Source organism: Microtus pennsylvanicus, chromosome 14, assembly GCF_037038515.1.
Source record: "Microtus pennsylvanicus isolate mMicPen1 chromosome 14, mMicPen1.hap1, whole genome shotgun sequence".
In the NCBI taxonomy this organism is placed as follows: Eukaryota; Metazoa; Chordata; class Mammalia; order Rodentia; family Cricetidae; genus Microtus; species Microtus pennsylvanicus.
This window is the reverse complement of record NC_134592.1, coordinates 52,183,076-52,327,254: the sequence shown is the minus strand read 5'-3', so window position 1 is coordinate 52,327,254 and position 144,179 is coordinate 52,183,076. Positions and strand designations below refer to the sequence as shown.

Genomic DNA, 144,179 nt, shown 5'->3' with positions numbered 1-144,179 from the left:
AATCACCGCTAGATTGGTGTAAAGAGGAATATAGAGGGTTCAGTGGAAGTCGCTTGTAACCAGGCTTGTGGGTTCTCAGATATTGGCAGGTGTGTGTGTGTGGTGAGGAAAGATGTCCAGCACTGGTTACCTAGGTAAGTACTTGGTGCTCGTGAAGCCACGGTTAGAGGAGGAGCAGCTACAACCACAAATGAAGTAAACTAGTCCAAACCCTAACAACCATCTATCCACATTTGTCCTTATACCTACAGGGAAGTGTAGTCTTCATCCCTCATCAAGGAAGCTCCTTGTGCAATGTCACACTTTTTATCTGAATGCAGAATAAAGGTTCTGTTGTTCAATGACCCATATTTCTTTTTATAGCAACAATAAGAAATTTCATGTTTTTTACTAAGTGAGCTCTAGGCTAATCAGATTCTAGGGAAATGCTATATTAGCTTTGACTTAGTAATCAAGAGGCAGCCACTGAATTAAGTAGCTGAAAACAGTTTGTTTGCTTTCCTATCCTATTCCCAGGCCAATGTTTTCTGAAGTGTCGTTAACTGATCTTACACTATTGCATCCGCTTGACAGAGTTGGTGCATAGTATAGCAACAAGCTTTTAAAAAAAATACTTTCAAGAATACATGTATTTTTATCAATTCTGCTATTCTTTCTTTCTTGTTTACTTATTTTTAAGAGGCAAGGTTTCATGTAGCCCAAGCTAGCCTTGAACTTGCTATGTAGCCCAGGATGACTTTCAATTTCTGAGCCTCTGGCTTCATTCCCCAAATTCTGAGATCACAGACATAATCTACCATGACTAGAGACTGAACTCAGGGCTTAGTACATGTTAGACAAGCATTGAATTAGACAAGTCATATCCACAGGCCTTGTACATGGTTAGTTTCTGAAAAATCAATAACAACAATAATAATCATAATAATGTACATATGATTACAAATGACATTCATTTTCTAGTTAGGCAAATTGTGCTTTCTGTTTCAAATGCTGGTTATAGGACTTTCTCTTCCCTTCTCTTGTTTTAAAGAGAGTTTCATACTACTAAGTAGCTGAGTTGGGGATTTCATAGCTTTTGTATGCACCTCAGCACAATTTTTTAGGCATGGGTAATTAATAAAATTAGTGGGTTTCCTAATAATTATATTTTACGGCAGGATGAGATTCATTATCAGAGTATCTTCAAGCATGTCAACACAGAGACTCCTGTCAAATCATACATTATTAGATAATTACATACATTAGAGAGTCAAGCACTAGCTAAGAGATCAACCTCTGGGACAGAATGTCTCGTTGAGATGTCCCCTGGACTTCATTAAAGGTGGAAAACATATCTAGCAAACCCATGGCAGCAACAGGATTTCCCTGCCGCAGACAGAGCAATGAGAACTGGCCAGAAGTTAGAATGCCTGAGGTTCAGGGACTTGGCTCAGTTGCTTAAAGAGCTGCAGGAGGAGCTAAATGCTAATCTCAGATGACCGCAGAGAGACCATAACTTAATCAGTTTAAAAGCACACTGACTGAAAAGTAGTCATAGTCATAAAGGCGTCTACTCTTTAAAGCTGTGTTAATTTTCTTTACTTTTCTCATAATCTCCACAGTATACGAATAACTCATTGAAGCTGCTGGTGCTCTCCTCCACAGTGTGTGCCTTAGTCACTGTTTCATTGCTGCGAGGAGACACCCGTGATCAAGGCAACTTATAAAATAAACCATTTAATTGGAGTTTCAGACTGTGAATCCATGACCACCATGGTGGTGAGCATGGCAGTAGGCAGGTATGATGCTGAAGCAGTAGGAAAGAGCTCATTTTTAGTCCATAAAATGGACACACACACACACACACACACAGAGAGAGACAGAGAGAGAGAGAGACAGAGAGAGAGAGAGAGACAGAGAGAGAGACAGAGAGAGACAGAGAGAGAGAGACAGAGAGAGAGAGAGAGAGAGAGAGAGAGAGAGAGAGAGAGAGAGAGAGAGAGGGAGAGAGAGAGAGGTTGGCCCGACATGGGCTTTTGAAACCTCAAAGTCCATCCCTAGTGATACACTTCCTCCTACAAGGCCACATTACCAAATCTTTCCCAAAACAATTCCACCAACTGGGGACCAAGCATTCAAATATATGAGTCTTTGGGAACTATTCTTATGGAAACCACCACTATATTAGAGATTCAGGTGGTCAGGACTTTGTGCCATTTGTTTTCCTTCCCTTAGGGAGGAAGGGAGCTTGAGGGCAGAAGTAAAGTGACTCCCAGCTGGTGACGGGAAGTGCTGCAGTGTAGACCTAGGCAAGGGGTACAGGGGAATATTCAATTCTGACCAAGAGTAGAGGCGAGGTTTACTTGTGCCAGCTGGAGCTGCAGGTGGAGAAGCCAGAAGTTAGATGAATTCCCCCAATGATAAGCACATTTGGAACGCTGTCCTGCTTTTGTTCTGCTGCTGTGGTAAAGCTCTTTGACCAAAGCAACTTGGGCTGCAAGCCTTTATTTGACTTATATTTCTAGCTCACAATCCATCATTTAGGGAAGTCAGGATAGGAAGTTAAGCAGGAACTCCATGTAGAACCCATGAAAGGGTTCTGCTTGAGGGCCTGCTCCTCTGCTCACTCCCCGGCTCATGCTCAGCTAGTTCTTCACAAACCAGGACCAGCTGTGTGATGAACGGTGCTTCTCCCTGTGCCCTGGGAACTCCCACATCAATTAATAATCAGGAGAGTCCCTCACAGACCCAAGGAGCAACCTGATCCAGGCAACTCCTCAACTGAGTCTTCTCTTAGGACCCTACACTCACCGGGTCAAACTGACAATCTAGGATAACCAGGGCACATCTTAACTTAGGTTATCCTTTCCTTCATCTTCATTTCGGTTGTCTGGTTTTTCCAAGGGAAAAATTCCATACCACCTACTTTGCTATCCCCAATGCCTAGTACATTTCTCTCAAGTAAAGCTGAATGTAGCCAAATGTATCTTTTCTGTATTTCCATCTAGCAGGAAAGCACATGATGAATCTATTTTAGAGATAGATGTGGATTCGACTCACATTGTGTTTGCCTCAGGGTCTGTGCTGGGTAGTACCAGCAGTAGCAATAGATATACATGAAAGAAAATACAAGAAAAGGAAAGAACTTCTCTGGATTACAACAGCATCCAGTCTTGACTTGGAGATCGCTAAATACAAAAATGTTTTTTTCTTGTTAAAAAGCCAGAATCAGGTATTTTTCTACATTTATTTCAAAAGTCCACATTTTAAAGGTAATTAGCCATCAAGTTTCTTCTTCGGTAATACCTCCGAAGCACTTAATCTTTGATGAACAAAATGCCTTTTGATTTGTTCAATGAATATTAATCCTTCTTAGAATGTACAATTGACTTTTTGTTAAGCGTCATCTAACAGAAATCCCTAATAAGTGATAATTTTGATGGGTTTAATATGCCAACAGTGTTTCTCAGAAAAGCATACAGCATTTTGCACAGTGAAGTGCTGTTTCAGAAATAGCTTTATGAACCTTAAATTAGATAATTTTAATGAACCTTTATGTGGTATTGTATCTGTGTCTAATTTGTCTGATGGTGCCTACTGAAAAGTTTTTGTCATTTTGACAGGTTGTTTAGGAATTTTGTCAATGCAAAGAATGGTAATACAATACTAAGCACTTTTCCCTGGAAACAGCTTCTTCATGTACAAAGGATTGTAATTTAGAACTAAAAAAAAATCAGAACAAGAAACTATAACACATTATAGTTTTATCTTACCCCAAAGTAAGCTGCACAAAAAAAGACACTTGGCATAAGAAAAACACGTTTGTGGTAAACATTTCCATCAATCTGAGGTAGTTAGAAAACTAGTCTAACATTATATCAAGTGCATAGTGGCTGGGGACGCAGCTCCATGTTAGCACACTTGCTTAACAAGGAGATGACTCTGGGTTTGTTTCCAGCATAGCAAAATAAAAACAAAACAAATCCCTGCAAAATGGACCAACCAAAATAAGTCCCCCAATGGCAAAAATGGCATGATGGTCTTTCTGCCAGAAAGGTAATATGTCCCAAAGTGGCTTAGGTGCACTGTGGCTTCAGCTGGAAGATGCTCCGCAACGAGGCACCCTCACACCACCTCCTGTGCTCTCTCCTCCTGGATTTTTTGCTAACTTTTGTATAACATTATGTTGAAAGAAAGAACATGAAGCCATAGGACTCAGAGAATATTTCTAGATTCTTCCCAACTCCCTCCTCAACTTGGAGCTCTGCATCCGAGATTCTCCAGTAGAACAAAGGCCATATGTCAGTGCCTAGAGACACAATTTAAAATAATCACATTTCTTCCTTGTTTTAGGGACAAATCCCCAAGTATTTTTATGCTATTTGTCTTGGGGCTAACATATAAAAAGGCTCTAATGGAAGAGTGGGTCCCTAGATTTTTCGGGGAATTCCTGCATTAATGTTTTTGCCTCATAACTAATGCATCTCATGGGGAAACATGTTTTTAAGAGGGGCAGAAGTTTCTGTTGTTTTTAGTGTTGATGGGGAACAGGAAAGCTCCACCAGTTTACACATTGAACACCAAGGTCCAGAGAATGGAGGAGAGGCAGGAGTGAACACAGGGAAAGATGTTCACTCTTCCTGCCTTTCTTCCATCGTTTACCCAGATCTGTGACCACGGCAGAGGACTAATGCGGAGCCCAGCCTCCATTCTTGTCAATCACTAGCTGGCTTGCATCAGTGGCTTGAAGTCCTGGATGCCTTTTAGTAATGCATGGGGATGTTTTCAGTTGTCAAGATGATTGCTGAAACTCAGCCATATTTATATGATGCAAACTACAAATACCCCAGGATGAACATAGGTAAAAACAAAGCCATTCCTTTAGCAAGGCTTTGAATGTCTCCCTGAGGACCTTGAAGATGGAGGTGAAACTTGTTCTGGGATTCTGACCTAGAATTTAACTCTTCTACTTATACACCAGAATATTCTCTGTGTCATGTTAGGGAATGCAGTCACACAGTTTACAGGCATTAAATTTTATAGTTGCTCCTTGGGAGAAAATTTAACTTTTTTTTTTTTGAGGGGGGAGCATTCAAAGAGTTGTTCACAATCTAGGAAGTGATGCCAACAGGAAGCTCCTTCAGGAATTTGACTTGTAATGTTCATGTCAATCTACATTTGTAGCAGTAACAGCTTGGATAATGAATGCAGAAGTTCAGTGTCTGACTGCTGTCTTGTGTTTCTTAGCATGTTGTACTCAGTCATCTTCAGTGTAGAATGCATGGTATTTTATTTCTCTGCCATCCTCCCTTTCCTTATAGATAGAGTTCAGCATAGATAAGCTTGCTCACAAGCATTTGAAATTGTGTGTCAGTTGGTTAGGTTATATTTGGATTTCAGCTGTAGGATAATGAGGGGCCTGTTAAGAACAGCAACAACAACAAAGAACAACAAAAATAAAAACCGGACAGAGGCACTGGGGCTGACAGGGTTGAGAAGCACTGCATTCGATGATCAGAGTAGCTTCTGTTGTCATCAGCCAATGTCCTCAAATAATCTGACAGTGGCACACGATCGCCAGTCAACAAGGGTCTAAGTTTCTTTGATTCTAACTAGAGGAGACAGCTCATGTAAAACACTGCATGATTAGGAAGTGATGTGCGGGAGAATGTGGGTGGCGAGCTGGAGAGGAGACCATCGTCTCCTTTTCTTCCATCTCATAAATGTTGAGGTCACTGTTACTGTGCTGTCCTGTGTTTCTCTCTAGAGCACGCAGCTCTGAATGAGACGTCTATGTTGCTCACTCCGAGGCCCTTGAGATATTATTGTAGAGGAGGTGGTGGAAGGACTGTAAAATCAGGACTCTAAATCAAAGGTTCACCCCTAGTGATCTCCTCCTACTAGCTGGGCGTCACCTGCTAAGAACTCTACAGGTTCCTTTAAACAACTACTAGCTGAGGAACACACATTTAAAACATGAACCTGTGGAGACATTTCAGATTCAGACAAACTCTGATGTTTTCTCATTATTGAATTTGGGATTTGGATTTGGAGATGACTCGGTGACCCGGTGTCCTTCTCAGTATGTGTGTTGAGGGAATGCATGGCAGGCTCTGACTTTGTGCCAAAGAGCTAACCTTGACAGCTCGACCCTTCACTATTGCCCCTGTTTCCCTCTGTATTCGATGTATATATACGGTGTTTCTTTGCCCTCTCCCAGCCATTTCCACCATGCTTCAGTGGATCTTACTGGTAGCAGCTTTTATTGCGGCATCACAGTGACTTTCTCCTTCTCTTATTCCATCTACAGTGTGTTTTATAATCTAGATTATAACATAATTACATTGCTTCTCTCTTCCCTTTCTTCTCTCCAACCCTCCCATATACCCCTCCTTGCTTTCAAATTCATGTCCTCTTTTTTCATTAACTGTTATTACATCACTATATGTAATATAATATATATATTCTACTATGGAAGAGATACTCTCTGTTTTTCTTTTTTTTTTATTGAGAGCTCCTCCCAGCCTCCCACTCCTCCTCCCTCCCCCCACTCCTCTCCCCCTCCCCCCACTCCTCTCACCCTCTCCCCACTCCTCTCCCCCTCCCTCTCCAGTCTGAAGAGCAGTCAGGGTTCCCTGCCCTGTGAAAAGTCCAAAGTCCTCCCCCCTCCATCCTGGTCTAGGAAGGAGAGCATCCAAACTGGCTAGGCTCCCACAAAGCCAGAACATAAAGTAGGATCAAAACCCAGTGCCATTGTCCTTGGCTTCTCAGCAGCCCTCATTGTCTGCCATATTCAGAGAGTCCGGTTTTATCCCATGCTTTTTCAGTCACAGTCCAGCTGGCCTTGGTGAGCTCCCAGTAGATCAGCTCCACTGTCTCAGTGGGTGGGTGCACCCCTTGTGGTCCTGACTTCTTTGCTCATGTTCTCCCTCCCTCTGTTCCTCATTGGGACTTTGGGAGCTCAGTCCGGTGCTCCAGTGTGGGTCTCTGTCTCTATCTCCATCCATCGCCAGATGAAGGCTCCGTCCAGATGGGATTCCTCAGCAACTCTACTCTCTGTTTTTCATTTGTGAATTTTTTCAATCATTTTTGTCGCTGTGACCTATGACTACTTACTTTATTTTCTATGTTAGGATTCAATGGTATTGTTGGATTTTTTTTTTGTTGTTTTGTTTTTTGTATTTGTGCTGAAAAATTTTCCAGTTTTGGCTTCTGTGAGCTTCCAAGTTAACTTAGTTAACTTTGATACTCTATTGGCATGTGGTCATCCTTCCTATAGCCTTTTACCTTCAAATACTTTCTTAAGTTAAAAAAACAAATCCTAAGAAGTTCTAGGATCAGATTGTGCGCTGCCCCTGACCTCAGTTCGACAATCACCCACTTATTCAGACAAACCTATCATGAAGGGATATTGTGTGAAGGATTGAGCGTCTGATGCTGGCACTCCTCCTTGACTCCCATCACCTTAGTTTTTGAGATAAGAATCTCTCTCTGAAGCTGGACTTCAGTGCTTCCACAAGAGAAGGAGGCCAGCAAGCTCTTAAGACTTTTTTGTCTCTGCCTTCCCAATGCTATGATGCCTGGCTTTTACTTTTTTATGTGGGTGCTAGGGACCTACACTCAAGTCCTCATGCCTGGATAGTAGACGCTTTGCCATTGGAACTGTCCTCAAGCTTCTGAAGGAGTATTTTATCTACATAGTTATAATTTGACAGGCCATTTAAGTAACATGTATTTTGAATACTAATTTTGTATTAGTCACTAATTTTGGACTGAATAATTTTATTTTCTGCAAGAAAAATACTTAACTTTCTCTACTCTTATAGAAAATTTCCAAATTGCTTTTCTTATATCATACTCTTTCCTTTCTGTAATTATTTTTATTTCTATATATTAGCATTTTTATTTGGATTGTGTCTCCTCATTCAGCAAGCACTAGTATCTTACGGTCTAGTGACACATGACAAAGAAAGGATATGCCTCTTGAAGCTCCCATTGTAGTAAAAGCTCTTGTTCGCAACATAAAACATAAAGTGCCAGTTTCTGGTGTCCCTCTGAAGACCTGACGTAGGCCTGTCTTCCCTAAGAGTATCTGCAAGCTGCTGGCATGGCCGCCTTAGGCTTGATCAATTCTGCCTGGGGAGTGGGCAGTACTGGCTTTTAGCTGTGACTCGAGAACACTGAATTTTAAATTTTCTGATTTTCAAGTGTACATACGAGTTATAGCGGTCCATGGGATGTGGCTAACAAAGATAAAGGAATACGAATTGTAAACATGAAAGAAGATCATTTCAATGAATGATATAAATGTGTCCTAGGAAACAGATGTAATTAGAAAGACAGACAATGCTCACTCCCAGGCTCATGGCTGACTCTGCTCAAACCCAAAGCCATGTGAATTACCTTTAAACACTGTTTTGAATGAGGCTTCATAGTTAGAGACGAAGATTCTGGGCTTTTTACTTTTCAGAAATTCTTGATTCTATTAATTTCTGATGAGGGATGTTTTACTAATGAGCATTTGTTTAATGATGGCTCCTCCTTGTCTGAAAAGATAAAGACATTCCACAATGATATGTGCAGAGATGAAAACATATGTGTGGGAAGAGGCAGGAATGAAGGGTGGCCCTTGTCCCTTTGGACTGCCCAAAGGATGACAAAAACCCCTGGTGAGAAGCCACCACTGTCACAGGCTCAGCAGACTGACTGACCTGTAGACTGTAAGGTCATTTAGCTCCATTTTGCTCCTGCATCTCCACGTTTTATGCCATTGTGATATTTTGTGCAACTTTTCTAGTTTTAGAAAGAGGGTTTTCTGTAAATTAAACATATTTATATCCTACACCATGGTTTGTTTATATTTTGTTATTTAGGAGAACGTATTGATACATTGTGAAGAAATTGATGTCTATTACCACATTTAAAAAATTATCTGTGGCTTTTAGAATCAATTTTTTACTGTTCCTTCATTCATCTGGGTAACTAAATTCGAGACTGCGTCAAGGAAGCTAGGAATGATCAGCCTTTATTCTACTACCAGAATAGTTCATTTTTTTCCTCCGTGAAGAAAACCATCCTCTACTAGTGCTTATGAATTTCACAAACAAATTAGAGAGGGAGCAATAAGCAAGTGACGGCGTAATCAAAATAAATCCAGGTGATTATAATTGGCCTCGTAAATTCTACACTGCTTACGGCTCCCCACATAGGGAGACTCCTGGAAGGCAGAAAAGGTCTGCTGTGTTGGAAGTCCGACTCTGTCAGTTTTGGAACTGCACCAACATACTGGGATAGGTCTGTGTACAGAACGCGTTGTTAACGTCTCTCCTGAGCGCTTCCCTTTGAATTGCTTGAAGCTGTATTTAAAGAAAGCATTCGGTGTGGGGAAGGGTTTAAAGGTCAGTTCTACATACGTGCTTGTCGTTTTCATCAACTTCTGGACAGATACGTGATTTTGAAAGACCCCCCCCCCCCCATTGAGCTGAAACTACCTGTCCTGACAAGATGCATATGGTTGTGCTGTAGGAGTTAAGGGATTCAGTGGTACGCAGTGAGCTCTGTTTTTCTGGCTGAGAGATAGTCACAGATACGGCCATACAATGTATTCCTTTTCTCTATTGGTGTCAGGAATTGTGGCTTTTCGGTGATTTTTTTTTTTAACTGACCCATACTTAATATCTTTCTCAGCCTTCAGTATGACCCAGTGATAAAATACAAAGATGCTCACAGAGGCAAGACAAGGCTTAAGGTTGGGCTGTTGATATGGGCAGTGGTGTTTTCAGTGGTAAGAAAAAGTATTTAGAAGCAAAGGTTGCACATTGCTCAGGCTGCGGTGATCTAGACCTGAGATGACATATTGGCTCTGTCATGATGCCTTGGTTTCCCTCTGGCTTTAATTTTATTTGTTTCTATATAAGTCAAAATGTTGTTTTAAGTAGACATGTTGAATAATGTTAGATAATAGATTCTACCATGTACAAACTGCCAGCAATGCCTAATGTTTACCCCCCCACCCCATTTTCTTTTAAGAATTTCATGTTTTTTTTTTTTTTTTCCAGCAAACGACAAATTGATGTGGGACTAAGGAGGATTCTGAGAATGGAATATTGGGAGCTTGGCCACTTTTGGTTCAACTAAGTGAGAAAAAAAATACTAAAGTCTACACTAAAGAGACAAATATAGTCAATGAGGAAGAAAACAAAATTTTTACATAAGTCTCAGTTTGCATAACTCCTGGAATGAGAACTATGAGCTCTAGCAGGAGTGTTCCCTTTTCAGATCTGCTCACAGGTTGTCCCAGCTTAGAGGCTCAGTCGTGCCTCATCTCTAATGCTCAGTCCTATCTTAGAGGCTCAGTCGTGCCTCATCTCTAATGCTCAGTCCTATCTTAGAGGCTCAGTCGTGCCTCATCTCTAATGCTCAGTCCTATCTTAGAGGCTCAATCGTGCCTCATCTCTAATGCTCAGTCCTATCTTGGAGCTTCTGTACTCTCCTATTCCTTCATACTCCTTGACCCTGTGAAAGGGTCATTCAACTCCAAAGGCGTTGTGACCCGTTGGTTGAAAACCACAGGTATAGGCTCTCCCACATAGGTGCTTTAGGCTGCTACTAAGAATCAGAGATGGCACCACAGGTGGATGGGGGCCCAGCGTGTAGTTCCCAGACTGGATGGACCAGTGCAAGGAGCGGCTGGTCTGAGACCCCCACTGCAGCGCTTACAGCCTTGTGCTGTGACATTTGGAGTTTTATTGAGAGAAGTATAGCTTACAGTCGAATTGTCCAGACGTTGAATGATCTTAGTAAGCTATCTTTAATTTTACTTTAACTCAAACAGGATGTTTTATGCTGCCTGAAGCTAAGAGCCGTGGTTAATAAGTACTTTCCTGTTCTAGCACTCTAATTGGGTTTTGACCTAAGCAAATCTCCACTTTCCACTTCTTGAGCCCATAGTAGCTGTACTTGCAGGTTTACAGATTGACCTATGTCTTTTAGAAAGAGAAATTTCTAAATTCCTCCACAACCTTCTTGTTTCCTTCACACACACACACACACACACACACACACACACACACACACACACACACACACATTTCTTTACCTAGTGCTACTTAGACATTTTTACTCCTCACCAACTAGAAAAGCGTCTCATAGTAGTATGTTACACTTATTATTGGCCAGGGCAGGGACATTACCACAGGTATTTTAGAACAATGGGAACTCTATTACATTGATCCATGCATGATATTGATCAAGCAGTTAAAACCACACTTTTGCTTATGGAGAAAAAAAAAAGGTGAGGATGTAGGCTATATAAAACACCAACTCTCTTGGTCCCAAAGGAAGTTTGTGAGCAGCTTTCATATTGCACCTGGTATACGTGGGAGCACTCAAATAAAAAAGTGTAATACTTATAATGGGATCCCGTGGCAAGCTGATGGGCCAATCGAAACCAAATATTTAGATGTAGGGCCTCGTATTCCTATCTTGGAAACTACTTTTGGAGACTCCCAATATAGAGTGGGCTAGAAATCGCCAAAGAGCAATGATTCCAGCACTAGAAATAAGAGAAAATAGCGTTCCCAGTGGGGCAGTTCCTTAGAGGGAAATGAGTGAGAAAACTATTTGTTAAATATGGCATTATATCATAGAGGGATGGTGACAAGCGGACTCTGCAAAGACCAACTCTATTATACTCTGTCCTAGGGATGGAGATTTCAGAGCTATTGGACTTGAGTTGTTTTTGTCAGGGGAGCCGTCTACCCCACTGAATTTCCTGCTGCTGCTTTCTCTTAGTTCATAACTTAATGTTAAATGGCTGGCAAGTTAAAGACTACATAGTAAAAGATATCTATCCTCATAAAGGGCTATTGAAACCAGTGCGAATAAAGGCTTGGGAAACCCCCAGGCTAGGCTATTTGCCACGACTCTGTGAAAGGTGGATTGGTTTTTCATGTTCTTCTGAGTCACTCAGCTCAGTGATTTTTAACTTAATGGGCACCTTTTTAATTGGTTGGCATTGCTGTTCAGGGCTTTACCTGACGGTCTAGTGCAGGAAACTGGCAGAGACTTCAATAGAGCAGTGGAATGAAGACATTCAGCCTTGCCTGCGCGGCATGTGGATAGCCCTTTTCCCACCTCTTTGCTGAACAGGAGTGAAAATGTGAGAGTTACGGCAATGATAAAGCAGCTGTGCATCTTTTAAAAATGCCATAATTAAAAATAGAAATGATGGAAAAGCAAACAACGAGGGGAAAGTACATGTTAGTGAATAGCAGACCCATGTAGCGCAAAGCAGTGTTGACTCAAGGCATTTAGAGGTTCGGGGCATAAGTCAGGTTGCTAGTTATTAGTTGTTTGTTAGAAGTTGGTAGGAATGAGAAAATAGATACAACAACCTCCAACCCCTTCTTCTTCCAGCAAGCCCTCCTCCTATTCCCTGCTCCATGGGATTATCTCCAATGTGCTCCACTCTACCATTATAGTCCCACCTTCAGCCCTGTAGTTGTAGATCCAGTAAACCATGAACTGAAGTCTCTGAAACCATGAGCCCAAACAAATCACTCCTTTCAATGACTTCTGTCAGGTATTCGTGGCAGTGATAGAAAGAATAATCTGGTATGGCATACTCAGTGACTTGCTGAACACAAATTTATAGTGACACCAATCTGACTTATTATGTTTTCGTCATAAAGAATCATTACTATTTATTTACCTAAAATTACATATACATCTACACATATACATAAACATAATCACATACATATATAGTTTAAATGAAAATTTCTTGATGTGGGATTCTCCTCTTTATGCTTTGAATACCATTGGTTAATAAAGAAACTGTCTTAGGCCTGTGGTAGGGTAGAGTAGAGCTAGGTAGGCAAAACTACTCTGAATGCTGGAGGAAAGGAGGTGGAGTCAGGGAGAAGTTATGGCACCATCGCAGGAGACACACACACCAAAACCTTGCCGGTAGGCCAGTAGCCTTGTGGTAAAATATAAAATAATGGAAATGCGTTAAATTAAGATGTAAAAGCTAGCCAGTAAGAAGCTGGAGCTAATAGACCAAGCAGTGATTTAATTAATACAGTTTCTGTGGGGTTATTTTGGGTCTGAGCAGCCGGGAACAAATAAACGACCTCCTACAACATTTTCTCTTTTGGGTTGGCAACGTTTTCCCTCAAAGCTATAGATTATTTAGGAGAAACTTCAATACTGGGCATGAAAAGGCCCTTTGAAGTCATTGGTTCGGGTTGACCAAGAAACTCTCAGGACATACAGCCTATTGCTGTTGCTTTTGATTGCCCCCAGAGGTCGAAGGTTGAGTCCTTATTGCTGAAGACACTGTGCACTTCAGACTCTGAGTCCTAAGGATTGAACTGATGCAATCTGAAAGCTTCCTCCCTGAGGTCTGGTTTCCATGGCACCTGAAGGCACCATGCAGGCTTCCAAAGGAGGGAAGAAACCAACAGCCCTACCTGGCTATGATGCCTATGAACTACACAATGGGCAACATGAAGAAATAATCCTAAAAGTTCAGTAGTGGCGTGCAGATTTTGGTGGTAAACAGCAACTCTCTAATTTGCCCTAAGGCCTACTCAACAAGAGAGAATTATACCTGATACTAGAAATCTAGACAATGGCCTGATACTAGTGAGGCCCTGGATATTGGAGAAGAACTTCATTCCACCAGTTTACTAAAGCATCATGATTTCTAAATGGATTCTGAATATTTATCCTTATGCTCAAAGAAAAGCATAGCTATCACCCTCATCAAAGAAAGTTTATATTTGCAACAGATGGAGACTGTTACAGAAAGTCACTAGTAAGATCAAAGTAAAGAGAACAGTGGTTGGGTGATGTACAGACTCCTGTACCTAAGCCTCAGAGGTCATAGGAAAGAGAGGGCAGAATGATCTAAAAAACCAGAGGAACAGAAAGTCTGCTGTGAAATTGCATCTCCTAGAACTTAAGGGTGGTTACTCCCATGGAATCTCAACAACATGGGTACCTAAACGACACCTAAGCAAAGACAGCACATATAGACAAGCCGGCATGAAGGGTATAATTGCATGGGGCCCCAATCATTGATAAAGAATTGTATATAACTAAGGAACACTGAAAGGGGGAGAAATAGTCTTCCCCAGGGAAAAGCCTCTCTCCTCCAATAGTTTATTTAACACTAAGTGGTCAGCCCTAAAATCTCAATTTCAATCCTTTCCTCCCTTCCTCCCTCCCTCTTTTCCTCCCTCCCTCTTTTCCTCCCTCCCTCCCTTCCTCCCTCCCTCTCTTCCTCCCTCCCTCCCTTCCTCCCTCCCTCTCTTCCTCCCTCCCTCCCTTCCTCTCTTCCTCCTTCCCTCCCTCTCTCCCTCCTTCTCTCTTTCTCTCTCTCTGTAAAAGAACAATTAATGAAAAAAGAAAAAGTGGCCATAAATTTGAGAGATCAAGGTGATGAGCACATGGGAAGAGTTGGAGAAAAGGAAAATAATATAATTTTTAATTTTAAAAGATTAGAAATACATATGATGAAAATTATATATATATATAATTTAACACTTTATATTAGGTTCATCAAAAAAGGAAAGGGGAAGGTGATAAAATCAATTTTAGTGCTGTTTATTTAACACAACACACTGTAACACTGCCAATTTTATCTCATCAATCATAAAAATTGAGACATTTTACTTATTTTGGTTCTGTCTTATGAATATTTTCTGTTCTCTATATTTACAGCTCCTATCAGTTTTGACTCACCATAATTTGAATGCTCAATAGTCACAAGTGGTTAAGGGTTTCCATACAGGGCAGTGTATATTGAAACTTTGGGAAATGATATACTAGCTATCTCCTTCTTTGGTGTCCCAAATGATTGTTCATTTACTGCTTTTATTTTCTTACTGTTTGTCTGGTCATATTAAATTAAGATCTCAGAACCTTAGGGTTTGAACAACTCGTCATTCTTCCTGATTGGAAAATAGCTCATCTGTTATGGCAGATTCTACGCGCTTCAGCTTTTCAGAAAGTGAGTTTCAGAAAGCAATGGCTAAAAGTAACTACTCTTTTTGAAGGAAGCTACCTCCATGGAACAAAAAAGGGAAGGGTAAAGGAGGAACAGGGAAGAAAGGAAAGGTAAACACATGAAGGAAAGTCTCTGCTTAGGATGACTGTCGGCTCAGCTTTGTTCTGTGGCTCTTGGAAAAGTGGAGTCTTTTCATTGCAGTTCCTGGATGGAGGAAAGAGAAAGTTTGTCATCAGTCTCTCCTCTTTAATTGGTCGGAGGTTCATCTCACCTGTTCTTAGATATACCACATCTAGCTCTCACCAATATGGTCACTGAGGGGGAAGCGAGGAAGTCCCGGTGTGAGAGGGGGGCTGAGCAAGGTGTTAGGCAGAGAGTGGCATTCAGAGGTGACAGCCGCACAGGAATGCCCAATCTGCTAAGATGTGACTGCCTTCGGAGCATCTGGAGAGAGAGATGAGTGAAGACCAGAGTCTCTGAAACAGAATGAGAGGTCTGACATACTGGGTGAGTTTTGTGTATTCTTCTGTGATAACTGTTGCTTTCTCCATGAACCTGTCACAGACCCTAAAACAAAATTAGAACCTTCTAAGTATGTTCTTGCACTTTCCTACATTATCCTGGAATAAAATATGTTTCATCTTATTCTAACTTACAGTGGGGGGTTGGTCTTCCTCATAAAATTGTGAACTCTGTGAAGGCAGATTTATGACCACTTCTTACCATAAGGTCCCCACCTCTGCCTTACAAACCTCAGCCTCATATAAATAACATGAGTGCCCAATAAATGCTTATGTAACTAATGGATAAACATTGGAGTTAGTGAAACCGAATCTCATGTTTTTCTGGCGAGTTTCTGCAGCAGAGGTACTTTCAGAACATAAACTGATTACTAAAGGTTAGCTTGCCTTATTAAGCTTTTCACAGCCTGCCAGGCTGTAACCTGAAATAATGACATGGGGGTGGAATACACTTTCTGACCAATGAGGCCATTGTTCCCTCAGGTTCATTTGTCTCCAAATTAGATTTGTCAGGTTAGAAGTTCAAATAAAGCCCTCCTTTCCCTCCTGCTGCTCTTTGACACATTCTAATGAGAGCCATAGCTCCTTTTCCATTGCTTCAGCACTAGCATCTAATAAGAAAGAAATTGAAAGCTAAAAGGGAACCTTGGAGCTCAAGAACAGCAGGTCGGTCAAGCAGGACACTGATCCCTTTTCTTAGACACGATCTCCAATGAGAAAGTGTTCTGACTACTGCGTCTGCTGGGTCAGGAGAGACGGGCAAAGGAGACGTCACAAAAGTAGGCAGTGTCGGTTTTTATTCGAACTCTTTCTGGGCCGTATTAAGTCAATTTATGTCACAGGGAAGTGATGCTGCCTGCTGATTGTACTCCTACCTAGGGACCTCACTTCTAAGTGATGTCCGTGACGCAGCTCAAACCCAGCTAATCCCAACCCCATTAAATACTCATCGTCTTTCTTAGAACTCAGCTAATGGAAGAAAGGCAATATAGCTCCCTTACCACGGATTCACTCGAATAGATTTTTTTTTTTACGACAGAGAAACAACTCGAAACTGAGTATAACATCAAGACCCACAAAATGGGTATAGAAGTGATTCAAACCTGAAGTTACATGGAGTGACTCATGTATGAAGAAGCCAGCTGTTTAAATTTGTGCCTTATTTTGCTTGGTAGGGATATTGAAATATATATTTTTAGGTCTTTAAAAAATAGAGCAAAGCAATAAAATACATTTTAAAACCCAAAGTAATAAAAGCAAAAGAATTACTGGATGAGTTCATTTTTGTATTGTTATAACAAAATAATTGAGGTTGGAGTAGAGTTCATTTGACTAATAAGTCTGGAGGCATTGAAGTCTAAACAGCAGGGTGCTGGTATCCTAGGAGAGTCTCTCTCGCTGTGTCATAGCATAGCTGAGAAGTCGACATGGTCATGTGTAGAAGAGAGAAAATATGTAAAATAACTTTGCCTTATAACAATCTCATTTGAGAACTAATACACTGTGAGACTCACTCTGACCAACAACGAGACCAACATTGACCTGTTTCACAGCGCCCATCATCTGGCTACTTTCTAGTAGCCCCATATTTTAAGGTTTCCATGGCTTAAACACTGTCATGCTGGAGTTTTGTGGGTAAAAGTGATCAACAACAACAGAAATCATAAAAAGAGAGTGCAGACTATGAGGCTTGATCTAATGACAGTTTTGTCGACAGCAGGTAGGTAACTAAGTGGGAAAGACATTTGACAGCATCATCAGGATGTACGTCTAGCTAAAGTACTGACAAATAGGTCTTTATAAAAGAGTATGCATTTAAAACTAATTCAATAAATATCATTGATAGCTTATTGATTGGTGATCTTGTTGGTAAAAATAACTTGGAAATTTTCAGATGAGTTGGAGTTGCTAAGGAGTCTTTTTTATTTTTTATTTTATTTTTTTAATTTAATTTATTTATTAAAGATTTTTGCCTCCTCCCCGCCACCGCCTCCCATTTCCCTCCCCCTCCCCCAATCAAGTCTCCCTCCCTCCTCAGCCCAAAGAGCAGTCAGGGTTCCCTGCCCTGTGGGAAGTCCAAGGAAGGAGTCTTTTATCAGGAAGAGCATCCACAAGGTCTTAATCAAGACATCGTTGATAGTAAGCTTCCAGTTTAGGAGGTTTTCACAGACTTAGGTGTCAAAGATAATACTACAGGAAATTGGCTACCTTATTAGAAGAGTTTGCCCTTGAGAGTTTGAAGGGACACATATTTTCTTTTCTTCCATAATGAAAATGTGCATTACTTAAAAAAAATTATGGGTACTTATATAGTAACTTGTTGGAATATAACCACATCTTTGGGATTGAGAGGGAGGTCTTTGGCTTAAAGCCACCTATGTGAATACAAAGGATAACATTGCTATTTTTGACCTATGAAATTTATGTTGAGAGCTACCATCTTGGGCTGTAATTTTAACTGTATAGTGGTAATAGTGGTGGGTTTATTGCAGGGATATATTGTAACAATAAATATACAGTGACCATTTTTAAATTTTAATTTATGCTTTAAAATTTCACATACATAAATTTTGCCTACTGACCACTCTCACCTCCCACCTCTCTACCACACCTGTTCACCCTCCTCTTCCTCACAAATTTACCTCCTGTTTCCTTCTGTGACCTACCCTGATTCACCAAGGGCATTTGTGTGATTCTGGGAGCTTACTAGACTCAGCAGGACAGGGGGGGGGACATGATTAAAGACAGTGATCCCCACCTTTCACTGTTCCCAGATTCCACTGATAGTTGATAAAATCTGACTGTTGATAGGAATGGTTTTGTTTGGACCCAGGGCAGCAATGATTACAATTGCATAATGACTTTATTTTCATTTTTCATTCTATTTAGCACATGGTTGTCGTTGGGTAATGAAGTTTAATGTTAGTGACTGTGATTGGTGATAATTGTTGCATGGGGGAAGAGAGTAGCAACACATTCTGTCCTCTATGACCCCATATGACACTGTAACATTTTTTATTATGTAGTTCTTTTTCCTTTGCTTTGAGAAAGTTGCAATCACAGTGCTATGTGCTGTGTGCACTTGACTACTTGCTGTCCTTACATCATCCTTCTGAGAGGACTGGACACACTTATTTTGTGCTTGAGAGAGCTGTGGCTCAGAGAGATGTGGAGACTTCCCGAGGTTACAGAATAAATTAACAGCAAAACCTAATCTTCCTGCAGAGAATTATTGGCATAAAACCTCATAATTCTGTTTTGTTTGACATTTAGCTGTGGGTAAATATGACATGGAGAACTTGTGTGTAGTAGGTCTTTTTCACCAGAGAGAGTCAAAGTATGAGAGGTACATGCACTGTCAAAAAGTTCCTCTAGTAGTTCTTAAAGTGGTCCCAGAAAACCAGGCTAGAATATGAGATGCAAGAGATCTGTGTTTTGTTGTTGGCTTGTTTACTGCACTGATTCACTAAGCATACTAAGCTTCTACTAAGCCGTGGGCATATCTTTTGTATTTAAATGATCTTTTCTTGGTTTTTGGGGTAGTCTTTAATTTTCAATTGAGAGAAAAAATAATTTTAGGTCACTCACATCTTGTTGTGATGGGAATAGAAATAGGTCTATCCTTTGCAGAATTTAGTTCACATGACTTTTATACTGTATCTTCAGGATTGTTTCTAAGATGAATACAGCTAAAAGCTGTGAACTCCACATTATGAATAGGGTTCTGATGACTTCTGTCCATTTTATCCTAAACAAGAATAATCTGTTGCATTCTGAATCAAATGAATCAGACAACACCACCTACATTTGTCTCAGAGAACGGTGTCTTCTAACACTGGCATTCTGTTCTTGTGTTGTCTGAATCTGTGCCCTTCCCTTATCTTGTGTTACAGCTGTCTGTGTGGGGCTATAACATCCTGGAGTTAATATAATTAATTTGCAGTTCAGGCTTTGGCTCTTTGTTTCCCCAGGCGCTTCTATCAGAAGCCATGGTTGTCAAAATTCTGTGTTGTCAACAACTCCACCAAATGTGCACACGTATAGCCCTTTCTCCTCTTGTCCCCACTTTTGAGCCAAGTGTTACATCCCACAGGCTATATATGTACACTTATGAGTTAACAGGATAGGATATCCCATGCCAAGGCTCCATGCCTTCTTCCTGTTCTCTGGGTTCTATAGTAAACACATTCTATCCTGAAGGGGGTCTTGAAGCCCGACAGGTATGGCATCCGTCACTATAGTAAAGTCTAACATTTTTGAGAAGTATGTTTTTCCAATTGTAAGAAAATACAAATGAAGTTAAATATATTTAAAACAACCTATTTCAGAAAACTTTGTGTTTATTCCAAGAGGGGCATTAGATTGTCCTAAATTTGACTTTATATTTTTTATCCAGAGAGCTGTCATTAAGATTCATTGGCCTCTGAATCAATTTATACATTTATTTTCTTTACATTTCCCCACTGTATCTTCTAGAATGGCCTGCACACCAAAGACACGTACAAATTTTATTGGCCCACCGAGTTACTTTTTAGAGTGTGACACAGGTTGACAGATGTTTTACTGGCCATCTAGGGATTGCATACCACTGGTAGAAATTATTAACTTGCAGGAATCAATAGCTGGAGTGTGCCATGGGCACTTACTTCAAGCACAGGTTTTATAGAAAGGGATTTCATGACTTGACTTCACATGGAGGGACAATTTGCTTTTCATTACTTTGCCTTATAAATGTGAGCTTTATGGTTTTTATTGCCATCTTTTTATTACTCCAACACACAATTTATGTGTTGTTAACTGAAAATTAGCTTCATGCCTGGTCACTTGGTGCTCCCGATGCACAGCAAATTTGGAATAAACTGCCATGGTCTTTTGGTTTCTGTAAATTTTTTAGTTTGAAAAATGAGAATGATATTGAAAGAATGAAGATAGATAAACACTCTGCCATTTTCTTAAGGGATAAGAAGATTCCCGTAAACTGTACACTATGAAAATTAGTGACTGGGTCATATTTTCAGTTGACGAGTAAAAAAACAGTTTGTGAGAAGCTAGTAAGAGAAGCAGTAATTACAAGAGGCCGGTGTCTGCTAACTAAAAGGAAATATCATTAGAGCAACCCAATTTCTTTTTCCTGATGGAATTGCTAGCTCAGTAAGTTAGAGGCATGCCCAAGTAGTGTGCTTGAGAAACCTGGCAAAGATCAAGTTTTCCAAGACACCTTTGCATTAAGACAATGCTGGGCTCAAATTTTGCTTCTAACATGTCACTAGTACATGGGCAAGTTATGGGACCTCTTTCCTTAGCTTCCTCATATTTATAAATGTTTATATTAGCAGTATCTATATAATGGAGTTAATGAGGTTGATGAAAAAAATCATACAAAGAAGATGGCAAAGCAGTCATTGCAATTCATGTTTTAAACTATCAGCTATGCTGTAGATGAAGACTTTGAGTCACCAAACTTACAACAACAACAAAAAAATAGATATTATAGGATTGTTCTGTGAGTTCCCATCCCAGCACCTGTGGTTTTCTAAGACAGGATAATATCTGATAAAGCAAGTATTTATCAGAAATATATTTAAAGCCCTAACACACCACATGCACACACACATACACACACACATACACATACATGAGTTATGTGAGCTTTCACATCAGGAGTTTTTTTTTTTTAAATTCCATTTTACATTCCATTCAAAGCGCCCCCCCCCCCAGATCCTCCACCCTCACCATCTACACGCTTCCAGCCCAAACCCAATCCTCTCCTCCAAATGGGTAAGGGACCCATGGGAAATGAACAAAGTCTGGCACATTAAGTTGGGGCAGGACCAAGCCCCTCCCTTCTGCCTTAAGGCTGTGCATGGCATCCTACTACAGGGAATGAGTTTTAATTACCAAAGTTTAAGATGAGTTTGTATGTGAAACAGTCATCAACACAAATGACCTAGGCTAAATCAACAGAAACATGCTATTAATCAACGACTGGAAATCTAAAGGACTTCCAGTTCCACATCTGCATGTTTTCGTTTGTGCTGGTCCTCAGAGTTTATGTGCCAGTGATAACTTAGAGTGGGTTCAGTGAATTGTGGCTAAAATTGCAGAACAGCACAAAAACGTATTTCCACAAAGGAAACATTTGAATTTGTCTGACTTGGAGACAAAGAAACAGGAAGAAAGGAATTAACTAGAGGAATTAAACTAACTTGTAAAAATGTTATTAACTAAATAAATGCTGCCTTCTTCAGTACTTATAGATTGGTGTCTAGCCCAAACATCATCAGAGAGGTTTCTTCCAACAACTGATGGGAGCAGATGCAAAGACCTCCAGTCAAACACTAAGCTGGGCTCAGCGATCCCACAGAAGATGGGCAGGGAGGATTGTAGGAGGCAGAGCGGCTGAGGACACCAGGAGAACACCACTGACAGAATCAGCTAAGCAGGGTTTATAAGGCCACTCAGAGACTGAAGCAGCAACCACGGCATGGGTCTGCACTAGGCCCTCTGTATACAAGCTGTGGTTGTTTAGTTTGGGGTTTTTGTCTGGAGTGGAGGTATCTCTGACTCTTTTGCCTGCTTATGGGACTCTTTTCCTCCTGCTGAGTTGCCTTGTCTAGCTTTGACATGAATGTTTATGCCTATTATTATTTTTTTCATCTGGTTATGCCATGTTTGAATGATTTCCCCTTGGAGGCCTGCTCTTTTGAGAAGGGAAACAGAAGAGCAGTGGATCTCTGGAAGAGGGGTAGGAGGAATGGAGGGAAGAGAGTCTGTGTTTGGTATGTATTGTATGAGAGAAGAATTGTTGAGTCTCCACATAAAAGCACACCTCACCTACTGAGGTCCATCACTTCTTTGCTTTTCCTCACAGCCATTACAATACCTGGTTGGGATTGTTTTTATGAATGCACCCACTTTGTATTAAACATGTCTAGTTACTGGTTTCTTGACCAGATGACTCTCCTCCATACCTCCTCCATTTCCCCAATTACATTTTATTAACTTTTTATGGTGAATGTTCATCATGGTGAGGTAGTCCATCTTAACAAAAACATGATGAGTCTTATTGGTGGTAATGTGTTCTTCTCAAACCACGTTCAAGTTCAGGCTATTTTAACACTAACAAAAGGTATTCAAGGTTAAGTTGGGTTGGAACATCAAATCACCTGTCCCTCACAATCATGTCATTCAAAATATGACTGATGAAAATCTTTTGTTGCCTATTTTAATGCTCAGACATTTTCCACCTTATTTGGGGGGCAGGTTGAAGGTACTGAACAATGGAATTCATATTTTAATCTAAATATAATTTAAATCAACATTAGCTGAGGGTAGTTTCTTAATAAATTCCTACTTTTTCCAGTTTAAAAAATACACAGCTTTAGTTTAGCTGTTATTAAAAGAGCAAGATTATTCTTTATTGAGTGAGACCACAGATTTCAAGTTCTTAGTGTGAACTTTGCAAATTGCTCTTACATTTTCTTTACCCACTAAGAAGTCTAATAATCATTGTTTTAATGGTATAATACTTTATATTAATTCGACACATTAACTTTTATACATATATTTTCACATGTATTATATTATCTAGAAGTTCTCCCAGATGTCCACTTAGGCAGATAATGAAACGAATTCCATGAGGTTAAAAGACTGTCTGAAGTTTCATAGCTAGCAAGGGACAGAGGAAGGACCGAAGAGCGTTTCACCCTGTCTTAAATTCTTTCTCTTTCTTTGCGTTAATGGTTTTAGATGTCAGCAATTTTATCAGTGAGAAGCTACTTTTCCCTTTGGTTGGAGAAAATTGCCTTTTCTTTTTGCAGAGTCTTTTAGGCTTATTGTGAAGTATATTTCTTGAACAATGCCTGCTTTGAAATGTCATTTACTTCAGACCCTGAAATTATAACCTATTAGAAGCAGTGTGATTATGTCTGCCAGTACAGTGCATGCCCCTCCTTGGGCTCTGAGCTGTGAGTTGAGTTGACCCGGGTTCATTACAGATGGAGCTGTCCAGTCAGGTGTAGGATTCAGGCTTTCTAATGGCGAAGTTCTGCTAGCCTGTATCTAAGGATATTTGAGAAAGGCTCACTATGGTTGGGTTCAGATGTTACTAGTGAGCACTGAAATGAAGTGCTGAATCTCAGACACTTGATGACAGCTAGGAAGTCTAAATCATAGAGATAATAATTCAGAAGTAGATTCTACACTGTGGTCAGGGACATAGTGAGAGGGAGTAAAACAACACAATTAGGACAGAAATCTACACTTTCAGGGGAATTGTTTTCAATGTACATGCATTTGTTAAATTGCTTGGCCTATCAGAAAGTGGTATTCCTATCACACATGAGTTTGAAACTCTCTAGACCAGATACTAGCTCACTTTCTTTGAATGACTTTTGGATATTCCTTCCAGGTAGAGATATAATGTTTGTTTCATAACTAGTGGTAAAATTGTACGTGATTCTTTGAAGAAATAAAGCAGAGAGATATCAGAAAATGGAAAGCTCTCCTATGCTCACGGATCAATAGCAATAACATAGTAAAACTGGCCATTTTACCAAAAGCAATCTACAGATTCAATGCAATCCCCATCAAAATTCCAATTCTTAACTGGCTCTGAAAGAAAAATACTCAATTTCATATGAAAAAAACAAGAAACCCAGGTTAGCTAAAACAATCCTGTGCAACAAAAAAATGGCCAGGGGAGGGGGTATCACTATCCCTGATCACAAGTTCTACTACAGAGCTATAGTAATAAAAACAGCGTGGTACTGGCATAAAAACAGACAGGTGGGTAAATGGAATTGAATTGAAGACACAGACATAAAACCACATACTTATGTGTGCTTGGTTTTTAAAAAAGAGGTCAAAAGAATACAGTGGAGGAAAGAAAGCATCTTCAAAAAAATGGTGCTGGCATAACTGGATGTCAGCATGTAGAAGAAAGCAAAGAGATCCATATCTATCCACAATGCACAAAACTCAAGTTCAAGTGGATCAAAGACCTTAACTTAAATCTAGCTGCATTTAATCTGATAGAAGAGAAAGTCAGAAATAGCCTTGAATGCATTGACACAGGAGGCTACCTACTGAATAGAAACCAGTATTACAGACACTGGTATAGGAGTCCTTCGGTCTATGTGCTGCTTTCATTAGTAAATGAATAAAGAAAGTGCCCTGGCCTGTTGGTAGGGCAGAACTTAGGTAGGTAGGGAAGACGGAACTGAATTCTGGGAGGAAGAAAGCAGAGTCAGGGAAAAGCCATGGATCCTCTGCCTGAGACGGTTAGAATCTTTGTCAGTAAGCCACTGCCTTATGGCGATACACAGATTAATAGAAATGGGTTAAATTAAGATGTAAGAATTAGCATATAAGAAACTAGAGCTAATGGGCCAAGCAGTGTTTTAATGAACACAGTTTCTGTGTGATTATTTTGGGTGTAAACTATCTGGGTGGCCAGGATGAACAAGCAGCTCCTTCTCCTGCAACAAGATACTAAGGCCAACAATTAATAAATGGGATATAATGAAACTGAAACGCTTCTGTAAGGCAAAATCACTGTTAATAGGACAAAACAGCAGCCTATAGAATGGGAAAAGATCTTCATCTACTCCACAACTGACAGATGATCTTAAAAGTACATAAAGAATCCAAGAAACAGATATCAAAAAACCCAAATAATCCAATTTAAAAATGAGGTACAGACCTAAACAGAGAAATATCAACAGAAGAATCTCAAAGACAGAGAAACACTTAAAGAAATGTTCAACATCCTTAGCCATGAGGGAAATGCAAATCAAAATAACTCTGAGATTTCATCATATACCTGTCAGAATGGCTAAGATGAAAAACACAAATGATAACTCATGCTATTAAGGATGTGGAGAAAGGGGAACACTCCTTCACTGCTTGTGGGAGTACAAATTTGTACAGCCACTTTGGAAATCAATACGGTAGTTTCTTAGGAAATTGTGACTCAGTCTACCTCAAGTCCCAGCTATCACTCTTGTCCTTACACCCCAAAATGCTCTATTATACCAGCAGGTAACTTGTTCATAATAGCTTTGTTTATAATAGCCAGACTCTGGAAACAACCTAGATGCCCTTCAACCAAAGAATGAAAAAAGAAAATGTAATACATTTAAGCAATGAAGCATTACTCAGCTGTTAAATGACATCAGAAAAATTAAAGGCAAATGGATTGAACTAGAAAAAAAAAGTCATCCTGAGTGAGGTAACCCAGACTCAGAAAGACAAATATGGTATGTACTCACTCATAAATGGATACTAAATGTAAAGCAAAGTATAACCATGCTACAATCCACAGACTCACAGAAGCTAGGGAACAAGTATGGCTCAAAGGGAGGAGGGACACATGGATCTGCCCGGCATGGGGAAGTAGGAGAGATCTCCTAAGTGGACTGGGGGTAGGTATGGATGGGAACTGTGAGACCACATTGGGGGTGGGTAGAGAGGAGAGTACTGAAAGAGATGACTAAAAAGAGGGTCAGGTAGAAACCTGATGCAAGGAAAACTCTCTTGAATCTCTGAGAACGATCCCATCTAAGACACCATGCAATAGTGGATATATAGGCTGAACTGACCATCTCCTCTGATCAGATTGATGACCACCCCAAATGACATCAGAGAGCCTTCATCTAGTAGCTGATGGAAACAGGTTCAGACCCACAGCCAAACCTTAGGCCGAACTTGGAAAATCCTGCTGAAGAGAGGAAGGAATGATTGTAGGAACCAGAGAGGTCAAGGAGATCACAAGAAAACCCACAGAAGAAATTAACTAACCTGTTTCATAGGAACTCACAGAGTCTGAAACAACAATCATGGAGCTTGAATGGGACTGACCTAAGCCCTACACCTATATGTGATAGTTTAACTTGGTCTATTTGCTGGACAGGATCTGTCCCTAATGCTTTGGCTGGCTCTTGGAAACTTATTCTTCATAGTGGATTGCCGTTCTCAGCCTAAATATAGGGGGTAGGGTTGCTTAATCTTACTACAGCTTGATATGTCATGCTTTGTTGATACCCATGGGAGAACTGCTACTTTCTGAACAGAAACAGGAGTGGGTAGTGGATTGGGAGAATGGAGGCAAAGACATGGAATGAGATGAGAGGAGGGAGGGAAAACTGTGGTGTAGATGTAAATTAAATAAATAAATAATTGTGCAGGACTAAACAGATTAATTTTCAAGCATGACAACTGAATAATCTTGGAAGTACAGCTGATTTATCCAGTGATATCCATTTAAGAACAAAGATAATTCATTAAATCCCTGAAAATAATTAATGTCAAGTCAAAGAACATCAGTGAAAGTCAATGAATTCTCAGAGGTAACTGGAAACCAGATATTATTGAAAAGTTTATTTTAGCTTAAAACAATACAGTGAAGCCAAGAAATATAAAGGCAAAGAAAAGGTTCTGAGTGTATACAACTTGAAAGTCCACAACAAAACCTCAACATTTCAAGTTAATAATCAATTCTAGTTCTCCTCATCAGTTCACTTGATCCTACGTAATTAGTTTTTATTTAGGTCATCTCTCTGCTTTCAAAAAACTCAAATGCTTCTTGATTAAAGAATACCTGAAACTCTGGGTGTCTCCCAGCGTGATTAGAAAATTGTCTAAGTGGAGTCAGGCTGTAAGCTAATAATAAAGTCAATTCTTCGAATGATAAGAATTTGCAGAGAATTGTCCATGAAATTCCAGGAGTGTCCTTTTTCTTGAAGACACAAAATCTATCTTGTAGCAAAACCTTTACGTGAGTACGAGTGAAAGCAGTGCTTACCTATAGAAAAAAGGACAATGATGATGATTAATTTATTATAATGACCAACAATAACATATATGTAAAATTCTCTGTTGTGTATAATAAACAATGTGCCATTATAGGCCTCATTATTTTCCCCACAACACGTTATAGTGAAGTAATTGGTAAATATGACCTATTGACAATATGCCTTTTGAAATATTTATGCCAATTGTAGGTGCTTATATGCACTCAACCTAGACTAAGATTCTCTTCTTCTTTCATAGTTTTCATGATAGTTTTAATAATAAAGTAGAGTTATTTAAGAAATGAGGATATACCAAAAGGTTTAATTATTTCTACTTTTTGCAAGATGAAAGATCAAACATTTGTGCTTCTCTAAGGGCCTCATAGAAAATCTCATGAGGTTGTTTTAAGTAAAAGATAATTCTGTAATTTTTAATTCAAGGGTTTTTTATTCTAAAAAATTTAGATTTGATCCCTGGAAATTTACATAAAATAATCATTTAAAGTTGCTTATTTGACCAAGAGAAAATCATGAATGCCCAAGAGATAATACTTAGCTGCCTAATTAGCCAAAGTGACTTCAACTTTTCTTTCTTTTTTTTTAAAAGAAACCTTCAACTATGCAAAATCTTGATGAAACTTGGGTATGAAGAACTTTAAATTATTTTAAAGATAACAACACGTTTATCATAAAGACAACACAAGCCCAAAAGATGCATGTGCTCCCTGGGAAGGTTACAGTGAGGCTAGAAAGCAAAAGAGTTACTATTCTTTGTCAATACTCTAATATCAATTTATCATTTTTTTGTTTGTTTTGAGGATAGGATGTCACATAGGCCTTGGACTGTCCTAAAACTCCTTCTGTAACTTAGGGAGATCTTGAAATTACTAACTTTTGCTTCTCTGGTCCCCAACTTCCAACTTCTAATATGACATAATTACAGTATGTGTCACCATGTCTGCATCTCAAATTATCACTTTAATAAAAAAAACTATTCTTTTGCTTTTATATTAAAAGTTGGTAACAAATTTTCACATCATTCTTATGTCTTTTCATTTGTTATAGTTTTATAAAAACTTTAAGCCTTTAGAAGCATGTGCACATGTATACGTGTGTTTGTGTGTGTGTGTGTTTGTGCGAAGAGAGAGAGAGAGAGAGAGAGAGAGAGAGAGAGAGAGAGAGAGAGAGAGAGAGAGAGGCTATAGAGTTTGGTTTGTGTTGGACCTTTTCTAATTGCTCTCCACCTTAGCTTTTCAGACATGATCTCTCCCTGAATTTGAAGATTACTGGTTTGGTTTGTGTATATAGCAAGCATTTAATAAGTGAGCCATCTCAGAAGCCCTTGACCTTTCAATATTTAGCAATGTTTTAAGGTTTCTTTTTATATGCAGGTCCTATAAAGCAAGAGAAAGATAATTTCCTTGGTTTGGGATATTTGCAACTTTCTGTTCCCATTTATGCTTATTCTTCACTATGGTTTTCATGTTCTGCAGCAAAGAGAGCCGGTAGCCTCTTTGGAAAGCAATAGCACACACACACCCCTATCTGTGGCATTGCTAACTTCTGTTGTTGACTTAGTTACCCATGTTAACTGACAAGCTTTCACAAATGCATCTAACTTAGATTTTGGAAAAAAAAGCTGTAGGTTGCAGAGACAGTGCTTAGTGTCATGACCAAGCATTTTAGCAAACTTATGAACACACATGACTTAATTTTATGTAGCCCTATGTTGGCTTTTGATGTCTCCTTAAACCGCTAAAATATGAATATGTTATAGACTCAGATCCACAGTCAACATTAACAGATTAATAATAATGAAAATATGGTATTTATATAAAAGGGTTTATTTGGTCACAAGAAAGAAGGAAATTGTTTCATTTGTAGGAAAATGAAAGGAGCCAGAGATAACTATGTTAAATGAAATAAATCGGTCCCATCAAGGCAAGTATTGCAGGCTTTCTCTCATATGGAAGGAAGTTTGGTGAGGAAAATGGACATGAAACCAAAACCACAGGTCACTTGAGATATAAGAAAGGAGGAGGAAAAGAGAGAGGAGGAAAATGAAAGAGAAATAGAGGAGTCAATATGATGAAAGGACATTCTATGCATGCATGTCATCATACAATTAACATATATTAGTAAATTGAGAAAAAGAAGGTACAAGGGACTCTGCAATACAGTTTGTAAATGCTTCCCAAAGATGAGATTATATTATTAATGAATGGCTAGCCAGAAGCTTAGAACCTCTGGTTTATAATGCCAACAACAGTCCCAAAGCTGAACTGTCCCTGTGTCTGAATCATCCTCGTCAATGAGTATTAAGGTTTTCTTAGTTGATTTCCACTCAAAAATAGTCTGATCAATCAACAATAGCAATAACACAAAGTTTAACAGACATACTTGCTGTTAGTTATATAAAAGAACCCAATTTCTTGTAGAGCTTTGATGGAGATCAAAGAACCTGTGGCAGTATACACAGGGCCTGAACAGGTCTGAGTCAGGTAGTGTCCTGGCACTGAGAAGGGGACATGGACATTCCCAATTATTTCATATCCTCCAACTATCTCCAATTTCTGCAGTGGCTGGAGAGATGGCTCAGTGTGTAAGAACATATTCTCCCTTTGCATGGGACCTGATTTTGGTTTTTAACACTTAAGTCAGATTGTCTGTAACTACCTGTGAATCTAGCTCCAGAGGATTCTCTTCTAGCTTCATGAGCTATGAACTTCCACACACACACACACGCACGCACGCACGCACGCACGCACACACACACACACACACACACACACAGAGAGAGAGAGAGAGAGAGAGAGAGAGAGAGAGAGAGAGAGAGAGAGAGACTTAAAAAGCAAAAGAATCTGTTCAAGAGGGAAACCACATCCTTTTGTATTATGTAAGTGAAGAAAGCACATATGGTTTCTGTACAGGACAAAGAAAGCAAGGAGGTAACACATTAGGGAACTAAATGTCTTCTGACCTATGCACAATAAAGAGTGCATTGATGATAGTGCTACAGTTCCAGAAACACTTATGTTTGCCCTCTTTCCATAGAAAGGTCCGTAGCAAGCTGACAGTTATGTGCTGAGTCCATACATTCCCTAGCACCATTACCTGATGATGGAGTCTGACAAGTGTCAGGCTTGCCCAAGGCTCCTTCACTTAACTGATCCTCTCTCCTCCTTTGACAGTTCCAGAATGAAGTTTATTTCTTGCGTTTAATGGATTTGTCATAGACCTTAATTGACTCTTCCAGATAAAAGAAATTTAGGACAACTTAAATAGTCTAGCTTGTGGCCTTGGTAGATTCCTCAAGACCTGAATATCAGTCTAGGCACTCAGATGATGGGCTGGGATAATTGCAAATCAGCCTTATCAGGCCCAAAACATAAATCCTTTTTCATCTTTCTAAAGATCCAGACTTAGTAATTTAGGAAAGAAAAAAAGTACTTTAGGAAAATAATTTGTACATGGAGGATCAAGTTCTCAATGATTTTCCTTGAAAGAATATTAGGTAATATTTAAAATTCAAATTTACTATTAAGGTAAACATTCCTTAGCCAGAAAGTATTTTGCAACTATATGCCTTGGTTGTTTTTTTAAATGGACACTAATCAATTTAAAATGGCTTTTGTTAGTGTGCTTCTCAAGGGTAAAATAATCAAACACAAACATTTTCAGTGTATTGCTTTACTAATTATATAAAATTTAAATACTGGGCAGGATTTTTAATAACTGATTTATAACATACACGATCTGCTTTGTTGCTCAGTATCAAATGTCAGATTACATGTTTTTTATGAACTGACAAGATATTTGATTCACACATTAGGATCTGAAATTATATATCAAAGAGAACCCATATCTAAAAATAAAACATGGCCCTCTCCTTTTCCATGGTTGATAGTTTTCCAACTGAGTAAGAAGAAAAGTAGAAGAAAAAAAAAAAAGAGAGTTTAGAAAATGAACTATTCAGTGAAGTGGTTTGCTTAGTCAGTCTTAGAAATCTTGGGCACAATCAAATCATTTGTCTTTTTGACAATTACTTATGAAGTCACATTATGCAAAACCTGGCCTGGCTTTCTGGGAAATGTAAAAAACTGATGCCTAGGATGTATGTATATTTTGCTCTTACTTATGGCTTTCTGAATAAATGATTTCATTAGTGCCCTCTGCTTCAAATAAAGCAGTGGTATAAAAAGTTGTTTTGAATATGTACCTTGAGACTAAAACATATGTATATCAAAGTTTGATATCTTTGAGGATGTTTTGAAATTAGATTATAGATTCACAATCAAGGTATCTCATTTTTGTTCTTTTCATATTTTCAATTTAACTTCTAGATTTGCTTTTCTACTTTCCTAGATGCCATTGAGTGGTTCCTCCTGACCCCCAATAATCAGGTATTATGAGACTTAATAAAAGTACAAATGAATAAGGCATGTTTGTTTGCTTGGAAACCTGCCCTGTACTTAAAGAACTGTCTTATTAGTTTCCCCAATTAATTAATTACATTGCATTGTAATAATCTGTTAATATAACAGTTTCTTTACTAGATTATGATCTCAGTAAGAACAGATCAAATGTTTTTGAAGTTTGTATATTCCAGCAGGAGCATAGAAATGCTTGTATTTGTTGAATGATTTTCTAAATAAATGAATGAAGGGGTAGCGAGACTATTTTGTAGGAGATTCTTGAAACTCTCTGTAAATATTATAGCTTTGGAATGAGGTTAGGATAGATGAGCATAGTGGAATAAGCTCAGAAACAATGGTCCTGAATAATAAGTGTGTTTGTAACAGAATAAATTTGGGTGCATTCCTAAATTGAAAGATCTGAAAAATGTTAGTAACAATAACCAAGTTAATCTTGAGCAATAACAAGGGAAAACAAACTCCTTCAAATTCTACAAAGATTATTGGCTCATTCAAACATGAGCTGTAAGTATTGTTCATGTAAGGATGAGTTGGAGTGACAATAACAGTTATTGTTCAACTTAAATTAGTTATAAGTACCAGATTATTATAATTATAAGTAATATAATTACAAGTTATTAGTTAAAAGTTGTAAGTATTTAAATTAGGGTTAAACAAGAGGTTAGCTTTTGCTTTTCAATAGCTAAGAGCCTAGAGGTATGATTTTTTTTTGTAATTAATGTGGTCACTGGGACCTGTTTCCTACATAACCTTTGCATGTTATTATCTGTGACGTTCATTCAATCATAAAAGATTTTTTTCTTAGGATTGCTCTCTCTCTCTGTCTTTCTCTCTGTCTTTCTCTCTGTCTTTCTCTCTCTTTCTCTCTCTCTCTCTCTCTCTCTCTCTCTCTCTCTATATATATATATATATATATATATATATATATATATATATATATATATATTCTCTCTGTCCATGCTAGTTAAGGAAATGTCTGAAAGAAGAAAATGTGTTTCTTTCTTGGGCATCTACTGATAAGAGGTAAGAAGTAGTTCCAACAATTACTACAAATGCTCTTGGGTATTTAACTGGACCAGGCTAGACATCAAACTCCTTCCAAAAGAAACAATTGGTACAGCAATGGGTTACCTTTATAAGTCAGATTCTGTGATTCTCATCTCTGATATCATTGGAAAATTAAGTAGTAATAGCTTTTGGGTCACACAAAATTCTAGTTATTCTTGAGGCAGTCCCATTGCATGAATACCTCGGGGTTATTATGATATATAATCAAGTTTAAAATGAGGGGCTTATTTGTACATGTGAGGAGGACTGGAGTGATAGTTAGTTGTATTTCAGCCTGACACAAGCATTCTAGCTTTGGAAGAGGGAACTGAACCTCTACTGAGAAAATGGCCCTACCAGATTGTCCGGTGTGCAAGCCTGTGGTGCATTTTCTTGATGGATGATTGACATGTAAGGGATCTGCTCTTTATGGGTGGTGTAAGCCCTGGGCTGATAGTCCTGGGTGCTATAAGAAGACGGGTTGTGCAAGACATGAAGTACAAGCCAGTGGCAGTATTCTTCCCTGGCCTCTGCATCAGGTGCTGCCTGTAAGTTCTTGTCCTGAATTCCTTTTTCGACTTTACTGGCTGATGGACTCCAAGCTCAAATTTGAGTACAAGATCAAATACACCCTTTCCTCCCCAAGTCACTTTTTGTCATGATGTTTTATCACAGCAAAAGAAATTGTAACTAAGACAACCAGAAGCCATGATTGACACAGATGCCTTTCCAGGCAGAAAGAAGCTCTTTGCCACCTCAGCTGTGAAGTGACAGGAGGAAGTCCCTTATTAACATTCATTCTTTCAGCCAATATCCCTTGTGAATATCAGTGTATGTCTGAGGCAGTTGACCAGAGTTAGAATCTGTGAACTGTGAAGATGATTGGATTGAGTAAGAATTAAATCCAGGTCTTTGCTAGTCTTAGCGAAGAATGCTAAATTGAACCAATCAGTCAAGGATGTCCCCATCAGATTTCCTAGACTTTCTACTTTTCTGTTTTGTTTTTAGGCCAGCTTTTTCCCCTCAGTCCCTGATGTCAGTTCTTTTCTGGTTGGGGCAGGGCTACCGTACCCTAGATGCTATGGAGTGGTTCCTCCTGAACCCCAATAATCAGGTATTATGAGACTTAATAAAAGTACAAATTAATAAGACATGTTTATTTGCTTAAAAACCTGCCCCCTACTTAAAGAACTGTCTTATTAGTTTCCTCAATTAATTACATTTTATTGTAATAATCTGTTAATATAAGTTTCTTTACTAGACTATGACCTCAGTAAGAACAGATCAAATGTTTTTGAAATTTATATCTCAGTAGGTTAGATGGCGGAAACAAAAAACTAACCTAAAGCTAATTTTCTAGCACTTCTTCATTATGGCAACACATCTAGAAAACTGGTCAGAGATACTAAAAATATCAAATTGGTTTATGAATGAAAGGCATTTGGCCACTGGAAGAGCTCATAAAATAAGCTAATGGCCATGCTCTGACTTGTATTTGTAGGTGTTGATTAAGTCATTACCAGCACTGAGATGAAGAACATAGCTACACATTATTTCTGTCACCTTTTCCCAGTCAGAACCCTCTGAAACCTCTACTATATGTCAGTTTTACTTTTTTTCTATTCATTTTTTATTTCAATTTTTAAAATTAATTTTGTAGACCGTTCACAGTTCACCCTCCTACTCCTCCTCCTGCTCCCCTGACACCTCCCTCCAAACCACCCTCAAATCACTCCTCCCAAAGGGTAAGTCCTGGCTTGGGGAGTCATCAAAGTCAGGCACATTAAGTTTAGGTAGGGCCAAGTTCCTCCCTGCATCAAGGCCTAGCAAAGTATGGGTTCCAAAAAGACTGTTCAGGCACCAGGGACAGACAGATACTGGTCCCACTGGCCCCTCAAACAGACCAAGCTACACAACTGTTGCCCACATACAAAGGGCCTAGTTCAGTCCCATGTGGGTTCTCCAGCTGTCAGTCTAGGGTCAGTGAATTCCCACGAGCTTGGTGCAGCTGTCTTTGTGGATTTCTCCATAATGATCTTGACCCCCTTGCTCATATAGTACCTCTTCCCTTTCTTTGACTGAACTCTTGGAGCTTGGCCTTGTACTTGACTTTGAATTTCTGCATCTGTTTCCATCAGTTACTTGATGAATGCTCTATGCTGATAGTTGGGGTATTCACCTATCTGATTACAGAGTGCTGTGGGACAACGGTCTGTAACCTGTCAATTATATTTTAAATAAATGCTGATTGGCCAGTAGCCAGGCGGGAAGTATAGGTGGGGTGACAAGAACGGAAAATTCTGGGAAGAGGAAAGCTTGGTCTGCAGTCCTGACCCAGCCACAAAAGAAGTCACATCTGTCAATGTTACTTTTCTTTTCTTATGGTACTTTTGTTTATCAGAGTGATTTTCTCTGGGCTCATACCTATAAACTGCCAACAGATCCTCAGAAACGGGTAGGTCAAGAAGATCCTTTAAACCACTGTTTTAATGTTCTATTTCTGTGAAGAGACACCATGGCCAAGACATTTCTTATAAAGGAAAACATTTAATTGGGAGCTTACTTACAGTTTCAGAATGTTCCTGCCAGGCAGCAGGTAACAAATGGTGGTAGCAAAGAGCTTTGGATTCTGATCTGCAAGCAGAGACTGGACCTGGCGTGAAACTCCCAAGCTCATTCCAGTGACTCACACTTCTTTTGATTTGAGCGCCTCCCTTCACCTCCTGTGCTTCTCCACTAAAGTCTTTCCATCCCCAAGTGCCCAACTGCTAAAGTCTTTCCATCCTCAAGTGCCCAACATCCCATCTCTCTACTTTCATTTCACCTATAATCTAATACTCCCTCCCCTTCCGAGCTTCCACTGGTGCTTCAAGTTAAGCATGCACACAATATGGACCATCTCATCAGTTTGCTATCCTTATGCAAGGGCTTTGTTGATCTTCTCTGCAGTGTTCCAGTTTTGGTATGTGGTATGTGTATGCAAAATTCATCATTCATCAATTGATTTGTAGACTTCTTTTCTCTCTCTCTGATTCCCTAATGGGACTTGAACTGGTATTTTCTTCTTCTTCTTCTTCTTCTTCTTCTTCTTCTTCTTCTTCTTCTTCTTCTTCTTCTTCTTCTTCTTCTTCTTCTTCTTCTTCTTCTTCTCCACCTCCTTCACTTACCTTTTCTTTAATTAACTCGTCCACTCACTCATTTTTCTTCTTTTTCATGTCATGCCTTATTGCTTTTTATCTTAAATCGAAACTTTTCAGATTTACTCCCCTATCTGTTTTCTTGTTAAATTTAATCTAAAAGGTTATAGTGCTGAAAAAAATATTCATTACACTTTTATCAATACAAACATGATAGACTTCACAGTTTGAAAACATATTTCCAGCTAAAACACATGATTGCTAGTTTACCAGAAGACTATCCTTATCAATCTTCCAGAAATGCTGACCTTCGTTTCTTCTATCTGTTCTTCTGCGCTCTTACTTTTCAGTCTTCCCATGGTCTATTCTGTTCCCCTGCTCATGATGGTTTCTTCACCTGGCTGCTCTCTACCTGTCCTTTCTCACCTCAGCTTCTGCTTCTCAGGCTATGTATGATTGCTAGGCTACCAGAAGACCATGCTTATCAATCCTCACATCTGGATGTGGCATCTTTCTGGTTTCTCACTCTGCCCTACTGGACTTTATACTCCATGCTCAGAAAGAGTGTGTGTGGTTCAGAACACAGCACAGGGAAGACATAGTCCCACATAAAGAAACTTTCAGTCCTTAATGTGTCTTTGGCACGTTCAGTTGCTTATAGACTTATTTACCAAACATTCCTATGAAGTAAGTATACAAGTAACCTTATTGGAAAATAACTTCCCATATCATGCACTTAAAACATATTTTTTAAAGCTCTCAATACAGCTAGTAGGTTTTGAAAATAGTTTTAGGGGGTACTTTTATCCATGCCCCCACTTTGTGGATTGTATTTCCATTTTCCTTTTTAGCACTTCTACTTATCCCCAGTCTGCCTTTAGGGGAGTTATGTGTGCCCCTGCTCAGTGGTGCCCTTTGAGTCTATTGCTGTGAGGGTCAGGGACTTCATGTTGGGATTTCAAGTTTCAGTTCCATGGACTGGACATCTAAGTCTGACCCTAGATGACCTCAGCTAGTCTTTAAAGTTTTGTCTTCTCTCTGAAATTATTTTTCAAAATCACATGATTTTCACAAACATATTCAGCTTTTGAACAGTCATCCCAGCAAGAATTGTCTGGTATGTTCCTAAGACTTGATCATTTGGGTCTAACAAGGGAGCATCTTCTTTGCTATAGATTTAAATCATGGATTTTACTTAGAGCTACTTGTCTTGAGACAACTTATTTTCATCATTTTTCTCATTGTAAATTTTATTCTTAAAGATTATTTTATTTTTTGCAAGGATATCATCAGATGCAAATGTGTGTGGGCGTGCGTGTGTGTGTTTGTGTGCATGTGACTTCCAAACGTGGAGCAAATGAAGTAGGGGAAATACCTACCAACTAGTACAAAACATTTCTGAGATATTAGCCTCTTTCATTGTAAGAGGGTACTGTTAATATGTTTAAAGATGATTATCCATGTCTTTGAAAATGGAGGGAGTTAAGACATAAATAATGATGTTTGCTGATGGGACTTCATGTGAGAAGTAAAGCCCTATGAGCTTCTTGGCTACTCATGGATGACTGTGTTATGCATTATCTCTTCTGCACTTCACCATGCATTGTCTACTCCATAGGCCTCTTGAAGTGGAGTTACAGGGGCTTGTGCATGGTCTGACATGGATACGAGGAGACAAACGCAGGTTCGTTGTAAGAGCAAGGCAGCTCTTAAGTGCTGAACATTTCTGCTAGCATCTAAACTACATGTGTTTGATTGGAGGGCTATTAGAATTAGTGAACACAGCACATAAACTTGGAATGTGTGTGTATGTAGATGTGCTTGTGCATGTGAGCATAATGCATTTATGTGCTCATGCACATGTGTGCAAGGACACATCCTGTGCCTATATGTCTGGAGGTCAAAGTAAATCTTAAACATCATAGGTTTTTAATGAAGGTTTAAGAAGCTGATAAAACTTTTAAGAAAAACCTCAATATTTAAAGGATTGGGTAACAAGGAATTGCTAAAATCACGAGGCTTGATTTGCTTATTTTTGTAATGTATCTTATAGGACTGAATCCTTAAGCTTATTTTTGTTTACTTTCTCCATGCCCAATTCATTTATCAAATTGTTCAGTATAATTTTCTTACCAGGGGTATCTTTAGCTTTACAAAAAATGAGACTGCTTCCTGTATGAATCTCTGTAAATAGCTTTCTAGCACTTTTTCTATTCCTTTAATATTTACAAATATTTGCACTATCAGAATCTGTGATAGAAACTATTGATTTAGTCTAGATTATTTTTGGAGCTGTTTAATTTTAATACATTTGCAAAGACCAAAAAGTTGTATGTGTCTGTGTGTTTGTTAATGTCTGTCATTACCAGGGAAGGTTTGTGGGGAGCCTAGCAAACCCTTAGAGAACCTGTGAAAGATAAACTGAACGGGGGGTTTCTGAATAGATAATTGCCATTTAGCCTGTGTTGCTGCTGAGGTAAAGACTTAGGGAAAACCTGTATTTCCATCAGTGAACCCCTAAAATGTTGCCTGGGGAATCAGGCTGCCAAAGATCTGAGAACAGCATCCAGAAGCTAATGTCTGGTAGCAGGAGGGAGCACACACTGCAAGCTTTGTTGGTGATAGGGAAGTGTAAGGTTGTTGGTGAAGGGGAAGTGTAAGGTCTGTCTACTGTAATTGCCAAGAACTGAGGGTAAATGGGTCAATTAACAAGAGGATCTCGCCCACCCAGTTATCTTCAAGATGTTGTCATCAGTATTAAGCTTTCTTGTATAGTATGTCAGCCATATCTAGGTCAGCATGGCCCCACTGAGCTGCAAGATAGATTAGAAAATGTGTGTGTTAGCTTTTCAGTTTCCACAGCGGCTCCGAGGAAAGGGATGCAGCTCTTCTGGTTTCCGCAGAACTTCAGATAGTGAAAAATGTGGAAAAGTTTGTTCAATGCGCTTGCTTTGGCAGCACGTACGCAAAAAAAAAAAAAAAATGGAACGATACAGAAGATACAGAGAAGATTAGCATGGTCCCTGGGCAAGGATGACACACAAATTCATGAAGCGTTCCATTAAAGGAAAGGAAAAGTTTGTTCAAGAACTGTCACCTATGAAAGTACTCATCTCAGAAGACTTTAGAAGAGTAAGGTTCCCTTCGTGTGCCATTTTTAGAAAGAAAGGAATCTTATCGCTTATCAAAGTCTTCTGAAATATACAGGTAGACTTGAGACACACTGGGCAACTGATGAACCTTAAGGGAGCACAAATGTGCTGAGACAATTTAAAGTGATGAAAAGACTGAAAAAACCCACTAATGATTTACGTTGTTACATAGCTGTATTAAAGAACTGCTACAGAGATAAAGCAAGGAGAACCCAGGCTTGTGGTGTGCAGTGCTTCAGTATTATATTTCTGCAAATGTTTTCTAAGGACTACAAATCTCTATTGAATGAATATGAGGAACATGGAATAAGCAGCCTTCTTCCGACATGGTTTTAAGTATACCAACATGACAGAACGTAAGAAAAGTATATGCCAAACATTTTCTTTGTACTTGAACTTTACAAACACAGGATGATTCCGTCTTCCTAGATGGACACTGCCTTTTCTCCTTTGGTCTTGGATGCGCTACTTCTATCTCTATAAGTCATGAAATTACCTTGTATTTCTTCCATGTGTGTTTCAGAAGATGAGAAACTCAGAAGTTGGAACTGTATGATCATTTTTGTGGATTTGTCCTTCTGCTGTAGTCTCATGGGGAAGAGTAGAGTAGGCCCACATGAATGATCAGAATACAGGAGGTCTTTACTGTCACTGATGAACACAGACTTGAAGTCCTCAAGTCTGTTCCTAGCGGGATCCACAGGGAGGAAGTTACTTGGGATTACAAGATCTATGTAGAAGAAAAGGTTTGGGGAACTACACCTCCAAATTCATGTGGCAGAAAGAGCGGAGCAGAGCCGAACCCACTGGACTCTCCCTGCAGCTGAACGGGATGAGGAGTGTTGCTACTCGGCCTTCTCCCCTGGGCACTGCGGGAGAAACACACCCACTGTGTTGGGAGTCTGTCGAAGCAGAAACTCCCTTGTTGGTATCAAGCAGGGACTTATATAGAGTTATGATGGGGGTGGGAAAGCCTGGGATGGGCCAAGGTGGAGTAAGGAACAAGGGTCAATAATACTCTGCTATGTTAGTGGCGGCTGGGCAGAGGTGTGTTTAGGTCAAGTAGCCAGAGACAGGTCTTCAAACTCTAGCTAGACTCAGGAAGTTACACTAGGCCTCACACCAACTTAAGTTAGGCTCAGTAAATTACACTGGGCCACATGCCCAGGCCTCATGAGGCCCAACAATGCAACTCATTTAATAAACCTTAATTCTCTTACAAATAACTCACGCTGTGATAAAAGCGACTTTTAAAATCTGTTTTTGTTTAATTTTGTTTTCTTAAGATAAAACATTAACATAAAAGTCTTGCTTTCCCAAATCCACAGAAAATTTGATATTAATTTGTGATCACATGACAATTTAAATATTTAGACAAAAGAGACCTTTGACATTTCCTTGACATAGTCTCCATCGAAAAGAGACAGTGACCCTCTATTAGTCCTTGCTCATTTCACAGACAGCGAAGCTGCTCCTCGCCACAAGCATGACAGCAGCAGTGCTTAGGAACGGGTGAGCATGGGAGTTTGTCTAGTGTGAGCATAGTTCAGCTTTCAGACAGGGACCGGCTATGTCCATAAGCAATATACTTTGACATCTTTCCTAATTTCAGGTCCAACAACCTCTTTACACATAATAGCCCTCCTGACATCCAAACAAATTTCTTCAGCTTCTCCAATTTATCTAACAGAGAAGTGAACCTGGGCAAATACTCCAAGGCAAATACCTCCTTCCACAGAGATAACTGTGCGTCTTTGTTTACTGCTCCTCTATTCACAATAGCAAGGAAATGGAACCAGCCTGGATGTCCATCAACAGACAGACAATGAAAAATGTGGTACACATATACCCAATGGAGCTTTCTTCAGCTAAAAATATAAATGAAGTGACATTTCCAGGGTGTTATATGGAGCTGGGAAGTAAGTGAGGTGATTTAGATCCAGAAAGTTAAAAATGTCATGTTCTCACTCATATGGGGATCCTAGCTAATCATGTTTATATTTCTGTATATTTGTGCAGGTGAATGTGGCATAGTTTATGAAATAAAGATTATAATGAGAGAAAAATGATAATTAGAGAGAGAGAGAGAAGAAAAGAGGTGTTGAGAACATGAAAGGACAATAAAACATAGAAGACGTGAAAGCAGAAGGGAGAATTGAGGGTATTGGAGGGTCAGGGTGAGAGGGTAGAAGTGGGGAGGGGAATAAACAAAACCACATTTATGCTGAAAACATGCCACAGTGAAACCTGATACTGTTTAATCTAATCCAAAAGAAAAGAAAAAGCCTGTGTGGGGAAGAGACAGAAAGCCCTAGGGTGCCTATGAGTCACACTTATAAACTGCATCAAACAATCAAAAGGAAGGGTTTTGAATAGTTTTGCCATAAGAAATGATAAATGTCGCTGGGTGATGCACACACTTTTAATCCCAGTACTTGAGAGACAGAGACAGGCGGATCTCTGTGCGTTCAAGGTCAGTCTGGTTCTCAGAGTGAGTTCCAGGACAGGCTCCAAAGCTACACAGAGAAACCCTATCTCGAAAAACAAAACAAAACAAAAAGATAACAAATGATAAATGTTAAAGAAACAGGAATATGCAATCTGGTAATAAAATTAATATATACATATCAAATGATACCCTTTAAATACATCTTATGTTTTCATGCATTAGTTTAAAATTTTAACAAGGGCCACTGGTGAATGTAACCCAGGAGAACAGTTGACCAGCATGCATGAGATCTCTGTTTTAATTCTTTATAACATAATAAATGAAATAAAATAAGGTAAAATTTTAAGTAGGGCTAGAGAGATGGGAAAGTGCTGATTTTATTGGTAAGAGGACCCAAGTTTGTATTTCCAGCATCCATCTAACAGGCATATATGGGCATATAATGCTTATAATTTCCATTCTGGGAGGCAGAGACAGGAGGAGAACTACAAGAATTGCTAGTCAGCCAGTGTAGTCAATTGATGAGCTCAAGGTTCAATGATAGACCTCGCGTCAAAGAGTGAGGTAGAGAGAAGTCAAGGAAGACACTAGATGCTAACGTCTTGCCCACATATGTGGGTGCATGCACCTGCACACGCCTGTGCACACAAACACACACACACACACACACACACACACACACACACACACAGAAAGAGAGATTTAAAAATATCAACCAAAATTATTGTTCCCTTACTTTTTAAAGAAAGTGATAAATCATCTCAGAGAAGTCGTCCTAATATTGTCAAGAATGCACTATTATGAAGACTACAGAATAAATCTTTGAGGTAAAATGTACTCATTGTAGAATCCTAGAAAAGAGGATACCTTGAATGATGCTTCTCTGAGCATCGTGTGGGAAGCCTGATGTTGGGCTTAGACTCTGTTCTATGACTAATTTTGTTTGCTCAGACAAGCCGCCTCACTGAGACATGCTTTGCTTAGCAGGTCTACTCCGTGACTCACATCAGTCCTTTACCTCATCTTCACTTGCTGCTTGCTGCCTCTTGATGGCTTGGGTAACAACTCTAATGTAATTTCAGAGTCGCTGTTTGCATTTAATAGGTATTAAATTAAATGTGCAATTGGTTGACTGGAGATAAAAGTATCATTGAGCTTTTGGCAAAAGAGCTGAGACATATATTACATTCCAATGGGAAAACCATTAGTGTTAGTAACTGAATATGAATCGCTGGCATTTATTATCCTTGTCAGTATGCTAATGCTCATTAGATTTTTAATGAGAAGAAGGCAATAAAAACACGGCATAGAGTTAAAAATGGATATTAATTAGGGTATTAAAATGTCCTTATTTATGTAGTTGTGAAGAGGAAAGCTTGTAATTGAAACACTGATAATAGAAACATTTCCTCACTCCATTCCTTTCCCCTCCTACCTCTATTTTAAAACACTATACAAGCGGAGACTAGATAATGAAAGACCCTACTCATTTAAGGGAAAAATTTAAAACATTTCTCTTGAGATGTGTGTGTGTGTGTGTGTGTGTCTGTGTGGTATATGTGTGGCATTTATGTGTATATCCCCAGATAAATGTATATTATCTTTGGTGGAGGAACATGATGAGGATATAGCACTCTGCAGTCTTGTAAATGAGAATATATATACTAATATAACATTAATAATGTATGTACATAAATATACACATGTATATAATATATGAATATATATACATAATAATATATATGTGTACTATCAGTGTTTCTCAAGAGATCGTGTTAATCCTGAAATTCACAAGAAAAACTAATTCCACCATCTTGGCCAAATTTAAGCAAGCTTTTATTAAAATATTAAATACTCACCAAGCAGAATATGGTCAGGACCATCACCTGGAAACTTTCCAGGTAAGTGGCCCCAAGATACTTGTTGATAGGGTTTATTATGGACAAAACCCATAGTCCACTCTACTTTCCCATGAGGCTTTGTTGTTTTCCAAGAACTAAAACATCCAAAATCCTAGGAAATTACCTCGTCCTTGGGCAGGTTATTACCTTTCAAGAATTACAACTCCCAGAATCCCAGGAAGATACCTAGCCCCTGGGCAGGTGGAACTTATAGGTTACCTTTGGTTCTAACAGTTGCCTAGGATAGATAGTTAAATAATGAAGTCAACTGGGCTTTCAGTTTTTCCACCACCACTCTCTGGCTATTGTCAATGAAACAAAAACAAACACTGCCACCCCACCACCACCACCACACACACACACACACACACACACACACACACACACACACACCAAGTTCTCACTTAAAAGGGACTAAGAAATAGTTCATTCTGGAGCCAAATTTTAGTGAGCATGGCCTGGGATCACAGATTTATGTTACCACAAATCCCATGTTCCAATATGGAAGCAGTTTCACGGAGTTTTGCATTTTGAGGAGTAGCAAGAATCATAAGCTGAGATGAGTTTAAATATATTGTGGGTACATCAGGAGGTGGCTAGTGCAAGATGGGGGAAGCCTTTCTAAAGGCCTCTGATGAGAGTCTCTGCTTTGGGGTTGGTGGAATCTAGTGCCCTCCTATGATAACAGACCCCCAAAGGTTTTACCTCGTAGTCACAGGATGCTAGTTCCAACACAGAGGTGGGTTAAGAATGGCTATGGAGGGCTCTAACGCTAGGCTGATATAAGGGGATTAGCCTGGGGTGCTGCAGCACTCCAGCCTCTGTCCACACTGCAGTCTCCGCACACACAGCTTCCTTCTCACCAACAACATATTGGATAAACTCCTTGGACTGGAGCTTACATATCATCAACTGACGATATGTAACTGAAAGTTAAATGGCTCTCTATGTCACATCCTGAGCACAGTCCATAGCCCATAGCAGGAAGCATAAAATGGTCGGTTACAACACCTGGTCAGGTAAACTCAGTATGGCTGCCGGCTGCAAACCAGCCTGTTTGAGTTTTCGTAATTGCTGGCAGTAAGCCTCGTCAGTGTGAGCTCTTTTGCTAAGCGCCATGAGCTGGGGCATCTGCATTTCATACATGTCACTTTCAATAAATTAAACAGCATGACCTTTATCTGTGCCGTACCTCTGGGCTTGTGTCAACTTTGTGTGATGCACAGATAAGTGAGAAATGGCCTCCGCCTTCAAGTAGATAATTAGAATCAGTATTTTCAATTTCAGTAATTTAGAATTTGCTCACTTCTTTAAGGCTTAAAATTAGAATCTGTCTAAATGAAAAATGTCTTTAGTTTATCAGAAGCACGGCTGTCTAGTTATAAAATAAAAATTAAATGTACAAAAATTACACACATTTAAATTTCCTGGAAATGATCCAGTATCATTTTTCTTTTACTTATAGCATAGTTCAAGAAGGCAAATGTATTGATAAAATTAGCATGTTCTTATTCTGCATGGGAGAATGATGGATGCGGGGCTCGTGATAGTATGTTTCGATAGTTGGTCTGAACCAAGGCTCAGCTGGTACAGCTCTAGACTGGGAATGCAGAGCTCCAGATATCACCAGAATTTATTGCTCAGGTCATCATCTAAAGTCTGACATATCCACAATTAGATCTGGCGTTCAATTGTAGTGAGAGTGGGGCAATCAGCAAATCACTTTACATGAGGGAGTCCTCAATGTCTGTATTCAAAATATCCTTGTACAGTCCTTGACAAAAAAAAGTATTATGACAATTGAGGTCTTTTTAAAGAAAGTTATTTTCTTTTTAAGATATGTGAAAGCATTTCTATCCCCAATATTTCTCATGCCATAAATCATATTGTTAATCCTGAGATTCATCAGAGAAAAATTCCACCATTTTGAGCCAATTTTGAAGCAAGCTTTTAATTAAATAGTGACCAGTATGTACTTTGGTCATGACTACTACCTGGAATTCCCAGCCAGGGTGATTCCATTTCCTTGCTATTATGAAAAGAGCAACAAAAAACATGGACCTGCAAGGATTCTGTTGTAAAATTTAGAGCTCTTTGGGGATTTGGCAATGAGTAATATGGTAGAGTCAAATAGTAATTCTTTTAAGTGACCAAGAAAAACCCAGTATTGTTTTTATTTTTATTTTTGTGACACACAAAACTGTTTTAATAGTTCTTGTACCAGTTTGCATTCCTGCCAACAGCAAGCAAAGATTCCTTTCAGTCTTGTGCCACGAGTGAGCAAACTTTGCTGTGAGAATTTGGTCAGGGAGGTTCCTGAGGTACCCAAGGAATTCAGACAATTGTTACTGCTGTTGAATGACCACCAACACAAGATTCTAAGGGCCTGTTGCTGAAGACACTACATATTTTGATCACATAGAGAAACCACGGTGGACTTGGGCTAGAAGCTGCTTCTTGTTGGTTAGCCCTCACAGTCCCTGATAATGAGATACTGGGAGAGAATTCTCATCAACAGTCATATGTAACTGTGGGTGATGCATGCAACAGTATAGATAGGCTAGGCAGAATGTTCATATTGGTAATAGAGTGTCAAGTCTGCTAGAACTGTTTTTGAAGTAATCCCCAAAGGAGGAAATCCTTGTCTAGTACTTTATACCTAGCCCATGAGCAAAAAGTCACTGCTGTTATTTTGCTAAATATGCCCATAAATTGACTTCTAAATAATTTATTTCCCATAGATTTGTGCTACTCCAGTGCTGATCAGAATAGCTTCTGTTTTCTTCCTCTCTCAAGTTTATAAATATGAAAAGCAAAGTTTCAATGGCTGGAGGGTGTGTCCCAGAATCATGCCTTTCTTCATCTCATGACTAGCTTAAGGATGCTAATATATGAAGTGCAATCCTAATTAGTCTTGTCAATAAAAACCTGGTATTAGATATTGGGTAAAAGCTGAAGTTCAGAGAAGCACAGAAGCAGTAACTAGAAATTTCTTACCTTCCGCTCTGAATTAATTCTCCAACCAGAAGGGCCAAGATCCTGTCTCTGCCTCTCCTCACCACTTCCTTTCTCTGTCCAGCCTCATCACTTCCTGTCTCCTGTCCATACAGACCTCCAGACCTCTATGGTTAACTAGTGACTAGCTCCACTCTCAGATCTCCAGGCAAATTTTATTAGTCAGAACCTAAATAAAATATTACACAACAAATATAAATCATGTAATAAACTGAGAAACAAAACCCCCAGCTATTGTGAACATTATTTTGAAAGCCTCCATTAGCTCACAGTTTAAAATGAGGGCATAATTTTTACTTATGTGAGAGTATTGGCCAGTGATATTTGACATTCCATGGACCCACATGTGGAACCTCTAGTGGTAGGTCAAAAGGCAGGAGACCATTTCAGTGGATCCTGACATCGTTCTCTTTATTTAGGAGAAGGGATTGTTATCCAGGATAGATAGGTGTTTCTTTCCAAATGCTCTAAGAACTGATTAAAGTGTAAACACCACATATCCATAGTAATAATAGTAAATTTGAGTACTCATGTTGGTGAGATTTTATGGGTTCAGCTTCTGATATTACTAGGAGATACACTCTCACAGCAAACTGTCTTCCAGCTCTTACAATCTTTCTGCCCTCAGTTCCACAGTGCTCTCTGAGCCTTAGGTGAGGGAGTATTTTTCTATTCAGTGCTAGCGAAGTCATGGATATCAAAGGAGGACCTACAGTTCCTACTTTACTAAACCAGCATAATCCCTAACAACAATCTGAACATTTGTTCTTATACTCAGGGTCAATGTAGTCTTCAATCATCATCAAGGAAGCTTCTCTATGCAAAAGAAGGAGACTACTTCAGAAAACCACAGCCAATCAAAATGCAGAGTTATGAAGCACAGTCCTAACAGAGTATACATTTAAAAATGAGTATATTCTAAGTCTTTTATATTTCATATGGACCAGAGCTAACTTTTCAAGCCGATCATAAGGATGTGGTTAGAAGGTTAAAAAAATCAGTTTTTGTTCTGTTTTCTCCTCATATCCAATGCAATCTTCCTCATAAAAACTGCTCAGCTTGTACTTTGTGCACATTTAAATTTACAGACAATACAGACCAAAGTATGAACTTTTAAGGCTAAGTATAAATCTTAACAAAGACAGGAAAATATTTGTAGACATGGCACTTATTTAATTTGCAGAAATCAATGAAGATGAAAATTCATGTTATAAGAAAGAATAAAAAGAAGAGGAGCTGATGGTTAAATGATTAATTTCCTTCACTTATATACACTAATGAGTGTCATAAGATTCATCCTAAGGACTATATACTTTATTATATGATTGAAAAGTTGACAAACATCTACTTAATGACATTAAATATGCTAAATAAATAAAAACTGAGGGGAAACAAGGCAACTTTTTAGAATTGACAATGGCAAGCTCTCTGTTTATTCTGCTTAGATTGAAGTATAAGGACCAGTTGACTCACAACTTACATAAACCAATTTCTCATCATTTCAAAGCCGAGAGACATACCTGGATGCCATCATGACCAGGTTTTGAAGTTCTTTTTACAGGTCACAATAGACACTTTTGAATTTTTTTCTTTCTTTCTTTCTTTCTTTCCTTTTCTTTTCTTTTTTCTCTTTTGTTCAGTGGCAGAAAAGAGGGTGAAAGTGTGAGTGTTCTCTGGGGTACCTTTATTTGATCTTTCATTCCGTTCATGAGGGTTCCAGGCTGTGACTTCAGGAACTTCTGAAGTCTTCACCTAATAGTATAACACTGAAGACCGAGGTGAGATGGTACAATTATTCTGTCCCTACAACAGACTAAATATATAAAATGAGGCAATGACAGAGTCATAATGAAATAAAATCAGAAAAAATTTGATGCGTCAATTTTCTTTTGATGAACTTGAGATCTTTGCCCCGTAGTTTATAGTCTTAGCCCCCTTAGCAGCTTGCTTACTAATCTTCCCACAAACATTGAAAAGACAGATGTAACGCACCTTTTTAAATTAAGTTTGTCATGAGAAGCATGTTATGATTAAGATAGATGGTAAGCAAAGGAAATGAAATTCAGAAGTTGGTTAATAAAGTGTCTAAGAAGATAGTAAACATCCGGGCATGCAGCACAGCAGACTGTGTGTTCCCCCAGTCTACAAAGTCTTAGCAGTACCCTGGGAAATCAGCACCAAGCCTTCTGGGAGAGGCTAAGCAAGGGGGTGGGGAGAGGGGAGGAGGGGAAGAAGGGAGATGGGGAGGAGGGCCGCTTTATGCTGTCTCTGGTCTCTGATTTAGCACTTTAAAAGTTTATCATAATTTGGAATCTGAGGCTTAAGGCTGAAATTTTTTAGGGTAGATCTGGTTTTGTGCAGTTGCTAATAGCATCACTCCAGTTACTTGTCAGGGACATATACAATGTGTTCCAGCTCCAGGGTATGGGAGCTGCCGAAATCTAGGTAGAATGTCCTGAAAAATCTATGTGGGTTGAACATTTCTAATTGGTTCACTGATGTTGAGCTTAGCCTTATGACTTTTTTTTGGGTCAATGAAATGGTATAGTATCTAAAAAGGCAGAAAAAAATTAAAATTCTTAATATATTTTGTATTCTATGACTCTCTCCTGGGATCCTTAGGTACTGGTTGCTTCATCAACCGAGACCTGTATTGCAAGCATGTAACTGAGATCAAGCTCAGACTATAGCCTTGGGTAAATTGACCCACAACCTGAAGCAGAGGTACTTATCCAGACAAGCCTTGCTGAGTTACTGGAACCAGGTGTCCCTCAGACCTATGGGTACAGTGATATCTCACTGTGGTTGTAAAGTCATTGATTTTTTTATGTGACTTCTTCTGGAGCATATTGTCACTATAGGAAACGAATAGAATTACCAAAGTGCATGCGTATAGTTTCCTTTCAAAATCTTTAATATTATCCCTGGGTATTTATTATTACTTATTAACAGGAATTTTTGCAGTCATAGTTTTTCATCATCAGCTGCACAGCCTGCAGCTTTAATTCTAAGGATTCTCAGCTCCAGTGCCAATCCCCAGGGGAAAAGATAACGGCTACCCTTTAGCTGGATTCTCTTAGGATTTTGAAAAGATTTCATCAACTCATAAATGCATGTATTCAGCCAGCGGATATCAAATGCGCTCCACGAATGCAGTTTCTCATTAGAGAAAAGGACCAATCAGTCTGCACGGTTAGTAAAAGCACTGAGAAATCTGTTTACTTCAAGAACATCTGCCAAACAATCTTTCTGCCGAGTCATTTATACCCTGAAGATATGTCCACATTTTTATACCTTTGTAAGAAGTGGCTATATTTGCAGGAAGAAGTAGAAATAACAGCCATCCAGCATAATCTGAGGGGTGTCTCTGAGCTGGTGGCCTCTGGTAGTCATCAACTGGTGTATGTCAAGCCTGGCTTGGTATGCAGGTGTGTTGTTGCTTGTTTATTTTAGAAAGGCTGTGTTCTGAACTGGAAAATTTTGTAAAATAGAAATAATTTCTCTATGAGAGGATGAGAAAAGGGGAATTTAAATCAACTTGAAAATTGCTTCGTAAATTAAATGTCTATCCAAAATTGAATTAAAAAACCAGCTAACTTTAGAATAGAGTGTGTTTGATTAATTTAACCACAAAAATCAAAACAAAAAAATTCAATAAAACAAACAAGCAAAATACCAAACTCAACAGAAACAAACAAAAAAAGCAGGCAATAAACATAGAGTGTATTTTGTGTTGGTCTCGGGTTTGCTGTGGAGTGTGGTTGAAACACCCAGTATTAATCTGCATTATAAAACTGATTTCCCCAATTCAGCAGTTATCAATCGCAAATTGTTCCTTGTAAGGTTTGGGATTTTGTGTCAAATTGCCTTATCCACACTGGAATTTTGTCTGGTTTTAACTTGAGTTTTAATGTGAAACACAGCAATCTTTTCTTTTGATTCCTATCACATATCATGATTTAAAGTGCTTTGTAATGTATATTTTCCATCATTGACTGAACTACTCCCAAAGTATGAATGATTTTCTAAAGAAAATGCTTTCATTCTTAAATAATTTTGTTATCAAACTTCTCTCTCTTTATTACTGAGAATTTGCAGCTTAGTTGTTAAGGCCAAAACATTAAAAATTCTATCAGAATAGTAGTAATAGCAACAAAATAAAATGTCCAAAAGTGTACTGTGTGTTGTGCATTGCTATAAGAGTTTTGTATGTTGTATTTCAAGTATGTCTCACAGTACCCGTTTTATACGGACACCATTATTATCCCTTATAGATAAGGAAAATAAAAGTTTAATTAACTTCCCAATGTCACACAGAGAGTAAGTGATAAAAGCAGGATTCTAACCCCGACATCTCATTTTAAAGCCTAGATTCTTAGCCATTTGTACTGGTCAATTACTAATGCTATAACCTGAAAGACTGAGCTAATTGGGATGTTTATTGGTCATAATTTCCCTCTCAAGACATTGGAACAATTAAAATCCATCTTTTGTAACTGGCAAAGGCCTTCTCACTGGCACAGCAAAGGCCAGGATGTCAGCAGGTGGAGAAATTACACACGTACCGAATGAGAACTCAAATGTTAAGATACCTGACTTTGATGTTGACTGATTTCTTTTTTCAAGTACCCTTTTGTAGAAATAATTGGTAAAAAAAAAAAATTTGAATATGGAGATCCTTTTAATTTTTTATTTTATCAAATTACCAAAGTCTTAAGTTGGATGAATAACAATCTAAGGAATTGGATTATCAATCTGCCCAGCAAAACTGGAAACATATTCTAGTGAGCGCAATGGTTAATTTCTTTGTAATTTTGCAACAACATGAAAATAAATATTGCTTGCATAATTGGTGATCAAGCATTTATTTTGCAACAGGACACTGAGAAATTTCTAAGAGTTTGGATATGTCACATTCATTTAAAAGCCAGGCACGCAGGTGTACATTTATAACTGCAGTGCTCTGAGGGTGGAGACAGGTGCACCCTGGTGACCTTGTCGGCCAGTCAGTCTAGCCAATCAGTGAGCTCCACATTTAGTGAGCCCTTTAGGGATAGAGGAAGCTACCTTATGCTCCTGGATTCATGGTGTCAGCCACTAGGTAATTATACAACATACATATGACTGGCTGGAAAAGAGGCTGATTCATTTTAACAGCCCTGGTGGTTAATGTTATTTTAGAACTAGTTTGAAGTCCTTTCTTGGAAGGGTAGATCTTGCCACTGTTTTACATCACATTCTGTGTGAAGCAAAGATCTGAAGTCAACTTGAAATAATGATGGAACTTGTTAGTTTTCATTGCAGAGCAAGTACCATCATTTTTCAGATCAACATAATGAGATCAAAGAAGCCTATTTAATATCAGAGCCTGATTTTTAAGTAAAATTGAACATCTTGAACAAGGCAGAATTCCAACATGAGTTAAATAAAAGTGCAATTATCCTTTCTCAGCATCTTAGATACCTTCAATTATGGTATAGGAGAGACAATCACAAAACCAGATGCTTAAGTGTAATCAAAAGCCTGTGTGAGAGAGGGAGGTCAGTAAGTTAATAGATGTGGAATAATGATGTGTATTTTATCATCTCACAGGGTTTATCAACCTGCTCCAGCTGCCGGGTTACAAGGATTTCTGAGGATGTAAAACTTCGGCATATGCTATACATGGGAGTCATGTATGTTGAAACACCTCCACCCCTTTTTTCCTTCTAGTCACTAGGAAGTAAAAAGAGTGTGCTTGACAGTGTCTCCAGGACCTCCTGCATAATGAAGTCAACTCATTCCCTTTCTGGAAGATCTTTGTAACTTAGATTAGTTGAAAACTTTGAATCTAATTCTGAAATAAACCAAATGAAGATGTACAGCCCATAAAACTTAGTCCACATTAAATTATACACACATCCTGGGTATTGATGCTTTGTAATAGCATAATTCCCTGGGGGCATTTTCTATTGGCTACTGTAGAATAGCTAAGTAAGTGAGAACCATTTTATGTGTGAGTTTCATTTAGCTACCTTAGATCCCTTAGCTGCTTTGCTTGGTTTTAGTGAAGTTTTATTCTCTGAAATACATTCTGACAGGATTTTGGTTAACTACATTTTAGAGTTTTATCTGTTTAAGTGTGATAAATGTTGCTATGGTTAAGGAGAGAGCTACATTAGATAAGGTTACTTGTAAAATGTTTCATGAGATCAAGGTACTTGCAATGTTCATTTGAAGACACCATCTACAAGCTGATACACTAGAAGCTGCACGTGCAGCCATCAGTTTGAATGAGTGAAAGACTTCCACCTGGATGAGTGGCGGTGGGAGATGGGACTGAAGCTCACTCCATTGAGAATGTTGTTTTTGTTTGCTTGCTTGTTCTCCATACACCCACTGTTCTCTGGGAGCTGCTGCTATCACTGCTCCATGTTTTATATTTCACGAGGAGATTGCATCATAGAACATGAACCAGAGTGCAGGGTATGCTGGCCGTCAGTTCACTAATATACTTGTCTTTTGACTTTAAGAGTTGAAAGTAATATAGCTGGACTATGACTGAAAAAGCATGGGATAAAACCGGACTCTCTGAACATGGCGAACAATGAGGGATGATGAGACGCAAAGGACAATGGCACGGGGTTCTGATTCTACTTCATGTTCTGGCTTTGTGGGAGCCTAGCCAGTTTGGATGTTCACTTTCCTAGACATGGACGGAGGACCTTGGACTTTCCACAGGGCAGGGAACCCTGACTGCTCTTTGGACTGGAGAGGGAGGGGGAGAGGAGTGGGGGGAGGGGGAGAAGGGTGGGAGGAGGGGGAGGGAAATGGGAGGCTGGGAGGAGGGGGAAACTTTTTTTCCTTTTCTCAATAAAAAAAAAGAAGTAGAAAAAAATAAAAAAAAAGAGTTGAAAGTAAATGTAATTGTGTGTCTAAACCTCATGCTCATGGAAGAGTTATACATTTTCCTATGTCACACCTCTTTTTGGGAGACAAGCACTGTTAACCCAACTGAGAATGCTATTTTCTTTCTTTCTTTCTTTCTTTCTTTCTTTCTTTCTTTCTTTCTTTCTTTCTTTCTTTCTTTCTTTCTTTCTTTCTTTCTTTCTTTAAGATTTCTGTCTCTTCCCCGCCACCGCCTCCCATTTCCCTCCCCCTCCCCTAATCAAGTTCCCCTCCTTTGTCAGCCCAAAGAGCAATCAGGGTTCCCTGCCCTGTGGGAAGTCCAAGGACCACCCGCCTCCATCCAGGTCTAGTAAGGTGAGCATCCAAACTGCCTAGGCTCCCACAAAGCCAGTATGTGCAGTAGGATCAAAAACCCATTGCCATTGTTCTTGAGTTCTCAGTAGTCCTCATTGTCCGCTATGTTCAGCGAGTCCGGTTTTATCCCAGGCCTTGCCATTTTCTTTATTTCATGAAGAAAATTTATAGAACTTTGAGAAAATAATTTAGAACTTGGGGCTACTTCAGTGGTTTAAAAGTGTGGAATAAGTATGTGATTAGTTTTTTTCCCCCATATTTTGGTCAAACACTAGTGACATTTACGTTTTCCCCAGTTCCTAAAGCAGAACTCCCAAATCCCTTAGAAATTCTTGACTGCACCTTTAGTTATAAATCATATGTATATACTGGTTATACTGGTAACTTCTCTGCAGTTTCAGGATGGGGATTTATCAGCAGAAAAACCTACATCCTCCAATCTCTGAAACAAAGTTAAGGATGGAGATTGAGAGATTAACATCAGGTGATACTTACAAGATTCATGAACTGAGCTGGGCGATGGTGGTGCACGCCTTTAATCCCAGCACTCGGGAAGCAGAGGCATGCGGATCTCTGTGAGTTCGAGACCAGCCTGGTCTACAGAGCTAGTTTCAGGACAGGCTCCAAAGCCACAGAGAAACCCTGTCTCAAAAAACAAACAAACAAAAAAAAATAATTCATGAACTGATATATATGTTAGGAAGATGTTGTGGCATAACCCCAAGTGATAATCCTATTCTATACCTATTCATTCAATTATTCATATGATAAACCAGCAAATATACCAGCCCATTTTAGCAAATTATTGAATGTGGAGAGGTAGTTCTGGGGATCCCAGCTTTGTAGTTGGCTTATGGAAAAGTTGGGTTATCCTGAAATTTGGGACTAGCATTTGGAGGGAGAGAAATTTTGCAAGAGTGAGCATTTAAACTATGGGATGTTTTAACCCAGCCATTAGTGACAGAACTGAATTGAATTGTTTAACACTTGGTTGGTGTCTAGAAAACCAGGCAATTAGTTGTTGGCATTAGCAAATACTCAAGAGTAACGAAATTAAGTATTTTGATTTCTACTGAATGTTACTGTCCCTAGGTAAATTCAGCGATATGTAAATATTACAGTATTCTCAAACTATGCCTTTTCAGTGAAATTCAAGGGGCTGGAGCAGTGGTTCAGCAGTTAAAGGTGCTTTGTTGCTCTTATCAAGGAGCAGGGGCCAGTTCTTAGCAGTGGCATGACAGCTCACAACTGTTTATAATGCGAGTTTCAGGGGATCTCATGGCCTCTGGGTATTAGGCACACATGTGGTGAGCATGCATACATAGAGGCAAATTCTAATACTCATAAAGTAAAAATAAATAAATATTTAAAATCAATTCAAGAGTATTGATAGAAGTTAAGGTGACAAAGATGATGTGGATAATGAGATTAATAACCACAACATACGGAATAATTACTAAAAGTCATTCATTGATCAGAGTTTTTTTATATACATTGTTTTATTTAATTGCTAGACCAATTTAAGAGATAGCTACTATTTTCTCTTCCAGTCTACATATGAGTAAATGGAATCTTTCCAATATTATAATATTAAATAATTCTACTAGGGTCACATATCTAGCCATTTCCTACCAGGCAGCTATGAAGATGGAGGGTCATAAATTCCATGAAGTTGGGTTTCTAGGAACCTATTAGAAGACCAAGATTAACTAACGTGTAAGTACTTCCCTGTAGTAGGTCCTTCAACCACAAAAGGGGAGGATTTTGGAGGAAATGATCAACAGGAGACTGGATAATAATAGAAGGAATGAATGTATATGCTGTTTTGTGGCTGTTGGTGAGATAAAGGGCTCAGGAGGTGTTTAGCTGGTCATAGGTTTTCCAAGAGAAGTATGTAGTGAAAAGAACAGGGAAATGTAAGCTTATTGGTGAGCTGACTGTGCTCTGGGACCTACCTTCTAAACCAGTGGTCCATGGCTCTGTTTCAGGCTGATTCAGACAGGGAAAGCTGCCAGGATTAGAGACTAGACCACTATAAACAAAAGCTCAAGGTATGAGATTTTAAAAATTTTTCCTTACTTTATGTATATGAGTGCTTTTTCTGCACATATGTTCACATACTCTGTGTACACCAGATATCTATGGCTTGAAGATCCCATTGAACTGAAGTTATAGATCACTGTGAGCTGCCATGTGAACACTAGTATCTGAGTCCTCTGCAAGAATAACCCGTGTGAAGTTTGTGTATCCTTATGGGAAATTTATCTCTGGGTAGAGGTAGGCAGGCCCAGGTTGCTTGGTGGTTTTTTTTTTTTGTTGTTGTTGTTTTTTGTTTTTTGGAGGTTGGAGGCTATACTTGTAGTTGTTTTGCATGTGGGGTAACTTGAAAGCAAGGCTATGCTTCCTACCATTTGTGTGGGAAAAGAAGGATTGGGGAAAGGAAAACAAAATGGTTTGGCTTGTCCCTCCAGTATCAGCAGCTTTAATTTGTTTGCTTTGCTCCTGAAAGTTCTGCTTGTTTGATATTATTAATTTTAGTTTATTGATAAGAACAAAACTTGGGGCTTAAAAATATACCCCAAGGTTATATAAGTAGTGGGCAGATCTAGGTTTTAAATCCAGCTCAGCTGCCTTCAGATACTTTGCTTTTATATACAATAGCATGTGGCGAGACATATTTTATTAGCTGGAAGTCTCTTGCCTGAGTCTGCTAATATGAACTGTGAACATATGTTCATGATGGAATCTTGTCTAGACCTTTTGTTAAAACACAGCGGCAACTGCTGTGACCCATGGCTTTTGTTTTCCCCAAGTTTGTCTCAATGCTTTAAGAAAGAAAGAACTGCATCTTTATATTCAGCTTTCACTGAATGCTTCCACAATCTTCACTAATAATTTTTACAGATAATAGGAAGGGATTGAAACAGAAGTTGTTCTTTGCAGGAGAACTCTTGCACGAGGAGGATGGCCCTTTGTTTGTCCTGGCTGCCCGGCTTGCTGACACCAGAAATAACCACACAGAAATTGTGTTAATTAAATCACTGCCTAGCCCATTATCTCTAGCCTCTTATTGGCTAACTCTCACATCTTGATTTAACCCATTTCTATTAATCTGTATATCACCATGAGATCGTGATTTACCAGGAAAGACTCAGCAAGTCTGATTCTGGCGGCTCCATGGTGGATCTCTCTCTCCCCGCTTTCTTTTTCCCAGCATTCAGTTCTGTCTTCCCTGCCTACCTAAGTTCCGCCCTATCAACTAGGGCAAGGCAGTTTTTTTAATTCATTATCCAATGAAAGCAACACACAAACAGAAGGAACTCCTACACCAGAGAAAAACTTGCTGTTTTTGTGAGAGATCTTGGCTCTTCTTTATTTAGAGATAGAATGGGAAGCACCAACTGTTATTGTCACGGGCCCTGCCCTAAACAGTGTTCCTTATCCTACACATCCCGGTCATCACACAGCTTCTCCACACAACTGCACTGAGTCACTGTTGAGTAAAAACTGTAGCTGAGGAGGAAATTTCTGCCTGAGCTCATTCCAGGGGCTGGGTGGACTCCAGGCCTCCAGTCACCAACTTGTCAGTGGACACTGACTCCTGTGTTGTCCTAATTTTCCACATGGACTTAGCATAGTGCTCTATGTGCCATCTAATGACTGCTTCATCTTGGTAGAAAACAATGACTCAAGGCAGGATTTTCATCTTTTTGCACCCTGGTATTTAAGTATCTAATGACTCTTTGTTAAGATGAGAAACTGTAGCTCCAGGGAGGACTGCTTGAGGCTTCTCTGCTGGACAGGCACGTAAAGGAGTGAAAAGCTCCTAAGTAGAATGGTAAAGCATGGGTAGGAAAAAGCACTTGACTGAGGATGTCCTCCACAGCAGTTCAAGGTGATTTTTTAACATAGGCTACTAGTTACCAAACCTGGCTATTGGTTCCACCTTTGTAAGTCTCCGTGAATTTGAACACAGCCCCTAATGTAATCACTCACTTCTTTACTTATTGTCTAACAAGGTAACATCAGATAATCTATAGAATGACATACCTTGAGAGTTTGTTGATTTTTATCAAGTACTACATGAACAAAGAGTATGTCTAATTATTTATCGCAAATAACTAGTCTTGTTTAGAAAGGCTTCTTAAGAACCCCAAACTGAATAGCATAACAATTTTTTTAAAAAATGGGATATTAGAAATCCATTTACTTCAGTGTAAATACCTGACATTACAATAGAAATAATTTTAATGTAACACCTTGCTCTAAAATGTCATTAAAAACTGTCACAGCATATAATCATGCATGCCTCCTGCATTCTAATGAAAGTTAACCGTTGTTTCTTTTGAGCCTGTCTCTAGAGAAAAGTCCTCAGGGATAAACCCAGTCATTCAGCAGCACAATAACACAACAGTCTTTCTGTTTCCTGGCAGAAAATGAAGTACAGAGGAGAATGCAGTGCAGAAGGCAGTGGAAATGAAAACTGAATGTGCTGGTTTTCCACCATGACTTTATTTTCTATCGCTGACTCTTAGGTGCCTTCTTCCATCTAGTTCTCCAGGAGCTACAGTGTGACTCTACATTTAAATTATCTGGCTTTTAGTACTGTCTTTACTTCATCCAGTTACCTTTAATCCCTGTAAACATCAGTTCTTTTAACCTAGAAAGAGTATACGAATTGTTTTCAGGACTCAATTAGAACATGCATGCCAGGTGGCTGGGGCTGTAGCTCAAGAGTTGAACATCTGCCTAGTATGTTTGAGCTTCTGGGTTCAATCCCAGCATACCCCTCCCTGTTCAGAATCCAACAGTAAAATTTAATGAAAAATGTCTTGGCACATGCTAGCCGTTCAATAAATGTTAGCTATTGTCCTTATTGTCACCTTGCTTGGGATCTGCAATCCTGGTGGCAGAACCAGAGCTACTGTATCTCATGTTTGGGTGTTTTCAAGAAACAAAAGAGCTTAGAGTTGATTAATGTTGCATGGGAATATCAGTCAGCCCTGATTATTCTAGTTAAAGTACCTGGTAATTTCACCCTCATAGGCATTTCATGCCTACTCATACTATCACCAGCATAGTAATGTACCTGTGAATGTGTGTGTGTATATGTATATTCATGTGCGTGCCTATATGTGATTGCATGTGTGTTGCTGGACAAACCTCAGCCTTCACATAAGGCCTCTACCACTGTTCCACATACCCTGTCTCCCTCCACTATTCCTGTGCTTCGTCAAGCCTTCAGCACTCGAGAAGAGGTCATAGCTCTTTAATTACCACTTGTAAACTTGGATGTGAGCAAAAGGAAGTCAGAATATTAAAGGGAGTTGTATTGATGTTCCCCTTTGTATAATTTTCAGTAGAGTTGTTTAACACTGATGTATGATTAAAAATCCTGCTTTTGACTCCTGGGAAATGGTTCCTTATCAGTATGGTGATTCTGAGAGCATCTATCTGCTTTTCCTTTAGCAGGTACTTGTAGATGCTGAAGCAAGAATCGTGTTCTGGCAATAATGGTGACTAATGCAGAGCACGGAGGCTAGAAGTCTGCTCCACATGGCTGAAATGGTAAGATCCATTATATACTAAATTATGAAAATACTCAGTTTATTAAAATGAAAGTCACAGTTTTATTTTAGAGTTAGAAAAGTATAATATTCGGTATCACTTACAATTACAAGACAATAGCTTTATAGTTCCTTTTTTACTAAAGGGTATGTGGGGGAGTGTGTATGTATGTGTGCGTGACTGTGTGTACATGCGTGCGTGTGTACACGTGTGTGTGTGTATATGTGTGTGTGCGCGTGTGCGTGTGTGTGTGTGTGTCTGTGGCAGTGGACAAGTACATGCTGTAGTTTGCATGTGAAATATAGAGGGTAACTATTTTCTCCTTTCACATTCTGAATTCTGGGGGTAAAACTCAGCTTGTCAGGCTTGACAGCAAGTGGCTTCCTTTACCTGCTGAGCGATGTTGCTGGCCTAGCTTTACACTTTCTTTATTGTATTATTAATCACTTACTTACTGACTTTTATGTATTTGAATATAATTCTCCCTGACCTTCTGAATTGTGTATCCTCCAAACTATTTCAATAGACTGAATTATTGAATCATGAAAAGTTGAGAACTTCTCTCACTTTCTATAACTCCTGTCTTTCAAGTTTTGTAATCAAAGAAGAAAAAAAATAATGAGAAAAATCCGATCTAACTTTCTCCCCTTCAAACTAGGTAAAGGGCATCCAAATCTTAGAGAGAGCTATCTTGCCACGACTTGAGGAAACGGCCTGTGTTTATCGCGAACTGGCTGAGCAGAGGCTGCACGTTGATGTTTCCGCTTTCATCGCCTCTCTCACTGCCTTAGTTTTCTATTGCTGCCATAAAAGCTAATGCATCACAAACTCGGTCTCCTAAAACGACACACGTTCATTTCTTTTTACAGTTGTGGGTAGAATAAAGGGAGTGGTTGGCCACATTTCCTTCCAATGGCTCCAGGGCAATTTTGTTTTCTTGTTTTTCCAGTCTTTCGAGCTTGCTGGGCTCCTTCTTTTATCTTTAAAACCAACACCACTGCATCTTCACCTCATCTTCTTTCTCTCTGACCTCTGCTTATGTTCACAGTTCAGTCTCTGCCCAACTATCTGAGCCTGTAAGGATCTTCTGCGTACCCAAAGATTAAGATGATGTCAATGAGTAACATAGGATAGGTTGTTCTGTCTTCATTCCTTCAACTGCATCACACACAAAGTTTCTTTAGCAAGTTATGTTGACATATTTACAGGTTCTAGGTATGAGGATGTGAACATCTTGATGTGGTGTGTGTGTGTGTGTGTGTGTGTGTGCATATGCATGTGTTTCTGTCTGTCACACTCACAGAGTCTAAAGCCTTTCTGACTGTGGATAGGATCTAAGAGGAGCTATATAGAGTAAATGAGCTAATTACTTATGGAATTTTAATACATAATTGTAGGGGCTGATGGTTGAGTGTTAACCAGGGGAGATATGGGTCTCTGGTTCATTTTATAAAATTCTTAGGACCAGCTGTTTCATTTTTGAAAAAGTAATATAGTAATTCATACCCATATAGTACACAACGTCCCCAGTGAGATCTGTAACTACATTAAGCACCATTTGTGCAGTTAAAACAGTGAAATTCACACTAGGATAAGGATTATACCTAACCTTCCATAAGCCATGCCAGGTTTTGCTACCTCTTGACTTGAAAAGATCTGTTCTATTTATTTTTTGATTTTGTAATTGTTCTCATTATCATTGTGCAGGGATGACCAAGAGCCACAAAGCATACACAGAAACACACACACACAAATACACACAGACATGTCTATACATACAGGCACACATGTAGATACACACAGAGGCACAAATACTTTCAGCAGTTGTTCTAATTTTATTGTCAGGGACATGGCTGACACTTAAAAATTTTTTATTTTGGAGTATCTGTATCTAATGGTAGCATGCAAAGCATTGGGTTTCATTATCACACATATACACACACATATACATTTATAGTGATGAATGCATATCACTATACTTTGTTCTTATCACACTTCCCAAGTACCTCCCCCTTCTTCCTTGTTGGTTCCCCGACCCAGTCCTCCTTCTGTTCCAACTATTATGTGCTTTCTCTCATATGTAAAATATAGATTTAACTATATATATGGCATTAAAGTAGAAATGAGACTATGAGAGACAAAGACTAGATAAAGAGGGAGAGGGCAATAGGATATTGATTGTATGTGGCAGATTCTGGAGTGTTTTTTAGTTTCAGTTTTGCTGATTAGAGATGCTTACCCAGTAAAGTTCAGATACATATTTCTAAATCCAAGCAAACCTCCGAAACCTGAAACACTCTTTAAGTAATCAAGTGTCCTGTAAGAGGAATATTTAGATCATCTTGATAGAATACCCTATGAAGCTGTAAGAAAAAGCTGAGTCTCGCTGAAGTAACAAATAGCTCGCCAGTCTGTTTACTCCTTGGCATTGCTACTGCTCACCTTTGCAGAGAGAAAGAGAGCTAGTGAGTGGCGAACTAATAGTTGCTTTCCCCTAGAACTCAGGCATCACTTCTGATCCAGGTCATTACCAAAATCCCTCCAGATGACAACAAGGCCGAAAAAAGCAAATCATGTCCCAGAAGGCAACAGACTCAGGGATACTTGGTAATTGATATCAACCACTGTCTTTTTGTTTTCGTGAATGAATCAGGTATCTAGAATGTTCTCTTCCTGAGCAAGAATAGAAAACTTGCAGTCAGTTAGGCCACAGAGAGTAGGCTCACTCCAAAACCTCTCTTGTAGTGGTGAAACCCTGATGACTCTTCTTGCCCACTTACTAGAGGTTCAGGCTGACATTTCTGTTTCTTCCCCACAACAACCAGTTTGAATGAAGTTGACATTGTCCTGGGGTGACAGCAAATAAAGTAACACAGTCCACAATAAATAAATAAATAAAACCAACCAACCAACCAAACAAACAAAACAACAACAAAATCTAAAACCACAAACAACAAACAAAAACCAAAAATAGTGAAAAATAACCCTCTCCTATATGGACCAGGATTTTGAATTGGAGAAATTTCTATTGATTAGAGGAGTGTACTCTGATTGCCCTTGTTACTGGAGTCGATATTTTATTCAACTCTCATGCTCAGATATAGCCCCAATTCAACCATCTGATTGGCAACCATGTCTATGGGGGTTCCTGAATGTCCCGATGCTCCCAACCCATACACCTGTACAAATTCCAGTAAGACCATAGGACACAGGGATCTGAGGATGTATATGGGTGTGTGGGTGGGGGCTGGAGAACGTAAGCAAATGGGAGCTTGGGCTTTGCACGGAGGATTATAAATGAAACCCCAATTTGTACCTCAACATAAATTTACACAATCAGCAGTTCAGGCACACCTCCTCTCTTCATATTTATGAATAAACATTAGCATTTGTTTGACCGTCTTGAGTAATACCAGGGTTGCCTATATTTTGTTCTCGTTGGTTGCTGAATATGGATGGCAGAGAACTAGCTTGTAACAAGCAATAGCAAATGTTAAGGATTGTTTCTTGCAAGCATATTAGCTTTAAACAGTCTACTGCACATGCAAGGAAATATATTTATGAGCTGTGCGCTGTTCTGAGTTTATTTAGCAGTATGAGCCTATGAGTTTGGAGTAAAATGTTAAGTGGTTAAATAAAATATGCCCTCAATCTCCACAGCCAGTTGGTATTGAGGAATGCAAGGCCTCCGAAAACGTCCTCCCACAGATCTCTGCTCTCTGCTCTCTCTCCGCTCTGGTCCCATCACCCACAGCTGAGACAGAGTGCCTGTGCTTCTGCTTCCTCTCACTCTGCGGAGACAAGGGATGGCTGTTTAGCAATGGAATCTGCAAGTGCCACCACCCCAGCCTGGTTCCCTGTGATTTTTGCATGAATAAAGAACTTACTTCTCAGTTACTCATCGCTCATGTAACTCATCATCTGGCACCCCACATTTACAAATGACCAGTTTTTACTTTACAAATATCTTTGAATCCCAATCACTATTTATTATCAGAAAAAGAATACTAGTAGGCAGGCGGCTAGAATACTTTGGGTTGGGTTCTGTTTCTTTTACTAAGGATTTGATCTTGGTAAGTTTCCATTAACCCTGTTTTTAGTCATAAAATCATCATTCAAAATAATTTCAAGGTTTATTTTAGTTAAAAAACAATCTGCATCAACATAAAGATTAAAAATTGAAGCCACACAAGGTTTGAGGTACTAGATTGCTTTGGAAACTATATATTCTTTGGTATAACTGCTTGTTTCTGCATTGACAATTATCTAGATGAAAGTGACTTTTGGCTTTAAAAATTATTTTTGGAAAAAGTTAATGAGTACTTTAATTTATAAAATTGAAGATCTAGTCTAAGCTCACTACTTATTACAAAGTATATTATATTATTTATGTGGACATTAAGAGTTTCATTGTACCTCTTTGACTATAGCTTCTCACCAGAATATTCTGTTTCCCAAACCCAAAGCCACCTATTCCTTTCGTTGTAATACATCTATTAAAGGAATTCGTTTAGCAGACGAGAAATTTATATGTTGTCTAGGTAACCAATGAGAAATCTTTATTTCAAATAGCACACAATGGAATATGAGGTAGGAAGGAGTGTGGGCGTGTGGGTTTAGGTGACAGAAACATCAGATTGTGTCATTTGTAAATAATGATGAATGCTAGTTTCTTGAATGCTTCCTCATTTGCAAATGGTCTCTTCACGTTCCCGTCGGGGATCAAGTGAGAGAGATCTCCCTGGCACTCATGGAGTTGCTCAGTCATACCTACCCGTCTTACAGGATAGCACCGACACACATCTCAGGGACACAGAAGTGCAAGTACACGGTATTTAAGTACACTCGTGTAAGTATACAGACATATAACTTCACCCTTCTAGCAGTGTGTCTAAAAATAGCCCTACTTCTGCATATGTCCCACCCTGGATTTTTATACCCTGTTCACTGAATTATGCCAGTGTTCTAAAGGTAGTCAGCAGGTAAAAGCTTGTGAAGGATAGCTCTCAGTTGTAGCATCTCCTGTTGCTTGAGGTCAGCATTACTCTGCTGACTACAATTTGAGCCAATGGCTATCTTCATACCTACGCTGTAGCTCTTTGGGCCGAGAACTCTGAGTGGGGCAATGATTCCATTGGCCATTGAAGCAGTCAGGCACTATTCCTTGGGTCTGGCTTCAGAAGCGCGCAGTGGCTGTCTCAGCCAGAGATTCCCTTGGTGAACTCCTTAGCCCTCTGTCTCTGTACCTCTTCCTTTCTGTGGAGACTTGAGGATAAGCTTCTCCTGCGTTTTTAAGTCGGGAGAGATTAAAAACATCTCTTGTGTTTGTTTTGTGCAAAATGGGATTTCTGCATCTCAAATTCTTGAAACACCTAAGTTATTTAATGATTTAGAATTTTGAGAAAACCATTTCTAGGAGCAAATGACAGGAAGGTTTTTATTTCTGCATGCTTTTGAGGTCATGTGAGGTAGCATCAGAAGACTGGATGAGTGACTCACACCTGTAATCCCAGCTCTCTGGAGGCTGAGGACAGTTTGATTTATATTGTGAGTTCCAGATCCAAAGGAGACACATAGTAAGACCTTTCAAAGAAACAATACGAACAAACAAAACCCAAACCCAAACTCAAATAACAGTAACAAAAAAGCTTGCTACTTGCTAACATGGCATTTATTGGCATTATTATCATTAATATGCATTTCATTAAGAATTTCATTCTTCTACATATTTGCTATGTTTTTGTTGTTGTTGCTGGTTTGTTTATTTATTTATTTTAAAGACAGGATTTCCTCTATGTTGCCCTGACTGTCCTGGAACTCTCTCTGTAGACCAGGTTGGCCTCAAACTTTGAGATCTGCCTGCCTCTGCCTCCTGAGTGCTGGGATTAAAGGCATGTGCCACCACCCAGCATTACCATGTAATTTTTTTCTACAGAAGAATTATCAATTGTTATGAGAGTAATTACCAAAGACAGACAAGTTAGCTACTAAAAAATTTGGATTTGGGGAGGGGATAAAAACTTTAAACAGGGAAAAAATTGACATAAAGAAATATTAATTAATAGTATATCTATTTTACAGTAGGAGGAAGGATAATTTATATAGTTTAACAAACTTTCTGGAGGTTTTGTTTAATTTTTTTGTTTAGTTCTTTTTGTTTCTTTATAGATTTAATATGTAAAAGGTTACACTGGATTTTATTGATACCAGTAGGACAATAGACAATTTCTAAATAAATTCTACCTGGAGCGATCATTCTGAGCTTTAATCAAAATGAGAAAGCATGATAATTTATCTAGAGTTACCTGGCACTGAGGCCCCATACAGGATTTAGGGGAAGAGGAAGATACAGGGCTTGAACAGACTAAAGGTACAGTTGTAAGCACGAGATGACAAAGAAAGGTCCTGGAGGCAATGGTCTGGTCACAACTAAATAAAAGAAGCCCATGGAAGCCAGTCTTTCCTAGGTTTATTAAGGAGAAGGTTAGTTAAACTTTGAGTGCTTTTGTGTTATGTTAGATTACCTAACAACTTTGTGTGGTGAATTCTCTTGTCCTCCTTTTGTAGACGAGGCAACTGAGTCATAGGGTTGGTTAGCCAAGTCTCAGAGATGAAAGCAAAGAAGATAGGATTTAAATCTGGTGATATGGCTTCATAATTAAATTGTTGTCAGGAAGTACTTAAGCAATTACAGGGTAGATTAAAATAACTCAGAACAGAGTGGATCTTACTGAAAAGATGAGAAAATCGAAGTGGAGCCTTTGGGTTTAATTCTGGGTAAGCATAAGAATTGTTGCAATGATGGCCCCAAAGGGTGAAGAATTAGGGAGGCTGCTGCCTCATGGGTTATTTGATATGTCATAAAATGGGTGTGTATTTTAAATTCTTTGTAATTAAATTTAGACATGGATTTGGAAATCTGTGATTATTTTGGTATTTCTTTTCCTACTAATAACTCCCAACTTCCTGAAATTTAGTCCTGTTTTGTAGATTTTTTTCCCCTTCTTCTCTTTCTGTCTCCCCCCACCCCTTTTCTTCTAACACAAATCCTTACTATATAGTCTTGGCTGGTCTGGAACTTAACTATTCAGATCAGGCTGGTTTCTAACTCAAACAAATCCACTTCTGCTTCTAGAGTTTTCTGAAAAAAAAATGCAGATCACCAAGCTGAGATCCTTAGTCATTTTTGTTTTTGTTTTCCGAAAGAAAAGTTTCTATAATCAAAACATCTTAGAAAAAAATGAAGCATAATGTTTTCATCCTGTTTCTTTGAGAGTACTGATGCTATTTAAATTTTGTCCTTCTTGATGTTTTAGGGTTTCTATTGCTGTGAAGAGACACCCTGAATTGGCAACTCTTTATTCTTTTATTTTTGAATTTTTATTATTTTACTCTTTCCTTCCTTCCTTCCTTCCTTCCTTCCTTCCTTCCTTCCTTCCTTTTTTCTTTTATTAAATTCAGTTTATATACCAACCACAGTTCCCCTCCCTCCTCTCCCCCGCCCTCTTATAAAGGAAAAGCATTTCACTAGGGGTGGCTTATATTTTTAGAAGTTTAATCCATTGTCATCATGGTGCCACATGCGCGGTGGCATTCAGGTAGACATGGTGCTGGAGAAGTAGTCAAGTTTTAGACATTTTGACTTGCAGGCAAAAGGAAGTAGCCGGAGACACTGGGTGTGGCTTGAATGTATATGAGACCTCGAATCCCGTCTCCACAGTGACACACTTCCTCCAACAAAATCACACCTACTCTTACAAGGCCACACCAACTATAGTGCCATTCCCTTTGGGGGTCTTTTTCTTTCAAACCACCACATTGGCCACTAATTCTTATTTCTTCTGTTAACCACTTTGTTGTCAGGATATTAATTTGGTAATAAACTATCTTCAGAAGATGTTCAGGAGTTGACTGGCAATGAGCACTGTCTTCGTCACTGTTCTGCTGCTGTGACAAACACCACGGCCAAGGCAGCTTATAGAAGAAAGCATGTAACAGGTGCGTGCTGTTTCAGATGGTGAGTTCATGGTCATCATGGCAGGAAACATGACAGCAGGCATGCAGGCAGATTCGGTGCTGGAGCAGTAGCTGAGAGTCCATACCTGATCAACAAGCCTGAGGCAAAGAAGGAACGACGTGCCAATGGTGTGGAGTGCCACTTTCAGTTGCACACCTCCTTCAACAAGGCCACACCTCCAAATCTCTGTGACCAAACATTCAAATGTACGAGACGTGGGGAATGAGCATTCTCATTCAAGCTACTAGAAACACCTTGCCCGTGCGTGTCAAGGCTATGAGTTTTGAGACAAATGCATTTTGGTTATTCTTTGATTCCATTTTGTTGAACTTTAGATGATTGGCAGCAGCATTTGGAGTTTCCTGTAATGACATTCTAATAATAGCAGTTTTAAGTGTTACTTTGACGAAACAGATTCATCGAGTGCTTGAAGTCGGTTATTTTGATACCGGAGGGTAACATGTACATGGTTTTCAAGACGCACTTGCAGCGGAGCTTCCTTTGTTAAAGTGACCCACTTCTGAGGCTTTTCTAAAAAGCTATACCATTTGGCCTATTACCTTTTTAAAAAGTGCATCATTCAGAGTGTCTGTAATTGCCTAACAGAGATATAAAAGAATACACAGTGGTTCGTTAGTATTGACAAAATGACTGCAATTGTCCAAAGTGTTTTAGAGCACAATAAGAACTGCTTTAATATGTATAAAAGTTTGAAGGCTACAAAGATGCTTTCAGTGCCTTAATCTTATGCAAAACTGGGTTTTGTACCTTTAAGAATCATCATCATTATTCCTGTAAGACTGCGCACAGCAAAGGCACTAGCAGTATTTGTTCTGTTTCTTCGACACCTGGAGTTGAGAATCCAGAAAATGTGGAATGAATTACATTGCAGATGAGCTGGGGACTTGTGAATTGAGCAGAGAATTATAAGTAAGGCAAAGGCAGACTACAAGCTCTGCTAAGGAGCAGAATTTCACTCGTGAAATCTGGATTTTAAATTGTGCATTTTCTTAATGGGCACGTTAGGTTATGCTACACCGCTCTCAAGAAGTCTCTCTTTTGGCCACATGGTGGCATCCTTGCCGTTTTGATGGCATTTTCCAGCTAACTCTAAGCTGGAGAAGGGAATTTTGACACATCCCATTAAATGCTCATCTTCAGCTGAAGTGTACATGAAGCATTATGCAATTGACCTATAAAGGTATGACAAAACGTTAAATACGCGTTTTCCCTGTGAAAAATCTAAGAATAAATCTGAGTTTAAGAACAACTTCTCCATTCATAATGAATCTGCTTGCCTCTGTATCAGAAGGATTCTCCAATCAAGGGCAAATAGTGACTCAAAATAAAAGTGGGGGCTAACAATTATTCATGTAATTAGAAATGGCAGGCTGACGTACAGTTATTAATTTTTAATAAATGTTATTTCTCATGACTGTGAGAGGTTTGTGGTCTTAAGCAGCTTCCTCTAACTGGTCTGAAGTTCCTATAATGGAGATAAATTAGATGAGCTTTTTATCTGGACAGCATTTTCTTCCTGTTTCATGCATGCCTCCTTTTTTTTTTTTTGGTCCAGTCTGTCTAGTGCTTAGATTGAAGATTGGACCCAGGTTCACCCTTGGTGAGACTCAACTTCTAAAAGCCTCTGGGGTTCATGTTCCTGCATCCTCATGACCATGTATCATCACCATGCACTCACTGAGACCACGGTGAGGAGCAGATGCGGAGTTTAGCATCTCTGGGTTGCTTCTCTGCAATGATATTGTCTCTCATGTTAGACCCTCCCTTCAACGTGGAAGATCAGGATCTGGTTATTTTCACCCAGTAACCTTTCTCTTTTGCTTTTCTACTTGGTGCTAAAAGCCGTTGAAAACATCACCTTTTTTATTTCCTTGAAAGGGGAATTTATTTCATAAGATAGAACAAATGGAAAATTCTTAGGGAAACATAGACTGTTCTTTCCTTTGGAAAAGTAAAAATTCTTTTTTCAGTAAAAGATTGTTCATTTTGGTTTGTTTCTTGGTTGATATATTTGCATATTTAAAAATGTCTCAGGGAAGGTGTGAAATTAAAACTTACAGATATTAGATAGCCTGGATATACTTCTGAGCTGAAACATATCTATATTTAGTATTCTGCATAATCAATGCTTTGCATTAGTTTGTTTAGCCTTAAAATTTAAGCTGTTAAAATTTGAACACAGTTAATCTTTTGTTTTCTGCTTACCTATATTAGCAACATATTAGAAGATATGAATTAAATACTTAGGTTCCAGTAACTCTTAAGGTTATCTTCTTTAGGTTCACAAATAAAATTTTTCAAAATTATTTTTGTTTTATCCAGAATGTTGCTAAAAGAGGTAAACACATCAATTAAGAAGGCATAAAGATTTGAGAGAATTAAATGGATTACAGTGCCATTGCTTTCCCAAGAGGACCAGCAGTCTGTGGCTGTGGGCCCAGATGATAACCATTGAGCAGACACTGAAGAAACTTAGAAATGAAACATGAATTCTGAGGGAAAAGTAAAGTTCTTTTTTGTTTATCTCAGCAGGTCTCTGGAGACCAAATGTTACACTTTATCCCCACGAAGTGTATGGAAGCTCGTTGGTCATAACTTGTAGTTGTAAGCTGCCTCTTAGAATAGAACCCCTGACTCCCGTTTCATGCCTTATGCTTTATTTTTTTTCCACTAGCAGAATAAGCATATAATCTCATACTTAATCATGAATCAGAACTGTGCATTTCTCTTTAAATCATATAAATAAGACTTATTTAAATAAATAACATTCAGTGGTGTGTTGCATTTAATTTAAGACCATTTGGCCACATGAATTAGTTAATTCTGTAGAGTCTAATCACCTAGAAGAACTATAATTTTGAATATATTCTCTGGGTAAGGTAAATAGATTGATTATTGGGATTATAGTATTCTTCACACACCTGTAAAGATATGTGAATAAGTTGTTACATTGTACCCACAATGGCAAGGCTGTGCCGGTTTTAATCCAACCCATAAGCATATTAGGGAATCACAACTACCTTTCATGGTTTTTTTTTCTGTCATTAAGAAACAATAGTCCTGGGGTGTAGAGGATGGCTTGGTGTGTATGGATGCTTGCTGCCAAGCCTGAAGGCCTGAGTTCCATCAGAGGAACTCTCATGGTTGAAGGAGAGAATTGACTCCTGCAATTTGTATTTTATCCTCCACACATGTGCCATGGTGTGCAGACACGCCTGTGTATGCTCTTGTGCGTGTATACATACACACACACACACTCACACTCACACACACACACACACACAAGTAATACACAAAAATAAAATTCAATTTAAAAAATGACAATGATCCCATTCGTGTCTTAAACTCTATTTCAAAGGTCTTTTAAATTTCAGCTGGAAGCAGACCTAACTCCAAATTTATCAAAGTATCCTCGAGCAGAAAGGCTAAAGGGTAAGGAAGAGAACAATTTCTTTCTTTCTTACCAAGTTGAGTCCTTTACTCTTTAGTATTTATTCACTGAAATGAAGCTGCTCTAAGTTGGAGATAACAAAATTCTAACGAATCAGGTTAATGAATATTCTACCATGAGTTGTATGGTTGAAGAAACTAAGATTAAATAATGATCTTCTTCTACGGCAAAGGAAGCATCTTTGAAAAAAAGCCTAACTGTGGTTTTGGATATCTGGGGGGGAGTTTGGTGGGAGCAGTATTGTGGACAAGAGTTGACAGGAGAGGACACAAGACAATGACTAACGACTACAACATGGCGCTTTAAATGCATTGTGTGTGTCATTAGTGCTTTGCTGTTACTTATATCCTTATTGTTGATTTTACTGATACTAGCTTTATGACTTACGCTGTTTGCTTAAATTAACGTAAAGAATTCATAGAGACCAGCTTTATCCCAGGAAACAGCAGGTGAAAATAGGGGCGATGGATCTGAAAAACCAGTTCTGCAACAGGCAGGTGACACAGGCTGGCTTGAGAATAATCTAACAGTGGATAAGTAATAGCTGATGTTTGACAACCTAGAGACATCTTTTCAGTTACTACATTTGTTCTTTTCTTTTTGGTATAAGGACTCTGATAATGTCTTCTAACTCTACTCAAAGGTTTTTAGAATCTGGCTCTATTTTTGTAATGACATCGATCTTAACCTTTGGTGCACATGCGATCTTTGAAGAATTCCAGCTGATAAAATCCTCCGGAGCACACCCAATCACTTGCTGCAGGTGCTGTGAGAGGACTCCCTGGAGAGGAAGTGTCCTACTATTTTGCGTGAGGCAGCAGAAACATTAGAAACCAGTAAGCCAAGGTCACTCGATGTGACCCTGGAATGCTGCTAGATTAGAGGCCTCAGCTCTTTTAATCTTCTCTCTGTGTGTATTGGAAAAGTGGAGAAGATAAAAAAGATGTTAAAGAAAATATAACTCTTTGGTCAGTTTAATCAAGGGCAGCCTGAAAATGGAGCTAAAATAAGAGAGGTGGCTTCCTCATGTAGGCATTGTACCCCAGACAGCTGTGTGCAGTTAGCTTATGCAACCTCGGCTTTTGGCTGCACTTATAATTGAAGTTCATCTTTATGAGATTTCAGCAGAGCATGGCCAAAGAGGCTGGTCATTAAAGGCAGGAAGCACAGCAACCTTAGTAAATATAGTAGCAAGGGATGCAATTTTCTTTAGCGAGGTGTTAAGATGAGAGCTTTTGAAATTCGTCTTAATTTAGCCTTTGGAAAGAAAGACATGACCTTCCTCCATCTTTCTGTGGAGGTGCCTTTTGATGTACTTGCTTTCCATGCTAAGGGAGATGACTGACTTCCTTTAATTGAGTTGGTGTTCTTTTGCCTTCTTGGTGAATTCTATTTTAGTAGCTTTAGGAATTGACCATAAAACCTATGCCACATTGGAATTCCAGTGACTTAAAAGGAAACTAATTCTATTCCTTAAAAAGGTGCTTATTTATGAACTTCAAGGTTATTCAGACATTAATTTTTGTACTCATTCATAGAATTTGTTGCTTTTATTTCTTAGATAGTATCATTATCCAAATTTTAATAAAAAACCAGTAGATCATTAGTTAAATAAGCATGGAATAGTGTGTGCCCTTGCAACAGTTGGATTATAAGAAACCTGGGGGGCAGAGCAAAAGGAGCATGAAAAGCTGGATAGTAGAATGATGGGCAAGGCGTAGACTTGCATAGGGGAGAAAGGGTTTCTGGGAATGATTCTATGGAGGTCTCAGAAGAGGAAATTTCAGTGCTGCTTCTCTGGGAAGTGACTATGATATGAGAGAAAGGGGAGAGGTGCTGTCAGACAAGAAAGGTTCCTTTTATTCAGCTTTAAAAAGTTAGTCAATTAATAAAATCATTTCTTCAAGTTACACTTAAAAAGAGAACTATTTTTATTTTACCGATTATGAACGTGTGGTGGGGTGGGTACACACATGCTATGGCGCATGTATGCATGTCCGAGCTCTCATCCCACTATGGGTTCCGGGTATCTACTGAGATTCTCAGGCTTTAGTGGAAAGCACGGTTACCCACTCACCATCTCTGAGGCCTTTCTTTATCCTTAAAAACGATCTATGTCCTTTTGTCCCTCCCTTTCTTACTTTCTTTCCTTTTCTTTTTCTCTTTCCTCTTTCCCTTTTCTTCCTTCCATTTCTTGTGACCATCCTAGGATATGACATTAGAAAGAGCGTTGCCTCCTTACTCTCCTTCCTGCAAGCTCAGGGCTTTTTCTTAGCTTTGACGTACTTCTTTGTTGTCCTTCTATGCCTCTATCCTGATATCCACATATTGGGCTTATGAGCTTGGCCAAAGTGCACAACTGAAAGTTATAATGGTCTTTGGGAGCAGGGGTCACCAAAGGAAGATGAGTAGAGTTGGAATAAGGCAAAGAAATGCTGTCTTGATGCCCATACATCTACGTAGCTGAGCAGAGGCCATTTTAAGCTATGTGTTTGCAGTTCTTCTCCTTTAATAAACTACCCTCCCTCATATCCCCTTTCCCACGGTATGCTTATAGATATGTAAATGAGGCAGACCCCCTACAAAGTGAGGCAGAGATTATAGTGAAGTGATTGCTTCCAAGCCCAATGAGCCAAGGATAACTGAAAGCCAATGCAATAAGGAAGAGCCAAGGACACCCCCAACAGTGCACCCTTACAGCCTCCAGAAGGTGAGATTTTTCATACATTGTATACTTTGACCTCTGGCCCCAGAACTGTGAAAGAATACATTTTGTTGTTTTAAGATATCCAATTTATATTAGTCTGTTGTGGAAGCCATAGGAAATCTCTATCGGTTTTGTTACAGAGAAGTAGAGTATACTGTAACAAATGCTTGTAAAGCTGGAAGTAGTTTTACTATTCACTGAAGGATAGAGATCTGAAGAATTTTAAGACCCATAATAGTAAAACTCTAGGTTGTAGTAAATGCTGAGAAGGAAGGGGCCTAGTGTAATGTGGGATTCCCCTCTATATGCTGTGAATATGTTTTATTGCCATTGGTTAATAAAGAAGCTGTTTTCAGCCAATGGTTTAACAGAGTAAAGCCAGGCAGAAAATCTGAACAGACATATATGGAGTAAGTAGGTGAAGTCAGAGAGATGCCATGTAGCTACCGAAGGAGAAAGATTCCCACCCCGAAACCTAACCAGTAAACCATGTGCCTCATGGTAAAATACAAAATAATAGAAATGGGTTAACTTAAAATAAAAGAGTTAGCCAGGAATACTTACAAGTCATGGACCAAACAGTGTTGTAATGAATATAGTTTCTGTGTTATTATTATTTTGGGTCTGGGCAGTCAAGAAAGAATGAACAGTCTTTGCCTACGCTAGTGTGATAAACAGTTTGCATCACCTCAGAGAACTCCTAGAAGGCCTTGGATAGAGCTTTATGGTACGTAAATGCTCCAAGGACACAAGTAGCATGTTTCAGTGATCCTTGTTACTGTGAGAGAAAGAAAATATTATTGAACTGTGTTGTACAGTCATACAAAAAATTCAGCATATGAGCAATAGAATCAGATATTTAGCTGAAGAGATATTAAACAAAGCTTTAAAGGCGTGACCTGATTTCTTTCTTTTAAATTACAACAAAGATCAGGGAAAAACGTTGGGCAATGAACTGTTCTGTCAAAATAAAGTTGCTGTTGGTTATCCAGCATGTAGCTTACCAAATATGCAAAACCCACTTCTCATAGACAGTTCATTGTCAGAAAGCATGACTTGAAGCCAGTGGAACATTTCCTGCTTCATTGAAGACTTTCTCAGGGTGTGTGACCTTTTTGTTCGTCCAATTTCTGTATTTTGGACTAAGGATGTGTATAGTAGTTATCCTATGATTTTCTTATCACTTTTTATTGAGAATGGATGGTTTACACTCTACTTCCCTACTCCATGCAGATGAATCATGGTTAAATTTCAACTGTACCAGATTGCGATGACGTTTACGTCATGTGAGCACAGAAAACTTAGATGAGACTTTGTATTGATCTGTAATAGACAGACTCTTTGTGAGAGTGTTGGAATGGTTTGTGTATATTTGCATACAAGAAGAATGGGAGATTGGGGAACCAGAATATACTACCATGATTTGAATTCTTCTTCTTCAAAATATCTACAACTAGCAAGCTTTTTCTTTTTTAGGAAAAAAGCTTTTAAAGATGCAAGGGATCTTCAGATACTATACTGGAGAACCCAGGTGAACATGGATGTAGTGACAAAGGTCTTTATAAGAGACAAGAGTATACATGTGGCAAAGAACACACTGTGAGGACAGCCACAGAAATTGGAATGATGTTGCCACAAGGACTATCAGCATTTCCTAGTAATAGAAGAGGTGGGGGAGGATTTTCCTCTAAGTCCTGCCATGCTCTACCCTCCTGTTGACACCTTCAGTTTGGATATTTGTCTCTGGAATTATAGGAATAAAATTATGTTAAATTCCCATGCTGCTTTTTAAGAATTTCACAGAGATCATCATCTATGTGATGATTAATCTATTTTAAGTATCTTGGCTGGATTCCTTGAGATAGGAAGATCTACCTTGCATGTGGGCAGTATCATTTCAGGGACTGGACCCTGACTTAAATGTAAGGGGAAAGACGGAACTGAATATTAGTATGTATAAACTTATTTATTCTTTCTGCATTTGACTATGCATATGAATAACTGTTTTAACTTCATCTGCCTTGACTTCCCCATCTTGATAGAACCACGAACCTTTCTCCTTTCTGCTGTTTTTTTTTTTTTTGAGTGTACTTAATTACAGTATCAGGAAGTGAAGCTAAAACAACCTCGACATTAACAACTTTCTTTAAGGAGCTGAGATTTTCTTAGTCACATCTCCCATCTGCCTATTGGATTAAAATGGCAGCCAGGTTGACTTCTTTGCTTTTTCTCTTCTGATCCTCCTTCCTATTAGAACGTATTCCCTGCAGAACTGACTTTTCTCAGCAAGTAGAGCCTTTTCTTAAATTGATCACGTCTTTTCCAGGCTGTTGGATCACATGCCATTTTTAAAACTCTTTGGGGGAGAAGGGCAGTGCAGTGAGGTGCAAAGATGGCTTAGTATGATGTGGGAGTCCCCTCTGTGTGCTGTGATTAGCATTAAGGAATAAAGAAACCGCCTTGGCCTGATAGGGTAGAACTTAGGTAGGTGGAGAAGACTAAACTGAATGCTGGGAGGAAGAAGGGCGGAGTCAGAGTGAAGTCATGGAACCTCTGGAGACAGACACTGGGAATTTTACCCTGTAAATCACAGCCTTGTGGTGATACACAGATTAATGGAGGTGGGTTAAATTAAGATGTAAGAGTTAGCCAATAAGAAGCTAGAGCTAATGGGCCAAACAGTGATTTAATTAATACAGTTTCTGTGTGATTATTTCAATTTGGGTAGGCCAGGATAAACAAGCAGCCTCTGTCCTACACTAGCAGTTAAGGAAACTTGCCACTTTTGTGGAGGATCCAAGTGCAGTTCTCAGTATTCACTAAGTGGGTTGCTTCCAACCACTTCTAACTGTAATTCTCAGGTATCTGAGAGCCTCTTCTGATCCTCCATGGAGGCCCACATACACGTGGCAGGCAATCACAAACAGACATACACAAAAATACAAGCTGGGTGTTTGAACTCCCTTTTCTTCTAAGAAGTACACCCAGTGAGTTCTGCAGGCATTCTGATCCTTTCCCTCCTCCCCCAGTCCTATCATTTGCTGGCATGATTCCTTGTTCCTTCAGCTGCTCCCTGCAGCTCTTTCTTTCCATGGGTGCACCCCTACAAGAACTCAAGTGCATATTTGCATTTTAATGGAAGGATAATTGACTTTTGCTGAACATTTGAATAATTAAGATCTTACATTTACATTTTAATCCAGATATTTTATAGCCTCATTTCTCCTAACTTTGGAGAAAGAGATCTTTTTTGACACGTTAACCACTGGAGCTATTATGCTTTGAACACCCAAGAAATTCACTGTGGAAATCCTAATTTATAACCCTTCCAATAGTTGGTATTTCATCTTTAGTTTATAGACCAGGACAGTAAGTAACTTGTAAAGTCTTAGAGTTTTCAGAACAAGTGTAGGTTGAATAACTTTATTATTCCTGTTTTTCACTAATGCCTTAGATTTTTATATCCTCAAAGTTTATTATTTTACATGTACATATTTTTAAATATTGTTTCTTAGTTGGGATGTTTTTAGCATAAATTGCAGAAATAATCTTTATTAAGTGCTTGCTGCTGTTCATAGTGTTAAGATTTTTCATCTTCCTTATCATGCATGATTTTTGCAATATCACTAGGTGATCATCAGTTTCTTTGTCATGACTAAGAACTAAACTTTAGGATAAATATATCACCCATATTAAACAGTTAGTTTGATGTAGATCTTTATTAAAATTCAGGTATGTCTGAATTCAGGAAGTGTTTAAGCAATTAATAGTACAATAACTCAAGAACTTCAAAGATATAGTGTTAAACACAGTATCTTTGCAGTAAGTAACTAGTATTATAATAGTGTTGGAGGGCCATTAAGAGATAGTGATTTCTTTCTGGTTATGACAGTGGGATCTACCCGTGTGATTGGGTGTCGAACTGACATTCCATGATACCTATAACGAGTTAATCCAGTTGGTCTGGTCAATTGCTTATTAAGAAACTGTACTTCAAGAAGACAGATTCATATTAGGCTATGGAGTGAATATATTCTTTTTTTTTAAAATATTTATTTATTTATTATGTATACAATATTCTTTCTACGTGCATGCCTGCAGACCAGAAGAGGGCACCAGACCTCATTACAGATGGTTGTGAGCCACCATGTGGTTGCCAGGAATTGAACTCAGGACCTTTGGAAGAGCAGGCAATGCTCTTAAGGGTCCTCTTCCTCTAGGTCCTCTGTGCAGTTGCTAGTGGAGTCACCACCATGGAGTTGTGTTAATTCCTCAGAAAAACATAACCTTTCCATTGCTTCTATCTGTTTTGCAAGTATGTTTCCCCCCACACCTTGGGCTACTTTTCTCTTTCTCTGAAGCTCCCCTGTGCCCCTTTACCATGAAGTTTTTACTCACCACATGGATGACCTCTATTGCTCAGTGCGCTGGCTTAAATTAACTCAAGCAATATGGCGTTCTCTCTTTTTCTTCATCTTGCTCCTCTGGGAAGGGGCTGAAATTTATATCTTGTCTGACCTGTGGTTTTTCTTTTAAACTCTAATAAAACTGTCCTTGAGTTTCCTTCTTTATTATCAAGATTAAGAAAGTCCAAAGGGAAACCAGATTTCTCTGGAAACATCTTTTACCCTGGGTGGGACACCCCATAATTTCTAGTAGCATCTTTAAAAGATGCTTTGTGCTCAAGCACCATATTAATCATTGTGGGTCAAAAATAGATGTAGCATGTTTTATATAACACACACACACACACACACACACACACACAAATCAATTAAAAGATTAAAAAGAACTGAAAGACACAAATAATAAAAAAGAGCCAAAATATTGAATCACAGATAGAAAATAAGTATTGTATATAGAGATTTGTAAGTATACACTAGATAAGTCCATCTATAAATTTTTCTTGTTTGTAATTCTCCAGGGATTTGGAGATGACCTAACCACTCTTATAAAAATAAGTCGTATTTTGCTTCATTCTTTTTATATATAAGACAAATCTTGTGATTTTCTTTCATTTTTTGTAGCTAAATCTCAGCAACTTTTCATTTACAAGATCAGCTTCCACCTTAATGCAGATGGATATAAGGAGTCCAGAAGCACAGAAAGAACAGCTTCATGGGGGCAGAGCTCTGCAAGTTTCAGACTGACCCATTGCCTGATGATCACTTTCCTATACCCGTCCTATGCCAATGGAGTGGCCTGGAATACGTAATAGAGTGGGTGGCTGAGGATATCCCAATAAATCAAAGAGAGGGGAGTTGGCCACTTGCCCCTTGTCTGTCACTGATGCACTAGCTACAAAATGACCAGAATAACCATGATCTGTGTTCTGAATCAGATCTGCAGTAGGGCCGTGGATGTGGGTCTGCTCTGTTTTCCTGTTCGTAGCTTGATAATAGGTCCTAGTGCTACCAAAGACAAGGCTCTATCTCCTGGAATCCTCATCAGCTGTTGACCATACAACTTCCTCTTGATGAAGGAATTCTAGCCATACCTTTCTCTCAGCATTGTTGTCTCCTGAACGGCCCCTTTCCTCATAGATTTCAGATCCCAGCAAATAACTTAGCCAACTATGAAAAATCAACTGTTTCTCACGCAGTTGCAGGAAACTATTTAGGTGCCACCACTTTATCCTTCACTGAAGGCTGAGTTTAATGTCCTCTGCAGCGACATGAAGATCAGGGACAATACATGCTGTACCAAAAAGCAGCTACCTCTAAGCATTCAAATTTCCTTATATGGCAGGAAATTATATAGTAGGTTGATATTTAGAATTTGCTGGAGTATTTTGTCTTGGAGACAAGATGGTTAGCAACACAGTGGGTGGTTGACGGGTTTGTTCTTAGCTGAAACTATTCCTACAGCAATAATAGCACATTCAAATGGACTCTGGATCTGAGAAGGCTATAATAATAGTGCTAGGGCCTGGCTGAACATTAGACTCAGTTGAAAGCTTTAAAAGTTTTGACTTTTGTAATCTATACCAAAACAATAAATTAGAATTTGTGGGTTTCTAATCACAGTGGCAATATTTTGTTTTTAATTTTATTCATTTAATTTTTTTCTTTATTTAAAACATTTGGCGTGTATAACATGAGGACATTTTCATACGCTGTATGGACTAACAGGAAAGCTAGAGATGAGTGAACATCCATCAGTTCGCTGTATCCTTGTAGTTTAGAGGACCATCATCTTCTACTGCCTCAACTTGTATAAGCTGAGATAGTTGAGAAAAGAATTATGTTTCTGAGCTTCGAGGTAGTCAAGGCAGATGGAGGAGAAGGTTGAATCACATAGCTTAGTATGATGATGTGTTAATACTTGCTTTATAGTAACAACTCCTCAGATATAAGGACTTAATTGCATGAACTTTTATCTGAGCTCTGCTTAAAGTTCTGATGCCCATTTCTTAGATGACAAACACTTCCATTTATTACTGTTGCTTTTCTTTATTTTCAATAAAAATAGGCTTTAAAAATCATGTAATGGTAGAAGGGTTGGCCGTGATTCAAAACCTTTAACCTGGTTTGATTTTCCCCCTGAAGCCTCTTATAAAGAAACTGTTGACACTGTACCATCTTTGTTTGGACAACCACATGGAAGTCTGCTGTGACAACCTGCTCTAGCTTGAATAGTGTGGAGATCTGCATTCATCTCCAGCTGGGCTATTCTGAAAGTCAGCTTGACAGATATATTAGTTGGTGACTTGGAATTGGACAATTTATGTCGTTACAGGTCCCACACTTCATTAGTACTCTTTTAGAAAATTTACTTGATTTCTTCAAGCTTGTATTCTTGACCCTGAAAACAGAAGTAATGGTTTCAAAGAAGTACTGTGAGGATCGGGTGAGCAGTACCGACATCCGGGAATGGTGCTCGGGAGACAGCAGTACTCAGTGTTTGGGAGATTGCTATTGTTCAACTCTCCCTATTTGAAGTTGCTATGAGAACTTCAATAGGCAAGTAATGCTGATTATGCTTATTTGGTGGTTCTCAACCTGTGGATCATGACCCCTTTGGGGGTTCAACAATGCTTTCACAGGGGTCACCTATCAGATATCCTGCATGTCAGATATTTAAATTATGATTCATGAATTAGCAAAATTGCAGCTATGAAGTAGCAATAATTTTATAGTTGGGGATCAGCACAACATGAAGAACTGTATTAAATGACTGTAGCATTAGGAAGCTTGAGAACCACTGCTATAGTGTACGACCTCACACCAGAGCGTTTAATGAAGAAAATATCAGAACCTAGAGTAATGCACTTAAAATGTAAAAGATTTTTAGTCTGCTTACTTTGTGATTGGCTTTCTTTTTTCTTAATTATGTAAAGAATTCTGTTTTCAGCATAAGTGAACCTGAGTCTTTCCCCTACACTAAAACATGGAGAAAAAGCGTACAGAAATAGGTCAATGATACTGTGAAATTTATTATAGGGGTAATCATTGGAGTATTAAGAATTTGATGGATTACAGAGGTTTCTTTCATTATATGGATTTTTTTTTTGTAGAAAAGAAACATGGCTATCTGTTCCTGGGCTTTTATTGCCTTTTCAATCTATCATCAACACAACATTGTAACTTCAAAAGCATTTTCCCTTGCAGCACAACTCATGCTTCTGCAGGTTGAGGGGACCGCATCCGTTATGAATGACTCTTGTGGGAGAGCACAGACTGCGATTCCCTTTGTTGCCGTTGCATAGCGCTGAAGTTTCAACAGCCTTAGAAGGATTGTTGCAATCCTTTCCTCACTAAAATAAATTAGAAATAAGTGGCGGGATTGCATGAAAATACCCCTCTAATCCTCACTCAGCTAGACTCATAGCTGTCAGTTACAGCGTGGGAATCAGGCTTCTTAGTCCTTTCTCTCCGTGTCTGTCTTTTTCTATTATAGATTTTCACCTATAGAGGTTTCTATTGGTAAAACCAGAGCAATCACTACCATTTATTCTCTAGAACTGATAACAAAATTAGTGGAAAGAATTACAGCCCTGGTGGGACACGATTGTGAGCATAAAAATTCTTTTTTGGATATCTGAGATAAAGAGCATCTCAAACCTCTACATGGAAACAGCATGTTGGGATAACCTGGAATCCAGGACACACATCATCAAAGCATCTCTACTATGCCTTCTCCCTAGACAGAAAAGCCAACTATTAGGATATATTACATTTTCAAGGGGGAAAAAAAAACCTTCCAACAGAAGTACCATTATTAGGTCTCACTATACAGAAACATACTGTCCATAAAGCCATTGATAATTATCATTGCCAAAGTCACCATAATTTGTTTTCCTGATATCTGAGGGTTGGGTTTAACCCCTTTGGCTCTTGTATTTCATATTCACCCTTCCCCTTTGGCACCATGAGCAAAGGAACTTGTAAAGGATATAATATGAGTTATCTTTCAACAAAAGATTTCTTCTGAGATGCTACTTCTGAGAGCAAATTGCCTTCTTTCTCTTCCTCTCAAAATAAGTAAGGACTGAGGGTTGTTGATTCTGTCTGCTGCTTGGGCTATTGTGCAGATAATTCCTCTGTCCCTCTCTTTCTGTTCGTCTAGTGGATGGCAATTATGTATTGTTTCTCTAGGTGCCAATTGTAACTGCCATCTTGTTATCAGAGTCGTAGGAGGCAATTGTGTATCCTCTTGCTACTGAGAAGGGTGTATATAATCAGTAATTCTATCTATTACAATGGCAAGTGGGTGGCTTCTAGAATACACTCTCATTTTTCAAAATAAAATCATATATGTGTTAGATGTCCAGCTGTTAAGTGAACTAGAAACTTTAAAAAAGCCAATAAAAGTGTCAAAAATCAAATGATATTAAGAATGGCTTATTTCAAACATTTCTGACCATAAAGAATCATGTTTAGAATTGTGAGAACGTGTACTGAAAGCAAATTCTCATTTAGAGTACAATGGTGAAAAATGACAAAGACCATGTCTCTAGAATAACAAATCCTGGATCATGCTTGTCTAAAAAATAACAGAAAAAAAATAGAAGTGAAAACGTAGTTTGATGCTTTTTGCTTTCAAGTTGAAAAGTTTTCTAAGGAAAAGTGTGGACGGAGCGCAGGTATCTGCAGGTTTGAAAGTGTACTACCATGCTGGGGCTGCGTCATTACATTCCAGACTTACTCTCACTCTCAATTTAGCCATTTGTTGGTGGCTAGAAATAAGCAATCTGCAACAGGAAATTATAAACATGCCAGATGGTGTGCTGGGAAAATCATTTAACCTCTCTGATTCTGAGCTTTCTAAATTTTATAGCAGGGAAAAAAAAAGAATCTGTGCCCTGTAGGATTGATTAAATAGGACCTAGCTCAGCTCCACTCTTAAGGTGTAATCAATACAGGCAATCTATCCTGTATCCATGGGGGTCATAACAAGGGTGAAATGTGAGACTTTAAAAGGACCGTAAAGGTCATCCATCCCAATTCCTTTATTTCACAGGCAGAACTGATCCGAGAAGGCCTGAAAGGTGATGCCAGCGCTGGATGCTGCTAAGCATTGCCTGAAGGATTCTCTATCAGGAACCCAGGCGTTCATTGTATCCATAGCACTGATGTTTGATGTGAACCTGATAAACAGTAACGGCTGTGGCTCTAAAATTTGAGGTGATTTGCGGTACGGACAACACATAAGGATTACACAGCAATGGCGTCTGCGCCTCCACCCCCCCCCCCCCTTTTCAGTGAATCCTGAATTTTTTTTATGCTGAGCTCCAAAGCCAAAGCTACTTGGGGTCAGAAAAGTGTCTCTTTAAGAGATTACAAATAAAACCCATTCAAAGGAGGATGGTAATGATAGCCTATGATAACGAGTCCTCTTTATATACATGAACGTTACATGTACTGCTTCGTTAGCCTCATGTGAGTCTGTGAGATTATTCATACATTTATCTTGATATTGTAGACTATGAAATTTGGACATAGAAGCTAAGTACTTTTAGGATTAATAAGGAAGTGTGTGAATTGCTAGTTCAACAACTGAGATAATCTGAGAAATCTGTTAACTCACAACGTATCCACAGGATAATTACAATTTTCTGCTTAGCATGTTAGTTGAGAAATGATTTGTCTTTTTCATGGAAAAAGGGAAAATAATTTAGTTGACTCTTTTTGTTCTTTTTTATTGTTTTTATGGAGCTATATATTTTTCTCCACTCCCATACCTTCCTTTCCCCTCTCCTTCTACCTTCTCCCATGGTCCCCATGCTCCCAATTTACTCAGGAGATCTTGTCTTTTTCTACCTCCCATGTAGATTAGATCCATGTATGTCTCTTTTAGGGTCTTCCTTGTTGTCTAGGTTCTCTGGGATTGTGAACTGTAGGCTGGTTTTTCTTTGCTTTATGCCTAAAAGCCACTTATGAGTAAGTACATATGATATTTGTCTTTCTGTGTCTGGGTTATCTCACTCAATATTATGTTTCCTAGATCCATCCATTTGCCCAAAAATTTCAAAATGTCATTATTTTTTTTTCTGCTGTGTAGTACTCCATTGTGTAAATGGAGTACACATTTTCCTTATCCATTCTTTGGTCGAAAGGCATTTAGGTTGTTTCCAGGTTTGGGCTATGACAAACAATACTGCTATGAACATAGCTGAGCACATGTCCTTATGGTACGATTGGGCATCCATTTGGTATATACCCAAAAGTGGTACTACTGGGTCTTGAGCTAGGTTGTTTCCTAATTTTCTGAGAAATCACCATACTGATATCCAGAGGGGCTATACCAGTTTTCACTCCCACCAGCAATGCAGGAGTGTTCCCTTTACCTCACAACCTCTCCATCATAAGCTGTCATCAGTGTTATTGGTCCTGGTCATTCTTACAGGTATAAGATGTAATCTCAGAGTTGTTTTGATTTGCATTTCTCTTATGGCTAAGGATGTTGAGCATTTCCTTAAGTGTCTTTCAGCCATTATAAACCAAATTTTATTCAATATACTTTACAAAATGATGTTACAGAATATATTATAGAGGTAATAATATAGAATAACACATCTGTTATAGCATAGTTAATTTTGGTGAGAAAAGTCCCTAAAATATGTTGATATGTAATTAAGTTGTGTGTTCGTCTTAGAGTAGTGAACAGTGGACATAGGAATCCACACATCTTTGTGAGGGTAACGTAAGAATGATGAACTCTTCAACAAAGTTTTAAAATTTTTAGTTAATTACAATATGGCCATTCCGTTGTCCCTTCAGCCTCTAAATGTGTAACAAGCCAGACAAATCATCCTACCAGTATTTCTCACAGATTGAATCTCTGTATAATGTGTTTGATTTGTCTGGATTGCTTCATGAGGGCTAATTTATTATAGAGTGCTCACTATTCCATGATGATGTATTGTCTTTATTCCATATGGAGTGGACAGATGCATAATTGCTTCTATACCATCATGCCTTATAAAAGTTGACAATGAAGACATTTGTAGCTAGAGTATATTGCTTACTTTAAGCTCTTTTTGCTGTAACTGGGACAACCCAGCAAAGAATTAAGCTTAAAAAATATTTTTTATTGCATAGGGTAGAGATGTTCTCACCTCAGTTAATTAGGGAGTACAGTGAAATCATTGAGATCTAAATTACTGCCACCATGTGTCTATCACATGGTACCTTTTCCTCTTGGTTACTAGAGTTTTGTTGTGGTTCCACATGTCTGGAAGCTTCCATAAGATTAAGGAGAAAGTTGAACATCGTTTTCTTATCTCCATGTATTTGGTAGACATACTCTTCTGCCTAGTGGGGGGAAATCACAGGACATTTTTCCCACTGAGCGAGAATAGAGCTACTGTGTCGGGCTCGGTCCATCATGCTTTGCTTCTGAAGCTAGGGTTGGGACTAGTTTCTTTTAGTAAGGAGGAAATGGGGAATAGCCAGTCAAATGGCCACAGTGTCTGATACCATAGGAGGAACTTGATAGTAAGTTTTGGTAAAAGTAGGCAAGGAGTAAAAACAAGGGAAAACTGTGTAAACAATAAATAACGTTAATGTTCATCTCTTTAATTTATCGGCAAGAAAAGAAGAAATATAACTTAATTGTGCCATCTAAATGGTTTCTTCTTCTGGTAAATTATCCTCCTGCTGTTGAAGAAGATAATTGTTCTATTTGTATATTAGAGTCCTGCTAGCTTAATAGATCCCTAATGAAATTGGCAGAGGGTTTGTATTTCATTATGCAACTTTATGTACAAAAGTGCTTATTACAGATACCTTTATGTGTTTACATGCATTTCTGTTTTATTTCATTTTATTAAATCAATACCATCAAAAATTTGAAAAGGAAATTGTTGCCTGTGGAACTTTCTTTTGCTATAGTCTAGCATCAGCTTTTGGAACCTTATTCTTTTTGATTGATTAATTAAATAGCAAGAAGAATTTGTGATCAGATTGTCAGTGCTTTCAATATTAATGTGTGCTTCTTATTTTCATGAAAATTAAAAACAAAGTTCTATCTAAGCCCTTGGAGGAAAAGCATAAGATCAGGAGAGTGAGATGCAATGTCTTAATGAATCCTGGAAGCAGAAAACAGGAGAGATAAGATAGATGGATACGGCGTAAACCAGGTAGTATATGCTTGACTAGTGGTTGATGAAGAGGTGATCAAGGAAGGAGGGAAGAATCCAAAAAAAAAAAAATCCAAAAGAGAGGTGAGTTCTGTGTTGTGTCACGAAAGAGGTCTCATGTCATTGAGGTAGAAGAAGAGGAAAGGTGTCCATTGAACATCAGACTTCCTCCTTTGCTGTTCCCCTGTCTAGACTTTCTCCTCACTCTCCAGTCCTTCAAAACAATGCTTGGATAATACTTAGATGGTTTTCCAGGTCCTATTGTGCCCTGTACTGAGCTCTATTACACACAGTTAGGGGAGTGTTTGTGTTCTCCTTGGAAACTGGCCCAGACTGCTGCCTTAGTCTTCTGTCTCAAGCATACAGTGTCTACATACATGACTAGTCTACATCCAACTATGAATGGATTCCTATACTTTTTCCCCATAGGTCTGAATCTGAAGAAAGTAACCCTAAAATACATATTTCCTTGTTTATCTTCAGATTTTTATTTAAAAAGGACTTTTGAGTTGGAAGATGCTTTTGGATTTCCAGGTTGAGTGGCAGCATTAATGGCTTTGGTTAATGGCCTCCTTTCTATCTTGTCTTCTGAGCGGTCACTTTGCAAACTTTCCAGTTAAGAGATGGGACCCTTTTCATTACTTTGTATTCTCTTTTGCCAAGAGAATGGAGGAGGGAAAGCGCTGATCCAGTTTGCATTTTAGTTCTCAAAAGACTTGTCACTCCACTGTTCTTTTCTGGAGTCTTTTCACCTGCTGGTGAATAATCTTGAGTTATTTTAATGAGAGTTGAATTATTACAGAGGCAAAAGTCTACTTACGCCATTAGACATCACTCTGGACTAGGCTTACCTGTCTAAATACCAACCAGAGCAGCATGAGGAGCCTTTATAATGCTTTACACTTGTTAAATATTTTTCATGCAATTCCAGAATTTCTTACCTTCTTTTGAATGCACAATATGACTGCTTCATATGGATGCACACCTCTTTAAAAACCCTTTTCTTAGTCCTGTTTCCTCCACGGAAAAATTCAGAGAATTTTGTTTGTCAAGATTTAAATTTAGACTACATATCCATTTTCAAAAAAAAAACTAAACTTATTTATGATTTCAGTTATATGCAATATATATAATCTAATAGTTCAGAGGCATACATTTATAGCTTCTATAAATTTATCTACATTTGCAATGTCTACTCAATAAATTTCAATTTTAGATTAAACTGAATTATTCTGATTCTATACAATGATAGTCCTACCCTATTTCCATTTCAGAATTTATTGTTCTTGAAGATAATAGGTTATATTTACTTTTTGCTCCATTTTCTTTTCACTGAGGTTTAACTGTAAAACTTGGATTAAAAAAGTATTTTTAAAATGAATTTGTATTTCCATTCTTCTACTTAATAGCATTTAAATTGTTTTTGGCTACCTTTGTGCAAAGACCTGATAAAAACAACTTAAATAGGATTTTCTTTGGTTGGTAGTTTCCTAAACCTCAGCCCATAGTTGATAGTCCACATGTGCTTGGGTAAATCTTTGTGGCAGAGAAGACACGTGTGTGTGTGTGTGTGTGTGTGTGTATGCATGCACGAGCACGCATGCGTGCATGTGTGTACGTGTGTGTACATGCACATGTATTTGTTTAAGTGCACATGCACATTTACCATCATGTGTATATGCCAGTGATTTACTCCTAAAAAAAATGAAGCAGAAAAAGAAGCATACCAAAATGGACCAAGAATGAGGTACTTCCAAGGAACTACCACCAGTAATTAGTTTTTTCCATCTAAGTTCCAACTAAGCTCCAACTCCTAGTTTCTAAAATGTAGCAAAAATAACATCAATATTTAAAGATTGATGTTTTATGCATGGGTTCATAGATGACAACCTGGGTCACAGTTATTCATCCATCACAAGTATTTTCAATCTGTTCACAAGTATTTTAATTACTATAAGTATAAAACTATTGCTGTTAGTCTTACTAACACAAGTCTGTACTGTTTGAATTATTTACAGTTTAGGAGACAGAGAGACACTATGCTCATAAACAAGTGAACAGAAACTTTAAATTGCATAAGGCAAAAAAAGATACTGGTATAACTGCATCTTTGAATTCATCTTATACCGAGATAAATGAAAAGAATTTGTAACCATTCTCCAGAATGAAGGCGTAAATGATCCTTGCATTACAAACTATGAGGCAACTCATGTGGAGGAAAAAGGAGGATGCTTTAATAGCAAAAAGAGGCAGCAGACAGCTCAGAGGTTGTGACAGGGAAAGTCAATACGGCCACCCCATATGTTGATTTTGCAAACTTAGGACATATTTAGATGCCTCTGTGATTGAAATGAAGTTCTCAACCCCAAACCACCAAAAATATGGGTAAGATCAATGCCAGCATAGTGCAATTCAGTCTACAAACAGATATTGACTAAGAAATATAGTATTATCACTTTCATAACTGCTTTTCAAGTAGTATTATTTGTGATGTGACTACCATTATGACTCTACAATCATTTAAAAATGTACAAACATAGACATGTAAGACCATTTATTTGTTTCCAAAATAGTACTTAATTTCTAAACAAAGCTTTGGAAACAGTGAATTAAGAACAAGTATACTTTTTCCATAGGCTATGAACAATAAATTAGGATAAGTTATCATTTTATAGAATGAATATTAAAATGTGACTGAGTGGGTGCAGATGAAGAATCTAATGAAACTCAGTACTCATTTATAAAGCTCGATAATAAAAATGATCTAGGGGAAGAAATGAAATTTCACGTAGTTAGCAAACATAGGAAGACTTGCTTAAGTTTGTAGTATTAGAGAGCACAACTTAAAAATGGGCTATTATTTTATACTGGTCTAATAAATTGTTGTAGTGAGCGAATACTAGAAAACAGGGTATATGCTAAATAACAGTAAGAACATGAGGCTATCTAGGGTCCCTCACCGCAGTAGGGTTTGAAGCAGGCATTCCTTGGGGCTTGGTTCTATAGTGCTTAGTCAAGTTAAATGCTGACATTTCTTATAGCTCATGAACTTCTAGATTTTTTTTCTCCAGAGAAGCATGTTTTGATGCATATTTGCAAAGATATTTGTCATGGGCATATTTGCAAAGATATTTGTCATGGGCTTGTTAGTAATAATAGGGAGCTTGAGGCAACAAATGGATGGAGTATGTATGTGTAATAGTGTGTTAAATTTCAAAACAGTGCCTAGTTAGATCCAGAAGAGCAAAGATTTTTAAAAAGCATGTTGCTGACTGAATGAAGTATAAAGAAAACTTGGAGCAAAGTCACACATTTATTACTTGGAAGGCTGAGGCAGGAAGAATGTGACATTGGGGTCAACCTGGGCTAGGTACCAAGACTAAACTCCTGAGCAATGAAAAACAAGAAGAAAGAATAAAGTCTACAGGTCAATAATATGTATGCAAATGAAATGTACAGGTCTAGAAATTAGCAACTGAAGGGAAACACAACTAAAATATTAAAATAGTGTTCTGAGAATGGGAGAGAATAAAGAAAGGCATGGCAAAGAAAATGAATTTAAAAATAATAAGAAACCTCTTTATAAAGCAAAAGAATAAAATGTAATTTAGTGATGAGCATCACTTCAGAGATAAAAGGAAATATTCATTTCTAAGAGATAAGGATGTGATTGTAGAAACAAACCAGCAGGAACACTGGAATGCAGAGATACCATTTGATGTTGAGAAGTACCATGAAGGAACCAAATCTACTGCTGTCCTATAATGGTTGAGATGGAGGAAGGACCAATTTTGGAGCAGGGAAGAAGCTATCTTAATTAAGGGAGACATTTTAGGATTGGCAAGAGACTTGGCTCTAGAAAGGATTCAAGGTGTCCACGTGGATGTCCCAGCTAGGACCCTGGGCAGTGGAGGAGAGGGTGCCCGAACTGGCCTTGTCCTATAGCCACACTGATGAATATCTTGAATATCACCATAGAACCTTCGTCCCACGATGGCTGGAGATAGAGACAGAGACCCACATTGGAACACTGGACTGAGCTCCCAAGGTCCAGTTGAAGAGCAGAAGGAGGGAGAAGATGAGCAAGGAAGTCAGGACCGCTAGGGGTAGGTCCACCCACTGAGACAGCGTGACTGATCTAATGGGAGCTCATCAAGGCCAGATGGACTGGGACTGAACAAGCATGTGATCAAACCAGACTCTCTGAATGTGGCTGACTATGGGGGCTGTCCGAGAAGCCTATGATAATGGCACTGGGACTTGTTCCTACTGCATGTACTGGCTTTTTGGGATCCTAGTCTGTTTGGGTACACACCTTCCTAGGCCTGGATGGAGCGGGGAGGGCCTTGGTCTTCCCACAGGGGTGAGTGGAGGAATGAGAAGGAAATGGGAGGAGGGGAGGAGGTGGAAATTTTGAATGGTATTATTTATAAAGCAATAAAAAAGCACAAAAAAATAGCAGTGGAAGCATGGGGAAAGAGAGCCACTTCTACAGAGTGGTCATAAAAGGACTTTTTGGGCTGGGAAATAAATGTGAGCAGAGACCCACAGGTTCTGAAGAGCCAGCCCTGGGAATATATTTGAGAAGTGCCCGCCAGACACACAACTTGGCCTGTTCTGAAAGCTGAAGAGAGGCCAGTGCAGCTGTTGTGCATCAAACAAGCATGGTAGGGCCAAGAGGAACAAGAACCAGAGGCTAAGGCACATAAAGCCTTTGCAGTTCATTCCAATTACAATGAGAAATCCTGAAGGGGATTAAGCAGATGTTAACAAGATCTGGTTTACATTTTTAATTTCCCCAAGTTTACTCTGCTGCTCTGAGGATAGGATGGATTAGCAGAGGTCAACAGAAGGAGCAGGAAGTGACCAGGAGGCTACTGCCACAGGCTGTAGTTGTGACCATACTGCAGCATGCTGTAGTCACAGCGGTGGTTACAAAGAGAGAGTCAAAAGGTAACTTGGAGGTAGGTTGAATTGTCTGGAATTCCTGATGGACAGTTTTAGGATCTGAGAGAGAAGGAGGAATAAACCTCTTGGGTTCTTAGTTTTCCATTTCCTGAGAGAGAAAGTGTAACTGAGCAACAGATTGTGAGAGACTGTGAGAGAAAGTCAAGAAAGTCAAGAAAGCCGGTCTGGCTTCTTGGAAGGTTCAAAATAAGAAATGAGATGAAACGTAATTTTTAAACTCATCTGTGATTAGACAAGGTAGCTTTGCAAGTGACTTGTTTCAGCCATTTGAAAGATGAGGCCAGCCAAATAGTAGCTGTGGAGATGGCAAATAAGGGACTCTGTGCAGGGTCTTAAGGAAGACTGTTTAAAAGGAACAAAAGAGATAATTATGGGAGGCAAAAGTGACTGCAGGTGGTAGAAATAAATGGTATGGTTTTCCTGACTAGAAAACCTCAAGTTGCCAATTCTACTAAATGTTGCCTAGAATGCAGTAAGGATAGAATGAAAAGGCGAGTTTATTAATTTAGCAGCTTAAGTTGCAGGTAAAATTGGGCTGATAGTTCCAGATGAAACCTATTTACACCACGGGAAAGATGGGGCCAGATGAACTGACAAACAAAATATAATGTATATACATAATGGAATCTTACTTGGCTATAAAAAGAATAAAATTATGTTGCTTGAAGGAAAATAAAGGAACTAGATATCATTGTGTTAAGTGAAACAACTCATTTCTACAAAGACATGTTTTGCATAGTTTCCCTTATGTGGGAGCTAGGCAAAAATATAAGAACATAAAACTCAAAGGAAGGCTTGTAGGACTAGGGGAGGGGGATGGTAGATAGTAGAGATGGATAAAGTAGAACAATAGAAGGTGTGAATATTATCAAAGAACATTAGATGCCTGCATGGACACACCATTTAAAATTCTGTGCAATCAACATAGGGCGATAAAAATTGTCAACCCCCACGGATGTTTGTCCCATAAGGTCCTTTACACATTGGCTTTTGTATTTATTCCCTTTTTCTCCCAGGCCAGATAGAATGGAGGTCGTTAGTTTCCTCAGATAGGCTGATTATAAAACCTCCCATGGCAGGTTGATAATTAGCATCTTGTAAAGCCAATACCCTTGAAGTACTGGTTCAATATGTCGGAAGTAGAGTCTGAAATAATAAAAGGTTTTGTTTATTCCAGTTTTCAGCCCAGCTATGCATTTTCTTATTTATGTAGAGTTGTTCCAGGCATTATGCTATTTAAGAAACTGAGAGCAGAAGTCTGAATTCTTAGTGTCACAGTCATGATTCAGTTTTTTGATAATTCAATGGCCTTTGCAGGCAGACCCCAGGACATTATGTTAGGTGACTGCAGGGTACCTCACAACTTTTCTACCTGAGCTCCTCAGAGTAAGTCTTTTCTTGCTAAATTCTCTCCTTCTATGTGGCCCCATGCTCTCTCCTGTTATATAATTTCTTACAGGTATGTTTTCTCATTCAATTCAAGCTACATTTATGTCTCTTTCAATCTTCTGATCTTTGTTGTTTGTATAATATTTATTTAGCAATTGGTTATGTTTGACTTTTAATTGAAGTTAAATCAGATTTTGTTATTTTTATTTACCTAATAAATGACCACTTGCTTGTACCCACACAAACACACATACATATACACACATATACACACAGACACACACCCGGACATACACACACATATACACACATATGCAAACACACACACAAACACATTTATACATACATCCACACACGCACATCCACACACATACACAAAACACACACACTAATGTTTTCATTAGAGGTTTGTAGGGCTGTTTAGTATTTTAGCTGTCTGTGATCTCTAGATTCTTATTTTGTAAACAAATTTCCTCTATCCATTTGGTTTCATTTTACCTCAAAAATTTCCAAAATCAATAAGCTCATTTATTCTCACCAAAAATATACTCTCCAAACTTTCAGGGAAAACAAAGCACAAAGCTCGCTTCACTTTTGGGAATCTGTAGTCATGTGGACCAGCTTCAGAGCTCTCTGTTCTTTGCAAAGTTTACAGCTGAGGTTGTATCAGCCTCTCCGATTCCCAAATAAAAGCCATTTCTCTGTGAAAGTTTAAAGAGATATTTCTGAAGAGCCCCTAAATATCGGTGGTCAACACAGATTCTTATTGATTACAAAGCAACTAAGTCCCAAACTCTAGTTGTAAACCTAGCAAGGGTTTATAACCTTGGCACAATTAGGTGATTTTATATCAAAGGAATTATTTGACCTAGTTTTCAACTTGAGAAGGCATAGTGGTGGTTTGAACGGATGTTTCCAGTATGTCCCCAGCATTTGAATAGCTAATCACCAGTCGGTGGCTGATGTGGAGAATAGGAGGCATTATAGTCTTGCTAGCAGAAGCATTTCGCCAGGGGTGGGGACTGGGGATAGTTTTGAGATTCGAAAGGACTCATGCCATTTAGAGTGTGCTCTCTGCTTCCTGCTTGTGGTTTGGGATGTGAATGAACTCTAAGTTGCTGCTCCAGGTAAGCCCCAAATGAACTCTTTCCTCTACTGCTTGCCTTGGTCATGGTGTTTTATCATAGCAATAGAAAAAACAATTAAGATGAGGGTTTCTATTATTAACAAACAGTGTTTTTCGCCATTTTTACAAAATTCAATTGAATTCCAAGTGACCAGTTAGCCTCCAAATGCATACATGTTACTCAGAAGTTAACCCCTTCAAGGATAATTTTTCATTTGTGTACTCAGGGACAATCCTTACTTGTCTCATGCTCCTGACTAAGCATCTTGCATTAGCATTACTTTCCCAGGCTCGAATTTCCTCAGCCTTCTGCTAAAAACATGGATTCTTGCTGGAAATGTCCCAGCTTTTTATTCATAATGCTCTGACGACAACTAGATCTTAAAGAAAGGAATGTGGAAAAGCACATCTATTTTATCACTTTTTTTTCATTCTGATCTGCCATTTACAGAGTCCATATGGCTGTAAGTCTTTCCTATGGCTATCGATACTTGTAATGAAGATTACCACGTAGGAGCTGAAAACACATGCCTAATCAAACCTTGAAATTACATGGCACTCGTAAATCCCTGTGCAGGTCAAAGAACAGACACGTTAAATTTATGGCAGGTCTTATTGATGAACCTCAGTCTCCTTTTTACTTTCAGAATCTGCTTTTCCCAACCCCAGTCTGTTCCTTAACCCTCGGATCTGCACTCTCTCACTCTTCTGATGTGGTTCAGCCAGCTCTGTCTTAGGACTTGGAAATCTCATGGGTGTGAGAACTTCTTGGGAAGTTCCTGGGTATGAGAGTGACTGTGATCCTGCCCTACTGATCTCATTCTGTCAGGGAAGCTTTTAGTGAGCAGAGCCTATTGCTCTTGGTTTATTTTTCATGTCTAGTAGATTATCCATATGCAGATGAAAATGGTAAAGCCAATTGGGTGGCCAGAGACGCTTTTCAGCTGGAAGGCGGCAGAACAACATTTCAAAAGTAAGAGATGATGTCTCCTTAAGTCTTTTATTTTAGGCTTTTTTAAAAATTGATTTTATGGAGCTATACATTTTTCTCAGCTTCCCTTATGTCTTTAAGCTAAGCAGCGCTCTGTTCCTTTGTTTTCCCTCTTGGTGTGGAGTGTGCCTCAGGCTTTCTACTGCACACATGTAGAGTCATCGCAGCATTGTGCACTGTAGTACACAGTTGATATGGTTCACACATCACAACCACACAAATGGCTTTGAGCTTTAGGACTTTTTTTCTTCACTTATATGTCAAGATGAATCACAGAAAAGTATGAATAAATGATGGATGGGCAATGAATCATTATTTCTTATTTTTCTTCATTGCTGTTCAGTGGTTCTTTATTGTTGAGACTTTCAAACTCTCATATAATGTGTTTGGGTTTAATGCACTCCTTATTTCTTCCCCCCCCCCCCAAGACCACACTTTTTCCTCCTACCTAAATGTCCTGTCTTTTTTTTAATTTTTCCCACTAAATCTCCTTAGCGTTGCCTGCATGTGCACAGGTATAGGGCTATCTATTGGGGCATGGGTAGCCTTTCAGGGTCTGCATCCCTGAAAAAAAAAACCTACTCTTCTTCCCCAGTAGCCATTAGCTGTCAATTGAGTCTCAGCTAGGGGTGGGACTTAATAAACTCCTCCCTGACCCATGTTGGAATATTGGCTGACTGGATCTTGTGCACTTAGTTACAGTTCCTAGCACTGTGATGAAACACATGACCAAAGCAGCTTGGGGAGGAAAGAGGTTATTTGGTTTCCATTTCTACAACATCTGTTTTCTTTGGTGGGCATCATGGCGGCATTTCCAGCAGATGGCATTAGTATCCTAAGCATCTAAGCACCACAGCTAGGAATTCTCTCCATGAGTGAACAGCCTAAAAAGGCAACAAAAGAGAATATTGGGGAAGTTGATTAGGTGTTGATTTCTTTATGTGTCTAATAACTCTTATTTACATTGTGACCCTGGCAGGTAGGTGTTGCTTTGAAGAATAAGACTAAGAATTTTAAAAACTTAATGTTCACAAAGTATGTACTTGACCAAGCCAGGATTTTCTAGATCTAGCTGATTCAAACAGTCAGTGTGGCCACCATGTTGAGAATCAGTAGCCTCACAGGGGGACATTTGTATAAAGACTCCAACTAAACAGGGTTGATATAAGTAATTTTATAAGAGAATGGAAGTAATTTAGAGATTTTTCTATAAATTAAATATAAAAACTGAAAAAATATGGAAGGAGTGTTCATGAAATTGAGGACGAAAGAAATCTGAAAATATGCATAGAAGTAATGAGAACATAGGCAGAATTTTGAGACTCATTTTTTTCAGAGCTAGAAGAAAGAATCAGAGTTGTAACAGTTCTGTGAAAGGCGGGAAGTATTTGTGCCAGAGCAATGACTATTCAAAAGAACAGAAAGTCCCATACTTGCTTATTCCCCCTCCCCAGCATAGCCCTGGAAATCAGAAACACCAAGCAGTTCAAAAGTCCTGAGAGGAGAGAACCAGGTTTGAAAAGCCCCACGCACATCATTATCAATCCTTGACCGGTTTAATGGAGTCTTAGAAAAGTCTTTCTGAGGATTTGTTTGTATTTAATGTGCCTTAAAGGTTATTGAGCAAACCCTCTCCCTGAGATTAGTCAAAAAAGAAAATGGAGAAAAAGGAATCAGCATGACTACTCAGCATCACTGATACTTGTGGAAACAAGCATGAGGTTGAGCTGAAAGCTTAAAGAGAAACCGAGGGAACTAACGTATTCCTAGTGGGCCAAGCTAAGTCTGAGAAGCTTGTGTGTATTATTGAGGGTCTTGAAGACTATGCGCATGTGCAGGGTTATGCAAAGTCCATCAGATACCTGAGAAAGCCCTCATGCCTCAGTGTGGGCTGAGGGTGAAGCTGGGGTCATGCTGAAGCCCCCACACAAGACAGAGGTCTTCAGAGCACCAAGGCTGGGACTAACACACGTGGAATACACTAGGGGTGTGCACTGATAAAGAGAATTTAAAGAGATCACTTTATTCATTTTCCTTCAATTAACAGCATCCATATATGCATTTGTATATACATATATATTCCTAAAAATGACCTGTTCAGTCCATATAATGTTACTTGCATGAATGTTTTCTTATTTTCTCTTCTTAGGATTTTCCTTTCTTTAACTCAGTAATCTAGGAGAATTTAACATCTGCGTTAAATTCAAGCTCTCTGCTTTCTGTAAGCATTTTGTATCAGTTGATTTTTTTTTTGTTCCTTTGTAAAGACCACACTTTCTACTTTCTCTTCTTGCCTCATGATACACGTGCCAGAACACTGCCAACAACGTGGCAATCTAGAAAAGCCATGCTTTCCCGAGCATTTGTTTTATTATTTATCATTGTTTGTTTAGTGAGCTTCTGTGAGGTAGTTTCATACTCTTATTTTTGGTGTGTAGCCACAGACTTCCTCTCTCTGATCTGTGGTTTGCCTCAGGAATACAAAGTTGATCATTTAATCAACAAGGTTGATTAAATATTTGAAAATTAATCAATCGATAATATTAATAGAATACCATTAATATTCAAAGAGTCAGATGGTCACCACAGTAGAAAACCGATAATAGCAAAGCGCTTTACAAAGTTCAGCTTCTTTTCATTGTAGAAAAAAAATATAGAAAGAGAGAGAACAATTGCTTGCTCGGTCTCATGATTTGACATCTATAAAATTACCACCAGTTGAAGTGAATGCTCTGAGGAAGGACTAAGTGCTTTTTTCTGAGTTCAGCACAAAATGAGGCTGCCCTCTATCCTAGTCATTTCAACATCTGCTGGAGGTTATAGCCAGAGTGGGACAAACAACCTATGCTCAGATTGCCAGACAAAAGATAAAACTAATTTCATTTGTAGAGGTCGTGATTTTGTAAATCGAATAGCTGACAGAATTAAAAATAGCTTCAGAATTTGCTAGCACATTGAAAAAGTTTTCAAGATACAATATCCATGCAAAAAAAAATTAAAGTTGTATTCCCATGCAGTAGAAATAAACACGTGGAAATATTCAATTAAAAATCAATTCTACTTTAGAAATGAAAGGATAAAAAATTGATAAGGAAAATTAAAAATTAATAGACAATAAGAACAAAATATTTTGAAAAGAATCTAAAGAAGTACAAACAACAGAAAATCTCCTACATTTATAATCAGAAGATGATGATCATAGGTGAGGGAGCAGTGTAAGTCACATCATCTCTGGACTCTTTGTACCTCTGCCAAAATGTCCTTCTAAAAGCACATTCTACATTTATGTGCATCTGAGGAAATTAAGAGTCACTAAAATAAGGGAGAAAGGATGATCTTTGAGCATTCCCCCTTCTGATTCCAAAAGTTTCTGTAAAGGTGTACCCCTGTCTTAGTAGCAAAAGTTCAATAAATGGAGTATAAAATCTAGGGAAACAAACTTTCACCTCTGTCAACTGATTTATTACAAGGACAAAAAGTCAATTCCTTGTGGAAATGATGGTATTTTATTTCATTGAATGGGTCTGGGACAAATAGATACAAGACATGAAAATAAACTCAAAACAAGTCACAGTCATATTTGGCAGCCCAAAACTATAAAACTCTTAGAAGATATGCATAATTTGTCATGACTTGGATTAAGCAAGAGCTACCTAATTATGATACCAAAACTTCAAGAGACAGAAACAAAAATAAATAGGACTCCATGAAATTGGAGAAAACCATTTAGACTTGAAGGGATGCTACAACACTTGAAAAGATAATGTAAAGATCGATAGAAAATATTTCCATACCACAGAGCACCCTTGAAATACGTCTAGAAGACATAAAAGTAGTTACAACTAAAAAATATTTACTCAATTAAATTAAAAGTGTCCAAATGATATAGCTAAAATTTCTCCAAAGAAGACTTTAGCATAACAGATGAGCACGTGAAAAATCACCCAGCTTTTTGATTACTAGAAAAATACAAATCAAGTTCACAGTGAGCTACTCTATAACATCTACTGAGAGTGGATATCAATCAAAAAAGCAAGTAGGAAAAAGTAGACGTTGTATGTTGACAAGGGCATGGAGAAAGTCGTCACATTCTCATATGGTACAGGATTACTAATGATTCAGTCATGTGGGCACAAGTTTTGATATTCTTAAGAAGGCAGAGAATATCATCATGATTGGAATCAGTCCTTTCTCTCATTCATTGTGTTTAAGGTAGATGTTAACCATTTAGCTAGCATAAATGGATCCCGTAGTTCCACTGCTGTATACTTAGAAGGTGAGAACATGTATACAACCCTATACACATATGTTCACATCAGCCTCAACTCATACTATCCCAAAGCTTAAACAGTCAAGAGTCTATCAGCTCCTGAAGTAGAATACCTGTATAATGGGATAGCAGTCAGAAATCTGTGCTAACATGCATATATATACTGTAGCACATATGATCTTTAAAATATGTCAAGTTAATGAAACCATGAAGAATTTCCAACATACATATGATATACACAAGGTTAAAGAATTCAGACCTACAGATCTAGAAGAAGGATTGCTGAATGGGGTTACCAGTTTAAATGGAACAGGACTAACAATTAGTAGGTATAGACTTTATTCTTAATTTCATTTTCAAAAAGAAAATTTTATGTATTTGAATTTCTCAATGAAAATGTGTCAAACAAAAAAGTAGCAGCATGTGTTAAAAATGCTCACTTTTGGGGCCAAAAACATTTGAAATATCTCATTCAGAGAAGCATGTTGGGGTTAGGCAGGATCTCTGAAATTTGATAAGGAAGTATGGTATTAGAGGTCATTTACGCTATAGCAGGTGCTGGAGTTTGAGTCTTTCTTCCTTCATTTTCTCCAGCCTGTGGTCCAGGGAGGGAGCAGATCTGAGTTCTGATTTGCTGTCCTCTGCTGCTGCTTCAGCTGTGGAAAGGGTGAATTCATGGCTAAGACTGACACTGGGGGAAAAGAATTGGGAGACTATTGTGGAAGAACGCTTAAAAGAAATCCCACACTAGCTCAGAATTGAGAAATAGATGGTTATTTATTTAGGGGTAAACTCACAAATCAGAATCCTCTGCTGGAATGGAGATCAGAAACCGAATCCCGCAACTGGAACAGAGAGGCCAAACAAACAAACAAAAAAGGAAGAAAGAAAACAGACACACGCTCTACATTAGCTTATATAGTATAAGAGGCCACGCCCCACTGGGCGGGTAACCACTGGCTGTAAGACTTCCTATAACAGACTGTTAGTGAGGACAGAATTTCTGCCTGCTTCAATGGAGCTATGATTCCTGGCAAACTAAAGTGAAGAAAACATCAGTTTTCACATCTCACAGTGCATTATTAACTGATAATGTCAAATCTGGTTTACCTGTGGTATTCTCATTTGGCTCACTGAATGGGATTGGTCCTAGCTAAGTAACTGCTTCTTGTCCTTCTGTACGTTAAGATTAGAATCCAGAGGTTGAAGACGAGGTGCACAAAGGTATGCCTTTTCCCCCAAAACATCATCATGCTCAACCTGATGTCTTTTGGGGAAAGGCATACATTTGTATGGAAATTTGAGACAATAAAGGTCTCTATTTCCACAAAATAATTTAGAAAATTAGGAAAAACTATTAACTTTTATATATGAGAATTATTTTTAGAGTTACGGTTATTTAAGTTGAATTGATTTTTAGATTATTATATATGCATAGGGTGGGCATATTAGTATATTTTTCAATTATAAGGAAATTTCAAATGGAATCTTTTTAAGAGGTAAACTAGCCTCATCCATGGGTTGTGATTATCTGCACAGAGCATTTTAGAACATGGTACTTATTCTCTTTGGGTCTCATTTTCCTATAAGAATCGCTGTCTGAGCTGGCCCTGCACATCCTTTCCAGCTCTTTGATTATGTGACACTGTCACCAGCACGCAGAGGCACACCTGCTATGCTGTGGAGAGTTCCAGGGAATCATTAATGATTATTCATGGTGGGGGAAGCTGGGGTAGCACCGACTGAAAGCTGATCCTCTTTTGCTGCAGAAGTGCACTCTTGTGTTACAGTGTTTTTCTACATGAGAAATGCCACCTGCCAGTCCTTGAAGGCCTCTGAGCATATTCTAGAGATCTCCTCTAAAACACTGCTTAAAAGCACGGCACTGAGCACTTAACAATCAAGAAGGCAGATCCTATTAACTATTACTAAACTACTGTTTAGTCTAAGACCTAAACAAACAAATGGACATTGGGAGCCTGTGGAGATGAGAAACGAAGATACCTCAGTTGCAGACATGGTTTCCTATATGCATGTGTATGCAAAACCTTATCAAATTGTAAATTTTATAACACTCATATCTTGACAAAACCGTTTATGGAAAAGCTTGTGATCTTATTCTTATTCAGTATGACCTCAGTCTCATGGGTCCTGAACTTAGTGGAGTTGAGAGAACTGTAGCAAACAGCTACTGAAAATCATTGAATTGAAACAAAAAATTCCTAGGAGCTTATCATTTTTGTTGATAAAATTACTCTGGACCAGTTCTGTCTAAATTAATGCTTAGAATTCTCAGAGTTTTGGAATGGACTTGAAATGAGTATTGACAAAAAGACTGATTTTTGAATCTTAGGAGGCTTTCTGTCCCTGTAATCACATTTTATAGTTAAAAGTAAACCATTCTAAGGGTAATATACATCCAGTGAAATTTTCTGAGGAAATACAAAATATTAAAGAGAAAAATAACAAAGTATAAATTCTTAGCTGAGTATGGTAGTATATGTCCCACATTCTACCACAGGGAGACTGAGGCAGGAGGACTATGAATAAGAGGATAACTTGGGCCACTTAACTAGACACTATCTCCCTCCCCTCGCAAAAAAAAAACCTTCCTAATATTTGGGATTGCTGGAATATTCAAATGCACAGGGCACTGACTGGATCTGTGTGTATATTTCCTTTCAGAATGGGGATAGTCTTCATCCCTCCCTTCCTCCCTCTGACTTCCCTCCCTCCTTCTCTTTCTTCCTTCCTTTCTCATTTTTCTAAATGAGGCTAATATTAGTCTGTGCAGCTTAGTCAGAACAGTTTAAAAAGGAAAGAAAGGACTTGTCTAGCATTTTCGAGGTTCTAGGGGTTATTGCCAGCACCATTAAAACAAAAGAAAACAAAACCAGGAATCTACCGCCACCAACAGAAAGAAACCTCCTCACTTCCCCAGAGTGTGGAATGAGAACAATATGTCTGAAACCGTTGTTCTCCTTCTGTCTTTATAAAAATCGATAGACTAAAAGCACTGCAAACTATTAACCATCAAAACACTGCCATAAAACTTAAAATATCACAATATTAGAAAACCAAAAAAAACTTTCTTGAGGAATTTTATGAACTTACGAATTTAGAATATTCAAAGGTTAAGTTTTAGACTTCTGAATAAAATCAAACTCTATGATTTTAGCGACAATACAGCAAATCTCTAGTTAGTTTGATCAAAACATACTTCTCTATAGAACACCCAGATAAGGAAAGCTCTGCTAAACCTCCGGCTAGTAATAAATATCATTTTTCTTATTTTGACCTCTAGATTTACCTGTTAAACCTAAACCTGGTGGATGAATTCAGTGGCTGTGAAAGTGCTGAAAGGGATGGGGTGTCCTGCTGGGTGGAAGGTGGGGAGAGAAAGATTTTCATTTACTGAAAGTTTAGCCATTCAGACAGCTACATCATATTACTCTGCTCCTAGGTGTCCTCACCAAAAAGAACCTTTTAATCAACTTATTTCTATACTAGCGGAATTTAGCAGGTATCATTGGGGAATTTTTTGCTGAAAAGGTAATGTGAAATAATTCTGAGGAAGGTATATCAAGAAGATTCTATGTTCTGAGAGAAACAGGTTGATGGTTGATATGGTACGTGCTACCAGGCTCAGGGCCTGGTGTAATGTAGGCTTCTGGTTGCTAAGTTGGGAAAATCAAAAGGTCTTTACTACATCTGTATAATACACAAATTCTTTAGCCACAGCCCATGGGAAATAGAATTACTGTACAGATGATCTAGAAGGAAATCTGTAAACACAGAACAGTAGGAACTCGGGAGCTGTTGTCTCAAATGCTCAGCAGGATATATTTCCACCCTATCCGATGCATTTTCTCAGACTTTTTTTTTCTTGGCCTCATAAATGTGCCTCTCTGAGATTTTCCTCTTTCTCAGCTCGTCGGGACAGACCATTCCAGGCAGAGAGAAAGAAATAGCAGATGCTTAAGGAAGGTGCAAGTGAGTCCAGCAGACGTCAGCATGTGGAAGAGGCCTCCTGTCAAGCAATCAGAGTAATCAAGGGCAGTCGGAGTCAGGACAAAGTCAGGCAGGTCTGGACCGTATTAGCAGTACGAAGCAATCACTTGTGAGTTTTAATCACCTGATCTGATTTGCCTTTTGAAGGCTGATTCTGGCTGCTGCATTAAGGAATACATAAAAATAGGATACTTGGGAAAAGCCTATCTATGGGGAAGATATGACAATGCTTTAGTCCAGGTATCAGTTGTCAAGATACCATAGGAAAAGGCAGGGTCTTGTTTAGTAACTATCTTAGTTAAGGTTTCTATTGTAGTGATAAACACCATTAAGAAAAGGCAGGCAGAAGCTCGAGGCAGGAATCTGGAGTAAGGAACTGAAGTAAAGTCATGGAGAAATGCTGTCTACTGGCTATCACTTTCTCAGTCTGTTTTCTATACTTAGATCTAACTATCTATCTGTCTGTCTGTCTGTCTGTCTGTCTGTCTGTCTGTCTATCTATCTATCTGTCATCTGTCTATGTATACCTCCTACCCAGGAATAGAACTGCCCAGAATTTGCTGGATCCTTCCACATCAATAACTGAGAAAATCACTCCAACTTGCCTACAGACCAGTCCGATGGAGGCAATACCTCAACTGAGATTACCCTTTCCTAGGTGTAGATTCTCAGTTTGTGTTAACTTGACAAAAATCAGCCAAGACAGCAACTCTTGTTTTCAGGATCAGCATATCTAGATATATAGGATCTATTTCTTTTTTAAAAACTTATAGAACGAACATACACACACACAGAGACAGACACAGACACACACAAATACACACAAAATATTTAAAGATTATTTTAAAGATGTATTTGTGTGTGTGTGTGTGTGTGACATATGTGCATTGACAAAGAAGCCAGAAGAGGGTTGAGTAGTTGTGAGCCTCCTAGTGTGAGTGCTGGAACTGAACTCCGGTCCTCTGTAAGAGTCACAAAAGCCTAACAACGAAACTGTCTCTCCACTCTCTTAACTAACAGATTAAAAATTGACTTACAAAGTTATTAAGTTCTGTATGGATTTTTTCATGCAATTTACTTTTGGTTAACCCTTCTTCCCCTTTTATCTCCCTGCCCCCCACAGTTATCTCTGCTTAAATTTTCAATATCCCAACACATCCCTCTCTGTTTTCATATGACCTCCATCATACTATTCCCTTCCACTTCAGGTATCCCCACCCAACGACCCCTTTCTAGTTCCTTTCTTCCTACAGGTAGGTACCACAGGTTAAACGCAAAAATCTGAAGATTCCTGACTTTATCTTTCTGTGTCTGGGTTACCATGGTCTGTATAATTTGTTATTCTTGTTTCATCAATGTACTTGAAATTGTGTTTAACTTTTTTTATAACTATTCCGATTGATTACCCATTGTTTAAATAGGGTTATTTGTTTTCTTGTTGATTAGTTCTTTGAGCCTCTTGTTTTCTAGATATCAATCCTCTATTGCAGGTGTAGGCTGGCAAAGATTTTCTTCAGTTTTGTAGGCTGCCTCTTCATCTGGTTTGACAGTTTTCTTTGCTGTAAAGAAGCTTTTGAGTTTTATGAGATACCATTTATCAATCCTTGGTCTTATTTCCTTTGCTGCTAGTGTCCCATTCAGAAAGTCCTTGCCTTTGTCTCGAGTGTACTTCCTCCTCTTTTTCTTAGCACTTTCAAGGGATCTTGTCTTAGATTGAGGTCCTCAATGAATTTTCAGTTGAATGTTGCTCACGGTGAAAGATGTGGGTGTAGTTTTATTTACTACGTGTTCATATCTATTTCCCAAGCACCATTTGGGTGAATTAGCCAAGGCAGTGCTGGAGTGCTTGCCCTGGTAAGTAGTGAATATAAGGGAAACCTGGTGGGTTGACCAAGCCAGCTACCACCCAGTCCTAGAACCAGGGCTGTGAGTTGGTCCACCCCAGCATCCACCACATCTATCAACTGTTGGAACATATGGAAGTGGACAGTCCTACAGATTCAAGGCAGCAGGATCTCCATGACATGGGACAACAACAGGATATACATAAGCAACTCCAGTGAGAGTCCATTATCAGTGGTGTAGCAGAAACTAGAGGTCTCATGCCAGACTCAGCGCAATGAACACTTGCAAATGAGAATGAATGGCCATTGATCCTTTTAAAAAGTAGTTCTCTAAACTCTTTGCCTGGTCATTCAGTTGGTTTTAGGTAGTGATGGACTGTTAGCTTGCAAAGTTGTTATAGTAGACTGTGAGCATAAATTTTGTATTTTTTATGTTTTGCCTATCTGTCAGGATGAATTGTGTCCTCCAGTTTCTATCTCTACCATTTTCTATACTTCTCTATGTGTCTTCCTGGTAAGTTGTTTTCATTTGGATTTATTCTTCACAGTTGTATTTAGAAGGAAAGCCAAATGAAATAACAGAGTGATTTGGGAGAAGTTTTGGTGTCAATTTGTGGTTGGAGGCAGCAGATTGGCTCGGCTGTTACAAGATGAAAATTGTAGAGAAAATATTATAGAGTGGGTACAAAGAAAACAATGCACGTTCAGGTCTATTTTGGTGCAATACAAGTCAAAACTCAGCCAAACAATTGATGTGCAAAAATGCAAAAAAAAAATAAACAGAAAGTAAAGATACAAGCATCTACATTCCAAACCACTATTTTTGAATGAAATATTTTCTGAAATTGCTGCTTTCTCATACAGATGTTAGGTTTTAAACTTAGAAATAATTGAATATTCCAATGATATGATTTAGTTGTTTTTTTTGTTTGAAAATTGTAGACTATTGTCATATCTGAAGGTAACCCCTTTAAATTCTGAGCTATGTAGCGTTATATATTACTGATCAGTTTCTTTGAGGGAAGTTAAAATGAATATAAAATTTGGGTCATGATTGGAAATCTTCATAAATCTTCAGTCCAAGAAAATTCTCAATTTTTCTGATTGGAGCACATATGGCAGTTCTTCAACAATGTTGATTTTATTTGCCAAATTTAAGTTTTAAATAAATAACTCTAGAATGCTTTTTCTGTTTAAGTCGCATATGGGTATCATATTTAATTGGCCGTTTATCTTTTTTGTTTTGTTTTATTTTGTTTTGTTTTTTGAGACTGGGTTCCTCTGTAGTTTTGGAGCCTGTCCTTGAACTAGCTTTTGTAGACCAGGCTGTCCTCGAATTCACAGAGATTTGCCTGTCTCTGTCTCCCAAGTTCTGGGATTAAGGGCATGTGCGACCACTGCCTAACCATCCCATTATCTTTTAATGGTACCTTTGCTAACAGAGTATGCTTTATTGGCAAAACAAAAACAAGTGGATATTATTTGAAAATATTTAACCAAATAGTCTCTTTATTTTCTTTTAGTAAATAACAAAATTGTGGAAACATTACCTTTGGCTAATACTCTAAAGAAATCTCACTTATAATAAAGAAAACTTGGGAGACATGGCTATGTGCACATAAAACCCACATGTGTATATGCAGCCCTTGTTCATACAAGCACATGATATTCAGTCAAAACATGAGCTGGTAGAATTAACTCAATATTTCTGTTAGTTTTGTAATTAATGTAAAACATTGTTTGCTTTAATTAAGTGACAACAATGAAATTAATTGGTTTTCTGCAGTTCATAAATCATGCAAATATTATGGAAATTCTTGTCTAATTAAGGCCATGATACATGTCATTTTTAAGGTTGAAAAGCAACAATTTGAATATAATATGAATTCATATTATATATATTTTATTATGACTTAATCATAAATGAAGAGAATACTCTGTTGGCTTCAGTTAACTTTTTGTTAACACAAGCATTTTATTTAGTTGACAAAGCTATTTGAGAACAGACTGACAAGCAGAGCAGTTTAGTACATAACTGAAGGTCCCTGCTTTGACCCTCAGGGAGTGCCATGAGTTTTCTACTAGGCAGATGGACATTTTTAACCAAACACCTTGAGAGATCTCCTTACGTTAGAAAGAAGGAGCCCTTCAGGGTCTGCTTTTGAAGGAGACTGATGACAGAGCTGTTCAGTATCAGAAATAAATGGTTATTTGAAGTTGAAATGAACACAGCAGAGAAAAAAGTCACAGAAACAGAGGTAAATTGGAAACAGTATAAAAATGCCATGGATGAGAAATACATAGAATGGAGTTCTGTGAGAAGGATCAATGAGAAGACCATGCAAGCTGCTTGGGAGGTTTCTTACCAGGCACTATAATTAGCATCTGGCTCATCACATACAACTTTTGTAGTGCCATACATACATACATACATACATACATACATACATACATACACACACACACCCCTTCCTATATCCTTTGTCAACACACATATATACATTGGTATGTGACTCTAGTATTTTTGTAACACCTAAGTAAAGAGCTATGTGCCAGGTGGTGCTGAACAGAAAGTGAAAAATATCTAAGTTGGGTCAAGTATCAACACAGGATTTATCAAGGGAGGAGGGTTGAATTAGAAGGGCAAAATGCAAGCTTCTAGGTTTCAACTAAATTCTGCCTTTGGGGATTTGCTTTCCTACTGATTTAGAGGAACTCAAAGCAGTCAAGGCCTCAGCTGACTAGGAATGATATTATACTGGCTTTGGATTCTGCACACAAAAGATATTTGACTCACATTGAGGGATGTTAACCAAGTGTTTTAAATGCAGAAGGCTTTGTTCTGATTCGTAGTGGAGTCATTTTGGCATTTCTGGGCTCCTTGGAGTTTTGTCTGTGAAACATTTCAAGTATTTTAAAACTCTAACAAAAATTGAACAGCTTCTCGTGAAAAGGTGACATGAGCTAACTAATCTGTCAAATATCTCCTCTGGAATAGAATTGTATCCACTCAGGTGATAATTCTGTAATAGTATCTCTTGCCTTGCAGAAGCTTTGATTAGCAGTTAGATGTCTTTGATAGAGACAGAGAAAACAATTATTAAAGATTTAAATTTTCATCTCATTTCTTTCCTGCTAGGCTTAAGCAAACTCTTTCTGAAGCCACACATGGCTCTGAACTCTGTCTATAATGTCAGAATTTCAGGGAGTTTGTTGGTCTGTTGAGTGTACTTCTGAAGGTACCAGCTCAGCCCTGAAGGATATCCAGGCCTGGAAGCTTGCTTAGTTGCTAGCAGATGAGGTTTGGAGCTGCCTTTTATAATTGAACTCACCTGGCTATACTCTGGAAGAGGATCCATCTAAATCTGAGATTTTACCCAAACCTTCCCAAAACTTCTCTTCAAGGAGGTTTGTGTATTTTCTGTTGTCTTCTTATTGACCTTCATGCTTTTTCTTCATTAACTTTTAATGATTGAAAGTATAGATAAGAATCCAACTTCTTGATTTGTTTTAAATATTTGTTCAAATATTTCAAATAGGAAGAAATAGGTGAAAAGGGGACTTTTTTATCCACAGAAGGTAACTGATCACCACTTTAAGCCACCATTTTAAAATTTTATATGAAATTTATTTTAACAGCTATACAAAACATAAAAGCTATACATAGGGTTTCATAGAATGATGGTGTGATATGTTTAATTGTGCAATATTTAAATAGCATTAAATATATCTATCCCCTCAATTATTTATCAATGATGACAAAACATTTGAAATCCTACCTTCTAAGCTTTTTAAAAACATATAACATATTATTATCACTTATAGTCACTGTATATAAGCCTTTTTGTCTACATCTGGCATCATACAGTGGTATTTGGAGCATTATATCGTGTTAGAATTATATTTTATATCACAAATGCCATAAAATTCTGGATCCTACATACTCTAAAATGTTAGTTACAATCCTGGTCCTTGAATTCTACCACTAGATTTGAATCCTTTCCTACTCCTTATTAAGTATTCTGTTTTTAATGAGTCAGTCCATCTCTCTGAGACTCTTATTTCAATGCCTATCACCTAATAATGTCTTCATAGTTATTATTTGTAATTGCAATAATATTTTATGATACTGTGACTTATTTCAAAACCAATTTATTCTACAAAAATAATAGAACAACTCTATGCCATCAATTATTTTTGATAGGTTGACTTTGGAATGCATTGTCATGTGAGAATAGCAGGATTAATCTTTCATTTTTTATAATTGCTTGTATAAACTAGAATGGAGACTTTTCAGTAATAGAAAAAAAAACAGTGAATTTTTACACGTGAGGAACAAAAGAAAATTTAATGATGATACATAATTTACCCTAACCCACATGAATTCATACTTTTATTTATTAATTTACTTAGTGACCACAGGAAAGAATGGAATTTAAGTAACAGTTAACTTCCATGTCCCACTACAAGTAAAATGCTGGAAGGAACACATGAACGCAAACAAGCGAGATAAACCTCACTTGTGCTGCCACGGTGCCCAGAGCATGCATGGCTTTCTTTGCTGCCCAAAGTACTGAGTGGAGGTTGCCATAATACAGTGTCACTGAATTTCTGGAAGGCATGGGAGCAGCTATGCTTTTGCTTATGAACAAGGGAGTTTGGCCCAGCCAAGCACATAAATGTGGACAAGGGAAGAAAATGAAATGCGTTGAAGAGTTCCATAGTTCTGAGAAAGGGTGATATATTGTGACCCTTCAGTATGAGAGGTTAAAGAATCGATTGACAGTCATTCCAATTCCTAGCAGAATAGATAAAAATTCTCTTTTTTTAAATGCACAAAATGTCACAAATATTAATTTGTTTTTTTTTAATAAACTAAAAATGCAACAGGAGGTGACTGAAAGATTCCCTTCCAGAGACAGGCAAGCTTACAAGTTTTCTGCTTTATGGTGGGTGCAAGCATGATACATTTCTAGTTGCGAAGGTATTTCAGAACTTGAACAGAGGCCCTTTCCCGGGCTCGTGGGGTAAGAATGATGGTGTGCTGTAGCTAGCTGCACAGCTGAGAGGAAAACCACCCAGTGCTTTGCAGAGTACTGGTGCTGAGCCGTGATGTGTCGTAGGTGTGCAATTGACATGGCTTTAACAAGACAAAACCCCATCTGAAGTGGAAGAGCATCTCTACACTTCACCAGTGCAATCCCTTAATTGCCCTAATTTCTTTTTCATCAGTCTGCCTCCTAAGGCAAGACATTTTCTACAAGTTCATAGCCCTCCTTCCATCTCCTCTCTTCTGTTTTATTATTCAAAGATTACTTTTTAAATGTTAGCATTATGTTATATATACCATAGATGCCACTGTATATATGAATTAGTAAATCTGAATTATTGCTCCAGTGTAGCTTTTTAGTTGTGAGGATAATTTATTCTAGAAGTTAAATGAACTGACACTTGTAGTTCCATGAAGGTTACAAACAATGTTTTTGGAAGGTACATTTTAGAATAGCATTTGCAAGGATTTAAGTTGTGGAGTGCAGGAGTGTTTGCTATGCCAGGAGAACTAGTAATAATTGTGTGTTTAGACTGTGGAATGTATGTTGACATTTTGGACTGCTTAAGTGGGCATTTTAATGATTTTTATCCTACTGGTTGGAGAGAGCAAGGAGAGGTTTTTAAGCACGCAGTGGGCTGCCTCATTTCTTTTCATGGCTTTCCCCGGCATCGCTAAATTAATTATTCCCAAATTCTTACCTGCAGTTCTGACTTGGTTGTTATGCATCATAATTGTCTTGGAAATTGCTGACTTGTTATCGTATACATTTCCCGCTGCCTCTCAAACAAGTCCACTTCAAACAAACTGGCTCTGCCCTTTGCACAGCTCCTCTGTTTTTCCTCACTCCTTTGTTTCATAATGGTGACATTTCTCCAGGTCAGCGTGGCTTACAGATCTGGTGCCATCTTCTTGAGACATTTAGTCAGCTTTCCCATCACAACATGCTCTGCTAATCCTAGAAGTTTTGTTACCAGGAGCTTCACGTTTCTCTGCATTCTGCCACTTCTGGTGTTGTCCTCCAAAATGAACCCCATGACATCATTTCTACCTTTAAAAATCTTTAATGGTTTCCCATCTTTCTTTTATAGAATAGCATTTAGACTCCTTAGTGCCATGTAATTTAGATGATTGCCATCTGTTTTCATTTTGAACCCTTTCCCCACTTTGGGCAATCTTCTTCAGAAATATTTCTTATCAGGAACTATCATTCACAATGCTTCACTGAGGCTTTAAACATTTTCTTCATTCATTATATGTTGTCTTATATTAATTCAACTTTATTCCTTTAATATTGTATGTTTGTCTTAGTTAGGGTTTCTGTTGCTTCAACAAAATATCATGAACAAAAATCAATTTGGGGATAAAAGGGTTTATTTGGCTTACATTTCCACATTGCTGTTCATCACTGAAGAAAGTCAGAACGGGGACACAAACAGGGTAGGATCCTGGAGGCAGGAGTTGATGCAGAGGTCATGGAACTGCCTACTGACTTGCTTACACTAGCTTACTCAGTCTGCTTTTTTATAGACCTTCAGGACCACCAGCCTAGAGATGGCACCACCCACCATCAGCTGGGCCCTCTCACATTGATCACTAATTGAGAAAATGCCTCACAGCCAGATCTTATGGAGGTATTTCCTCAACTGAGTCTCCTTGCTCTCTGATGACTCTAGTTTGTGTCAAGTTGATACACAAAAACCAGCCAGTACAATGTTATTATCATTATGTAGTTTTAGTTACTTACTGCATTCCCGATTGGAGAAGGGAATTCAATATTGGCTTAATTGAGCTCTCCAGTCTAGTTGTATCCTAGTATGCAGTCAAGGGACCAGGTTGGGACTCCAGTCCTTTCCAGATTTATTTAGTAGAATTTGCTTCTGCATGCATAGTTTTATGGCATAGTTCTTCCTATTATTCCTAGGTTGCTTGGTGAGATATCTGGTTTATCATTGCATTGGCCTTTCTTCATCAATGTGACTAAGAGATGCAGAGACAAAAAAAAAAAGCCAGTCTTTGAAAGCCTAGTGTTAGAAATGGCATTTCATTAGTTTTTCCATGTCCTGTTTGATAGAATTATGTTACTAAATTCAGGCTTTGTTAAAGAAGAGTGGACTGAAGAGTAAATTATACACAGGACCTGAGGTTAGGTTGCTGAATGTCACACAAAACACTCATGTTTTTACTACAGATTTGGGTCACTAATGTCACTTTGCAGAAATCATTAGCTTGCATTGAATTGAAACAAGATATGCCAGCATCTCAGTTACTTCTGCTGTTGCTGTGATAAAATATTCTCACTTAAGAGAAGAGGTTCATTTTGACTTACCGTTCAAGGCCGGCAAGGATGTCAAGACAGCAGTGATGTGAAATTCCCCTCTTTATGCTGTGAATACCATTGGTTAATAAATAAACTGTCTTAGGCCTGTGCAGGGCAGAACATAGGTAGGCGGGGAAAACTAAATTGAATTCTGGGAGAAAGAAGAGGGACTCAGGGAGAAGTTATGTAGCCCCGCTGGAGACAGATGCCAAAACTTTACCCAGTAAGCCACAGCCTTGTGGCGATAAACAGACTAACAGAGATGGGTTAATTTAAGATATAAGTTAGCCAATAAGAAGTCAGAGCTAATAGGCCAAGCAGTGATTTAATTAATATAGTTTCTGTGTGATTATTTTGGGAGTCTGGGTGGCCAGGAAACAAACAAACAACCTTACTAAAACAGCAGGAGCTTGGAGCTCCTGGTCACATCTTACCCACAGTTAGGAAACAGAGAGGGATAAAGAAGCATGCTTCTGCTCAGTTCCCTGTGGTCATTTCTATAAACCAGGATCTCAACCAGGGAAGGGTATCATTCACAGTGGGTGGATCTTCCTACGTCTATTAACTTAACCAAAACAATATCCCCACATATGCCATCTTCTATGGGATGACACATGTCATCTTCTATGGGATCCTAGATTTTATCAAGGTGATGTTTAACACTGGCCATCACACCTAGGTTACACCTCCAGCTGGTGATTGTATTAACTCCACCGGTATTGGGTTGATGTCTAGCATATATCTGTAATCCTATCACTCAGGAGGCTGAAGAGTATGAAATAGTGGCTGGACTGAGATAAGTAGTAAGATTGTCTCAAAAATAAAAAGTTTTTGGTGTCCACATTTGATTAAAATTGTTTATATTCTTTGAAGTTTGTCTTGCAGTAAAAGTGAGGAAAGAGTTAAAAGTTGTCAGTTTGCCTGGATTATCTTGCCTAAGAAACAACCCTGTGGACATTGTATGTAAGGGGGTTCCAGACTGTAAGACCGAGAAAGGAAGGCTTACTCTGGACATGTAGCAACACACAGCAAAGAATATTATAACATCCTGAGGTAGGGGGCCAGGCAGGATAAAGTAGTAAAAATAATTTCATGGTGTCTCTGTCTCTGAATTTTACTTGAAATTAACAACAAAACATATAACCTCCAATTTTGTTAATAGCTTATATTTAAAAATTCTCTTATGCTCTCTCTCTTCCTCCCTGTCCTATCCCCACCCCGCCCCATGTGTATGCAGGACTTGTGTGCATGTGTGCATTGTAGGACAGCTTCTGAAGTTATTTCTATGACTAAACTCTGGTGGTTAGTCTGGTGTCACGAATGCCTTTACAGACCTAGCCACCCTGTACACCCTCTATTTCACATTTCTTAATTTTGTATAGTTAGATGTTTCTTTAGATACTTTAAATTTGTGTGATGCTGTATTTGATGTGGCTTTCTCTGCTAAAGACATGAATTTGAGTTTGTGTTAGCTATTTATTGCGTTGTGACCAAATACATAAAACAAGGCAAAACAAAAACAGGAAAGGAAGGGTTCTTTGGGTCTCACAGTTGGAGGGGATGCAGTACACGAAGGAGAAAAAAGTGGGGGGTAGGAAAGTAGAGACAGATGTTGATACTCAGCTTGCCTCCTCCTTTCTATTAGGTCTAGGATGGCCTTCCACATTCAGAATGAGCCTTCCTTTCTCAGTCTTACAGTCTGGAAACCCCTTACACACAACTCCCACAGGGTTGTTTCTTAGGTAAGATAATCCAGTCAAATTGACATCTATGATTAGCTGTGCTATACATACATGCTGATAATTTTGAAATTGAACTATATTTATAAACTTTAAAATTTCAGAAGGCATGTAAATTTCCTATATATTAGTTTAGCATAGTTAATTATTTCTGTCATCTTGGTGAGCACAAAGTATTTTGATAAGTGTTACAGCCTCGACTTTCGAGGATTATTATTACTGTTCATTTACTTTTACTTCTTATTTCAGAAATTTTATACTTTGACACCAGTGAATTACATTTATAAGCTTTTCAATGATATAAACAGATTAAAACAGTGTAATATGAAAAGAGAGCACATTATGTTAGAATTTTTCATAGTTAGGTTAAGGCTTTAGTCATTACTTAGGTCAAAATAACCTCATTTTAATTTTTTTTCGATAGATGTGATGTCTGTTTCTGAGATGTTTGAGATGAAAAGAATAAAGCTTAAACTTCCAAAGGCAGTGAAATAATTGCACTTTGAATTTATAAAATCATTTCCTTCTAAGATGACAATTGTGATGGAAAATTTGCATTTGAACCTGGAAAACATGTAAATCTCTAAGTTTGCTAAATGAATAAAATTGAAAATTAAAGAAAGAAAAATACTTATCTTTTTTGCCCTATTGAAACCATTAAATATGGCTTATAAAGCTATTCATTTTTTAGATAAAATATTAATTAACTTTTTCAGCTTCTTGTAAATATCTTTAGAGATTTCCTTCCTTGGAATCTCACCATAAGGTGGGATTTTTTTTAGTAAATATTTAAATTATGCATATACGTTATATGTGTTATATATTATACATATACGTTATATGTTATATATTATACATATATGTATAATTTAAATTATGCATATATAATGTATATGTATAATTTAAATATTTATATTACTATTACCATATATTATATTACTATTAAATATATATATTACTATTACCAGGCTCAGTTATAGTTCCCGTCTCCTCTCTTTCCTCAAAACTTAAGAATGAAATACATTTTTACCTATGAATTTGGAAGGTAGTATATAAAAAAAGAACTTTAAAAATCATTCCAGATAATGCCTATTTAACCAAATTCCCAAATGTTTTAGTAATCCCAGTAATGGCCAATTAAAATATATGTCAAAAATGAATTAAATATGCTATTTAATTCAGGAAAATATGTTGTTTGCTAATAATTACTAGTTACTAAAATTCTTCAGGACTGGCTTTGTGTATGTGTTTTAACATTTACTACTTTTCCTCAGTGAGAAAGATTTTATCCTAAGAAACAACACAAATAAAAGTGACAGAAATGTGCAATTATGACAAAGAGTCTAAAAGTATGTGCATGTCTGCCTGCCTAGCACTTCAGAATTCACCTCACACTTAAGCCTGCACCATGAGAGCCCTTTAGATCTTTGCATAGCGAATCTGATTTCTTATAGTTTATGTCTACATTTTCCTATGTTGTGTTGAAATTAAACATAAGCTTTACATTTTTTATTTTTTTGCCTTTATTTATTTATTTTTTTGTGTGTGCATGTTCACTTATAACTATGGTGGCACTCATGTGGAGGTCAGAGGACAACTTCTAGGACTTGAGTAATGATTTTCTTCTACCGTGTGAGTCCTGATCACCACCATCAGAGCTACCTTGACTGATAGGACAACTTTTGGTGAAAAACAAACCATAACATTATCACTAATTAACTTCTTACAATAAAAATAAAACATTGAAAAATTCATAAAAATTTATTTGACTTTTTTGACTATACTGATAGTTCAGTTACTAAAACTGATTGGGTTATTAAACAATATCAGGCAAATAAAACATATATTAAGTATTTTGACAGACTCTGTCTTCTTTAAAAGACACATTGAATAGTTTTAAAACTTTGTTCAACCATATATGCCTATTTCAAGGTTAAAAGGCTCAAGTATTAAAGCAGTATAAAACTTTTCAAATATTTTTGCCTCTCTGAAATTAAAAACACCAACTGATTTTTTTCATAGTCTTCTGAAGTACGTAGGGAAATAATGTAAACCGAATAGGTGCTAACAAAAGCCAAGGAGAATGAAATGTCATGGAAAAACTGTAAAATTACCTGTCATGTACCTAACTATTTCCCTGGCAGGAGCTATATTATTTGTAATATTTTAGAAATGATTATATTATCATTTTTAATTTTCCATGAAAATTTTGTTAAGGCAAGTGTTTATACATATGTGCATGCTCAAACGAGTATATAATTAATGTAATCACATTTTAGAGACATGGAGGATCATTTTTCCAAAACCTCTCTGCCTGGGGGTAATTCAGTTCTTATAAATATGTATCTTATGAATGAGCATTAATTCATTACCAGTTGCCAACTGCTTGATTATAGATACACTATTCAGAACTTTTGGGGCTATTTAATACTTGTTAAATATGAACAATAATAGCTTATCTCTTTAAGAGAAGTTGTAGAAGTTAATATTAACTGCTGCATTATGATGAATACTTCTTGACAAAAGTTAGCCTATAATAAATGATGTCTATTATGATTCAATTTTTCATATCTTCAGGACAGGGATATCGCAATGAACAAAATGAATGAGAACATATAGAGCATGTAAGTAACGAAGATAAGTAAAATGTATACATAATTAGCAGGTTGTGTAGTGATAAGTCTTAGGAAAGAGTGGAAACAGAACAGTGGATGAGGAAGTACAATAACGTCAAACAGATGCTGAGAGTTTTATTTACAGGGTGGGGCTTTGTTTCAATAGAAAAATATGGTGGGGGGATTCAGCAAAGTCATGGAGGTCTGATGGTGTGGCTCTAGAAGTCTTTAGAGCCTTTTCTTTAATTTGAGGGTAGTGGGAAGTCAGTGGCAGGTTTTGGGTAAAGATGTTGCTTATTTGCAACCTAAAAAGGTCATTTGGCATTGAGACAAGAGGTGGGGATAGAGTCTAGAGGCAATGGAGGCAGTGGCATGAGTAGATAATTGATATGTTTCTAATAAGGCAACTGGCTTTGCCGGATGTGGTGTTCAATGTGCATGAGAGGAGAGTAAAACATAATTCCAAAGTTTGTGTTTGAGTCATGGAATTCTATTATTGAGAATGTAAAGAGAGTGCAATGGATTTGAATATTTTACCATATATTCAAAGGAATAGGCAGAAGATGCATTGAATAAGTTATGCTGCAGCCAAAAGCAAAGGATCTGGGCTGATGATAAAATTTTAGTAATCTGAAGTATGTAAATGAACTCCAGTCATACAACTGATTGCAATGTTCAAAGGTAATTGTGGACAGGAAGTAGTCATTGGCTCCTGTTTCTGCCTAGAGTTTCGATACAATGAAAGACACAGAAGACCCAGAAAAGGTCTGAGGGTGAGGGTAGGGATAAATAATAAATAAATGAGGCTGGCGATTATCTAGAATTCAGGGAAGGAGAGTGGGCAAAGGGTTAATAGACAAAATAAGTTATGGGCAGTGGTTGAATCTGCTCTAAGTGGAACTTCTACCATTTTTTTTTGGTTCTTCATAGGTAGAGACTTATGGAACCATGATGATTGGAATCCACTCACTATAGCTTTCAGATTGTTAGGCAGTTTCAACTTGCCTGTCTGTCTCCAATACAGTACTTCTGAGTCAAGCAAAAAAGGTTTATTTCAATGTCTACTTATTGTTCCACTCCAGTTCCTTTATCTCCTACATTTCAATAACTCCCCACAGTTAATTTTTAATTGAGTCTACTGACAGTCTGAATAGTCATAGACAGCCCACTTCATTGTCAAATGTCATTTTCCTAATATTCTTTCCAAAGAATGAATTAATTTTCTGTCATGCACTCTTTTTTTGACTTCTAAAAGTACACTCACATCTCATTTCTTAGTAGATAAACCTTTTATTGAGAATAGATATTGAGGTAATGAATACAAGCTACACTATGAAATTCAGTTTAATTTAGAAAAAAGAAACCACAAAGTACCAAAGTACACTAAAGTTTAAAGTATTTGATAAAGATTGAGATGAGCAAGACAGGTGTACTATTCTCACAAGTATCGAGGCAGGGCCTGAATGCCTGTGGGCTGTGCACCACTGGTGTTGAGGATGGAAGGGATGGAAATATTCAGAATTTTACCTTCATGTGTGTTCGAGCTAGCTCATGAGACTAAATGATTGATGTTTGCCTGTTGCTTCCATTCTGGTTTATCTTATGAGAAAAGTTAATGCTGGTAGCTCAACCATCTTTAGCTCCTGCTTGCTATGTTTCTTTTGAAACCATGGAATGGCAGCATTGTCTCTCTGTACATAGTTTAAGAGCAGATCAGATTCATTGTTCGGTGGAGTGGGTGGTAAGATCCATTTCCTATCTTTATGTCCCTTGTACACGCAGTCTCCATTTCCCTAAGAACAGAAACCTAACCTGGAACCTGTGTAATGTGGAAACAGGAGAATGTTAAACATAGTTGGCTCCTATTCACATGTTAATTTTGGGTTTACCATTGGAGAGTAATTACATAAGAAAGCTGAAAGAGAATTCAAGGAACTTTGCACTTGGGATAATGTAAACTATATCTTTACAAAATCTAAAATTTAAAAAACTGTTTCTCCCAAAGCATTTCTGATCTACAGTATCTTGTTCTCAAAAACATTAATGATTGCATATTGACTGTTGCTGAGAGATGACATGAACTTTTAATCTAACGCTCTCCATTCCTGTTAATTTCTGCCATGTTTTTTCTCCATTTTTTCATTCCCCCAAATGCAAGCATGGACACATGTACACACACACACACACACACACACACACACCCCTTTATGTATGATAGTTTTTTTCATTTTTCATTTATTTATTGATTTTACATCCAGGTTGTAGGTTCTCCTCCCTCCTCTCCTCCCAGTTCCTCCCCTGCCCATGTTCCCACCCTCCAATCTACTCCTCATTTATATTTAGGAAAAACCAGATCTCTCCTGAGTATCAACAAAACATGGCATATCAAAGTTGCACTAAGACTAAGCACCTCCCACGTATTATGGCTGGACAAGGTGACCCAGTATGAGGAACAGGGTCCCAAAAGTCAGAAAAAGAATCAGAGACAGCCCCTGTTCTCACTGTTTGGAGTCTGACAAATGGATCAAGCTATACATTTGCAACATACATGCACCATCCCTGACACTTCCTTGAGCTCTAGGACCACAAGCTGGATGTCTCAGAGACCTAGGAGAGAACCAAAGATGACTGGAGGGAGAAAATAACAAAGAAATGATGCCTAAAGATATACTACTAAACACAGATTGGTGCTTAGCCCAATTATCATCAGAGAGGCTTCATCCAGCAATTGATGGAACCAGATGCGGACCTATAGCCAAACATTGGGTGGTTTGGAAAATCCTGCAGAAGAAGGGGAAAAAGGATTATAGGAGCCAGAGGGATCAAAGACACCGTAAGAAAACTCACAGAATCAAGTAACCTGGCATCATACGGGCTCACAGAGACTGAGTCAACAACCAGGGAGCCTGCGTGGAACTGATCTATCCTTGTAGTTTTAGATCTATTTCCTTTTCTAATCTCCTCATGATGCCTTTCCTTATTCTCTTCAGTAAACATTAATCAGTTTGACTTATTCCTCTTCTTTAGTATATCTCCTTATCTTGCTATTATATGTTATCTTTATTTTCTCCTTCAGATGTAATTCTTTATGACACATGGTCTTATGTAGCTTAGGCTGACTTTGACCTCAGGGATGTAGCCGAGGATGACCTCTAACTTCTGATCCTAGTGCTTCTATATCCTAAGTGCTGGGATTACAGGCGCACACTGCAGCAGCTTCTCTTTTAGGCTTTGGGGTATCTGTAGGCAGAGGCGTAGGCTCTCACTGTGTTGACATTAGATCTGCATCAGTGTCTCACTATTATTAAGTAACCAGTAAATGTGTAAGGAGAGCTGATTCCTCTGAGCCATAGTGAGACCCAACTAATAACATATGCTACCATCTCACAAAGCATTTCTACTACAATTTCCCACAAAGACTTTTCACTTTTACTCTTGAACATAAAGAAAGTAAAGATAAAGTATTTACTTCCCCACAAAGTTAAATTGATTGACCTTAAAGGAAAGTCTTCCTATTTTTAATAACTAAATTTTCATTTCCTTGTTTTCGTGGTAGGAAGTACATGCTTGTCAGAAGAATAAACATCACCACTACCTAAGTCATTCCATTGTTTTGTTTCTTTTTCTTTTCTGATTTTTTTTTACTGATCCATAAAAATCCGTTATTTGGGGCATGGTCTAGGATATCTGCTCACTCCAAGATCACCAAGAAGGGCCAACGGATCTTGATGTCTCTTGATATGGTATGAAGAACAGTGAGGATTGTAAGGGGATGGATGCCAATCTTAGCATAGTTTCCAATTAAGTAAATAGCATTGGCCTTGGCTGTGTGCAAACAAGAAAATGGTACCAGATCCAGAGACTTTCCAAGCTAGATATAAGACCTCAGTAAGTAACAGATTGAACATGAAACAAGATATAGTGTTTTCTATAGTGTTCTGTTGTTATTCTTTTTTTTCCCAACTTCAACATCAGCTGTATTTCCTTTTGAGCCTTTATTTGTTTGTAATCTAAAGGAAAGTCCATGATGACTTTAGGACCTGAATTGCAAATTTTTCTTCATCCTTCTAGTGACATTGATTTGTTTATAGACCATAAACTGTCCAGCAGGATTTTTATTGTCAATTTAAAATGTAATAATAACTCAAGCATCAGAATGCCAGTGGGTGTATTTGGCTCTGTGACTACACTGGAGTGATATCCCAGCATAGTCCATGCCTTTGGAAGCCCCAATGGTCTGAACAGTGAAGTTAAAGTCCCAGGCACCCTCACAGAGATATTCTGCATAGAGGATTTTTGTATCTTATAACATTTTTCTTCTACATTGTACGATCCAAAGCAAGAGAAGTAAAAATGATAGTATTAATATCCAAAATGATTGCATTTCAAGTCTGTGTCAAGACATCTTGCCAAAATATTGCACCGTAGAAATCCTTGTTAAATTTGAGAGTAGAGTAGGGTTTGATCTGGAAAGACAAAACTGGCCATATAGTCTTCTCTCCTCTGTCATGGTTATTAAAAAGAATACTGCTCAGGTCACATCCAACATCTGAAAGTTGGAGAAATTTGTCATTGCCCCTTTTGTCTTCACTTAATGCCTAATGGATTTTCTGAAAGAAATGGGATTTCTACTTCATTTTACATCTGAGGTTCGTTTGCCTCGGCTGCCCTCTGGTTTTGTGAGGACATCTAATGAGGAACCTCCTTGTCTGTCCTCCAAGGAACTAAGTGCCACCAATTCCCAAGGGGACATTTTTATCTTTTTCTAATATCCTAATAAAACCTCCCTCTTTAGAGCTGTTCATCTCAGTTTGTACAAAAATATCAGTAAAAAAAATTATGCTAGTATTCTTTGCTTGTAGCTCATAATGTTTTGGATGTACCAAGTTTTGCTTATAAGACAAAGGCACCACAAACAAACAAACAAGAAAGCAAACAAACAGAGATCTGACCAACACTGATTTCACAGAGAAGGGGTATGAATGAGCACATTAAATACATTGATGAACTGCTACACTACAGATTGATTACCCATATCAAATGAGGATACATTTCTTTAATAAAATTGAATGAGTTGCTGAATTAAAAATTGAGTTTTCTGAATTCAAACTGAATATTTTCTATACAGAAGATTCTGAAAGCTGAGAGATAAATGGAAATCCAACCCATTTCTTCTGAAAAGGCCAGATAATAACTCTTGCTGCTTTCTAATTGCAGTTTGAAATGGGAATGCAATCTACACTGATTTAAAATAAGTAATAGAAGAACACTAGACACAGAGGTGAAATGACAAGGAACTCTTATTTTCAAATAGATACAGTTCCTAGTCATCATCTACAAAACACATGAGATGAAGGGCAAATACAAGACTTTGAGGATTGAAAGGCACGTAGATCAGAACACAGATCATCATCTTACACACATGTAATAAACACTATCATGGATGTGAACAAGGTATTTGGAGTGTTCAATGTGTCACTGAATGAGAACTCGAAATGGAAAGTCAGAAGATTAATTCTGGAAAGTTTTTAATTGCACACACCACCATTAACTGCATACTAGAAGAATAAAAAAAAAGATTAACTAGAGGGGAACAAAAAGACCTTACCTATAATTTTGCTCTTTATCTTATTAGAATGTCATTAGCTCAGAATTCGTCCATTTATTTATGTTTGAGAAAGTATGCCCTAAGCTCACATATATATTAGAGGGTAAATTTAAGGCTGGAAAAGGAACTGCAGTAAAGGACAGGAAGCTTTTAGCCTCCTGTTAAATGCCAGCTGCATGTGCACTTTGGTAATTATGGGCTCGGTTACTCATGTGTACATTTCTCCAGTTCCACAAATGGCAGTTAGAGAAGAGCAGAGTAAGGCCAGTCAGGAAACAATGAAAGCACTCTGTATTCGTTAACTATGGAACTCGAAATAAAAACAAGTGGGGGACTATGTCAGCGTGGATTCAAGACACTGGGCTGCATGTGTAGTACCATGCCTGTGTGGGGGTCTCCTACCATTTTGAACCCATAGAAGTTCAGCAAGAATTTGCTAATCTCAATTAAAACTCATAGGTATTTAAAAGAAGTATTATTTTTTATGATTTTGCTATGAGTTTATGCATGCATGTATGTAGGCTTATTTGTGTTGTGTGTGTGTGTGTGTGTGTGCAGTTGTGTGTTTGTACACAGGCATGCACATGCTACAGTGCATATGTGGAAGTCTGAGCTATGGATTCTTGCATTCTTTTTTGTTTGGGACATAATCTCTCTTGCTTTTCACTGTGTCGAGCTGGCTACTTGGACTGTTAGCTTCTAGGATTATCTTGTCTCCACATCCTATCTCCCCACAGAATTATGCTGGGATTGCAATGAATGAGCTACTGTGTCCAGCTTTACGAGAGCTGTAAGGATCCAAATTCAGCTTAGGAGGCTGTGTGACAAATACCTTACCTAACTGAGCCATCTCCTCGACCCTTCACCTTATAATTTGAGAGAGTCTCTACTCAACCCTGAGTTCATCATTTTGTCAAGACTACCGAAAGTCAGGTCCAGGAGTTCTCAGTTCACTGCCTCCTCACTGCTGGTCTGGAGATTTTTGCTCCTATTTGCATTTCAAGCCCTTCAACAGCTTTTCCATTTCCCCAGCCCCAAGAAAAACATTTATTAAGATATTTAGGATATATGACAGAAAAAAACATGTATGATGCAAACCACTTTTTACAAGGTTGATCTACATATGACATACATATAGAATGCATGAATGCACAGGAATACACACATATGCACATATAAGTACACTCACACCTTTCTTTGTTTCTTTGGTTAATTTAGGTAGAATGGTTTGAAAAAATATGAAAGGATCCTTTATAAAGTTGTTTATAAATATGTTCAAACTGCTGCTGGATTTAGAGCAATTCAGATCCTAACTTCCGTATCACTCCTTGTGATGTTGTGATTAGAAGGTCTTCTAGAGCAGAGTTTTAGTTTGTCCAAACCTCTGTATTGTGATTTGACTTCCTTTGTTATTTTTAGTAATCACAAGAGCTTATGGACAGTTATGGGAAAAAAAACACAAAATAAGATTGTGCGGCTGGTGTCACTCACAGAACAAACTCTTGACTTAAAGCTCTCATTTCTGGGTGGATTACATCATGCAGAACTTTGACATGACACTGAACACAAGTAGGTAACAAAAAGAAAGCGGAGGTATAGAGCCTGAAATTGTTGACAGAAGAAACACCCTGACTGACTGACACAAGTGATGTGTGGGTGTGGAGCTGAGTGTAGAGTGTCATCACTCAGACTTAACTTCTCTTTATATTTGTATTTCCAAATGTTTTTCATTTGAATCTGATGACCAAAGTCAAATGCTGTTCCTCAAAGGTGAACAGAGCTCATAATGCTGAATGAAACAGCTCTTCTTCATCTCGTAATTTGCTTCTACTGTCCCTTGCTTCTTATCTTGCTGTCTGATTTAAGTAAATAATAAATAAATATAGAAGTGTTTTAAATGTATACCCAATTGCTATCAACATCCTTTTCTTTGTGCCTTGCTCTCCCTGGTACCAAATGTAAGAATGTGAATTTGAATCTAGAGTTATGAGGACAGCTGCTCTTCTCCAAAGCCATTCACTCACCATCATTCTCTAAAACTATCATGAAATTAAATGAAAAAAAAAATACCAGAAAGTGATTCTGTTTAAAATATTGTCAGAGTATGATTCAGCCAGTCTTGCACTACCCAAACTATCATGGAAGCCAACTTAGTAAGTTTCGCTTTAGTATTAAAAAACAAAATGGAATGCCATCAGAGATAGTAAAGTTGAAATAAGTTCAACAAGACAACTTAAGATGTTTAAATTTGAAACTATATAACATTGTTAGAGGAAATTGATAAATGAGGCCCAAACAATGAAGTGAAAGAGTTGTTATCAGGTCAGGAATGGTCAATGTTTAATCCACTGTGCTGTTTTAGCAGATTATCTGAGACTGCATAATTTATGAAGAACAGACCCTTGTTTTTCACAGTGCTGGAGGCTGAGAAGTTCAAGAGCAAAGTGTCTGCATTCGATATCTGGTAAAGGCACAAATGGCTGGTTTTTATACCTGAACATAGGAAATGCTATATCCTTTCATAGCAGAAGTCAGGAGGTGAACAGAAGGGACCTGGTGCTGTGTGAGATCCTACACTCAGGAAGGAGCCATCGTGACCTAATCACTTGTATTTCTCCACCACCTCTGAATTTACATTACATTTAAAATTCCTAATGAAAGTCTATATGAATTTTTGGAGAAATGTTCAAACATTGCTTTACATATTTTCCATAATATCCATCAAAATCTTGGATATTTCATAGAAATTGTCAATCTGACTTTAAGGTTAACACAGAAATATGAGCTGGTGAGATGGATTAACAGGTAAAGGAGTTGCTGTCAAACCCAGCAGCTTTAGCTTCAGATTCATCTTTGAAACACATGCGATAGTGGAAAAGAACTGGCTCTACAGGTTGTCCTCTGACTTCTAAACATCACATCACATAACAACACACACACACACATTAAAATAAAAATGAAATAAAATTGCTAAGTTTTCAAAGTGACCTACAGAATTTCCAGATTATGATAAAGAACAAAGATGGAAGAGCCACCCTTTCTAAAATTTAATACAAAGCTAAAGTGCTGAAGGAAGTAAAGGAGCAGTGTAAAAAGTAGACATATAAGATCAGCACACTAAATCTAAAGTCATGAAACAAGCATATATTACAGCCAAATTTTGAAAAATGTTCCAGAAGCATGTTATAAGATGGATATATCCTCCTCATACCCCAGAACCCTCCAAAACAAAATGAACGGACAGACAGTACACAATAAAATTACACACTGTTGTACCCTGTATGAACTTTAAAGTCTTCATTTTCTATTTATCTATTTATTTATTGATGTTCCTCTGCTTATGTGAGTTTGGATAGCATGTACAATGGATAAAGAAGAAAACTTGAATAAAGTATCTTACTTGGATTACAATAATACTTTGTTCTATAAAATAAAAACTCTGCAATTCATAATACTCCTTCAGGGCATCATTTTGTACTTCATCTACCGTTTATGTGCGGATTCTATTAAATCACAGGCCTAAAGTTTCAAAATGCCTGATAAAGGTTAAAAAATTCCATGATTTTTTTGTATCCCATGACATTGAAATCCAGAAGAACTGAATACAAACTGTTAAATGCATAAACAATGGTTCAGGCCTAGGTGTTAGCTAGTGTCTTCAAATCAGTAATCAAACACTGGCCAGAGAGAAAAGGATGTTCTCAGAACTGCTACTTATTAGCTGCCCCATTTGTAACATTGAGCTAAGGACTTGTAAAAGTATTTGTTTACTTGTTAAAATGAAGTAAAAATTTCACTTAATTAGACTGGGATAGCTCACAACTTTAATCTCAACACTGGGAAGGCAGAGACAGATAGATCTCTGTGAACTCAATGCCAACCTTGTCTACACAGCAGCTCCAGGCCAATCAGGGGTACACAGTGATATCATGTCTCATATTTTTCATTTAAAACTTTGGCATGTACTTTATTAATAGGACTTTTTAATTAAGATATATTTATGGGTCAATGACCATCTCAGAATTCCTTTATAGACCATTTCCTTTCCTTTGAACCAGCTGTGGATCCCTAGAAACATTTTCTTCAAGGGGCCAACCTTGCCCTTACCAGAATGAGAATCAGGCACCCCACTGCCTTATCATACTCCATCAGACTGGAACACTAAAAAAGCATGGAAATTTTTCTTGATACAAATGACTTATTAAAGTCAAATAAATAATAAATTATCAATTAAAAAAGACCCATTGTCTCCAGTGAAATAGAAGCAGTAATTTAAATCTTCTAATAAAGCAAAACAAAACAACAAAACAAAAACTACAAAACCTCAGGGCTAGACGGGTGGCTGGGAGCCAACAAGTGTTGCTCTCCTCCTGCACTCATAGGTAATATTTCCATGATTATGCATAACTTAGCATTTTGGAAATCCTCGTATTTGTACAAAAGAAGAATAATACCGAAAGCTTTTCAAGGATACCACAGAAGGTAGATGTTGCGATCACAGATTGGATGGATTCGTTTGTGTATCATCAATTTTAGAAATTTACCACATTGGTCATAGAGCATTGATATAAATAAATATTGATTAGCTCATTTTATCAGGTGTGTATTTTCCAAAGTCCATTGCCTTCTCTTCTTTGATTGCAGCTGCTGTTTCTGTTATTTTGCTTTCTCGTCTCACCTCTCTTGCATTGGCATTCCAGTGTTGTCCACCATGACATTCCTTCTTGAAATATTTCCCCGACCAAGCTCCCTGGAGCCTGCTTACTTTTTCCCGCTTTCTCCTTTTTCCTCATTCAAATATCATCTCGCTTGTGTTCAGTCAAATCAATGCTGGTAAGCAATTCCTTCAATATTCTTCATTGCCCTGGACCCAATGCTTGATTCACAGTCTCACGTTTATCTCTCTCCTTTACTTTTCCCCCCATGAGCACACACAGAGAATACAATACCATCAAGTTCACATGTTGAATGAGTGTATCCTGAGAGAAGGGTTTCCTTGGAAACACTAAATATGGAAAGCCTCTCTATCTGCCTGATCATCAACTAATGGATTGGCAGCTGCTTCTAGCAGACATAATTTATTGCAGAAAAGTATATTCATTGTTAACAGTGTAGAGTACAGAAAGTCAAAATCACTTCATGGGTTACGCACCGAGAAAGAAACAACTTGATGTGCATTTTAAGAATTCACTTTAAAGCCTTAAGAATTTTACATTGTGCTAGTGGCATTTCAAGTTTTTGTAATTTCATAAAGTATTTTGCTTGCTTAGAAAAATTCCTGACATTAAGTGACTTCCCATTTATATTTTACATCATAAGTATTATTAATATTTTTATTCTTTTTAAAATTTTGATCTTATTTAATCTATTAAGCTAGGTTAATGTTCCCAAGCTCTTATGAATTTATTGATAGGTTAAAAAAATCAATGTGAAAATTACTTTACCCTTTATGAAATTTACTTCACAGAGGAGGCCACATATGTCACTCATCATGTTAATGGATATTTTAAAATTTAAGTTTATAATTTCGCCCTTAGTATCTCCCCCTTGTTATTTCATGTTACCTGTATTCTACTGTACTGACTGGGGAAATAATAGGCCTTGGGGAGCTTGCTGCTTCACTAAATGCTCATATTGTCAAATTGGCTTCTAAGTATTTAGGTTTATACTCACTACTTTGTCTAGAGAAGCTTCTTTTTGTAGTGGGTCATGGTTAGTGTGGAGACTCATAACTGGTCAAAAGCATCGAAAATAAATGAGTATGAGTGTTTTGGAACAGATGGGTCATATTTATCAGTTTTACCTACATCTCAGAAGTGGGAGCAGTGAAGAAACATGAGTGGGAGGATGGAGAGGAAAGCCATGCAATGCTGCTTCAAGATATGGCATGGCTCTTGAACACATCAACTCGCAGTAACTTCACTGCCTTTACTGGTGTAGGAGCTCCTGTCTCTGTTGCTTTTAATGAATAAAGAAACTGCCTTGGCCTAGTTGATAGGGCAGAACTTAGGTAGGCGGGGGAGACAGACAAATTTATAGGTGTGCATTGGGAGCAGCTCCTGAGGCCCCACTCCTAGGAGAAGAGGTATTGGCAATTCATGGTTGACGAGGGAAGAAGAGCAATTTTTCTTTGAGGATGTGGCTGCTGGTATGTTGCCCAGGCCCCAGTGGATGGCCCATGCCCATGCACATATGGCCAGTACTAATTAGACTCGGAATAATGAGATGATGATGACGACAATATGATGATGATGATAATTATGATAAAGGACATGAAGTTGGGGGAGAGAGAGGGGTTGGTTGACTCAGCGGGACATGGGCGGAAGGTCGTAAAGTAGGGTTATTATGGAAATATACTTTATATATGTATGACCTCTACAAAGGATTAATAAAATATTATATTAAAAAGTTAAAAAACTTAGATTTATTCAATTCTCTTCTTTTTCTTTTAACATTTTTTAATTATTAGCTATTGCCTAGTCTCTATGTTTTAAATAATTTGACAAAAGAGAGAAATCTGTACTATATGAGGAGTGTTTCGGATTAGAATACACCTAAAAATATCAAATGAGATATTTGTATGAACAATTAATATTCAACAAATGTATAACTTTAATAAGTAAACAACTAACAAAATAGGACACTAACACACACATTTATGCACACACATATACACTTATCTACACATATACAGACAATTTTGACAATCAAATTTATTTACTGTTCTCTGCTAAATAGTAGGAAGTAGACAGATTGAAACTGACCCAGATTGAAGGACTAGAATTGAAGCTAGAGCAGGTGTGATATATGGATTTCACAGTGGTGTGTAGGGTCTCGATCCCTTCATTTTGCCGATCTTAACTTTATCGTTGTATATTTAGATTGAGTCCCTTTAAACTTATATTATGTAGTACTTTTGGGTCTATCTATTAAGAATAATAATTTATATTTCTCAATTATTTCCAGATAAATTCATGATTAATATTCTTTTGTTACATAGAAGATTAATTTCTATAATATTACTTACCTTCATTCCACATATTGAAGTATAAAATTATTTGCTAACATTGGATAAAGCTACTATATCTTAGACCAGTGGTCCTCAACCTTTGTAATGATGTGACCATTTAATATCCTTTAGTCATCTTAGCAAAGCAACATATTTTATAATAATCATATAGTCACACCAAGTACAATACAGTTTCATATGTTGTGGTGACCCCAACCCTAAAATGATTTTCATTGTTACTTCATAAGTATAATGTTACTATTCTTACGAATTGTATTGCAAATATGTGCTTTGTGATGCCTGTAAAAGGGTTGTTTGACCCCCAAAGGGATTGTAACCCACATGTCGAGAACTGCCATCTTAGACCCAAAGGTGGTCTCAAACTCCTCTTTGTCAAGTTCTCAAAATGTCTTCATACAAGAAGTCCTAGGAAATTTGTAGAGCTCACCATCTGGTTTGCTATTTGCTCGTTAATATCCCTGATATCACTGTAGCTTGGGAAGGGAATGTAGTAAACAGGATCTCATTAATGTTGAGGCCCTTACAGATAGAAGAAACAAAGCAGTGTGTACCTTGAGTCTGGGCTCCATAAAATAGGCAGTGGAGCAGGGCCATGCAGCTCAAATGCACAACATAAACCCCTTCACCATGACAAGAGTATGCAGAAATTCTTTCAGCTACTTCCATATGTTTCTTTGACCTTACAGTCACATGTTTTTCTTCCTTTGTAATCTCTCATGGAATTTATCCAAAGTCTCTAGTACTAGGTTCCACACCAAACATCAAGTGGACTATTCCAGCCAATTAAGTCCTTCCCATAAACTTGGGCTTTATCTTTTTATGAAGATACTAAACAAATACTACCTTTTACTGGGCGGAGGCTCTCTCTGAAACTGTTCCTTTACTCTTGATGGAGAAGAAGCCACCACATGTAGAATAAGATCTACCAGCAATGACAAAAGTGTGATATGAGCTTAACAAGTCATCTTGAAGTGATGACTTATCAAGTGATCTTTCATTAATGCATTGATAAATAATTACATCACCTAAGCCAACTGAGCTTTGATTTGCATGCTAGTTCCAACTGGACACAGACAATAGAAGCTATAATAGTAGAAGGAAAGGAAGTGACCATTGTTTCTAAGAATTCCCACCTGGGGTCCTCTAATAAGAGAGACAGAAATTGAAGGGCACAATGCCTGTGGTCAGAAGGCCTGCTTTCTAGGTTCCTAAGTCCATAGTAATTTCTATAAATTTGATTAGAGTTGAACAATATTATTGAAATATCTTGGTCATGTGCACAGTAAGTTTATATCTAGACCTTGATCTGAGCCTTTATAACATGTTAGTCTTAGTGTCGGTGTTCAACCAAAGGCCCTGAGTCTCCTTTGAGAAAACTAACATCCAGATAAATTTGAGTTGATAGGTGATAGTTTATAGGATTTGTCAGAACTGGAGAAATTGTCTTCATAGTCCCCTCTTTAAAGCAACTATACATTACAACAATCTCCATGGCAGCAGAATATACCAGGAACTTGACGTTTTCCTTGTTATATCTGTCCTTCCCTATTCTTCAGATTCCAGTCCTGTTGATTCTCCCAAGAGCAATCCAAGCAGGTCATTGGCTTCTTGTCTGAGAATTAAACACAGTGCATAGATAGGACTTGACTTAAGCAGCTTTTAGTTCAATTTACTTTTGTACTTGGGAACAGACAATAAGGAAGATATACATAGTTTTTAAGAGGAAACATTCTCAATGTTTCCCTTTGTTGCTTTTCAAGTCTATACACATGTGTCCTGGTCTCTGAAGCTCATGCAAATCATAACAGATAGTCACTAAACTGTGTGAATTTATTATCTTTTATGTTGTATTGGACAATAAGGAGGCATCACTAGTTTTATGTCTACTGAGGAGGGAATGTGTGTTTGCTACTTTTTGTTTTATTTATTACTACAGCTAACAGGTACACAAGGTTGTCCTACCATACATGGCCAATCTGGACCAGACTCTTGCAAGATCATGGGGATGCTTTCTAGCAAGTTAAGGCTACCATTTTAAGGCTTATGGTACAGAAGAAAGAAATTTCTCTTCTAGAGTTGGTGGGGAAAATGATGTCCATACCTCAAGATCTCTAATCAGAGTCACAAAGAGAACTTTATTAACAAGATCAACTTAGGATGAGTTCTGTCACTGGCATCTTAAAAATTTTGCCAATTTAGTCCTTTTAGCAAAACAATATATTTTATAATAATCATATTACACCAAATAAATATATCTATCATCCATCATGAGTTTAACTAGGTACAATAGATTTTGAAATGTAAATATCAATAATTATATATAATCTTATACTCTAAAGAATTAAGCTAAAATATGCTTCAGGTATATATATGCAACTACATTTAATCCCATTAGGACTGAAACTAATAATAACTGAAGAACTGCTATGTTATAGGTATTTACTTATTTATGCATTTCTTGTACATGGGTGTTTTGTTCAGATGTATATATGCACAACAGAAGAGGACATAGAATCCTATGAGACTGCAGTTATAGATAGTTGTGAGCTGCCATATTGGACTCATGGCTTTTTAAATGGATCTCAGGATATCTGGAAGAGCGACCAGTGCTCTTAATGACTGAGCCATTTTCTTAGCACTGACAGTTACTATAATACAAAAGCTAAGATAGTTCTTTTATTATAGTCTGGGATTAGTAGAACTGTGTACTTGGTGGGAAAACTCTGTGTTATTTGAGTATACAATTTTTGTTTCTTCAAAAATGAAATAGCTACTGTAAGATATGAATTATTAAAAATGGGTATAGTTTATGAAAAAGAGCTCTAAAATACAAGTTTCCTCTGTATTAATATAATGCAACAGAGAAGCAAGAATAAACTGTAGGGTTTTAGTTAGTTTGTTTTGTTTTCCTACTTGCTCTTCTCAGCTGTCTTTGTTTCTGATTTGGGAGAGGGCTAGAGTCAGTTTATCTCCATGTAACACAGGATGGCCTTGAATTTCCTTCACAGCTCACGATAGTGAAGCCTGGTCCTATATTTTCTCTGTGGTGCAGTCAGCATAGGAGTCCATTCACAGATACGGATATGGAAGCTTCAGGACTGACATAGGCTGGCTTTTCTGTGCTAGCCAGCTGAAACTCATCCCACCGCCCTTTCGACATTTATCTAGCTATTGATAGCACTTACTACTTGTATCAATTTGATGATTAACATTACTTTTCTGTTATTTTTGAACATTATTTTTAACCAATTGAATCCATTTAGGACCAGGATTCACTATGGTTTATTCTAGGAATGGAGGCATATTGAAATTTTGCTTGACTCAGTGACTGCTAATCACCATTCTCCATCCAACCCTTCTTCACCAGTGTTTCTGTTCTCGTGCTTTATAGAGCCAAACCCTTCTGGATTTTCTCTCAGTTGAGGCTACATTCCGCCCTCTTGTTTGTATTTTCCAGGATCCTCTCTCCTGTGAAGTTCCTTGATATTGATCTAACTCTCCCCAACTTTATGCTACATGTACCAAATAGGCCTAAAGTGTCTTTTGAGCATGGGGTTACCAAAGCAGAAAACACAGCATAAGGGTCAGCTGACAATGTACAGTAAGTCCAAGGGTACCAGCACACTGGATACAAATTCTGGTGGAGGTAGACTTCGTGGACAACGTGGCAAAGCCTGAGCCAGAGTTATGGACAAGACAAGATAACCAAGTAGCAATTTCCCAAGGCACCATACCATGTTTGAGAAAGAAGCTAAAATATCACCGAAGCGAAATAGAGCTTTTTAAGTCAAGTTTCCACACATAACATCTTACATAACTAGAAAAATGTAAATTGGCCACACTCTTCTGCCAAAGTAGACAGTGCCCTTAAACGAAAAGGAAAAGAATAAAATAAAAGCCCCCTCACTGCTGATACATAGGCCAAATATATATAAAACCCTAGAACTGATTGTGTTAAAATCATGCAACATGAGACAGGGCCTCAGGAATCTTCTGCTCACCGAGCTAATATGAAGGACTTTCCACACTACTCAGTGGCTCTCTCATGCACCACAACACACACAGAAAATTTTGCAGCCATCAGTGAACAACTCCTCATTTTCTCCCTCCCCAGTCCTGGGGACCAGCAGTTGGTTCTGCTTTCCTGAGATTATGCTGGATTCTTCATGTAGTGGGAATCAGGCAATGTTTGTATCCTATAGCTGGCTAAGCTACTTGTCCTCACTATTCTTGGCTGTTGCTCCGTATCACAGCATGCCCTTCCTTCTGACGCGTGAGTAGGATTCTATTGTATGTTTATATACCACTCTTTCTGTATCCGTTCATTTGTTCATAGACACGGAGCTTGTTTCCACATCTTGGCTATTTTGACACCACTGTGTTGAGCACAGGGAGTGCTACTGCCTCTGCAAAATCCCAATTCACATTTCTTCGCAAACTTCTGGCTGTAGCTGTCTGCCAGAATTAGAAGCTGCGCAGTCTGTGTTGTCTCTGATCTTCAGTGACCCTCTGTCTACTGCCGTTTGTTCAGAAGGAGTGAGCATCATAAAATGCAAATGTATCTAAATCTGAAGCCTTTGCATACTTCTTATGGAGTGTTCCTTAAAAATTCATTACATTTATTTATTTATTTTAACTTATTTATGTACAAGTACCATGATGCATGTATCCATGGACAGCTGGAGGGAACCAGTTTTCTTCCACCTAGTGAATCCCAGAGGTCAAACTCAGGTTCTCAGTCTTGTTGGCAAGCACCCCAGCTTGCTCACATATCTCACTGGCACTGAAGAAGGATTTTTTCTTTATACATTTTCTAAAAGAATCATGAACAGAGAGCACACAAGAGCTACATAAAAGGAAGGAAAATGGTGGAATAACTTAATTGTAAATAACAAATTTCACTTAACAAATGTACAAGAATGAACAATGTGATCTTGTTTCTATATAATAGTTTTTTCATCATTAGAAGAGCCTTCCCCTACTCCTCTAAAAATGAAAAACACCCCTGCTGTAGGAATTCCTACCAGTAGCCTTTAAGTTACCCGCCCACTTGGGCGTGGCCTCTTATACTATTTATGCCAATGTAAGGCATGAGGCAGGCCTCTTTTCTGCCTGTGGGATTTGGTTGCTGTTCCCCATTCCAGCAGAGGATTGTGATCTGTGAGTCTATCCCTAAATAGATAACCCTCTATTATTCTCAATTCTGAGCTAGTTCAGGATTTCTTTTAAGAGTCCTCCTTCACACTCCCCAAGGAGTGTAATTTTAAAAGCTAATGTGGTTTTAGCTTTCCAAGGTGTCTGGTTACACGTGTGAGGTGCAGTAAAATGAGTGTGGCCAGTAGGAGCTGGAGAAACAAAGTACATGGTGAGGGTGTAACTGAGCTCTTATCTTAGCCTTCTGTGCTAAGGCAGGGAGGGGACTGATGTGGGAGCATAGTGAGAAATAAATTGGCCTCCACATTTACTCTCTTTTGTCATTGTGTTTGAAACAAGGTCTTGATGTGTGGACCAGGCCAGCCAGAACTCACTACATAATCCACACTGGTCTTGAACTTGAGATCCTTTTGCCTTTTCCTCCTGAGTGAAGGGATTATTGTCATGTATCACTTGTTTTCTTATTTCCTATAGCTCCCAGGTGTCAGAAATTAGGACGAGTATAGCAGGCAAGAGTGGAGTATAGTGATGCTTGAAACAAGAGGACAAAGAATCACTTTTAGGAAAGGTGATCTGGAGAACATATACTTGTATTAAGAAACAAATTGAAAGAGAAAAGATCTGTCAGGGATTCTGAGAGGAACAGAACAGATAGAATAAATACATCGAAGGGGAAGTTTTTAGATTGGCTTATAAGACACAGTCTGGATAATGTACCAATGGCTGTCCTTATACTGCAAAGAATGAGAACTTAGTAAATACAAGGCTACATGTCTCAGCATTTCCAGTCTGGTGCTGAAATCTCAGCAGATTCCTGGAGAGCCACTGGTCTTTAATATACATCAGAAGATAGAAGAATTTGTGTTGTGATGTCAGCAAAGGATGCAATAAGTAGCAGTGTAAATAAGTTCAGCAACAATACTTGAAGGTGAAGCACTTTCCCAAGATCTCCTAAATCTAGGCCACTGCCCACATTTAGGGTAAGTCTTCCTATTTCAATTAACCTAATCAAAATAAAGCCGTCACAGGGATGCCCAAAGGTTTATCTGATGGATGATTCTCAAGTTGACTGTCAATATTAGCTCTTACAGACAGGAAAGTACAAAAAATGCATGAGTATTTTTGAATATATATAAAACATACTGATAATAAATTTTCCAATGTACAGACATCACTAGGCTTTCAAGATAGCTATTAGAGATTATTGAAAGAAATCATACCAGTTACCTAGAATTGGATGATAAAATCGGAAACAAAAAGTTCAGAATTGAAAATGGTTTTGAACACAAAATCTGACACACATTTTCAAAATCTGGGTGATGTTCTAATAGATTTTAGCTATGCTTTTCAGACTGACAGATTTCCCCAGATCTGTCAGTTCAGAAATATTTAACGAGCACTCATTAGTTTCCAGGCACTGTTTGAAGCACTGAATAATTCAGAATCTTTGCATCTAGGTTACAATGGCCCATATTTTTGTGTGTGTGTGTTTATGAAGTAGTGCATTTGATGATATTAAAGAGCACGGCAATATAGTACAGAAAGGTTTCTCTTGAGGAGGTTGAGTTGAAACTTGTATAGTATCAACTAATTGTGCAACAAGCAAACACAATCCTTGGAAACAGCATCCTGACAGAAGCAGCAGCAAGAACAAAGACTTAGAAATGGAATGGTTTGTCTGTTAAAGGGCAGACATAAAGGAAGGGTAGGCTTCAGTGAATATGGAAAACGATTAGGTTGCTAATGTGGGCCAATGCCAGATTGTGCAGGGTTTTGGAAGCTGTTGCCTTGTGGTTATAATGAAATAGCAATAGTATGCTTAGGAAATGGAGAAACAAAGTTACCAAAGTTCAGAAAAGTGCTGGACAGGGCCCTATCTGTGGGGAATAGGGAACTCCACTGGTCCATTAGACATTAATGAAAGTTTCCAAGGGGAGATGAGGAAGATAAGGACTAGAGGGTCAACAATAATAAAAGCCAGATTGACCCCACAAAAGATGTACTCTTGAAATAAAGGCAAGTAGAGCTACATATAGGTTGGTTAGTCTTCATAGTTTTGAGATTGGAAAACCATACATGTTATGAGCTGTGTGAAATTTACATATGGAAGCATTGGAGGAAAAGCATTTTGCCCTGGGTAGAAATTGTGCTGTCTTTGGTGTTGTCATGTTGGAGGAGGCTGCTTGTTTGTTTCCTGGCTGTTCATCCCTAAAATAATCACACAGAAACTATATTACTTAAATCACTGCTTGGCTCATCAGCTCTAGCTTCTTATTGGCTAACTCTTACATATTAATTTAACCCTTTCCTATTAGTCTGCGTATTACCACGTGGCTGTAGCATACTAGCTAAAGTTCTGGTGTCTGTCTTCAGTGTGGCTACATGGCTTCTCTCTCACTCTACCTTTTTCTCCCAGCATTCAGTTTAGTTTTCCCTCGCCTACTTCTATTCTCCTCTATCAGGTCAAGCCATTTTCTTTATTCTTTAACCATTAAAAGCAACATGTAGACAGAAAGACCTTCCACACTATTTCCCCTTTTCTGTTAAAACAAAAAGGAAGGCTTTAATTTTAACATAGTAAAATTACATATAACAAAACAGGTATCAAGTAAGAATTACTATTACAATACTTATATATTCTTTATCTTTTATCATATCTAAGGAAAACTATAACTATAAATTCTTTGACTCCATCAAAGACTCAAGAAGGATAAAATATTACCTAAGTAAACAGGAAGTGCATTGTAAGCAACTTCCAAAGCTCTAAAAATGACAAGGCAAACAGGTTAATTATAATTGAGATATGGGTTACATCTCCCATTTGGGTTCATGTTCATAGCACTAGATTTAAAAAAAAAAGAATAGATGTAAACTGACTCCAACGACATTCATACCTACTTCTAATAATAAATTTGTGGGCAGGAATTAGGTTGGTTTATATAGTTGAATGATGTAAGGATAGGGCCATGAACATCTTGTTACTTGACACACAGTAGTTTAAATTCTTTATAGTAATGCTCAAAGGAAACTTATTGTTAAATATTCAGCAATAATCACTAAAGACAGTGCTGATTGCTGTGAGTCAGTCAAGGCTTTAGCAGATTAAAGATACTACCTCTACTCTACAGGGCCAGGTAGAGTCAGCTGAGTAGGGTGGTATATAATGATTAAGTGGTAAGTCACAAATGCAAGCTATATTGAGTTTTGACTTTAATTTAGAAAATAATTCAATATTTAGATTCCGTTTCTCTTAGAAAACTTTTCAATGATAGGGATTTTTATATTCAACTTTGGGACATCTCTAAAATGGTAATGCTTCTCTGTTAGAATCTCTTGGCATTATTATTTTAGCTCACTGTAGAATCCTCAGGCCCTACCAGAAAAATGAGCTTGGATGTAATTCAACATAACAAATACCCTAAGCAATGAAATGTGAGGCCATGAGCAGGGCTTGTGTATATCAAAGTGGCTTCTGCTTACCTTCTGCTCTACTGTAATTCTTTCATGGAAATTGCAGCATTTCTGCACACCTACCCTGCAGGTCTGAGTGGTTACTTCGTCCTTGGATCCCTGCCAGTTACCAGCTCTGCTGCTTTTGAAGAGGCATAGTGCCTTATAGTGGGCTTGAAATCATGGCTAATACCCCTTTCACCTAAATGCATGCATTACACTTAACCTTCTTGTGGTCTGTCCAATGTACCTAGGTATAATTAGCTTGTGGTTTAATAAATATTTTTTTTGTCTTTTGCTTTAGTTTAGCTTTGACTAGACTTTTCATTCTTTTGCTTACCATGTCCCATTATTATCTAAGACCCAGGTCCAATGCGGATCCTGAAGTTGTTTTGTTAGAGCCTTTTATTGTGACCAAATAATAAATAGGAGTTCTGTAATTTTGTCCAAAGTGGATTTAAAGTTTTTGTTGTTGCTGTTGTTTTTTACTTTTTTCCCTTCAGTGTCAAGAGTTGAATCTAGGACTCAATCTTGGTAGGCAAGAATTCTCTACTGAACTATACCATAGCAATTAGGGTTAGGGTCTTGCTATATTGCTCAAAATGTCCTTGAACTTCTTTAAGAGCCAAGGCTATCTTTGAGCTTGAGAATCTCTTGCTTCAGCTTCTTGAGTGCCAGGATTACAGGTGTGTACTACCACACCTGGCTTTATATCTGAACTTCTTTAAGAAGTTAATCTGAGCTGAATTACACAAATCATTTTTGTTATAGGAGTCTAGAGAATTTGAAGTGAAAAATAAAAAAGTAGATATATTATTCAGGAAAGCATTGTTTCTCCTGGTAAGTAGTGATAAAAATTATTAAATAATAGAAATTTATATTTTAAATCAATTTAGTTCAGATTTTGCAGTTGTAATAACAGAATCATCTATCAGAGATATCAAAGTTTTTTCTTCCTTATTAATGTGTGCAGTTATCATGTTATCTCAGATCACCTGACTGCAGAGCTTGAGGCTCAATCTGTTGAGAATCAGTTCCATCATTTTACTGTTTGACCCTCTATGGTCTCCGTGACCTCTCTTAACCTTTCATGAATTTGTTCATCGGGGTAGGAGCTCAATTGCTTGAACTGAGTAAGAAGGTTAATTGTTGCCCAAACAGGAAATGTCAGATGCCACAGAACACTATTCTTTTCTTAAATATGTTTTATGGATGTTGTTGATTTGTTCGGTTTTGTTTTTAACTTTGGATCCCATGGTAACTTGATGCAGGCATCAGATTCAGACAGAACTGGGCTTCTTGCCCAAATCCGCACTCACTCACTCACTCACCTATGATATCATATATGTATAGAATATGCTACTACATAATTGTCTGTTTAGATTTTATGGACTATACCAATCAAGGGTTCATTTAGAGAAGTTTATTACTATTGTGTATCATGTAAACAAGAGATTTTTAATAGCAATTGACTTTACATAAAAGTAGGGGTACGTGGAAGAGTGAAGTTATAGAAGAGAGTTCAAGGACTAACCAAGTGCTTCTTTATTAACCAATGGTATTCACAGCATACAGAGGGAATCCTACATCAGGTTATGACAGCAATAGAAAACCAATATGAAAATTCCTGCTCCTCTGAGCAGAAGTGCTATCATCATGTTTGAACTCTGAGCTCGCATGTACATGGTATTATAGCGTGTTTTCCTAGGGTATTCTAATATATGGAATTGATGATTCATAAGATATATTGTTTTCAAATAGCTTTCCAAAGGACACTATCATATTACATAAGAAAATGAGGACAATGACATTCGCTGAGTTTTGAGTGGCTTCATGGATTTCTGGATCAATCAGGAAAGATTTGGCATTATTGTATTAGTATGCTTTCTGATTCATCCTTAATCTCTTTCTACTTTGTAAGCATTCCAATCATTTTCTGTAAAACATTGATATGTTACAAATCTATAGGATCATCTTTTTATTTAGACATCTTATATTTGTGGATTTTTTTTTAGCAATTCCGTATAAAAGAATTACTGTTTGCTGTTACAATATAAGTACTATTTATTGTTTTATATTAGTTTAGAATTCATCAGTCTTATAAAATGCATATCTAAAACAGTCAATATTAAAAGTTTCTTCACACAAATTCTTATCACCTGTGAATAATAATTTTTCCAATTTCAACTTGGATAAATTTTATTTATTTTTCTTTTCTTACAAATTGCCTAGGTATGTCAGTGAAATATTATTGGATATTAACTTGAAAAAGAATGCCATTATTTTGTCATTAGATAGGAAATGAACATTTATTTATATAGGTGTCTTATATTAAGTACAATTTTCATTTATTTATTTTGTGTGTTTGGGGGTGGATAGCACAAGTCACAGTGTGTATGCAGAGGTTATAGAGAAATCCATTGAAGTTGGTTTCGTTTATTTACCATGAAACTTCTGGGATTTTACCTGCTGGGTTATCTTGCCAGTCTCTCAGAAATATCTTCTATAGGTTAAGGAAGTTATTTTTCTTTTCCAGTTTGCTAGAAGGTCTTTTCTTAAACTGATTTTATTTTTATGGCAGTTTTAAGATTATATATACATATAAGATTTTATATATATGTATATACATATACATATATAATCTTACACACACACACAATCTCTTAATCTCTTAGCCTTGTCTTAGTCCTATCTGGTCACTGTAACAAAATACATAAGCTATGTGTCTTAGACATAAGACAGTGTAGTAATACAGTTATTCCTTAGAGTTTTGGAGGCTGAGATGTCTATGATCCAGGAAATGGCAGATTTAGTGGCTGAGGGAGTTAAAAATCTGGTGACTGGTCAGGCCAGACTATCTAATAGCAACTTTTCATTGTATTTTCAGAAGTCAGAGAGAAAGGATGAGAAGGGGAGGGAAAACTTGGCCTTTTCTTGAGAGACACTAATCCCATCTTGAGGATTTCACATATCCTCATCTACATGGAATTTCCCTAAAGGTCTGGTTTCTGAAATACCAGCGCATCGCGAATAAGGCTTTAGCATGTAATTTAGCACTTGCCTTACACCCAGCATTCTGCAAAGGTAGCAGAATATTATCAGTGAACTTGAATGAGACGTTGCTATCCAAGAAGACCTTTAGATGATATAATTAATGAGTGTAGACTCCTGTCTATTACTTTTTCTCGCATTCAGTCACACCTGGCCTGACTTCATTTTTAATGTACTAATGTGGCAAATGACAAGAGGTGTTTTCTCATGCTACCTTAACCTTGGGTTTCTGTGGAGAGTGAAATTGGTTCTGCTCTATTATCTTTGTATCATTTTGTGCTACTTTTTAACAGATTTTTTTCCTAGCAAATGTGTACATGTATACATTTGTGAGTTAAAATCAATAGAAATTTCTTTTTCAGCATTGTGCTTACGTTCAATATAAAAATGAAGCAAGGCTCATACAGTGAAGTGAGCCACGCTTCATCATATTGCAGTCTCTGAGGGGAGCCTTTGTAGGACAGAAATTACTTGTGCTTAAATGTTTGACAGAACAGGGTTAGAACGAGGTTGCCTAAAGGGCTGTAGAAATACTTTTCACTTTCTTTTTTCTTGAAAAAATATAGCAACTTTTATCTTCATAAAATTGTCTATTTCATCTAAAATTTCAAAGCATTGTCTTAAGTTACATTTTTTCTTAAAATCTGAGTTTTAGTCACATTTCAAAAGTTGGGACATTTAAAAAAAACTGCTTAATTATCAGTCATGAGTTCTTCCCTGATCTATCAGGTAAAGTTTATGTAGATCTTCTAAGTTTTCTATTTTTTATTGATTTCAGTGGCATTGACACTAATAATTTATTTTAGTTCCTCAAAATTTCTAAAGATTTATTTTCTTGCCCAGCACACACACAAAGTCTATTCAGTTACATGTTTGCATATGATTATGGCTGATGGGAATTTATTTCAGTATGAGTGCCTAACAGTTCCTCATCAAGTCTCCTGTGGTGGACTTTAACAGAAATTTTACAGACATTTCCAGTGTACCAAAGTTCAAGGTTGTAGGTTCTAGATGAATTCTTGTGATTTTTTGCTTATGAAAAATCACATTAAGTTATTTATTTATGGTAATCTTGAGTGCATCAACTAAACATGTAAGCGATTAGCTTTATTTGCATATAAAAGATTAGAATTGGGAGAAGGGTGAGTTGAAGCAGTAGTGAGAACTTAGCTCTTTGTGAGCGAGGGAGTGGAGGGGCTGCCTATGATTGTCATACATGGAGCACCATGTGCCTTTTAAAAATTACTTATCTTCAAGGCATAGAAAAGCCGTGAACCACCCCGAAGCCTATTCACAGTCCAAACACATTTTCTTCCATTTCCCACTGCCTGGAAGGCTTAAGAAAGGCTACATTTTCAGCAACTGTGCACATTTGACTTCTGGCAAGGAATGGAATTGAGCATGACTGAGTAGAATAGATCACATGTCTGGGTTAAGAGCCCCCTCCTTAGGTTTCTAAGTAGGAGGTCACTGCAGGAGAAAAATGGTATTTTTAGTTAGGAGTGAAGTATGAGTAGCCGGAAGAATACTGAGATCGAAGAGTTATTTTTAAATCAAGTCAGGGGAGACCTTAGGTAACTGTGGTGCAGTCATTGTACATAAATAAACAGGGCAAGATTTTTCTCCAGGGACAAAGAAAATACATGACCAATGATGGTCTTTGGAGCTAACATTTTAAATTCAGTATTTCATATTTGAATGGATAGATATGCTTACAGTGATTGAGAAGCCCAGACAAGGGGCTTTTAAAGGTCTTTCAGTTATATACAGCGATCTCACATCTACTCAAGAAAAAAAAAAAACCCAGGTGAGTCTACAGTCATTACATCAGAAAAGTTAGGAATTTAATGTCTACATCATCCTATGATACCAAGAAATCCATTTAGTAATTAGCTAGGTCAAATCATGCATAGCTCCCAGGCTATGAGGGGAATGAGACTTTCCATTTTGTCTGATGTTGGAGCCCACATAATGCACTTAAGTCTGATAAAGTTAGGGTTTATTCTTAGATACTTTGAGTTTCATTTATAGTAATACTATTCTCAAGTGAAGGTGGTTAATTTTATAAGATGCTCAGAGAATATAGTAAGACATCACCAACACATTTGTAGGAGCAGATCTATAGAAAGCAAGTGCCTCTTAAGTTTATTACTGTGAATTTACAACATCCAAGAGAGTACTTCTTTAAAACTTGAAGAATACTTGTTCAACTGTATTGTTGATTTTGTCAAGCCAATGCAAACCTAAGTTTAGTGTATAACAAAGCATTGAATGCAGATCTAAATACATAAACAACCTTGTTACTGATCAAAGATAAGATGATACTGGGGCTGGGGAAATCAGGAAGCATATTCTAATGACCTTAGAACCTGTATTAGTGAGTATTGTACTAGTTTGTCTTTTTGATGGTCATAGCAAGTCACACACAGTCCTGTTGCTCCAGAAACACAGAGATACAAGAGGTCACAGTGACCTCTCTTTTGAGCATTAGGATGTTTTCATCAAGGACTTGGCCAGATCAATTTAGACCATTATATAGTTGACCTCACTTGTATGTCTCACATTTGAACCAATTTTAGCTCAGAAGCTACTAGTTTTAAGCTATCAATAGATGAGGTTCGAGGTAGTAGAATCTATATGTTTATCAAACTGCCGACTGGATATTTTGTCAAGAAAGTGACTGTCTCACCCAAATTTAGTAAAAGAACCTATTTTTTTAAATTTGTTTTTGTACCAGTTTTACTGAAGTGAAAGCTCTTAAGCAAGGTTATGCCAACAAGGTGACATCCCTGGGAGATGGCTCAGAGGAGGAGATAATACTCTGAGATATACTTGAGTCCATTCTCTGGAATAATTAAGATGCCATAAAATTAACTGGAAGCAGAATACAGTACTTTAACCAATTGCAGGGACTTTTTTTTTTTTTCATTTGGTTTAAGGTAAAGGCAAATTTGGGAAGAATCGGAGATGTTAAATTCTTAGAGGATGACATTCTCGTCCACAAATGTCTCCTTGTCATTTAGTCTGAAGAGGCAGTCATTTGGCTTTAAGTGCTGTCATGTTGGAATCAAACTCCAAGTTTTCAGTTCTGCTTAGATAGTAAGCAGAAAGAAGTTGCCATCTTCTGCTCCCCACTTGAGTCTACCACTTCAGTTTGAGTACTACCAGGGAAGAAGATGCATTGATGGAGGTTGAGGAACCTGGAAGGCGCCAATAACATCGTCCCTGGAATCTGGGACTCATTTGAGTTTCTCTTGTTGGTTGAAATAAAATTTTCATATAATTTTGATCAAAATACACTAAGGATCACTGCTAAGAGACAGACATGTGTCATCGTATACTTTTGTGGTGGTCTACTTATGATACTACATACATATAATTGTAGGTGGAGATTACTCATTCATTTTTGGCAGCCCAGACCTGAATATTCACACAGAAACTATATTAATTACCACACTGCTCGGCCAATGACATAGGCGTATTTCTATCTTGCTCTTACATTTTGAATTCTATTAATTCTATGTAATGC

At 38.0% G+C, this 144,179-nt stretch overlaps 1 pseudogene; it reads left to right on the top strand.

Moving 5' to 3' along the window:
* Nucleotides 1–38,878: 38,878 nt before the first annotated feature.
* Nucleotides 38,879–38,996, top strand: LOC142835449 (U6 spliceosomal RNA; annotated as a pseudogene).
* The last annotated feature ends 105,183 nt before the right edge of the window (nucleotides 38,997–144,179 follow it).